Consider the following 144,179-nt stretch of genomic DNA (forward strand, 5'->3'; position numbering starts at 1 on the left):
ACTTACCTCAACATAATAAAGACCATATGTGACAAACCCACAGCCAACATCGTTCTCAATGGTGAAAAACTGAAACCATTTCCACTACGATCAGAAACAAGACAAGGTTGCACACTGTCACCACTATTATTCAATATAGTTTTGGAAGTTTTAGCCACAGCAATCAGAGAAGGAAAAGAAATAAAAGGAATCCAAATCGGAGAAAAAGAAGTAAAGCTGTCACTGTTTGCAGATGACATAATACTATACATAGAGAATCCTAAAGATGCTACCAGAAAACTACTAGAGCTAATCAATGCATTTGGTAAATTAGCAGGATACAAAATTAATGCACAGAAATCTCTTGAATCCCTCTACACTAATGATGAAAAATCTGAAAGTGAAATTAAGAAAACACTCCCATTTACCATTGCAACAAAAAGAAGAAAATATCTAGGAATAAACCTATCTAAGGAGACAAAAGACCTGTATGCAGAAAATTGTAAGAGACTGATGAAAGAAATTAAAGATGATACAAATAGATGGAGAGATATACCATGTTCTTGGAATGGAAGAATCAAGATTGTGAAAATGACTATACTACCCAAAGCAATCTACAGATTCAATGCAATCCCTATCAAACTACCAATGGCATTTTACACAGAACTAGACCAAAAATTTCACAATTTGTATGGAAACATAAAAGACCCTGAATAGCCAAAGCAATCTTGAGAAAGCAAAACGGAGCTGGAGGAATTAGGCTCCATGACTTCAGACTATACTACAAAGCTACACTAATCAAGACATTATGGTACTGGCACAAAAACAGAAATATAGATCAATGGAACAGGATAGAAAACCCAGAGATAAACCCATGCACATATGATCACCTTATTTTTGATAAAGGAGGCAAGAATATACAATGGAGAAAAGACAGTCTCTTCAATAAGTGGTGTTGGGAAAACGGGACAGCTACATGTAAAAGAATGAAATTAGAACACTCCCTAACACCATACACAAAAATAAACTCAAAATGGATTAAAGACCTAAATGTAAGGCCAGACACTATCAAACTCTTAGAGGACAACATAGGCAGAACAGTCTATGACATAAATCACAGCAAGATCCTTTTAGACCCACCTCCTAGAGAAATGGAAATAAACACAAAAATAAACAAATGGGACCTAATGAAACTTAAAAGCTTTTACACAGCAAAGGAAACCATAAACAAGATGAAATGACAACCCTCAGGATGGGAGAAAATATTTGCAAATGAGGCAACTGACAAAGGATTAATCTCCAAAATTTACAAGAAGCTCAATATCAAAAATACAAACAACCCAATCCAAAAATGGGCAGAAGACCTAAATAGACATTTCTCCAAAGAAGATATACAGATTGCCAACACACGAAAGGATGCTCAACATCATTAATCATTAGAGAAATGCAAATCAAAACTACAATGAGGTATCATCTCACACTAGTCAGAATGGCCATCATCAAAAAATCTACAAACAGTAAATGCTGGAGAGGGTGTGGAGAAAAGGGAACCCTCTTGCACTGTTGGTGGGAATGTAAATTGATACAGCCACTATGGAGAACAGTATGGAGGTTCCTGAAAAAACTACAAATAGAACTACCATACGACCCAGCAATCCCAATACTGGGCATATACCCTGAGAAGACCATAATTCAAAAAGAGTCATGTACCATAATGTTCACTGCAGCTCTATTTACAATAGCCAGGACATGGAAGCAACCTAAGTGTCCATCAATAGATGAATGGATAAAGAAGATGTGGCACATATATACAATGGACTATTACTCAGCCATAAAAAGAAACGAAATTGAGTTATTTGTAGTGAGGTGGATGGACCTAGAGTCTGTCATACAGAGTGCAGTAAGTCAGAAAGAGAAAAACAAATACAGTATGCTAACACATATATATGGAATCTAAGGGAAAATAAAGGTCATGAAGAACCTAGTGGCAAGATGGGAATAAAGACACAGACCTACTAGAGAATGGACTTGAGGATATGGGGAGGGGGAGGGGTAAGATGTGACAGGGTGAGAGAGTGGCATAGACATATATACACTACCAAATGTAAAATAGATAGCTAGTGGGAAGCAACCGCGTAGCACAGGGAGATCAGCTCGGTGCTTTGTGACCACCTAGAGGGGTGGGATAGGGAGGGTGGGAGGGAGGGAGATGCAAGAGGGAAGAGATATGGGAACATATATATATGTATAACTGATTCACTTTGTTATAAAGCAGAAACTAACACACCATTGTAAAGCAATTATACTCCAATAAAGATGTTTAAAAAAAAAAAAAAAGATGTGGCACTTATATACAATGGACTATTACTCAACCATAAAAAGAAATGAAATTGACTTATTTGTAGTGAGGTGGATAGATCTAGAGTCTGTCATACAGAGTGAAGCAATTCAGAAAGAGAAAAACGGATACTGTATGCTAACATATATGGAATCTAAAATAAATAAATAAATTAAATGGTCATGAAAAACCTAGGGGCAAGACAGGAATTAAGATGCAGACCTACTAGAGAATGGACTTGAGGACACAGGGAGGGGGAAGGTTAAGCTTGGACAAAGTGAGGGATTGGCATGGACATATGTACACTACCAAATGTAAAATAGATAGCTAGTGGGAAGCAGCCGCATAGCACAAGGAGATCAGCTCGGTGCTTTGTGACCACCTAGAGGGGTGGGATAGGGAGGGTGGGAGGGAGACGCAAGAGGAAAGAGATATGGGGATATATGTATATGTATAACTGATTCACTTTGTTATAAAGCAGAAACTAACGCACCATTGTAAAGCAATTATACTCCAATAACGATGTTAAATAAAAAAACAAACAAACAAAAAAAGTAGGAGAGCAAAAAAAAATTCCCAAGTTTTAAAAGTTTCATGTTCCCCAAAATGGAGTCAAAAACTTTTGACAACATATATTTGTGGTTCCAGGAAATTCAAACAAAGCTACTAGTGTTTGAAGACCTCAATAAATTCCCAATGAAGCTATGGTCTTCTCGAACAAATGTGAAATACTTTTTGTCCTTAGGGTATATTTCTTTTGCACAATTCCTATTTTAAGAATTTTCTAGTGACACTGACTCTAGTGCCATAACATTAGTTTCCTAGTATAAATAAGTCTGAAAACAAAGCTCACAAACAAACACTGGGCTGGATGCTTAAATGCTGAAATTAAATGAACCCCCATTTGCCACTTGTCTTCACCACCTCCCAGCCCCTCTCATCTCACGCCCAAACCACGTTTCACAGCCTGAGAAACAGAGCTCAAACAACTGAAATATTAGTGATATTTTGGAAGTAAAAATACACAGATTCCAAATGGATGGAAACCTTTATCTGATTCTTACAAACATGACCACATTTAACTATTACATTAATTTCTGTCAATGGTTTTGCTGTTCTTTTAGCTTCATGACTTCTGACAAAATAACCTTTCCAAAATGGGGAAAAATTCTTGTAAAATGATTAATATAGTATTTATATAGAAAAACCTTCAGAAAAACACTCTTCTTCCCCAAAAAGTTTATGTAAAAATCTAAAATATTAACTTATTGTATATTACTCTAAGCCAGTGAGGTAAATAGCAAATAAAATAACCCTACTTTCAATTTTTATTTATGTCAGGTGAAAGCTGAGAGAATTTGCTTCACATCAAAATTCAGGTTAGTGACATGACAGCTAGAAATGTTTTTTATTTTCTTCTTCCTTATATGAATAAACATTCAACTAGTATTATTATTCTATGATTAGTGAATTCAGATACAATTCAACTGTGCTTTCATCATTTAAATAAGGATGTCCAATAATCACATACTAATCTACAGTAAATTCTCCAGAATAAATGAGTTCAAATTTAACGATTTAGAGTGTCAGTCATCAAAAGTAACATATAATATATAGAAAAAAATGATGAATCCAAAAAAGCAAGACTTTAGTCTTATATCTGCCACTTTTTACCTGTTGGGGTATAAGAGAATTACTAAATATCTGTTTAAAAACAAAACAAAACATGAATATAGTTATTACTTCCTAAAAATCTCATTGGGTTTTCATTGCTAGTATGATATTGTATGTAAAGGAGCTGTTGTATATACTTTACAGATAGTAGAAGGGAAATCTAAATCCATTTATAACACTTGAGACTGATAGAGTCGAAATGGGCATATTATCCACAGAAATAATGGTTAAGACTTGTTGAACTCTATCTGTATGCCAGGTATTAAGCACAACCTACCTACTAAATTATTATTCCCCAGGACAACCCTGATTCTCATCAACAGCTGAGGAGACTGATGTTAACAGTTCTTGGTTCTTCCTACTCTTCTCTTTGCAGAATCTCTACATTTGAGTATGGCTGTCAGATTTTCAGTCATTCACTAGTTAACACCAAGGTCTTCCTACAAAATAATCTCTAGTTGAATGAGTCTAAAGTTTCAGGTAACAAAGTGTTAAGTTTTACTTGTGAGTTTTAGTCCTACTTCTAGATATCTACTTTTCTCACTTCCTCTGTCTCTGTTGATAGATGATAGATAGATAGATAGATAGATAGATAGATAGATAGATAGATAGATAATTGATGGATAGATAGATAGACGATGTTTGGGTGGATAGATACATATAAAGAGAAATAGATGATAGGGAGATAGAAAGATAGATAGATAGATAGATATATAGATAGATAGATAGATAATTGATGGATAGATAGATAGATGATGTTTGGGTGGATAGATACATATAAAGAGAAATAGATAGATGATAGGGAGATAGAAAGATAGATAGATAGATAGATAGATAGATAGATAGAGATATCTGTTTGTGTCCTGAACATGTCTATAAACAACTGAGCTGACCATCCTTGAAGAAACTATGGATCTCTATATATGTGTGTGTTAGAAGTGACTTTCAATTTCTTTCAAGCTAAAAGTTAATTCATATACATAATGGACTATTGTGACATCTAAGAATGTTTTTCTCTAGACTTTTTCCTAAATTATATTTTATAACTTAGGAAACAAGAAAAACAAAAAGTACAATGTTGTTTCATCAAGAAGGCAATGTGATTGAATAGCTTACACCATCAGATACATTTTTCCTTGTTGAAAATGTACAAATTGTCTTAAAACAAGAGATTCCATTGGCTTCTGTTGATGCATTATTATACTTGGCATCAAAATTCTGAATTAAAAATATTTCTCTGTATTTATTTTAAGGTATCTAATTTTGTGCTAAGTAAAAACCAGCTATTCAGAAATTTTGAAATAAAGATGTCATACTCTTTAATATTGATGCTTTCAGTAGTGAAAGGACAATTGATGTAACCACTTAATACTTTTAAAATGTTACCTTATTTTGAAGAAGTAAAGATTTCAATTTTTACTCAGGTATCTTGGTTCCAAGGAGACCAAACTTAAAGTGAACATGTAGGTTTGGATAAATGTCACCATATTATTTACAGAGTGTTAAATCTCTACATAGTCTAATTAAAAAATATGTTCAATATTTAGAGTATGTATTATAATATCAATATTATAGCGATATCAACCTGCTGGGAATCTTACATAAAACGCTCAATCAACTGGTCTATGTGTATTCAATGGACTCAATATTGTACTAAGTGCCAAGAGGGCAATACAAAATATTTAAAAAGCCCCTGGCCTTCTGAGCTTGTAATGGAAGGAGGAAACATTGTAAATATGAAGTCATTTCAGCACTGTACTAAAGTATGTATAATTAAGTGTTAGCCCTAAAGAAGTTGCCCATAAATAGAATATAGAGACAAGAATCTGGGATGGAATAACTTTCAGATACATGTAAAATTTATGTCATCTCATTCTACAGAGTCTCTAACAGAAATAAATTATAAATTCTAATATTCACTAATCTGAATTCATGCATTCAATAACCATTTAAAAAAATCTATTACGTGCTAGACTTTAGGTAATGCACTGTGGGGAAAACAAAGATAATTAAGCTAACCAGCTATTTGGGAAGGAAAAGAAAAACATGTATAGCAGTAAGTATCACACAGGTCAGAATGTGTCAACTGCAGTGAATGGCCTATGGAATTCAGGGAAGGGAGAATCCACTTCTAACTGAAATAAAAGAAATTTCCAATGACATTTGGCTAAAAACTACAAGTGATGGAAAAGATGTTTTCAGAGATGGATACACCAAGAAGGAAGAATTAGAACAAATATACAGGGAAAGCAAACAAACTTATTTGGGGGAAGTAAAAGAGGTGAGATGAAGATCTCTTTTCATCAAGTAACCAAGAAGCACAGAATTTTGTCCTTTGCTACCTGATTCCTGATTCTCACAAGGTCACCAGAAGACATGTATGCACAGAGGCAATGACCAACCAAAGAATAATCTTTATTTCCATGAGGCTGTGACTGCAATCACAAATGTAATGCCTTAGTGAACGAAATTGACCTAGGTAGAGAAATCCTTCCCCTAGGCGAGAGTCAGTCTCAAACTCAGGGCCAAAGGTATGCAAAACTGTGTTTTTACCCTTTCCCCAATAAGATCATGCTCAGGATATGGGTCTTCCAATGACACAGAGAAAGGACTATACAGAGAATACCTGCAGAGCAAAGAATTAGGAGACAGTGAAACCATCAGGGGGAAAGCGGGAACCAGTGCTCATGGCCGTGTGTCTCAGCCTTCTGAGACGAGGGCCTTACAAAGAGGAAGCACAAAACCTGGCCCTTCTGGTTATTCCAAGCAGATAAGAGAGTCCAAGAGCAAAGACAGAGCCAAGGAGAAAGAGAGTTGGCTCTTCTAACAAAGACTACTGGCTCAAAACAGGCTTTTGCAAATTACTTTCCTAGAAAACAAGGCTCAGTGGATACCCTTTAACTTAACCAATTCATTCATTCAACAAACATCCATTAAACCCATGTACTGTTCAGCAGACACTCTTATAAGCCTTTGGGATATGTAGGTGAAGAAAGTAAAGATCCCTAAATGTAGTGTAGTGAGTTTAAAATTTATATTTGCAATATAGACATGCAAATATAAAATTTTTTTCTTTAATTTTTACTGGAGTATAGTTGATTTACAATGTTGTGTTAGTTACTGCTGTATAGCAAAGTGAATCAGTTATACATATACATAAAAGCATCTCTTTTTTAGATGCTTTTCCCACATGGGCCATTACAGAGTATTGAGTGGAGTTCCCTGTGCTATACAGTAGGTCCTTATTAGTTATCTATTTTATACATAGTAGTATGTATATGTTAATCCCAATCTATGCCTCCCCCATGCCCCTTTCCCCCTCGGCAACCATAAGTTTGCTTTCTACATTTGTGACTCTATTTCTGTCTTGTACCACTTTTTTAGATTCCCACCTTCAAGCAGTATCACATGACATTTGTCTTTCTCTGTCTGGTACATATAGACAATGGAAATTCCTCAGACATAAAAAAGAATGAAATAATGCCATTGGCAGCAACATGGATGGATCTAGAGACTTTCATACTGAGTGAAGGAAGTCAAACATAAGTTTCTTTATCTCTATATAATTTAACTAATCCATGAACTCGCATGCTTTTCCCTTTCTGATCCAAGATATTCAATTTTCTAGCTTCCATGGAACTATGTAGAGAGATTATCCTGCAGTTCAAGAGAAATGAAGAGCTCAATCTGATTCCAGCTAGAGAAACTAAAGTAACCAGCAGGGATGGGCCAACCAGTTGCCCCCGCAGGAGAGTAAAGAGAAGACCCTGCTGCTGGGGTCTTGGCTTGAAGGTCTTGGCTCCAAGAGACATCAAGGCAAAGAAGGAATGAAAGTTTCCCAAGGACAGAATGTGGGCTTTTCCAGAAAGAGAGCTGACCTAGTGTGATTTTACTTCTGCCAAGAATCCAAAGAAGGAAGTCTGCTCGAGTAGATCACTAAAGAATAATCAAGGGTTAACTGAGAAAAATACATCATCTGTGTCATGTGAAGCACCTTTGATTATTCTAAATGAAGGAGAGATCTTTTAGAAAGGCATAAAAATACCCAGGAGAGAAAGGATCAGCTTTAGATACCTGCCAGGCCCAGAGGGAGTGAAATCATTCTATGACAGCACTGGTCCTGTAGGAATTCACCTGCCACCCCACACTTCCTCCCTCCCACATCTTGTGTTGACCTCAGTGGGAGGCAGAAATCATGGTTACCCAGGTAAAGATGAAGGCACAGAGGTGGCAGGTATGTCCATACCCCTATCCCCTGCCTACAGGGGGGATATCTGTAGGGGGGATGGAGGGAATATCTCCATCTGGGCAAAAGAGAAATTTTAATTTTAAATAAGCTTTGCAATGTTGAAGATTAAATGGCACTGAACATAATCAATGATGTGCTTTTCTGAAATTGACCATAAGACTTATTACCTAAGTGTGATCAGAAAAGTCATAAGCTTGCCTAAGTTTTCATTTAGGGGCAAAGAACCCCTGGATAAGCATTCAGTGGTAAGTGGGAGGAGAGGGTACAATATTGATTCCTCTTCCCATCCCACAAGTCCTGCTTGGTTCAGCCTACAAGGTTACACCTTACTCTCAAGTGGAATTCAGAATTAACATAGACTTGTGTAAAACCGAAGCTTCTGGGCTTCCGCTGTCCTCCAGCCCGTGCTAGTCGCCCTTGGACTGTGAGATGCTCACCTTGCTGAATCAGCGGCTGAAGCAATTCACTACCTTCTCTCAAAGCCTGGGACCTGCACATTCATCATTTCAGGAGGGGCTCAGCAGCCCTTCCTACTCAGCCAACAACCTAAGAGCAAGTGGGAAAAGCCTTCTCAGTGGAAGACCCCTTGATGTTGAAGATGGTGTGAATTCCTAAGACATGGCGTGACTCCCGCTCAGTGCCTGAGTGGTACGGCCCACTCTGCAACTCTGCGACAGCATCGTTTTTCTGCTTATTTCAGCTCCCATTCACACCCCTTGCTGGGGCACCTGACACATCGGATCTTCTTCACACATTATTGAACTTAGGAAGATGAGCAGAATCTCTCTGTCTCCATCTCTCTCTGTCTCTGTCTCTCTCCCCCCTCTCTCACACATGTAGAACATTTTTAAAGGCTGCTTCCAACCAGATAGTAACATTTTCTCTAGAAAAAGATGTATGAACCAGGAGTACCAAGATTAAAACTTTGTTCAGTATGTACCATGAATTGGAGGTAGATAAAAAAAAGATTCAGATTAAGTGAATATTGATCGAATGTCTTCTCCAGGAGAGGCAATATAACAGGAGAAAGATACTAAAGGACTGACAAAGAAGCAAGCTGAGGCAAAACTAGCAGGACTTGGGTCGCTGTTGGGCACGGGAAAGAGGAGAACCAGAGGACTCCGTTTCTCCCCGAAGGAGCTGGGAGAAGGCGCAGGACATTAGCAGAAACATAAAGCCAGGAAGACGAGCAGATCTGAGTTCTGCTTGAAAGTGTGGGGTAGGAGGTGTCCGAAGGGCAGCCAGTAGGCATTGGAAATCAGGCTCTAAGTTTGGGCATGAGGTCAAGGCCGGCAACCCACTCTTGACAGTTATACTAGAGCAGGTCATGCGGAGCTGAGGGAGAGGATGCGATCACTAATGGAGGAGAGAGCTGAAAGATATGGCCAAAGTCAGAACACTTGGAAGCCTCTATAGTAAGGGAAACAGGAGGAATAAGAACAAGTGAAAAAGAAAGAGCAACATAAAATGGTATCAGAGCCTTTTGTATGAAAGATACACTAGAATATCCTTCAGGGACCTTTTCCTCAGACTTAGACTGCATTCTGCAAACCGATTTTTAACAGACATGTTAAACACAAGATACACACCAATGAAATGCCCTGTTTTGGTTAAACACTAAAATGTGTCTATATAAATGTAATGTACATCTTTATGACAAATAATACGGTTTTTAAAAATAGTTTTCCTAAATCAGTGTGTAATTTCTTCTTATTTTTCCTAGGGATATGAAGTCAGCTCATTTCATCATCCACATCACTGGAAAATACAGGAAAGTAGGAAAAAATGGAGAAACTAATTTCTTATTTATAGTTTGTAGTAGTGTGTAGTGAAATGATCGTTCTACAGTCTCTCCAAGTTATTCTTGTATCTGACAGAGGGATGGTCAGGGAAGTAAAATGACTCATAGGATTTTGTTAAAGATGTGTTAAATAACTTTTCCTTTTCTCTTTTATATTTATGCCAAATACGTAAAGCCATATGAATGGAGAACAGGATGTGCTGCTGCATTTAGAATAGTTCCCATCACTACGTCTCCAATCACTGGGTAAGATAATAAAATATATCACAGAAATTGAAAGAGGACATAAACACTACCAAGATTGATGCAAACATTTCATTGAGAGCTATAGAGATCAAGTGTGAGGGCTTCAAAATAGATTTCTTTTTCTTTTAAATTTAGAAATTATGGGAAATCCTCAAAAATAATTTCCTCTAGATTTGGAGGTTGAAGTTAGATTATGATAGGATTAAGCTGGGGGTGGGGATAGAAGAAGTGGATGTAGGTAGTATGGAATATTCTTTTATAAGGTGTAACACTGCAATGAAGAGGAAAATGGGATTTTAACTTAATGAAGTGACAGTGTTGAGGAAAGGTTGCTTTTTTGTTTGTTTGTTTGTTTGTTTTTGCATACTAGAGATTTTTAAGACGTTTGTTGAACGAATGTCTGATTGAATGGATGGAGTAAGTGACCATGTGATAGACAGTGATGTCCACAGAGAATTACATGCACTTCCCTGTTTCTCCCAGCCTCCCTTGAGGTTAGGTTAGGCTCACATGACCAGTTCCAGCCAGTGAGCTGTGGGTAGGAGGGATGTGTGTTAATTCAGGAGGGGACTCTCCAAAGCCAGTCTCATGTTGCTATGGTGATACCACAAGATGGAGAATCCCTGGATCCCCAAGCTGCCAGGTGTATTAGTTATCAATCGCTGCATAACAGATGACCCACGAGCAAACATTTATTATGTCGCAGTTTTTGTGGGTTAGGAAACCAAGCACAGCTTAGCTGGGTGCCTCTTGTTCAAGCTCTCTCATGAGATAGCTGTTAGGCTGTTCTCTGGGGTCATCGTCTACTCTGAAGGCTCAGCTGTGGTGAGGCAGGATCTATTTCCAAGTTCACTCATGTGTGTTGACATGCCTTGGTCCCTTGCTATGTGTGCCTCTCCCTAGGGTCCACTCATAACATGGCAGTTGACTTCCCCCAGGGATAAGTGTTCCAAGAGAAAGTGAGAGATGAAAGCCATGGTCTTTTATAACCTAATCTTGGAATTGATACTCTGTACTTCTGCAGTGTTTTATTCACTGATGTGAGTCAACAAGTCCAATCTCTACTCAAGAAAAGGAGATAACTTATGGAGATGTAGAGGGCATAAATACAAAAAGGACCACTGGAGACCATCCTTAAGGCTACCTATATTACCAGATGAAGGAGAGGACCCAATACTATGGTCTGAATGTTTGTGACCTCCCAAAATTCATATGCCAAAATCCTAGCCCTCAAAGTGATGGTATTAAGAGGTGGGACCTCATGGAGGTGATTAGGACATTAGGGTGGAGTCTTCACGAATGGAGTTTGTGCCTTTATAAAAGAGACCCAAGAGAACTTCCTCACCCCTTCCACCCTGTGTGGTTACCGATAGAAGACAGTTGGCCACCAGTGAGGAGCCAGCTCTTATGAGACACCAGATCTGCTGGTGTGATGATCTTGGACTTCTCAGCCTCCAGAACTATAAGAAATAAATTTCAGTTGTATATAAGCCACCTAGTGTATAGTATTTTATTTTAGCAGCCCAAACGGACTGACATCCACCAACATGCAACTTTGTAGGAGTAAGAAGAAAAAATTTGTTTTATGCTTTTAAGATGTTTGTATTTGTTACTTCAGTGTAGCTTCATCTAACAGGAGATGGAATTGAACTACACAGAAACAAATCATGAATGTAGATGGAGATGATAGGGCAAATAATACATCCAAGTTGTATTCAAATATTAGGCTCATAAGAGACTTAAAAATAATTTGTATACCAATGGAATACTACTTGGGCATAAAAAGGAATGAAATAATGCCATTTGCCGCAACATGGATGGACCTAGAGATGATCATACTAAGTGAAGTAAGCCAGACAGAGAAAGACAAATATCATCTGATATCACTTACATGTGGAATCTAAAATGTTGCACAAGGGAACTTATCCATGAAACAGAAACAGACTCACAGACATAGAGAACAGATTTGTGGTTGCCAAGGGGGAGAGGGGCTTGGGGAGGGAAGGATTGGGAGTTTGGGATTAACAGATGCAAACTATTATATATAGAATGGATAAACAACAAGGTCCTACTGTATAGCACAGGGAACTATACTCAATATCTTGTGATACACCATAATGGAAAAGAATATATAGAAACGACTGTATACATATATGTAACTGAATCACTTTACTGTACAGCAGAAACTAACACAACATTGTAAATCAACTATACTTTAATAAATTTTTTAAAAAACTGTATGCTACTTTAGACTACTATACTACTTTATACATATGACTATGTATACCTTTCTTTTTTAAAAATGATTCTTATATAGTATCAAATACCACTAGCCCTCCTAAGTGACATTAATGTGATAGAATCTTTTTCCGTGGTGAATATCTATGGTTGCTTGTATGTATGACTGTTAAAACATATCTAGAGACTTTACAAACAGATGGTTCCTTGGATCTTCCTACAGACTGCCAGCATGAGAGTGCAACTAACAGCTTTCTGTGATCTTCTACACCTCCACTTCCTCCTTTTAGTTACCAAAATTGATTTTACTTTTTTTTCACACCTCCAGTTTTGGTAATCTAAAGTAGGTCACTCTGTAGCATCTGAAAAACTCACAGTAGCTCTGTTCAGAGAGGGTGTGAAGTCAGACACTTTTAACTCATTCAAAGTGAAAGCCAGCACTGGGAACAGAAACATAAAATGTGTTTAAGTAGTTCTCTAACAAAGCAAGATACAACCTAGATCCTTTAATATAGTAGAATCTGATAATAATTTTCAATGTGATTTCCATACAGCTTAGGATATACCTTGGGTTTAGTCATTATCAGAAGTCTTAACAACATCCTCTTGTTGGTTAGCTGCTCTCCCACACCTGTCATGTTTCTTGGCCCTGGAACGTGAGTCCGAGCCCCAAAAGACATATCAGAGGTACTGTTTTGAATAGTATTCCCCCCAAATTCACATGCAGCCGGAACCTCTGAATTTGGCTTTATTTAGAAAGACTCTTTGCTGATGTAATGGAGTTAAGATGGGGTCACGCTGGATTAGGATGAGCCCTATAAGATGTGGAAAATTTGGACACAGACACGCGCAGACACAGAGGGAAGGTGCCAATCCAAGATGGAGGTGGAGACTGCAGTGATGCACCTACAAGCCAAGGAGCGCCAGAGAGTGCCAGCAACTGCCAGAAGCCAGGGGACAGGCCTGGGCCTCCAGAAGGAACCAACCCTGATGGAACCTCCATTTGGGATTTCTAGCCTCCAGAACTATAAATTCCTCTTGTTTTAAGTACCCAGGTTGTGGCACTTTGAAATGCCAGCTCTAAGAAACTAACACAAGAGGGGAAGAAGAGCCTTATGCCTGGGGGAAGTTTGGCCACCTTGTCTCCCCGCAGTCCTACACTCAGCTCCAGCCCCGCTCCATCTCCTGCCCCACCCCCGCCTCAGCCCTGGTCCCAAAGGCCAGCACCTTCTGTAGCTCCAGCAGCCTCTCTGATCCTCAGGGATGGCAAAAGGAGCAGTGAGAAAAAAATGCTTCAGGCACAGTCTCTCTTCTCTAAGGCCCCCCGAGCCTTTAAAAGCAAGTTAGTTGTTGTTCTCTGGAAATTCCCATCAGTTAAACAGCTTCAAAAGGGTCCCGCAAAAACACACTTCCTGCATTCAAAAGGCCTATGATGTTTTTTTCTTTCCTTCCTTTTCCTCTTTTTCTTTACTTTTAGTATTTCTCTTTCTTTTCTTTCAAAGAAATCCTTCTTTCTTCTATCTTGATTTTAAATAAAATCAAGAGAGTACAACTCTTAGAAGAAAATATAGGTGTAAATTTTTTCAACGTTGGGTTAAGCAATGGTTTCTTAGATGAGACACCAAAAACACAAGTGACAAAAGAAAAGAATAGATACATTGGCCTTCATCAAAATTAAAAAAAAGAAATTGTCTGCAAGCTATACCATCAAGAAAGTGAGAAAGTAATCCCTAGAATGGGAGGAAGTATTTTCAAATCATATATTTGATAAGGAACTTGTATCCAGAGCATAGAAAGAATTTCTTGCAACACTATAATAAAAAAAAATAAAGAAAAATAACCCAATTAGAAATAGGCAAAGGATTTGAATACATATTTCTCCAAAGAAATTATACAAATGGACAATAAGCATATAAATACTTGTTCAATATCATTAGACATTAAGGAAATGCAAATTGAAATATCAATAGTCTACCACTTCATATATAATACAATAGGATGACTATAATCAAAAAGACAAACAGTGTTGACAAGGATGTGGAGAAATCGCAACACTTGTACATTGACAATGGGAATGGAAACTGGTGCTGCCATTTTGGAAAACAGTTTGGCTGTTCTTCAAAGTGTTAAGTGTTAAGTTGCTGTATGGCCCAGCAATTCCTCTCAGAGGCATATTTCTATGAGACATAAAAAATATGTCCACACAAAATGGATATATACATGACCATTCTTATTGACATTACTCATGAAAGTCAAAAAGTGGAAACACCCAGATGTCTATCAGCGGATGAGTGGAGAGATAAGTGATGAGGTATATCCATACGATTGAAAATTATTAGGCCATAAAGAGGGGTAGGAATGAAGTACTGATAAGTCCTAAACATGAACGAAACTTGAAAACCTCATACTAAGTAAAAGAAGCCAATCACAAAACACCACGTACTGTATGATTCCATTTATGCAAAATGTCCAGAACAGGCAAATCCATAGAAACAGACAGTAGATTAGTGGTTGCCTAAAGCCTGGAAAGGGTGGGGTTGGAAGAAATAGGTAGCAGTTGTTAGTGGGTACAGGGTTTCTTTGGGGGATGATGAAAGTATTCCAAAACTGGATCGTGATGATTGTTGCACAACTCTGTGAATGTACTAAAAACCATTAAACTGTTTTAAAAAAATCAAGAGATTATAGTTGAAGCTCTTTGTTATTTAAATTTAAATACTACAGAGCAAAATGAATTGTGAATAACATTCAAATTAAAAGTTTTGTGCAGCTTATGATATTTTAAATATGACATTAAAAAGAAATTATCTAAAAGGCCTTATCTTTAGCACTCTTTTGGAATTAGTAGTGGAAATAAATTATTTTAATAAATATATTTAATGTGGTAAAAAAGTATTTTTTCAAGTGAAAATAATTTTTATAAAATTACCATTGTTTAGCTGAAGTTTCAAAATCAAACTTTTCTTTGCACTTATCTAGTGGGCATGACCTAACTACCAGTTTGTACATCAGCTGGTTTCTGCACATCAGCCTTCTCAGATTCGTAGACACCCACATGTGAGAGATTTTGTTCCAGCTTTCCTTTTCCTGTCGTTCTTACTTTACTTTTGCCTTGAGGTAGTGAATCAGAACAGAGAAAAGACAATTTGCTTCCCCTTGTTTAGCAATGCTTGGAAAACGGCGTCCTGTGGTATGGAGCTAAAAATACTTCATTCAGAGTGATGCCATACTTTGACAGGGGCTTCTGTGGTTTTGTGTTTGAAATGGGAATCTGGAAACCAGAGCGTTCTTTGTAATATTCCTACATTTTTAAAAAAAATTGTGATTCAATGTAACTTTATTTCAAGGTATTCGTTTGTTCAATTTACTTAAAGCATTTTTGTGTTCTTGAGTTATTTTAAATTATGCCTCTCCAACTTGAAGAGTACTTTTGGTTGAAGATATGTGAATTTTCTTGGTAAGAGTCGATATGAATTGAGAGGAATCATTCTGTTTAAAAATCAAGGACCCTCCCGGTGCCTGGTGTGATTTTAAACTTATGCACAATGTAAGAATACTCACCGCGAACAGCATCCGTCATGGGCTTGTGGCTGAACCCCATACACCACACGCTAGAATCACGGTCCCCTGGCTAGGGGAGGCTGAGAGTAGTCATATGCAGTGAAAAGAGAAAAGGAAAAACCAAAGGATTCTTTAATAGAGATAGAGGCTACGGGTACTGAGTATTATGAACTCCCTAATTCCATAAAAACATGCAAACAAATTATTTTCCTTTCCCTAAGAATTTGTGAAACACTTCCTTCTCCGTTCTTCTGAAGTCCTACTGGGGAATTTTCCTTTTGAGGCTTTAGTGCCTAAGTTTTCCAGCAAAAGCATCCGTTTGAAGTCAGTCGGAAGCAGGTCAAACCATATGGGCAAGAACCTAAAACACTGAAGACTCTGTTTAAAAAGGGTCCTCTTTAAAATAATGAGTTGAGAGGCAGTAAGATGCTCACACTGCAAACGTCGGCGGTGTTTTTTTGTTTTGATTTTGGAAGGTGGAGGGCTTATAACCTGTATTACTTTTATTCTTAACTAGCACCAATGTAGGGCTCTCACATAGCTCTGGTTTAGAAGTGAGCATTTTCAGATTTATGCTGTGTATGTTCCTTATTATAGCTTTTCAATTCTGAAGACAGATGATTTCAGGAAGTGTTTACATTTTTATACACATGTAAAGATTCCATATTTGATTTACACATTATTTTATACACTATACCTCCAAATGTTCTAGAAAATTCAGAGAACAAAAAGATTAATGACTGATAAAATCAAATTACAGCCTACATGAAGTTCACTAATATATGAATGTCACTCTGAATTGGTTGAAAAGAAGAGTCTGGGAATTTATTTATTTATTTATGGCTGTGTTAGTTCTTCGTTTCTGTGCGAGGGCTTTCTCCAGTTGCGGCGAGCGGGGGCCACTCTTCATCGCGGTGCGCGGGCCTCCCACCATCACGGCCTTTCTTGTTGCGGAGCACAGGCTCCAGACGCGCAGGCTCAGCAATTGTGGCTCACGGGCCCAGTTGCTCCGCGGCATGTGGGATCCTCCCAGACCAGGGCTCGAACCCGTGTCCCCTGCATTGGCAGGCAGACTCTCAACCACTGTGCCACCAGGGAAGCCCGAGTCTGGCAATTTTTAATGACCAAAAGCTCTGGTTTTGTGTGGGTGTTTGGAAAAATACATTCGTATTTATTCTTCTGGAATCTCCTGTTAATTATTAGAGAAAGGATCATTCCATAATCCCTGTTTGCTGATTTGGAAAGATAATTGAGTAAAAAATGCAGAAGAGTAAAGACTTGTGTAATATATCATTATTATATCCAAGTCCTGCTGAGTATTCCCATCGTCATATTCTACTGGCATCTGAAATTCAAAATATTCCAACTTGCTATAATTTTATATGCTTCTTATTCCCAATCCCCAAATTTTTCATTCTAATCTTTACCTCAGTTAATGCTGCCATTTTTCTCTGACACATCAAGCCTAGAAACTTTGAATCATCATTAATTCTTCTTTCTCTCTCCCCCACTCTATACTCCTCATTATTCTCCAAGTTCTACATATTCTATTTCTGTGTAGGTTTCACATGCATTCCCATCCAGGCATTCCCACTGCCACAATTATGTCATACTCACACTATCTCCAATGTCTCTTCCCATACAAAACTGACATTTGTGTTCTTTCCAAATATGAGTCAGAGGGTCCTGCTTTAAAAAAATTCAAAAAACATTATTTAATTTGAAAAAACAATGCCTTCAGCATCTGGTTTCATTGTATCATTCTAGCTTCATACTCTTTTAAATCCATCATGTTTTCTATGTTTGCCTTTATGCCAGAAATTTCAATCTCCTTTAAGCCTCTCTTACATTTGTCCACGGAGTTCTCTCACTCTGGAAGTCTCTGCCTATCAAAGTGTTACCACGTTTTAACACATTTGTTGGATAAGATACTTTCATCTTTAAGCAACAAAGTATCAACCAAATATGATTTTAAAACTAAGGACCTCTATTATCTCACATATCAAGAAGTCTGGAAGAAAAGAAAGTCCAGAGTTGCTTCATTTAGTATCTCAAGGTGACAGAACGATACATTAACTTCCCTGAATCCTTCCAGTTTTTTCCTCATGGTGGCAAAATCGCTGCAGCTCTAATCATCGCATCCTAACACGACTGTATTTAAAAGCAAGAAAGGTCACATTTGTAGCTTACATCTTTTCTCAGGGTTCCGCTTGTAGCTTACTGACCACTGCTGCGTTACCTGCCCTGCCTAAGGAAAGGAAAGGAATTACCACGATTGGTTTTAAACAACAGGAATGATATTACCCCCACGCAAGAGGGCAATACCTGGTGGTTGGGAGGCAAAAAATTCTTACTCTCCTTATGTTCAAAGTATAGATATACATGCAGTATACAAACAGATACACAGCACGTTGGTGGTATTAAATTTTCATGTGGAAGGGTAATTAGTATTAGGGAAAAACAAGTCTGAAAAGCCTCCTGAGGGGGTAAGATATTGAAAGAAAAGGTTGACAAACACTGGTGTAATCAGTATTCACCCCTTGACCAGAGGGTAAGGCCAGGGAAGCCCATGGCAACAAAACACTGAAATTAATCAGAATCTTATTTGCAAATAATGGCCATTGGTGATTTCTGCTGCAGACCCGACTAAAATGGTATAACCTTCGGGAAGGCGTCGTTTACCTCCTCCACCTGGAATTAATTTTGTCTATGCTTCTCTGTCATAAGCATGTATCTTGGGCCATTGCTGTTGTATTTAATTTATGCTGCTCTGTGTTATAGTGAGTTGTCTAAAGAAACTTCCCACCCCCACTCCAACTGAATAATAAGCTGCCTTTTAATAAGGTACGGTGTCAATAATTCTTTTAGATTTCCCAAAGAGTCTATAAAAGGCCCTAAAATATTTATAGAATTAAATTAAATAGATTTATTTATTTATTTATTTATTTTAATATATTTATGGGTATTACCTCCTAAAGGCCCCCATCTCCAAATATCATCATATTAGGGGTTAGGGCTTCTATATTCCTATTTATATAGATCTGCCTCAATTTAGGATAGGATTACATCCTGATGAACCTATTGCAAGTTAAAAATACAATAAGTGAAATAATATTTTTGAATGAAATAAAGTGGAAAATTAAAAAATTCATTTTTACCATAAATGAAAAAAATCATTTCATTATTTTTTCATATTATCATAATAAAATTCATTTAATGCACCTAACCTACTGAACATCATAGCTTAGCCCAACCAACCTTAAATGTGCTAAGAACACTTAAATTAGCCTACCATTGGGCAAAATTATCTAACCGAAATCCTATTTTACAATAAAGTGTTGAATATCTCATGCTGACTACTGTGCTGAAAGTGAAAAACAGAATGATTGTCTGGATGCAGAATGGTTGTAAATATATCGGTGTTTACCTCTGTGATCACCGGGCTGCCTGGAAGCTGAGGCTGCTGCAGCCCAGCATCATGAGAGAGGGTCATTCCACACATCACTAGCCTGAGAAAAACGCCAAATTCAAAATTCAAAGCATGGTTTCTGCTGAATGTGTATCACTTTCACACCATCATAAAGTCAAAAACTCATGAGCTGAATGACCAGTGTAAGTCAGAGACCATCTGTTATCTATCTTGTCTGAACTGAATTGCTATGTTGAAGCCCTAACCCCTGAGTGTGGTGATATTTGGAGATGGGGTCTTTGGGATGTAATCAGGGTTAGATTAGGTCATGAGAGTGGAGCCTTCATGATGGGATTAGTGGCTTTACAAGAAGAGGAAGAGAGAGAGGAAAAGGCCAAGTGAGGACAGAGCAAGAAGTCAGACGTCAGCCAACCAGGAAGAAAGCTCTTCCCAGAAACAGAATTGGCTGGCACTTTGATCTTGGACTTTCCAGCCTCCAGGACTGCAAAATAAAGTTCTGAGGTTTACGTCACCACAGAACATGGTATGTTACACCACTACATGCTATGTAGTGTTACATCACTACATGCTATGTAGTTTTGGGATCCCAAGCAGACTAAGATGTATACATACATGTACACATATATTCATAAAATTATGTATACTTATGCTCATTTATAAATATACTTAATAATCTTTGTTATAATTCAATCATTTAAAGTAGGCAGAGCAAGTAGCATTAACCATACTATTTTTTACAGCTGAGAAAACCAGAGGTCTGAGAAAGTAGGTGACAGAGCTAGTCCATGGCAGAAGGGCTCCCAGTCCTAATTGAATTGAATCTTAGCTGAGAAAAATCACATCTCACACAAATGTCCATGTTTTCTAAACTACTATGCTTTAATTACTAATGATACTGCATCTGAAGGTAGTGAATATATGAACTACGTATTATGGATTATAAACTAGGCAGCGAAATTAGGGAGAGAAGTGGTCTTTTCAATAGAATATTTATATCCATCCCAAGACCAAGCAAAATGTAAATATTCAAAAATGTTTACTGACTGAATTTCCAATTAAAAGAAAACTCCTATTTTTTAACTTCTCTTAGTCACACATTAATTCCAACATATCCCAATTGTTGAACTGGGTCAAGCAAAGGCTCTGAAGTTAGTCCTGAGCTCTAATTAGAACATCACTAGTGACAGCTGTGTGACCACAGATGCGCACCATACCTGCCACATCGACATGAAGGATGCGAGGTGCAATCATAAAAGCACCTCATTTTTATCCCTCCTGGTCCCATCAAGCTTCTTCAGTGGGGCTAGAACATTTCTTGTCTCTTGGAGGAATCTAGAGCAAGGGTCAGGACTTTTCTTGCCACTCTCTATTAATAAATAGTAGCACCCTACCTCATGTCATAGTGAAAATCGCCAACCTCGTTTGAAGAAAAACTTCTCCCTTTCCTTAACTCAGCTAATTTTTGGCCTGGCTATCTGCGTGGGCAGATGACACTGTCGCCTAACTCTTAGTGCTTTCTACTGCTACTCCTCCTCCTCACTGGGCTGCACTGGCCCCTCCAGGGTGCAGGAGCTGAGGGGAGGTGGGGAGGTGAGGGGCAGCGGCTGCATCCAGGTGGTCTGGATGCTCTCTGGGAGAGTACCAGAGGGGCTCTATTGGCCCACAGTCACTGATGAACTTCCACTTGCAGCCCCACCACAGGGGTAAGTAGCACTCCTGGGCTGTCACTTAAGACTCCTTTTGCTCCTAGGCTTTCAGCAGTACACTGGCAATTCCTTTTGTCCATCAAGGAGAAGGATGTGAAGCAACATTTTCTGATTTCTTTTCTTTTTCTTTTTTTGGAATGACTGAAACTTTGCCCCAGTGGTAAAAATCTATTGGAGGCTTGGTTACACTTGCTGACTCTTTGGGAGCATAAAAACACTGCAATAAGGTGGCATTGAAAATACTGTAAGAAAACAATGATGGATTTGTGGGCATCTGAATATACCAGCCTAGATTGTCAAATTAAGACAAAGTTTTCCTGGGCTAAGTCTTTTTCAGTACGTTAGCTTGTTAACAACAAACCCCATTTACTTTATGCCTTCAAGGACTGGCACAGCACTTCTTAGCCATTAAGATTTTACATGCAAAGTTTATTCTAAAAGGACTTATAAGAACAAAAACTGGAAAGCTCAAAGGGAATGCTGTATTGTTGACATACTACCGCTCCTTGGGTTTAATCTACTCAGCAATAGATGATTGGAAGAAATAACAAAATTATAGTTTTATTCTAAAGTGATCACTCCTAGACGAGAAAAATTCTCAGTTAAAATAACAGTGAGAAAGCAAAAGTATTTACAAGCTTTTTATTGGCATTACTGAGCGTGTTTCTCCTAGACATGGCATTGAGTAAAATACTGTATTTTGAAGAATATAGCCTAAGAAATGTTCATAAGAACTAAGCTTGAAAATGAGGAGGGGGCAAGAGGAAGCAGAGTGACCCTTCTCCGAGGTCTGCAACCATGGTCATCTAAACTCCTTTCTTTATGAAACTGGCCTGTAGAGTGAGTTCTGAAGCTCAGTCTGCGTTTGCCATACTTCCTTATCCCTCGAAACATTTAAAATTAGGAGAAAACTAACGTACAGATGTTTATGTTGACAAAAAGTCAAAAAATGAAGGAGAGAGAACAAGACACAGGGTAACAGTAAAGAAAAAATCTTCCGTGCTGAGTTGGCTCGTTCATTTCACCCACCTCCAACTCATGCAGGCAGGCGCAGTTAATCCCCCAGTCAGGCATGACTGCAATTCTCGGTGCACGTATTTTAGTCCTTAATGCACTGCATCACTCCCCTTCCTCACTAGACTAGGTACCAGCCAGTGTGTGGCAGCACACAGGTGTGTCAGTAAAATGTTAAGGTTACAAACATTTTATAATGACGAAAAAAAGCTTAGTTTTTAAAATATAATAAATGCATTCAATTGGTCATTAAAGTGACCCATAAGCCTTTACATTTTCAGATTATATATGTTTTAAATATTTGATAAAACATGAATGAAAATAATATTTCTATCTTATGAAATGTTTATAATTTGCTAATTTGATGAAAATTAATGTTCTAATACTATTTTCTCTCATATTTAAGTTCAAACTTTCATGGATTTCTTTTACAATATTCTTAAGAATGTTGAATATTTTAAAATAAATTTTCTGCCACTATAATGACCTATATATTTCTTAGGTACTTTATATTTAAATCTACGTATTTCATTAAAATATATATTTTCCAAAAATAATGACAACTTTTCGATTAAAGGTGGTGAGTCATCAGATTCATAAGACAGACAGGGTAATCTAAATGAAAAAAAAGTTAAACTCACTAAATAAGCAACATAATAAAGATAAGATGAAATTTGGATTTATGTGCCTGGTGAATATTCTCTTCCTCAGATGAAATATCTTATTTTTTCTTATTTGCAAGGGAAGGTTATCAAAAAAAAAAATTAATGGGATCAAGAAAACTATATACATATTACACAGAAAATGATGACAAGATTTTTTGAAAGATGGAAAATGCAAAATAAGAAACAAAGTTATTTTCAGAGTTTAGTTATTTATAACATTATTGGAACAAGCTCCAGAAGTGAGATACAAGGTCATTCAACTGTATCTGAAGTCAAAATGCCTCACTCAATCACAGAATTGCTTATTTTACAAGCCTGCCAGGAAACTGTCAACACTCTAATATGGGACTAATAAAAATGAAACAAATAAAAGAGACAATGCTTGGTTAATAGCACAGTAAGTTCAACTTTCCCATTTAAATTTTTAAAACAGTTTTATTTGGATTTGTTATACAAATTCAGTATTCAGTATACCCCCTAATCTTTCGAATTTTATTTCCCTTTTCTAAAATTATTATTTAAAGAAAATATAATAATTTTTTCCCAAGCCTCATGTAGACGTTCCAAATCTACTACATTTTATCCCCACTGTGCTGTAGAAATATTACTATTTTCTATATGGTATTATATGGAAAAAAGTTCATGATTCATTAGACAAGTGATTCTCAATGGTAGGTATGTAGCTTATTAAGTAATCCATGCTGAAACCTGTAACCTATAACTCCTCAAACATAGTAATCAATAAATGTTTGATAAATAAATGCAATGAATAAAAGAACACACCCTGGGGCTTCCCTGGTGGCGGAATCATTAAGAATCCACCTGTCAATGCAGGGGACACAGGTTCGAGGCGTGGTCTGGGAAGATCCCACATGCCGTGGAGCAACTAAGCCCGTGCGCCACAACTACTGAGCCTGCACTCTAGAGCCTGCATGCCACAACTACTTAAGCCGGTGCGCCTAGAGCCCGTGCTCCACAGCAAGAGAAGCCATTGCAATGAGAAGCCCCCACACCGCAACGAAGAGTACCCCCCCTCACCACAACTAGAGGAAGCCCGTGTGCAGCCACGAAGACCCAACACAGCCAAAAATAAATAAATTAAATAAATAAATTTATAAAAATAAAATGATATGAAAAGTTATCTTTCAATTAAAAAAAACACATCCTTTTATCTCTATATAAAAGGTTTTCCAATGATCATCAATTTTTCCAATGGTTCTTTATTTCTTTAACTTTTTATGATAAAAATTTTCAAATATACAGTAAAATAGAAAAGTAAAATAAACACCCATATGTTCACCACCCAGATTCAACATTTGATAATAATTTGCCACATTTTTCTTATGTGTGTGTATATTTAATGAACTACTTAAAGAAAATTAAAGGAAATTTTGACACAATCTTCCCTACCCCACCAAACACCAAACATGCCTGGTAAGTCACAGATACATGAAATGAACGCTCAGAATCAGGATTAAAGAAAGAGTTTTGTTTTCTTCACTTCTACCATATGTCATCACTGTCTCTCTTTCTCTCTGTTTAATTATTTGATTTTTCTCAGTGCAAACATCTGTACGTTTGTTTTATTCTAATTTTACATGTTTCAAGTGACAGGAAAATATGTCAAACTTAGACTGAGCTTCAGAGTCTCATGCAAACATCTCCAGCAAATAAGGGTTTTCTCCTCCATCATGACAATATCATTTTCAAATTTGACAAAGTAGAATTATTTAATATGTAATCCATATTGAAATGTACTACTTCTCCCCAAACATTAATTTTTCAGTTATTCAAATCAGGAGCCAATCAATGCCACAAATTACATTTGATTGTGCTCCTTTTTTTCCATTAATTTCAGCTTTATTGAGGTAGGATTGACAAAAATATTGTAAAATATTTAAAATGTATATCATGATTTATAGGTATATGTATATAATATGAAATATGTATACTTCAATATATATGTAGTGAAAGGATTCCCTCCATCAAGTTAACACATCCATCACTTCACATATTTATCTTTCTTTTTTTTGGTGAAAACATTTAAGTTCTACTCTCTTAGCAAATTTCAATTATAAAAGACAGTGTAATCAACAATAGTCACCATGTTTTACATTAGATTTTCAGACCTTATTCGTTTTACAGCTGAAAGTTTGTACCTTTTTACCAACCTCCCCCTGTGTACCCTACCCTCTAGCTCCAGAAATCACTTTTCTACTCTCTGTTTTGATAAGTACGACTTTTTTTAGATCTCACATACAAGTGATACCATGCAGCATTTGTCCTTCTCTGCCTGACTTATTTCACTAAACATAATGCCCTCCAGGTCCATCCATGTTGTCACAAATGGTAGGATATACTTCTTTATCATGGTTTCCCCTGAATACCATTCCATATATCATATTGATATGAAACATATGGAATGGTATTCAGAGGAGACCGTGATAAAGAAGTATATCCTGCCATTTTATATATAAAAGTATCATCTACTGTATCCATTCATCTAATGACTGACACTTAGGTTGTTTCCATATCTTGGCTATTGTAAATCATGCTGCGATAAACATGGCAATGCATATACCTCTTTGATATCCTATTTTCATTTCCTTTGTATATATACCCAGAAGTGGCATTGCTGGATCATATGGTAGCTCCATTTTAATATTTTGAGGAACATCCATATAGTTTCCCATTGTACTTGCAGTAATTTACATTCCCAGTAATAGTATACAAGGATTCCCTCTTATCCACATCCTCACCAAAACTTCTTATCTCCGCCTTTTCGACGATAGTCACTCTAGCAGATGTGAGATGGTATCTCATTGTGGTTTTGATTTGAATTTCCCTGATGATTAGTGATGTTGAGCACCTTTTCATGTACCTGTTGGCCTGTTGTATGTCTTCTCTAGAAAAATATCTATTTGATACCTTGGTTCTTCTTTTAATTGGATTGATTGTTTGGTGTTATTTGTTTTGTTTTGCTTTTTGCTATTGAGTAGTATAAGTTCTTTATATATTTTGGATATTAACTCATATGAGATAGATAATTTGCAAGCATTTTTCCCATTCTGTAGGCTGCCTTTTCATTCTGTTGTTTCCTTTGCTGTACAGAAGTTTTTTAGTTCGACATGCAGTTGACCCTTGAACAATGCAGGAGTTAATCTGTGTATAATGTATGGTCAGCCCTCTGTATCCAAGGTTCCTCCACATCAGAGAATTCAACCAACCATGGACTGTGTAGTACTGCAGTATTTTCTATTGAAAAACTCCACATATAAGTGGGCCTGCATAGTTCAAACCCACGTTGTTCAAGGGTCAACTGTGGTCCCACTTGTTTTTTTTTTTTTAAATGTTTTGTTTGTTTGTTTTCAATTTATTTATTTATTTATTTATTTTTGGCTGTGTTGGGTCTTCGTTTCTGTGCGAGGGCTTTCTCTAGTTGCAGCAAGCGGGGGCCACTCTTCATCGCGGTGCGCGGGCCTCTCATTATCGCGGCCTCTCTTGTTGCGGAGCACAGGCTCCAGACATGCAGGCTCAGTAGTTGTGGCTCACTGGCCTCGTTGCTCCGCGGCATGTGGGATCTTCCCAGACCAGGGCTCGAACCCTTGTCCCCTGCATTGGCAGGCAGATTCTCAACCACCTCGCCACCAGGGAAGCCCCCCACTTGTTTAATTTTACTTTTGTTGCCTTTGCTCTTGGTGTCCTATATAAAACAAACAAACAAACAAACAATCATTACCAAGACTGATGTCAAGGAGCTTACCCCTTATGTTTTTTCTAAGAGCTTTATTGTTCAGGTCTTATGTTCAAGTCTTTAATAAGTGCTTTGTTGATTCTTATGTTTGGTGTAAAAGATGTCCAGATTCACTCTTTTACATGTGGCTGTCTACTATTCCCAACACCATTTATTGAAGAGACTATCCCTTCCCCATTGTATATTCTTGTCTCCTTTGTTGTAAATTAATTGACCATATATGCATTTGGTTTATCCGTGTGCTTTTTTCTTCTGTTCCATTGATCTGTGTCTGTGTTTATGCCAATACTGTACTGATTTAATTACTACAGCTTTGTATTATAGTTTGAAGTCAGGAAGCATGATGCCTCAAGACTTGTTCTTTTTGCTCAAGATTGCCTTGGCTATTTGAGGTCTTTTGTAGTTCAATAGAAATTTTAGGATTGTTTTTTCTATTTCTGTAAAAAAAAAAATGTCATTGGGAGTTTGATAGGGATTATATTGAATCAGTAGACTGCTTTGTGTAGTATGTGTACTTTAACAACTGTAATTCTTCCAATCCATGACCATGGAATATCTTTCCATTTATTTGTGTCTTCTTCAATTTCTTTCTCCAGAGCCTTATAGTTTTCATTGTACAGATCTTTCATGTCCTTGTTAAATTTATTCCTAGGTATTTTATTCTATTTGATGCAATCATAAGTGGTATTGTTTTCTTAATTTCTTTCTCTCTGACAGTTCATTGTTAGTGTATAGAAATGCAACTGATTTTTCTATATAGATTATATATCCTGCAACATTATTAAATTTATTTATTAGTTCTAACAATTTTTGGTAGAGTCTGTAGGGTTTTATGACGTTTCCAAATAAAGATAGTTTTACTTCTTACTTTCCAATTTGGATGCCTTTTATTTTATTTATTTATTTTATTTTAAGATTTGCTTATATTTGTTTTTATTCCCATTACTCTAAGAGGTGGGTCAAAAAGGATCTTGCTGTGATTTATGTCATAGAGTGTTCTGCCTACGTTTTCCTCTAAGAGTGTTATAGTGTCTGGCCTTACATTTGGGTCTTTAATCCATTTTGAGTTTATTTTTGCGTGTATGGTGTTAGGGAGTGTTCTAATTTCATTCTTTTATATGTAGCTTTCCAGTTTTCCCAGCACCACTTATTGAAGAGGCTGTCTTTTCTCCATTGTATATTCTTGCCTCCTTTATCAAAGATAAGGTGTCCATATGTGTGTGGGTTTATCTCTGGGCTTTCTATCCTGTTCCATTGATCTATATTTCTGTTTTTGTTGGATGCCCTTTATTTCTTTTTCTTGTTCAATTGCTGCGGACACAAATAGCATGTTGAATAAAAGTATTGAGAGCAGGCATCCTTCTCTTTTTTCTGATATTAGAGGAAAAGCTTTCAGCTTTTCACCATTGAATATGTTGTTAGCTGTCGGCTTGTCATACATGATCTTTATTATATTGAGGTACATTCTTTTTATACGTACTTTGTGAGAGTTTTTATCATAAATGGATGTTAAGTTTTGTCAAATGCTTTTCCTGCACGTATTGAGATGATCATATGATTTTTATCCTACATTTTGTTAATGTGGTGTATCACACTGATTTACCAATGTTGAACCATCCTTGCATCCCTTGAATAAATCCCACTTAACACTGGTGTATGATTCTTTTAATGTTCTGTTGAATTTGGTTTGCTAGTATTTTGTTGAGGATTTTTGCATCTTTGTTTATCAGACTTATTGGTCTGCAATTTTGTTTTCTTGTAGTGTCTTTCATTTAGGTATCACGGTAATGGTGGTCTTGTAAAATAGGTTTGAACGTGTTTTCTTATATTTTTTGGAAGAGTTTGAGAAAGAGTGGTATTAATTCTTTTTAAAATGTTTGTTAGAATTCACAGTGAAGCCATCTAGTACTGGACTTTTCTTTGTTGTGAGGTTTTTGATTACTGATTCAATCTCCTTACTAGTAATTAGTTTGTTCAGATTTTCTATTTCTTCATTGTTTAGTTTTAGTAGGGTGTCGTTTCAAGTAATTCATCCATTTCTTCTTTGTTGTCTGATTTGTTGGCATACAGCTGTTCATGGTAATCTCTTATGATCCTTTGTGTTTGTGGGCCGTCAGTTGTAATGTTCCCTCTTTTGTTTATAATCTTATTTATTGAGTACTCTCTCTTTCTTGGTAAATCTAGCTAAATGTTTGTCAATTTTGCTTACGTTTTCAAAGAACCAGCTCTTAGTTTTATTGATCTTTTCTAGTGTCTCTTTAGTTTCTATTGGATTTGTTTCCACTCTGACCTTTGTTATTTCCTGCCTTCTGCTAAGTTTGGGCTTCATTTGTCCTATTTGTTGTTGTTGTTACTTGAGGTGTAAAGATAGGTTCTTTGAATTTTTTTTTCTTAATATGGGCATTTATCACTATAAACTTCCCTCTTAGAACTGCTTTTAAAGTGCTCCATAAATTTTGGTATGTTGTCTTTCCATTTTCAATTGTCTAAAGGTTTTTTTAAAATTTCTTCTTTGACCCTGTTGTTCAGTAGTAAGCTGTTTAATCTCCACATGTTTGTGAATTTTCCAATTATTTTTGTAATTGACTCCTAGTTTCATACCATTGTTGTCAGAAAAGGATGCCTGATATGATTTCAATGTTCTTAAATTTTTTAAGACATATTGTGGCTAACGTGTTCTATTCTGGAAAATGCTCCATGTATGCTTGAGAAGAATCTGTATTCTTCCGGTGATAGATGGAATGTTCTATAAATATGTGTTAAGTCCATCAGGTCTAACATGTCTTTTACATCCAATGTTTCCTTACTGATTTTCTGTCTGGATGATCTACCCATTGTTTAAATGGGGTATTGACGTCCCCAACTATTATTGTATTTCTGTCTATTTCTCCCTTTTGGCCTGTTAATCTTTGCTTTATATATGTAGGTGCTCCTGTGTTGAGTGTATAAATATTTACAAATGGTATATTCTCTTGCTGGATTGACCCTTTTATCATTATATAATGACCTTCTTTGTCTTTTATTGCAGTCTTTGGCTTAAAGTCTATTTTGTCCTGTATAAATAGAGCTACCCCCACTTTCTTTTGGTTTCCATTTGCATGGAATATCTATTCTCATCCCTTCACTTGCAGTGTGTGTGTCCTTAAAGCTGAAGTGAGTCACTGGTAGGCAACATATACTTAGTTCTTGTTTTTTGGTCTTTCTGTTTGATTTTTTTAATCCATTCAGGCACTCTATGTCTTTTGATTGGAGAATTTAGTCCACTTACATTTGAAGTAATTATTAATAGGTATGGACTTATACATGCCATTTTGTTCAATGTTTTCTAGCTATTTTGTAACTTCTTTGTTGCTTTCTTCTCTTTGTCTCTTCCTTTGCAATTTGATGATTTTCTATTGTGGTATGCCTAAATTATTTTCTCTTTACCTTTTGTGTATCTACTATAGGATTTTTGCTTTGCAGTTACCACAAAGCTTATATAAAATATCTTATGTTTATAGCAGTTTGAGTGCATGCTAAAGCTCTATACTTTTATTCCTTCCCCCACATTTTATGTTTTTGATGTCACACTTCCATCTTTTTACCTTGGGCATCCATTAACAAATTATTGCATTTATAATTATATCTACTATGGTTTTTAACCTTTATAATCAATTTATAAGTGATTTATTCACCACCATTACATTAGAGTAATTTAAATTAACCTTTACTGATGAGATTTATTTATTGTTTACCTTTACTGATGAGATTTATACTTTTATATTATTTCCTGTTACTAACTAGGATTCTTTTATCAGCTTGAAGAAATCTCATTAACATTTCTTGTAAGACTAGTCTAGTGGTGATGAATTCCTTCAGCTTTTTATTTTTGATTGACAGATTTTTTTTCTTTCAGCACTTTGGATATATCAAGCCCTTTTGGCTTGCAAAGTGTCTGCTGAAAACCCTGCTTTTAGTCTTATGGGGGTTACTTTGTAAGTAACAGTTGTTTTCTTCTTTCTACTTTTAAGATTCTCTCCTTTAACTTTTGACAATTTAACTACAATGTGCTTTGATGTGCGTTTCTTTCAATTTATCCTAGAATTCTATGGGTTTTTTGGATCTGGTGTACATTTCTTTCTCCAAGTTAAGAGAATTTCTATCCATAATTTCTTTGCATAAGCTCTTTGCTCCTTTCTCTCTCTTTACTCCTTTTGTGACCCCATCACATGTATATTGATCCACTTGATGGTGTCCTATAAGTCCCTTAAGCTATCTTTACTCTTTTTTATTTTATTTTTTTCTTTCTGATGCTCCAACTGATGCATCCCACTTCCCTGTCTTTAAGTTTGTTGATCCTTTCTTCTCCTTAGTCTTCCACTGAATCACTTTATTGCACCTTTCAGTTCAATTGTGATTTCTGTTTGGCACTTTCTTATATTTTCCATCTCTTTGCTGAAATTCTCACTTTGTTCATGCACTGTTCTCTTGACTTCAGTGAGCATATTTATAACTGTTATTTTGATCTCTTTATCTGGTATATCATTTACCTCTGTTTCATTAAGATCTGTTTCTGGAGTTTCATCTTGTTCTTTTGTTTGAAACATAAACTCTGTTTCTTCATTTTCCTTGACTGTGTTGGTTTCTGTGCATTAGATAAGACAGTCACCTCTCCCACTCTGACAGAGTGGGCTTGTGTAGTATATGAGCATCATCATTTAGCTTAGCTTAGATGTTTCATGCAAATCCTTTGCTCCTCAGGGAGAAGCTGGGAGTTGAGAGTTCCTTCCTGATGGTATGTCACTGTGCCAGGAGGGGGGTTTATGGCAGAGTGCCTCTAAGTCTTTCCTACTTGTTTTGATGTAAGTATTCTCTCATTTGCCCAATATGGAAGATTCACTCAGCTAGTTTCTGCATTTATTTCTGAGATAATTGTTCCATGTGTAGCTGCAGATGTGGTGTGCCCATTGGAGAAGGTGTGTTCAGGAGCCTCCTATGGTTCCATCTTGGACCAGATCCTAAGTCTTTAATGGGGTGAAATTTTAAGGGTACTTGCCCTCTATTAAAAATAATAACATTTGAAGCATATTTAATTCAAAAAATCATGTTAGCTTTCTAGAGTCAGTTATTAATACTTCTGTTTATGTTTGTCACTCTTAAAGATTATAGTTATTACACCAAATCACATTAAAGTGTTATTTTCTATATTTCCACCAAACAAGGGAATCAAACTGAAAGCTTAACAATATTTTTGCAGTAATAATTCAAAGGACCTTGGAATATGCATTTTGCATGCAAATGATTCTACTGTGAACCTACTGTGCAATCACATTTGAAATGTACTTCCTACAACACACACGATGCCATATAAAAGTATTATATTTGGACAAACCATAATATAGCCAATATAATAAACTCAGATCCTCCAAGTAAATGAATTGAATTCAACTTACAATAAAGGAAAGCGATATTATGAGATGCTAACTAAATAATACAACTGATGTTAAAGCACCAAATACCCAAAATTAGTTTAAATCACTAGACCCAGGGTATGGATTTACCTGGTGCTTTTAGCACAACGAAGTTTTTTTTTTTTTTATGATTTGCTAATAAATAATATTCAACCTATGGGACCTTATCCTCTACCTACAAAGTAAAGAAGTTTTGAAGGTTAGTAAAAAGTGGAATAGTGTCAATAATTGTAAATGAAGTACCTGCCATGAAAAAGAGGAAAAACAGGTGTTAAGAGTTTAAGTCAAAAGAAAAGGTTAGTGAGCCCCATGTTGCGCAGCATCAGTTATCAGGTGAGCTTACGCTGTGAATTTTGCAAGTCAGATTTACAATGTGATGGGTAAGAGTAAGTGGACCAGAAAGCAAACTTCCTTTGTCCTGCTTCTAACCCATCAATGGATTAAGAAGAAGTCAGGACAACGTATGGAGGATTTTGTTTCCTTTTTTATTCGTCTTCGTCTTCTTCTTAATGCTATAGATACTTACGTCAGGAGAGGTTTTTGAAAGAATTTACTTAGTTAATTCCTGATCAAGGACTTTTTTTGAATAAACTTTTACTTAGGGACCCAAAATGTCAGCCACATAGCAGCTTTCAAAATAAAGCATTCTTAGTCATCTGGCAAAACTCACCAAACACAGGAAACTTAAACCTGCATAGAAAACAAGAAAAGGGTATTGTTGACCTGTATATGAAAGTGCATGCATTCATATTCAAATGACATTGTAGATTAAACAGATGTCACTGAATTATGGATTCTGTAGAATGCCCAGCTATTTTGGTGGAAATGAGGTCAGAGTTTCAGAATAGATTCAGAGTTTCATGGGTATACTCATGCTTAAGGTTTCTGAGCTTACATCTGGGATAAACCTTTAGGATAATTCTGCATTCTAATTATATACGTCATCAGTGTGATCTAGTTTCAAATTAAGTACATAAATTAAAAGCAAATACTATCTTTAAAAAAGCAAAACAATACAGTCTAACTTGAATTTGGGAAAGGACATTATTAATTGTAATGTAGCCTAACTAAACATGTCCATTAGTATTTTAAGATGAATTCAGTCTCTTTCATATTATCTTGAGAATGAGTCTGTTTGTTCACTGCTACCCCAGCACCTAGCATAGTACCTGACACCAGCATGTGTTCATGAAATGTGTTTGGTATAAAGGAGTGAATAAACTAATTAATTAACATTAAATATATATTTTTCCTAACTGGAACAAACCTATTTGATGACCAACTTCCTCTCCTTAACTGTGCACTAAAGTATAAACAAAGTTGATTTAATTATTTTATCCATATTTTGAAAAGTTGAAAGGCTATCTTTTACTACTATTATGAGCAAAATTTGCAAAATATGCAAAATAGACATAAAATAAAGTTATGGTCATATGACCAAGTTAAAAACACGGGATCCCTAATGGAATTACTTACTTCTAAAATACTCAATAACACAAATTGGCTGTATATAATGAAAATGACATGGACATTTTAAATTTTAAGCTTTGCTTTCATTTTGGTGATTTAAATAAATGATCAGTAGTTACTTTATCCTCTGCTACTATGAGAGAAAATCCATAGAAAAGATCATATATAGGAAGCCAATAAAGATTATATAAAATAATTATAAACATAAATGTAATATTTATATTTTTTTCTATTCTGATCCATTATGTACCTTTTTTTCCTAATCCTGGATTTCTAAAATATACTATTTCTCATTTTCTTTAGTGTATCTGTGTATATCTACATCATGTCTGTATCTATGTCTATCTATATAGATACAGAATGAAAAAAATAAAAGATAAAAGCTCAAAACAACCAAAGCTTAGTAAAATGACATGAGAAAACTTAGTTTACAATGAAACTAATCTGCTTCTATATAGATAGATCTATATAGATAGATAGTCATAGTTATAGGTATATGTGCAAATATTTTTATGTGTGTGTATATACACACACACATATGTATCTCACCATGTACCAAAGTACAGTACAAAAGAAACCAATTTCTAAGACCTCAGAGTGGGTCCTTTGGTACCAGGATGACAATAGCTAAGCTGATGGGAAGGGAATGTTCTTTTTAAATGCTCAAAAATTTGATAAAATTCAGCAGTTCCACACACATAATAAAATTCTGATTAGTATATTGGCTTAGGCTGGGAATAAGTCTGTATAACTTGCCATTAATAGATCACGTAAGGATGTTAGGACTTTCCAAAATTTTAAATGATTCTAATTTATCACACTGCAGTTGTTCTACCTGCATTTGATAATGGGATTAGAATCTCACTTGGAATTTTTTTTTTTTTTTTTTGGTTGAGATTCCCACTGTAAGTAAAATCACAGCTACCACCCCTGAGGGCTGAGATACATTTTTAATGGGGATGCACGAGCTATTTAAAAAAGAAAGAACAGGAATTGTGGGGGTGGGCCAGACCAAAAAATCCATTGCAGGAGTTAACTGCCTCAGCCATGTCCAGATAAACTCATCAGCAACAGGTTCCCATCTAAACACAGAAATTATTTTCTCTGTGTGAGATCATTTTTTCAAAAGAACACAGGTTTCCAGAGAATAATAAGTACAACCTAGAAGAATATGAATTGATTCATCTTTGCCACATTACAGCTATCCATAGAGCATAAAAAATAAATTAAAAAAAAAAGAAAGGGTAAAAGCTCAAAACAACCAAAGCTCAGTAAAATAAGACTTGAGAAGAATTGTTTTATAATTGAACTAATCTGCTCCTAAACCTGTCCTGTTGCTCTTTGGTCAGCACCCCTCCCCCACTCCAGAATATGCACTTAAAAATAAAAACCAAGCTGTATTTACCGTATTGGGGGCGTCCTGACAAGAAAATAGTCACCAGAATTTTCTAAAAGATAATCCGTTTTTAAAGAGAATCACACACATTTGCGTGTTTAGGGGATTTCCCATTACTCAAAATAAGGTCCCAGAGAAAGTATAACCAAGAGGACATGAGGGCAGCCATTCCTCCACCCACAGAACAGCCTGGACACGTCATGTAACTTCTCCAAGTTCAGTGTCCTTATCTGCTAAATGGGGACACTGATGACCTTACTGCAGTCTTATAGAGATTAAATGAGATAATTACCATCACGTGCTGAGTATAGTGCCTGGCATATATATAATCAGCAAGTGTTCTTTTTATTATTTGAAAGCAGAAGAAAAGTGCTGGGTTTTCTTTATTGAATGTGTCATAGTCACCTCTCTAACTAGCTGGGCACCATATGCAAATCTATTATCTATTTTTCCCCTTAGTTTTCACACTTGTAAAATAGAAACATTTTCTAGAAACTAGAGTTGTTGAGAGAATCAAATGAGAGGATGCACCTAAAATTTATCTATCAAATCTCAAGTGAACTACAAATGTCAGTGATTATCTCCTATTCAGTGTCCACTGCCCTGATAAGTGACCTTTGACTAAACTGAAGAAATGGAAACTGACAAAACAGAGAGTGACTCTTTACAGGGGAATGTGAGCAAAGACGCGAGGTAAATGCTGAGTTATGGCTATCTTACTTCTCAAAAATTTTTATTTAATTACATTTAAATGACTCCTTTTGTTTGGAATAAATTTAATTGGAAGGTGTAGCCATATCCTCCCTACATTCTGGATTATACCTTTCTTGAGGTTGCAGAAAATATGCTGATTCCATATAACAAAAAGGCTGGTGTTCTCCTTCTCAGATCAATTTATGCAGCTTTCCTGTTTTCTAAGGTAATGAGGAGAAGAGCATGCATTATTTCACATCTGTAGGTAACATTAAGTTGCTGAATTATTTTCAATTTCCTTCTCATTGAGCCCCTTACCAGACTTGCACACAGGTAAAAGATGAGCTTAAATTTAGGTTTGTCCCATTTCATTCTCTTTTTAGGTGACGATGCAGTGTAAGAACCAAGTGAGTGAGTAAAATACTAGTGCTCAAATATTTCTGAAACTGAGCAATTAGTCCCTGAATAATTTAAAATGTACCATCTTTATTTTTTATTTATTGCTGTTTATTTTCAGTTTTCAAAAGGTTTAAAAATTATAAAGACCTAGCCTCAGTACAAAGAATAGGATATACTCAGATAATACTTACTGTTTTTCTCAGGTGTTCCAGAGTAAAAGCTATTGACGCTTGAATTGGCCATATTTCTGCATTATGGATATTTATATAGCTTGGTGCTCTGTTCTTTATAAGCAAAGGAATTAAAATTTCAAAAGAAGCTTGAGCTGGGAGCTTGTAATACAAGCTTCTTGGGACAAAAAGTTTGCACTGTGTGACCGTTTTTTATTTTAAATGAAAATACATATTTTCCCAACACGCCATTTCAGTTCCACAAAGAGAGGCAGTCAGGAGACTTTATGGTGAAATATTTAAAGAGAACCTTGAACCTTAGCCAAAAATATGCCTGTAAGCTCTCTTAAAACAACTCAGATCCAGGATTTTATTTGCTCGTTAGGTTTGTAAGGGGCTCAGGCAGACTTTTATAAAGAAAGAAAAATTTCTTTCTAGGTTATGACTCTAATGGCTTTGTGAATTATTTAAAACAAAAGCTATAGCAAGAGGGGCTTGTGGTTTCAAAAATGACCTTAGAAAGGCAGGTAGCATACTTTGGAAGAAAGAATTCACCAAGAGTATGCAAAGAGAACTTAAATGGGATGTAAATAAAATACATTGAATAAAAGAAATATTTTGCAGACAGTGAATTAAAATTAAATGTCCCAACGAAGACTCTTTGCATGACCAGAGCTATACAGGAGCTGCATATAGATCTGGTAGATCACAGTTGGAACAGGGACAGTTAAGTTCCCGGCCTTGGTAACCATTAGAACTGACCATTCCTTGAGGTCAGTATGCCGTTCCAGGTGGTGAACAAGGAGGGATTCATAGTAGCTCTGAGATGAAAACCAGGATCCCATGAGCCGAGGACAGTATCACATCTTCGATCACTCTCGATTCAATGCCTCAGCTCTACCCACCCAAATCCCTTCCACCTCAAAGTCAATTCAGATGTTACTTCTCCTGTAAACACTTCGCTATATTCCTGCAGAGCATTAGCCTCTGACCCATAAAGTCCTCCTTCAGGTTACTTGTATCTCTATACAGTGTTGTGCTTCATTAACTGGTCAATGCCTTTAGGGCCTGGGCCTATGTCTTCACGTTTTCATCATTTTCTCCCCACAGAGAGATTAACGCATTAGTGTGCATGGAATAGGTGCTCAACAAGTTTGAGTTTAATCACATTAAATACATTCAACCCAAATTTAAATAGAATAGCATGTCCTGTAATAAAGCATTTGAATATAAGCCCCAGGAGGACAGGGGCCTTCTGTGCAATTCTGCATCCCCAGCTCTTAAAGCTGTGTCTGTCCTATGGGAAGTATTCTGTAAGTATTTGTTGGATGAATGTCATTAAATGTGTGAAAAATATTTACCTAATTTTTCCTGTGTGCAGTCAGAACTTGGTCCTGTAAGGAGATTCTGTATAAATGAAATACGGTGGATGTTCTCAAGAAGCTTAAAAGCCCAAGAGTTGATACACATGACAACAGCAGAAATAATGTGGTGAAGGAAGGTTAAAAAAGCTGGGAATAAAGTACTGAGGGAATTGTCATGAAAAGGAAGAGAATAAGGCAGAGATAATAATGCATGGTTTTCTGACAGTAGTCCCAACACCTCCTTAACCCTACACTCCAGAGTTTAAAGAAAGGAAAGATAGAACTGAAGGAAAGAAAAAAGAATGAAACTCAAGAGAAAAGAGTATTTTCAAACCTGCAGAAGGAGAAGCTAGATTACCATCATATATAGATGGTTTGAGAAAAGCAGGAAATATAAAGAACATGTGTGTTTGGGTAATTTTTTGTTTATAATTTGATGGAAAGATGGAAGGATTAAAGTTTGTTGTTGGATAACTGAAAGCCTGGAGAGAAGTTGAAAGCAATACTTAAGGATTATTATTTCAGTGGTTTGATTCAGATTGACTCAAAAACAAACAAAATGTCCCCTCTGCAGAAGAGAATCTAATGAATTCATGACCAGTGGTAAAAGTTAATAGAAGAGTATGGCAAACCCACCCAACTGGGAGCATGAAGGGCTCAGATCCCTTAAAAAATAAAGGATTGGGTCATCTCTCCAGATAAAGAACAGACAACTTGAGAGATTTTTTTTGAAGGCAAATGGATCATGAAACAATTAGTGCAGGAAGAAAGCATAAATATCAGCTATAGCTTTTTGACCAATTGCAGAAATAAAGACCGTGGTACCTACCTACCCAATATCCTTTTGGTGAATTTATTTTCATTAATAGCAATGACAATAATAATAAGCTGAAGTCAACTGAAAACATCAAATCAACATAGAAGTAAACAAATTTTTAAATGAAAATAGCTCTCCAGGTTCTAAGTAGAATTGCATTATGGAATTTTATAATTTGGATAAAAAGAAAAGACCCTAAAACCTTCCAGAGGAAGAGAGAGAATAGAGAAAGGTCACCTTTAAAGGTACACGGGTCAGACTGGCATCAGTCTTCCATCAGCATCCTGAGAAGCACTGTTAGGATGCAAAATACACCATCGAAACCACAACCAGGGGCTTCCCTGGTGGTGCGGTGGTTGAGAATCTGCCTGCCAATGCAGGGGACACGGGTTCGAGCCCTGGTCTGGGAAGATCCCACATGCCGCGGAGCAACTAAGCCTGTGTGCCACAACTGCTGAGACTGCGCGTCTGGAGCCTGTGCTCCGCAACAGGAGAGGCCGCGATGGTGAGAGGCCCGCGCACCGCGATGAGGAGTGGCCCCCACTTGCCACAACTAGAGAAAGCCCTCGCACAGAAACGAAGACCCAACACAGCCAAAAATAAATAAATTAATTAAAAAAAAAAAAAACCACAACCAACAAAATCGTCTTCAAGGTACTTAGGTACCTTCAAGGTAAATGATCGTAAGTGCAGAGTTCTATGCCTTGGGCAAAGTATCAATTAATTGTGACGCCATATGGAGACATTTTAAAACAATCAAGGACTGTGTAAAATCACCTCCTATACATTACATTTCTGAATACTTAAGGAAGTATTCAGAAAATGATGACAACATTTGGAAGAGAAAAGTATTCGGAGTATAAAAATAGGAGAAAGTAATAGGCAAGAAGTCAGTGACCTGTAAGAAGATCTTAAGGAAGAAGAACTGAATGAACTTTAGAAAAAAAAGAGAAAATAATCAAGGTTCTGGATAACTTTGGAGGCACAATGAAGAAAATATAATGTCTTGTATTGACCGACAGGAAGGAAGCAATGAAAAACCCTAGAGGAAAAGAAAATTTAACAGCCTATATAAGAAAGTAAAATATGGAATTAACCAAAAGAAGAAAAGAGAATTCCTTTTTGCTAAACACTAGGAAAAATCTTTCAGTTGGCAGAGGGGTGGTGCATTAGGCAGAGAAGGTAACTAGCACACACTGGACATTGCAGTGAACAATACTTATCTAGATCTAATATCATGTCTAGCCAATACATATCTAGACATAATAGTGTAAATGCTATTTTTATTTTCAACATTTACCTTCTAGAATCAGCACACAGCTAAGAGATGGAAAACTTAAGTGTGGCTTCAGAACAGAATGAAAATCTTAACTTCCATAACAATGTGGAAAAATTTATAGGTGCCTAAAAATGGGAAGTGGAATGTAGGGAGGTGTGGTGGGCTGAATGGTGGCCTCCAAAATACGTCCATGTCCTAATCCCTGGAACCTCTTAATATTACCTTATCTGGCAAAAAAAGAGTGTGATTAAATGAAGGATTTGTGGGAGAAGCTTATCCTGGAATATCTGGGTGGAACCTAAATGCAATCACATGTATCTCTATAAGAAGGAGGAAAGAAAGTTAAGAGGCAGCAGGGGAGAGGCAGTGCCATGATGTGAGGCAGAGATTGGGCTGATGCAGCCACACCTGGAGAGGGAAGAAGCAAGGACCAGACTCTCCTCTAAGGCTCTGAAGGGGGCCCAGATCTGTTGATAATTTGATTTCAGACTTCTGGCCTCCAAAACTGTGAGAGAATGATTTTTGTTGTTTTAAGTTACGCAGTGTGTGCTAATTTGTTACAGCAGCCAAAGACAACAAATGCAGGTGGAGAAACTTGTATTTTGATGTAAATCAGAGCCAAATGTCACATGTTTAACCAAGAAAATAACAAGACAAACACACACACACACACCAACAACAACACTGAAAGTGAGAAAAGGTGCAGAGCTATCACTATGAATGATATTTTAAAATAAGATTATACTATATATAGAGATTATATGAATATGTTTGAAAATTGGGAGGAAATGGATAATTTTTAAAAACCTATATGTTCCCCAAATTTTGTTAGAAAAAGGGATGAAGAGACTAGTATATATAAAGTAAATTGAAAAGATAGTCAAACACTTATTTCTAAATAAGCACCCATTCTGGATGCCTTTCAGCAAATTTTGTAAAACATTAAATATAGGTAATATCTATGGAAGTTAAATCAATGCATAAAAAATAGTAAATTTTCTAAAGGTCTAACAGAACCACTTGTGATTAATACATTCATTCATTATTTACATATACACTAAATTCTTAAATAAAACATTATTAAAGGGAAGCTAGCAGTTATATCAAGAGACTAATATGTCCCATTCAAGTAAGGTTTAATCATAAATATAAAATATGTTTCAACAGTAGATAATAATCACTAGATTAAAACATTTGGAAAAATAAAAATTGGAAAACATGGCACAAAAGTTTGATAAATTTAACAGCCATTCATGATTCTAAATTAGTAATAACAAAGACTGGAAGAAAACTTCCTTAGATTGATAAAGCATATCTGAAATAAACCTATAGCAAACATCATTATAATGTTAAAATATCATGGTTAAAATAAGGCAAAAGCTATCCTCGCTACTGTTCAACTTTCCACTAAGATTCAGTAAGTACAGGGAAAAAAAATTAAAGACTATTTGAAAGGATTATACAAAACTGATATTATTTGAAGAAAATATAATTATCTTGAAAAATTCAAGAGAAAAAACTTTTTAAAAATTAATAAAAAAATAATAGAGCTCAGTAAGTTGGCCAAATGAGCACAATAAAACTATATAAAATATTGGATTAAAATTGGCAAAAATGTTCAGGAGATATGTATAGAAAATTATTAATCTTTATTAAAGTAGAGAAATGAAGATCAGAATAAGTGAAGAACCATTTATGTTCCCAAATTAAATGACTCAATAATGTTAAATGCTTAATTTTTCCCAAATAAATGTGTAAGTCTAATAAAAATCTCAATAAAAATTCCAAATCTTTATATAACTTCACAACCTGATTCCTAAGTTCATCTATAATAAGTAACATAATTAAAGAAAAATAATTAAAAATAATAGAGAAGAACTTGTTTTAGCAGATATTTATAAAAATATATCAGAAACTGTAGTAATTAAAACAGCATGGTGTTGACACAGGTATAGATATATAGACATATATCATTTGTATAAATGTGAAACTATTTTATTCTAAAGGTAGCATTTTGAATCAGTGGTAAAGATGATTACTCATTAAATAGTGTTGAGATATTGGCTATCTTGGTAAAATAGTAAAGTTAGGTTTCTCTCTCACATTGCATGCAAAAATATATTTGATTTATCAAAAATAGATGGAAAATATTAAAAGTAAAAGTTATTAGAATGAAATAAGAGTGAATTTACTGTTTACCTAGTGAGGGAAAAAAAGATCCTTTTTTGGAAAGACAAAGCCCCAAACACATTCAAAAACTGTTAAAGGAATCTAAACTGTTACAATCTTTTTGAAGACCTGTTATTTGACATGACATTATCAAGACAGAAAATGTACATATCACTTTTTCTCAGGAATTCTACCCTTATGAAACTACAAAGTCATCCTACAGAAACACTCATATACAGATTCAAAGATACCATTCACCAGAGTGTTCATTTCAGCATTGCTTTTAACACTGAAAAATTAGAAATAACCAAATAACTAAATGTGGGAATAGTTGAATTAATAAAGGTTCATTTATACTATGGAATACTTAAAATATCTGAAGAAATAAAAATTGGAAAACATGCCACAAAAGTTTGATAAATTTAACAGCCATTCCTGATTCCAAATTAGTAATAACAAAGGCTGGAAGAATGCAGTCATTAAGATCAGGAAGAAGATAAAGGTGCCTACTCAGTCACTTTTATTCAACATAGTGTTTGAAGACCTAGACAGAGCAATTGGGCAAGAAAAAGAAATAAAAGGCATCCCAATTGGAAAGGAAGAAATAACACTGGTACTGTTTGCAGATGGCATGATATTGTATATGGAAAACCCCAAAGTCTCCCTCTAGAAACTGTTAGAACTAATAAACAGTTCAGTAAAGTTGCAGAATACAAATCAGTACAAAAAATCCGTGCATTTCTATAAAATAATAGTAAGCTGTCAGAAAGAGAAATTAAGAAAACAATCTCATTTACAATTGCATCAAAAGAATAAAATACTTAGAAATAAATTTAACCAAGAAAGTAAAAAACCTGTATATTGAAACCTATAAGATGTTAATGAAAGAAACTGAAGAATATACAAATAAATGGAAAAGTATTCCATAATTATGGATTGGAAGAATTAATATTGTTAAAATGTCCATACTACCCAAAGCAATCTACAGAATCAATGCAATCCCTATCAAAAGTCCAGTGGAATTTTTCACAGAAATAGAACAAGCAAACTTAAAATTTATATGGAACTATAAAAGACCACAAATAGCCAAAGCAATCTTGAGGAAGAAGGGCAAAGCTGGAAGCATCACACCTCCTGATTTCAAATTATATTACAAAGCTATAGTAATTAAAACAATATGGTACTAGCATAAAAACAGATTCATAGATCAAAGGAACAGAATAAAGAGCCCAGAAATAAACCCATTCATATATGGTCAGTTAATTTGTGACAAAGGAGTCAAGGATATACAATGCGGCAAGGATAGTCTCTTCAAAAAATGGTGTTGGGAAAAACTGGACAGCCACATGCAAAAGAATGAAACCGAACCACTCTCTTACACCATGCAAAAAATTTAACTCAAAATGGATTAAAGACTTGAACGTAAGACCCAAAAACATGAAACTCCTAGAAAAAACATAGGTGATAAGCTCCTCTACATAAGCCTTGGTGATGATTTTTTGGGTCTGACACCAAAAACAAAAGGAACAAAAGCAAAAATAAACAAGTGGGACTCTATCAAACGAAAAAGCTTCTGTACAACAAAGGAAGCCATCAACGAAATGAAAAGGCAACCTGCTAAATGAAAGAAAATATTTGTAAATCATATATCTGATAAGGGACTAATATCCAAAATATATAAAGAACTCATACAACTCAATAGCAAAAGGCCCAAACGATGGGCAGAAGACCTGAATAGATATTTTTCCCTTGTGCACTGTTGGTGGGAATATAAATTGGTGTAGTTACTATAGAAGAGAGTATGGAGGTTCTTCAAAAAATTAAAAATGGAACTATCATATGTTTCAACAATTCCACTTCTGGGTACTTATCTGAAGAAAATAAAAACAATAACTCAAAAAGATTTATGCAGCCCATGTTCCTTGCAACATTATTTCCAATAGCCAAGATATGGAAACAGACTAGTTATCGTTGGAGAAATGGATAAAGAAATGGTTGTATATATACATATACAATGTAATGTTATTCAGCCACAAAAACAAATGAAATCTTGCCATTTGTGACAACATGGATGGACCTTGAGGACATTATGCTGAATAAAATAAGTTAAACAGAGAAAGACAAATACCAGATGATCTCTCTTATATGTCGAATCTAAACATAGATAAATAATTTTTTATAAACAAAGCTCGTATATACAGAGAACAGATTGGTGGTTGCCAGATGTGGAGGGAAGGGGGGAGAGGGAAAAGTGGGTAAACTTTTTGTTTTTCTCTAGGTTAAATAAATTGAACTTTTAAAATGGCAAAAAAGTAATATACTTAAGTAGGTAGGTATATATGGTCTAACATAGAGTCCTTAATATACTTAAAGGAAATCAATATGATATGATTTTATTTATGGTTAAACATCAAATCAGAAGGTGTGTATATGTGTGTGTAAATGTAAATATATATATATATATATATATATATATATATATATATACATACATACATATATGTAAGTGGAATAGGAAAAGAATTCTGTAAAAAAAATACACCAAATTGTCAAGTTTGTGGAGTGAAATACAACAGCCTGCCAGAGCAAGTGTGAAATAATGGATAATTTCCGAGATTTTTCCCTAATTTAATGCTCCTTAAATGCTTCATGAAAATGCATTCTTTTGTTATTTTGTAATTTAAAAAATGAAAAGACAAAAACTAAAAATGGATCAAGAAATACAAATGGAGGAACAAGAACTACACTTTGTAGCAATGCTGATCTAAGCCTGACGTGGCGAGTGCCCCCTTGATAAGACCATCTCTGAGGACGTCAGTGGCCGTTTGTCAAGCACTAACTCCAATCCAAGCAAAATAGGCATTAGATTAATTAATTCCCACAAAACAGTATAAAAATAGATGATGATTCTCATTTTACAGATGAGGAGATGGAGTTTTAGAAAAATAAATTATCCAGGATCACACTTTCATGGATTAAGTATTAAAATCCAGATTGTAGGACTGCCAACCCCTTTCCTTTCGCTGTGTTGCGTGGTTGCCAGCATAATAATCACTTAGGGTGACGTGTATGGAAATTTGACTTCACTTCAGAAAATCTCTTTCTTGTCTTTATCTTCAAAAGCATAGATAGGAACCCATATGTACCAGTACTGCTGAAACAAGAGCATGAAGAAAATGTAGTCTCAAGGAAAGAAACAAAAAATAGGTTAAGAACTTATATTTTGCTAACAATCATAAGTGTATTCCAACATTCAAGAAGTGAAACTCAAAACTGTTGTATTTTATATTTTACCATTGACCTATAACCTTGAGGGTATTTTTATAGCTTTATTAAAATAATACATAAAAATGTCATGTGTGACATATACATTTCAAAAATGTTATTTACCATTCTTTTTATTATTGTTGTCATAGATTAAAAAGCAGCAACTATAAAGGAAATACGTTGAGAAATAGTTTTTTTCAGAGCCTGGAAACATATACTAATACTGTCAAAAATCCAGAAATAGTAAAAAATAAAACCAGAGCAGTAAAATAATATTTAGTAAGAGTTTATTGTGCATATAATGTCACAAACTGGGAGCTTTTAAACTCAAAATGGATAGGAAGCTCAGAGGCATGACTTAGAGGATGGCTGATAATGTGAAAAAGAGGAAGTTGTTTAAACTTTACAATGATTGGTTATTATAATTGGGTTTCCAGATGGCAGAGGATTGGTTAAAACTGATTATCTTATACCACTTTAGGAAAATGACATGTTTCTTTTATGATTATCAGAGACATATTCTAAGTTAATTTTTTCTTAAAGTTATAAGCTAGATTTAGTTTTGTTTATGTGGCTTACATGGTTTTGTCTGCTCAGGGAATTCTCAAGTCTGATCTCCATTTTGCATTTAATTTTAACAATACAGTAAGTTACCAGAAATCTCAATATTATTTTTTTCTTTTACTTGAAAACTATCCATAGTCAATCAGCCTATCCTTTAACAAAATTCTTGGAAACTTAACCACAATTAATGGATAATCTGTTTTTATTAACTCTTTTTAAAAGATAGGCCACTTTCTGGAGTATCAATTTGGTTTTCTTTTTATCATCTTTATTAGAGTATGATTGCTTTACAATGTTTTGCTAGCTTCTGCTGTATAACAAAGTGAAGCGTCTCCCTCCCACCCTCCCTACCCCAACCCTATAGGTGGACACAAAACACCGAGCTTACCTCCCTGTGCTCTGCAGCTGCTTCCCACTAGCTACTATTTTACATTTGGTAGTGTATATATGTCCATGCCACTCTCTCACTTCGTCCCAGCTTACCCTTCCCCCTCCCCATGTCCTCAAGTCCATTCTCTATGTCTTCATCTTTATTCCTGTCCTACCCCTAGGTTCTTCATAACCTTTTTTTTTTTCTTAGGTTCCATATGTATGTGTTAACATATGGTATTTGTTTTTCTCTTTCTGACTTACTTCACTCCGTATGACAGTCTCTAGGTCCATTCACCACACTACATATAATTCAATTTCATTTCTTTTTATGGCTGAGTAATATTCCATTGTATATATGTGCCACCTCTTTTTTATGCATTCATCTCTTGATGGACACTTAGGTTGTTTCCAAGTCCTTCCTATTGTAAATAGAGCTGCAATGAACATTGTGGTATATGACTCTTTTTGAATTATGGTCTTCTCCGTGTATATGCCCAGTAGCGGGATTGTGGGGTCATACGATAGTTCTATTTCTAGTTATTTAAGAAACCTCCATACTGTTCTCCAGAGTGGCTGGACCAATTTACATTCCCAACAACAGTGCAAGTGTACCCTTTTCTCCACACCCTCTCCAGCATTTATTGTTTGTAGAATTTTTATGATAGCCATTCTGGCCGGTGTGAGGTTATACCTCATTGTAGTTTTGATTTGCATTTCTCTAATGATTAGTGATGTTGAGCATCCTTTCATGTGTTTGCTGGCAATCTGTATATCTTCTCTGGAGAAATGTCTATTTAGATCTTCTGCCCATTTTTGGATTGGGTTTTTTTTTTTTTTTGATATTTCATTGTGTGAGCTGCTTGTATATTTTGGAGATCAATCCTTGTCAGTTGCTTCGTTGGCAAATATTTTCTTCCATTCTGAGGGTTGTCTTTTCATCTTGTTTATGGTTTCCTTTGCTGTGCAAAAGGTTTTAAGTTTCATTAGGTCCCATTTGTTTGTTTTTGTTTTTATTTCCATTACTATAGGAGGTGGGTCAAAAAGGATCTTGCTGTGATTTATGTCATGGAGTGTTCTTCCTATGTTTTCCTCTAAGAATTTCATAGTGTCTGGCCTTACATTTAGGTCTCTAATTCATTTTGAGTTTATTTTTGTGTGTGGTATTAGGAAGTGTTCTACTTTCATTTTTCTACATGTAGCTGTCCAGTTTTCCCAGCACCACTTATTGAAGAGACTGTCTTTTCTCCATTGTATATTCTTGCCTCCTTTATCAAAGATAAGGTGACCATATGCACGTGGGTTTATCTCTGGGCTTTCTATCCTGTTCCATTGATCTATATTTCTGTTTTGGTGCCAGTACCATACTGTCTTGATTACTGTAGTATTATAGTATAATCTGAAGTCAGGGAGCCTGATTCCTCCAGCTCCGTTTTTCTTTCTCAAGATTGCTTTAGCTATTCAGGATCTTTTGTGATTCCATACAACTTGTGAAATTTTTTGTTCTAGTTCTGTGAAAAATGCCATTGGTAGTTTGGTATGGATTGCACTGAATCTGTAGATTGCTTTGGGTAGTATAGTCATTTTCACAATGTTGATTCTTCCAGTCCAAGAACATGGTATATGTCTCCATCTGTTTGTATCATACTTAATTTCTTTCATCAGTGTCTTATAGTTTTCTGCATACAGGCCTTTTGTCTCCTTAGGTAGGTTTATTCCTAGGTATTTTATTCTTTTTGTTGCAATGGTAAATGGGAGTGTTTCCTTAATTTCTCTTTCAGGTTTTTCATCATTAATGTATAGGAATGCAAGAGATTTCTGTGCATTAATTTTGTATCCTGCTACTCTACCAAATGCATTGATAGTAGTTTTCTGGGAGCATCTTTAGGATTCTCTATGTATAGTATCATGTCATCTGCAAAAAGTGAAGTTTTACTTCGTTTCTGATTTGGATTCCTTTTATTTCTTTTTCTTCTCTGATTGCTGTAGCTAAAACTTCCAAAATTATGTTGAATAATAGTGGTGAGAGTGTGCAACCTTGTCTTGTTCCTTATCTTAGTGGAAATAGTTTCAATTTGTCACCATTAAGGATATTGGCTGTGGATTTCTCATATACGGATTTCGTTATGTTGAGGCAAGTTCCCTCAATGCCTACTTTCTGGAGGGTTTTAATCATAAATGGGTGTTGAATTTAGTTGCAAGCTTTTTCCTCATATATTGAGATGATCATACGGTTTTTCTCCTTCAATTTGTTAATGTGGCTTATCACATTGATTTATTTGCATAAATTGAAGAATTCTTGCATTCCTGGGATAAACCCCACTTGATCGTGGTGTATGATCCTTTTAATGTGCTGTTGGGTTCTGCATGCTAGTATTTTGTTGAGGATTTTTGCATCTATGTTCATCAGTGATATTGGCCTGTAGTTTACTTTTTTGGTGACATCTTTGTCTGGTTTTGATACAGGTGTTGGTGGCCTCATAGAATGAGTTAGGGAGTGTTCCTCCCTCTGCTATATTTTGGCAGACTTTGAGAAGGATAGGTGTTAGCTCTTCTCTAAATGTTTGATAGAATTCACCAGTGAAGCCATCTGGTCCTGTGCTTTTGTTTATTGGAAGATTTTTAATCACAGTTTCAATTTCAGTGCTTGTGAGTGGTCTGTTTATATTTTCTATTTCTTCCTGGTTCAGTCTCACAAGTTGTGTTTTCATAAGAATTTCCATTTTCTAGTTGCTTGTAATAATCTCTGATGATTCTTTGTATTTCTGCAGTGACAGTTATTCTCCTTTTTCATTTCTAGTTCTGTTGATTTGAATCTTTTCCCTTTTTTTCTTGAAGAGTCTCACTAGTGGTTTATCAATTTTGTTTATCTTCTCAAAGAACCAGGTTTTAGTTTTATTGATCTTTGCTATCGTTTCCTTCATTTCTTTTTCATTTATATCTGATCTGATCTTTATGATTTCTTTCGTCTGCTAACTTTGGGGGTTTTTGTTCTTCTTTCACTAATTGCTTTAGTTGTAAGGTTAGGTTGTTTATTTGAGATGTTTCTTGTTTTTTTGTTTTTTTTTAATGTCTGAAACATTTATATTAACATATTTCCATACATATTTCCATACACATACAAATATAAGATTTTTAGAAATTTCATGTAATGTCTGAAACATTTATATTAACATTTATATTAACATATTTCTTGTTTCTTGAGGTAGGATTATATTGCTATACACTTCCCTCTTAGAATTGCTTTTGTTGCATCCCATAGGTTTTGGGTTGTAGTGTTTTCATTGTCATTTGTTTCTAGGTATTGTTTGATATCCTCTTTGATTTCTTCAGTGATTTCTTGGTTATTTCGTAGCGAATTGTTTAGCCTCCGTGTGTTTTTATTTTTTACCGATTTTTTCCTGTAATTGATATATAATCTCATAGTGTTGTGGTCGGAAAGGATAGTTGATACAATTTCAATTTTCTTAAATTTACCAAGGCTTGATTTGTGACCCAAGATATGATCTATCCTGGAGAATGTTCCATGAGCACTTAAGAAAGTGTATTCTGTTGTTTCTGGATGGAATGTCCTATAAATATCAATTAAGTCCATCTTGTTTAATGTGTCATTTAAAGCTTGTGTTTCCACATTTATTTTCATTTTGGATGATCTGTCCATTGGTGAAAGTGGGGTGTTAAAGTCCCCTACTATGATTTTGTTACTGTTGATTTCCCCTTTAATTGCTGTGAACATTTGCCTTATGTATTGAGGTGCTCCTATGTTGGGTGCATAAATATTTACAATTGTTATATCTTCTTCTTGGATTGATCCTTTGATCATTATGTAGTGTCCTTCTTTGTCTCTTGTAATAGTCTTTGTTTTAAAGTCTATTTTGTCTGATATGAGAATTGCTACTCCAGCTTTCTTTTGATTTCCATTGGCATGGAATATCTTTTTCCATCCCCTCACTTTCAGTCTGTATGTGTCCCTAGGTCTGAAGTGGGTCTCTTGTAGACAGCATATATACAGGTCTTGTTTGTTTATCCATTCAGCCAGTCTATGTCTTTTGGTGGGAGCATTCAATCCATTCACATTTAAGGTAATTATCGATATGTATGTTCCTATTACCATTTTCTTAATTGTTTTGGGTTTGCTATTGTAAGTCTTTTCCTTCTCTGGTGTTTCCTGCCTAGAGAAATTCCTTTATTATTTGTTGTAAAGCTGGTTTGGTGGTGCTGAATTCTCTTAGCTTTTGCTTGTCTGTAAAGGTTTTAATTTCTCCATGAAATCTGAATGAGATCCTTGCTGGGTTGAGTAATCTTGGTTGTAGTTTTTTCCCTTTCATCACTTTAAATATGCCCTGCCTCACCCTTCTGGCTTGTAGAGTTTCTGCTGAGAAATCAGCTGTTAACCTTATGGGGATTCCCTTGTATGTTATTTGTTGCTTTTCCCTTGCTGCTTTTAATATTTTTTCTTTGTATTTAATTTTTGATAGTTTGATTAATATGTCTTGGCATGTTTCTCCTGGATTTATCCTCTTTGGGACTCTCTGCACTTCCTGGACTTGATTGACTATTTCCTTTCCCATATTAGGGATGTTTTCAACTATAATCTCTTCAAATATATTCTCAGTCCCTTTCTTTTTCTCTTCTTTTTCTGGGTCCCCTACAATTCGAATGCTGGTGTGCTTAATGTTGTCCCAGAAATCTCTGACACTGTCCTCAATTCTTTTCATTCTTTTTTTCTTTATTCTGCTCTGCAGTAGTTATTTCCACTATCTTATCTTCCAGGTCATTTATCCGTTCTTCTGCCTCAGTTATTCTGCTCTTGATTCCTTCTAGAGAATTTTAAATTTCATTTATTGTGTTGTTCATCAATGTTTGTTTGCTCTTTAGTTGTTCTAGGTCCTCGTTAAAAGTTTCTTGTTTTTTCTCCATTCTATTTCCAAGATTTTGGATCATCTTTATTATCATTACTCTGAATTCTTTTTCAGGTAGACTGCCTATTTCCTCTTCATTTGTTTGGTCTGGTGTGTTTTTACCTTGCTCCTTCATCTGCTGTGTGTTTCTCTGTCTTCTCATTTTGCTTAACTCTGTATGTCTGGGGTCTCCATTTCTCAGGCTGCAGGTTTGTAGTTCCCATTGTTTTTGGTGTCTGCCCCCAGTGGGTAAGGTTGGTTCAGTGGGTTGTGTATGCTTCTTGGTGGAGGGGACTGGTGCCTGTGCTCTGGTGGATAAGGCTGGATCTTGTCTTTCTGGTGGGAAGGACCGAGTCCGGTGGTGTGTTTTGGGGTGTCTGTGAACTTAGTATGATTTTAGGCAGCCTCCCTGCTAATGGATGGGGCTGTGTTCCTGTCTTGCTTGTTGTTTGGCACTGGGTGTCCAGCACTAGAGCTTGCTGGTCATTGAGGGAGCTGGGTCTTAGCATTGAGATGGAGGTCTCTGGGAGAGCTTTTGCCGTTTAATATTTCGTGGGGCCAGGAGGTCTCTGGTGGACCAACGTCCTGAACTCAGCTCTCCCTCCTAAGAGGCTCATGCCTGACACCTGGCCAGAGCACCAAGACCTTGTCAGCCACATGGCTCAGAAGACAAGTTAGGGAAGAAAAGAAAGAAAAAAATAAACAATAAAGTTATTAAAATAAAGAAATTAAAAATAAAAAAGTGATTTAAAAAAAGTAAGAAAGCAAGAAGAGAGCAACCCAACCAATAAAAAAATCCACCAATGATAGCAAACACTAAAAACTATACCAAAAAACAAACAAGCAAACAAACAAAAAGAAAAATGGACAGACAGAACCCTAGGATAAATGGTAAAAGCAAAGCTATACAGACAAAAATCACACAAAGAAGCATATACATACACACTCACAAAAAGAGGAAAAGGAACAAAAAAATATGTATATATATAAAAAAAGGAAGAGAGCAACCAAATCAATAAACAAGTCAACCAATGATAATAAGCTCTAAATACTAAACTAAGATAAACATAAACCAGAAACAAATTAGATGCAGAAAGCAAACCCCAAGTCTACAGTTGCTCCCAAAATCCACCGTCTCAATTTTGGAATGATTCATTGTGTATTCAGGTATTCCACAGATGCAGGTACATCAGGTTGATTGTGGAGATTTAATCCACTGCTCCTGAGGCTGCTGGGAGAGGTTTCCCTTTCTCTTCTTTGTTCGCACAGCTCCTGGGGTTCGGCTTTGGATTTGGACCTGCCTCTGCATGTAGGTCGCCTGAGTGCATCTGTTCCCTGCCCAGACAGGATGGGGTTAAAGCTGCAGATGATTAGTGGGCTCTGGCTCACTCAGGCCGGGGGGAGGGAGGGGTACAGAATGCGGGGTGAGCCTGCGGCGGCAGAGGCCAGCATGACGTTGTAACAGCCTGAGGCACACCATGTGCTCTCCTGGGGAGATTGTCCCTGGATCACGGGACCCTGGCAGTGGTGGGCTGCACAGGCTCCCGGGTGGGGCGGTGTGGAGAGTGACCTGTGCTCGCACACAGGCTTCTTGGTGGCGGCAGCAGCAGCCTTAGCATTTCATGCCCGTCTCTGGTGTCTGCGTTGATAGCCACAGCTCGTGCCCATCTCTGGAGCTTGTTTAGGCGGCGCTCTGAATCCCCTCTCTTCGTGCACCCTGGAACAATGGTCTCTTGCCTCTTAGGCAGGTCCAGACTATTTCCCAGACTCCCTCCCAGCTAGGTGTGGCATACTAGCCCCTTCAGGCTGTGTTCACACAGCCAACCCCAGTCCTCTCCCTGGTGTCTGACCTCCGAAACCCGAGCCTCAGCTCCCAGTCCCCAACCGCCCCAGCAGGTGAGGAGACAAGCCTCTCAGGCTGGTGATTGCTGGTTGGCCTGATTCTCTGTGCGGGAATCTCTCCACTTTGCCCTCCGCACCCCTGTGGCTGTGCTCTCCTCCTCGGCTTCGAAGCTTCCCCCTCCTCTCCCCACAGTCTCCGCCCATGAAGGGGCTTCCTAGTGTGTGGAAACTTTTCCTCCTTCACAGCTCCCTCCCAGAGGTGAAGGTCCCGCCCCATTCTTTGTCTCCATTTTTTCTTTTTTCTTTTGCCCTACCCAGGTACATGGGGAGTTTCTTGCCTTTTGGGAGGTCTGACGTCTTCTGCCAGCATTCAGTTAGGTGTTCTGTAGGAGTTGTTCCACATGTAGGTGTATTTCTGATGTATTTGTGGGGAGGAAGTTGATCTCCACGTCTTACTCCTCTGCCATCTTGAAGGTCCTCCCTGGTTTTCTTTTATACCTAAGTGAATCTCAGTGACAAGCTAGTTCCTTCTGGTTTCCATTTCTTATATCTCAAGTCCTAAACCCACAGGAGATAAATGAGTTTTAAGACTTTGGTATCTATCTATCTATCTATCTATCTATCTATCTATCTATCTATCTCTTGTGTGTGAGTATTCCTGGATTTAAATTTAAAATCCTCTGAGTTCAGAATTCCAATCATCTTGAGCTTTTGGGATGCCATTTTTAATATCAGAATTGTGCCTACCATAAGAACATTAGCAGACATAGGATAGAAATTAGGGTAAAACTCTCCTTGACCATTCACCAAAGTGTAGAAAACGTACATGTGCTTAATTTCTCCCAGATCCCTTCTATTACTCAGGGAATGTGCACACTGGGCCAATTATCTCTAGCTGATTTATTTGGCCAGTGCTTTACTGAGTGGTAAGTGCAGGATATTAGGGGATATTAAAGTTATTAAAAATATAACAAATATCAAATCAATAATCACAAATTTCAAAATATAACTATGGAATGAGGTGAACATAGTACTGTTTAAAAAGTCACAATTGTAATTCCCCAGATACACCTGTATTTCATTTTATTACTAAAAATAGAATAAAGTGAAAACGGATTATATTTAAGATTTGATTTATTTCGCAACAGTGGCTAAGCATTTGCCAAATGCATAGAACACACTGAAAATATGGCAGACTTAAATTTTCATCATAATTAGATCCTTTTGGTTCTGTCTGAAATTGCTTACACAAGAAGCACTTAATTTTTCAGAAGGCCAAGGAACTAACAAAGTGTATTAGTAATTAAGAGTTACTGGCAAAAGAAGTAGATGGGGTGTGTAAAAGGAAGCATTTGTGGCTTAGTATTTGCAACCAAGCCAGGAAAGAAAATCCTCTCATTTAACCTCAAATACAAGTTTGATTTTTAATTAACATAATGATGTTATTCAAATTAGCTTCAAACATATTAACACGTGTACACTGTGCAAAGCTCCCAGTATCTATCGACACAAATGCTGATGACCTTCTCCAAGACTTGAAACACGTTTTTGCCTCTCGTTCAGAGAAAGGGGATCTTCCACAGTGGAGTAATAGCCTAAGCAGATTTCTCAGTAGAGCGCACATTTCCAGGAAATAGTCAAACTTGGGTACACGTTCCTGGAGTGGATATATATTTATATATACTGGATGAATTTCAGAAACGCCCGGTTTCAGGCAGCAAAAGATATCTGCTTTATATTCAGAGAAAATGGAGGACATCTAAAATAAAATCGATTTAGGACCTAATGTAATGCAAAATTTTATTATGTGCAGGCTTTGTTATAACCCAGGTCCCCACTTCGTGGTGTGGGGACCATGATCTGTAAGTCTATAGACACAGAGTCTGTAAGAAGGTGTAAGACTATTGTCTTACACACTTGGTGTCAGGACTTAATTAAAGAAAGGTAACCTTTAAAGGTTGAGGAGTTTAAATTCCCTGGAGGTACAAATGCTTCTTTACTGCTTCTTACTGCTACTACTTACTTCTAGAAAGCTTCTAGATTGTAAGTTAACAGCATCCCAACCATTTTAAGAATATTTTTTAAAAAGTATTTGACCAAGAGCCAGCCTGTGGTTAAATCTAAATTGTGTAACATAGCAAAAAACCCTTTCAGTCTTAATAAAGTAGTGTGAAAGTCACTGCCCGAAGTAAGAGGCTATGTCACCCCCAGGTACATCCCCTTCAAGGAGTTCCTCATAGGAGCTAGGAAACTGGTGAGAAAATTGTTTGGCAAGGTAAAAGGATGTTAAATATGAAGGAGACTACAAAGCTAATGTGTTAACTCTTTGAGTCTTATCAACATCCAGGGAAGTTTACCTGCCAAGACCCTGTATTACCTACATTAGAAAGTCCTAATTTCTTGGCATGTGACATTCAAGACCATTGGCTTCATAACTGTCACCTGAAGACAACTGTAGAGTCTTAGTTCCCATCTCCTCTCTGTAGACCCACCAACTACTCAGTGGGGATGTGGTGGGCACATTACATCAGTTCATACACCCATGAGATTGGTCCCCCTCCCTGGCCTCTTCCTGAAACATTCTCTGGCATTCCTGACAACTGCTCGTCACCCTTCCAGGTTCAGATCAAAGTTTACCACCTTGATGACACTTTCCCTGAAACTTAGGCAGTATTAGTCACTTAGCTTTTTGTGTACTATTTACTAGAGCACTCGTTACATTTTTACTGTAACTATTTATATTTTTTCCTGACAATACCGGACAGTACAAAAGGCAAGGATATTATATTATTCATCTTTGAATCCACCAAATTTAGCACAGTATTTATCAATGTGGCCTTTAGGGTATCATTAGGGTATATATGAAAAAAATTCAAAGTATTCTTGAAAATTATTCTATTAAACAAAATTAAAAAGGTTTATTTCCTATAGGACTTCTTAGAATCCTCAATATGCTAATTTACACTAATTTATACTTAATATGCTAGGTAGCATAACATGCTGGATTTCAGTTCTTTGGTTATGGAGTCCTATTTAGAAGAAATCTTTCCTATAGAACAAACCTTGCTGGTTGCCTTCTTAGGACATGGTAGATACCCTGAAAATGTTTGTTAAATAAATAAGTAAATAATTATTTTTTTATACTATAAGCTATTTATTTTATCATAGAGTTTGGATTTCTCTGTGGAAATACTGCTCAGTGGTTAACCTGTTCACTTGGAAAATTACTATTTCTGCCTTTTCTGGGCAATGGGATTTATGGCAAATCATACAACTTGTCTGCATCTCTATTTTCCTATGTTTGGAGCAGGTAATAATCAACTCGACAGTGCTTGGGAATACTTTTGAAGTGCTCTATCCTGCTGAAGTGCAACTTGCAGTGAAGACATATGATGATTGACTGAAGCCATTATATAAAAAAATAACAGCTTGCTCGGCTATGGATAAAAAGACCTGGTCTGTGTCATTTTGCCTGAGATATAATCACTATTTTTGGCCATCATGAATAAGCCTTTCATTTTGGTTTAGTGGTAGTTCTTATATAGAGCAAACCATTTCCTTGAAAAAAAAAAAAAAAGTCTCCTTACCCTAAACTGTCTACCATAACTAATTCTTTCAAAGTCATTGGGAAAAAATAGACATATTTTCTGACTTTGGTGTCTGGCTCAAGATCTCTCTAAGTTCCCTGAATATATTTAATTAAAACCTTCATATAAAAATCACATGAAACAGATTTTTGAAGCCCTATAATCTGGGCTATTTGTAGGAGCCATCACCTTGCTATAGACAGACTTCTCTTGGTGGAAAAACCCTCTTAACCAATTGCCAACTAAGGATCACTTAGAAGTATGCTGGGCCCAGTTTTTCATTACTTCTTATTTCACTGTGGGTTTTTCTTATACTTTTAAGCTAGCCATTAACCCCATAATTAAAATGTCTTTCAAATAAGGAAAAACAAACGTTTGTGTATTTTTCACTCAACTACAAATTAAATGCATATTTCTTTCTGTTGTTGATAAAAATTTTAATATTTTAGTTAGTTCTTAAATGCATATTTCTAACTAGATAGATTAGATGAAGTAGAACCATTTCACACTAAGGGAGCTTGTTGACAAGAATATCTGACCCTGGATATTTCAATTCCCCACCTGGAGGCTAAACTTCTGAACTGTTTATCCACTGTCATGGTCTTTGTTCTTTGTATTTCCTGGCAAGTGGTATCCATGGAGAATAACTGTTGCAACAAAACAATCTAATTCTATTGTATTTTTCTATTGTATTTGGTGAACTTTGTCGGGGGGGGGGGTGTCCTGCGAAACCAACATATTCATTCATACTAACTAAATGAAAATTATTAAATTTGGATTCCATGACTCATTCGGTAAGTATTTACCACAGACCTACTGTGTGCCGGGCAACACTCTAGACACTAAAGATACAGCAATGAACCAAACTGACACAATCTCTTCCCTGATCAAACTTGCATGCTGCTCTTTTGCTCAGCAAAATATGATTTTTCTTCTGCTTCTCCTCTAGACCTAAGTATCCCTTTCCAACTTGTTACTTTTCTCCTGTGAAGTTCTTCAATTTTCTGTTTCTTTGAACCAATTCAGCTCTGGAATGAGAAAAATAATAATGCTAAACTCCATGAAACTGAGCAGAGACTCAGGTGATAACTTATAGGGGGAAACGAAATGATTTCACTCCATTTACAATGGCTTGAAGTTAGTATGTATCTAAAGTAAGCTCACATGCCTGACCATGATCACTAAGGTAAAGAGACGTTATACCCAGTCTCCCAGCCTCCCAAATCTCTCTTCAGTAAGAGACAACCCTTCGTAACATTTTCACTCAAAACTATTTCTGAACCTTGTTCTAATTTCTCATGCATAAAAATACACAGGAATGTACGTGTATGTGTCAATCCCAATCTTCCAATTTACTGACACATACAAACTACTATATATAAAATAGATAACTAATAAGGACCTACTGTATAGCACAGGGAACTCTACTCAGTACTCTGTAATGACCTATATGGAAAAAGAATCTAAAAAAGAGTCAATATAGGTATATATATATATATAATTGATTCACATTTCTGTACACCTGAAACTAACACAACATTGTAAATCAACTATACCTCAATAAAATTTTAGAAAAGAATACACAGGAGACTGGGAATTCATAGAGTGTAATTTTGCCTCAAATAAGTCCCTCTAGTATTGGTCTGAACCTTGCTCCCTCATGATACACACTGTGTTAAAGGAGACCTTATAACCTTGTAGATTTAGATTCATCATTTTAGAGCCAGAGGAGACAACAGGGAACTTGTCCCCATCTCAGTTCTTTGTCCAGGCTGTATCCTCTTTATTCCCAAGTGTCCTTCATCAACATGGAGAACACTCTGCAAATCTCTGCAGCAGCCTATTATTATGATGAACCACTGAATCATTTGCATTTGTAAAACTAGTAGTTCAAATGTACATTTTTGTTTTAAAACCAGTGAAAGTTTAATTTCACAGAGAGATGATAAAGTTTCTTTTCACCACCTCTGACAGTGCTGACTTCAATCTACTAAGCAAATAAGCTGTTCAGTTATTTAGGAATATATCTTAACACCAATCCGAAGCCTTCACTTTTTCCTTCTCCTTTAGAAATCTCTCTCTGTTCCTTCATGCTCCTCCCCTGCTCAACTGGAGGATCTAATTTGTCTTCTTTCAAAGTCTATTTCCCTCTGCTCTTCTCCAGCCCCCAACCAATTACACCACTTCTCAGCTACTTGACAATTATAAATAAGTGCTTTGATCTATCTGCCTTTGTGTTTGCTAGGAAATGGGTCACACTTCCTTTAGAAAGTATAAAGACTTGTTCTAGTCAAAATGAAATACTCCATAACGAGCTTCCACAAGTGGCTGGCCAGTAACAGAGTGCGTGTTTGTGTGTGTGTGTTCGGGCGCGCACACGTGTGCGTGTGTGTGTGTGTGTGTGTGTGTGTGAACTTTAACACCCTGAGAGTCACACAAACATTCTATTAGGGATGGCTGGAAAGGCAAATGGGCTTTGGGGATCTATAAATGTGCCGCTTACCTCTACGGACAGCACTGCAATTTCTCTAAGGCTCATTTCTAAGTAAACAAAAGCGGCTGTGACAGAAGTTCACAGCGATTGGTTGGCGATTTACCAATCCATTTTCTTTTGAATATCCAGCTCCATGTAAATGTGGATTCTATATGACTTAATAGGATCATATGGTCCTAGGAAGAAAGGTGTGCCTGGTTCTAGTTCTATTTATTCATATGTTGTATTCTAAGTAAACACCAAAAAAATTAATTGTGCTAACAGCGATTACCATTATTGAGTATTCGCCATATGCTTTAGAAATTGCATCAGGTTGTATACATGTATATATAATAGTACACTTAATGTATCTTTTTTTGTGTGTATATTAATATAATTTAATAAAATAAAAAATTATTTAAAAATATTTAAAATTTGTAATAAATATTTAATAAAATATTGATAGATATTATCTCCACACCAACTTTCCTAAGATGAATTACTATCCTCATTTCACATTATATATAGGAAGGGTAGGCTTAGGGATTTTAATAATTCGCCCAGGGCTTCCCTGGTGGCGCAGTGGTTGAGAGTCTGCCTGCCAATGCAGCGGACACGGGTTCGAGCCCTGGTCTGGGAAGATCCCACATGCCGCGGAGCAACTAGGCCCGTGAGCCACAATTACTGAGCCTGCGCGTCTGGAGCCTGTGCTCCACAACAAGAGAGGCCGAAATAGTGAGAGGCCCGCGCACAGAAACGAAGACCTAACACAGCCATAAATAAATAAATAAATAAATAAAAATTTAAAAAAAAAAAAAAAAAAAGACTGAATAATTTGCCCAAGGTCACAAAACTAGTAAGTGACAGAGCCAGGATATCAATCCAGGTAGACTCGGCCTGAAAGTCTTCGCTTGTTTTCCATTATTATGCTTGGGAACCCTCACCCACATTTTGTGGGTGAGTCACTGAATCTCATATTATTTTGCCTCCAGTAGCAAATCATCCAAAGTGGAGTTGTTAGAAACTAGGGTTCTTGGATGTCCTGAGCACTCAGCTCATAGCCACGTGGCTTCTCCTGTCATAGAAAGGCTCAAATATATTTTAGATAAGAATAAATCTACTTGGCAAAATAGGTCTCGTAAGAATAGTGCTCTTTAAAGGCCTTGCATTAACTCGTTATCTCTCTATCTGTTAGAGTTGTATATATCCTGATTCCAGCCTCATACATGGACAGTGTACGAGTTACTTCTGTTGACTGTGTTTTTAGGAGCCCAAAGATTAAAATCGCATTGTGCAGACAGGATATAAACAGGTGAAAAGTTCACTAAATAAATAGCAATCAAAATAGCAATAAAGGACCTAGAACATTCACCGTGTCCAGATATGGGTGAGAGAGACATGGAGGTCAGCAGAGATGGATATAGACTGAAAGAGAAATACATCACTGGAATAAACTGATCTGACCATTTAAAAAATTTAAAGGTGTGGATAAAACTTTGACAGGTAAAGAGGGAGGGCTAAAAATGTGGATTGAGGCCAGAATTTGGAGGATCTTCAATATGAGGTCAAGAAGTTTGGACTTTGTCCTATAAACTAGGAGACGTTAAGTGTGACTAAGTAGGACTGAAATTATCAAAGTAATACGGTAGGAATATTAGTTTGGTGACAATGTGGAGGATTACTGGAAATGGAAGAAATAGGGAATTTATGGTGGAGTGGAGGTGCCAGCCTGAGTGTAACAAGTGATGGATGGACGGCTCTCTAAGGTGAGTCCAGGGGAAAAAGGTATAGGTTTGTGGGTCTCACAGATACACTGACTTCTCTAAATGTTAATCTTGTGAAATTCAAATTGCTATTGCCTTAGATTAGCAAGGATAACTGGCAACATCTGGAGAGATTTGGGTTAGTCACATCTCCGGGGCCATTATAGGCACCTAGTTGGTAGAGGCCAGGGATGCTGTTAAACATCCTACAATGCACCGTACAGCACGGCACACACTCCCCCCCATCAAGGGAGAATTTTTGGTTCAAACTATCAATAGTGCTGAGGTGGAGAAACCCTGCCTTAGAGTGGAGTGGTCTGCATTGCTGTTCTTTTGAGCTTGCTGTATTTACCACGTACATTATTTTTTTTCCTCAAGAAACTCATACTTTAATAGAAGAATAAAATTATCTAGTTTGGACAAATATTTCATAATAAATTCTAATAGAAGGAGAGTGCTTTTAAAAACCTACTTACAGGGAATTACTGGAGTGAGGCAAGGAAAGAATGATTTTTCTGGTCCTTCTTAAAATGGTCACTTATATTAAAACATCTCAATGACACTACATGAGGAAAATGTATAAAAAGGAGAAATCTTGACCAGGTCTGTTCTATAGGAACGGATCCATCCTCTCTTTTTATAGCAAATCAAATGTCCTTCGCAGCTCCACCCTTGACATAACCCAAAAGCTGTGATAGATAAGGAGACAACAAGTGTATGAGGGCACTGCAGATTCTTTGGTCCAACCTGAGGCAAAATGATGCCCTGACTAAAGGTTTGTTTATTTCCCCAAGGTCAGTCCCCATCATAGATAACTCTTTTGCCCTTGTATCTGCCCTTCTCACCCTCCTGCAAAGATTTCCCAGATAAAGTACAGAAAAGAAACTGAGGAAGATCTGGGGTAGTGGAGGTAGTGTTTCTCATACGTCAAGAAAGTCCCAGGCCATTTCCATCTTCTGAAACCTCTGCTTCATTAATAAAATAAAATAAAATAAAAATGCCAAGACAGCATTACCAAAAAAAATTGTTTTAATGTAATAATTTAGCAAACTATGACATTTTGTCCAAATAATACAATACTGTTCACAGGGACATTAGATTTATAAAACTATTAATTTATAGTCTATCTCAGAGAGTATGATCTGATAATGGGATGATGGGACCAGGTTGAAAGTTGTACAATAAAAAATGTCTTCTTTCAAACCTGAGCGTACATCTCTGGAATGTATCTTTATCATTTCAAGATAGTATCAAAATGTCTAAATTTGTTAATTGAGTTAGTTACTAGTGAACTCTAGACACTCTCTCCCACCCGAACCCTCATGGTCTCTGAAGGAAGGAGGAAAGATGGAGACGAGCACTGAGAAATGGCAGGTGAGCAAAGAGAGACTCCGTGGTCCTCCTCCAGACTCCAAGTGTGTGGTGAGTGCACAAGATCACGTTGAAAAGGGAGTGGCTGTCAATCACTACCTAAGTGGATGTGTCTGGTTTGATTGCTTAAGGGGGGAACACCCTAAACTGGAAAAAAAATCAATTTGAAAACTAATATCACTCTTTTATTCATTTAAGCTAATTTAATTTTCTAAATTACTGTTTTAATTTTCTTGATCACTATGAATAGTGACTTTCATACAATTAGAGATGTGGGAGATTTCCCACTTTCATTGTATTTTTCTAGATCTGGGAACACCAACTCCCTGCCCTCTCAGGATACCCCATGATGGAGTATGGGGTATGGAGTATCCTGATGGAGGCTTCTGTTCGAGCAGCCTTTCTTGGAAGCCCGGTTTCCCATCCTTCAGACGTAATCAGTGCTGATGTAACAGCCTCTGGGTCCACCAAGAAGAGCTCCTGCCAAAGCCTCCAGAGCCTCTGCTGTCGCACTCACCCAAGTTTTCAATGATTGACTGATTCATTCATTCATTCATTCATCCACTCATGAAACAAGTATTCATCAAGCACCAACTATATGTGTCAAGCAGTAAACTGATTCAAGACACAAAGATAAATAAGTTACAAGAAATAAGATATCAAAGTATTGTCCTTCTTGAGTGTTGGCCTGAGTAGACATTAGTAATATCAGTGGGTCCCAAGTCACCATCTTTGGATCTGGGTCATTTGTAATAAGCTCTCAGTGGGCCATAGTGGAAAGTAGTGAGATTTGCATAAGGCTAAATATATTAAATTTAAAAGACGGTTCTTTGTTCTGAGGGTATGTCCACTGTTTCTCTTTGGGGACATTAACTTTATTTCTTCTTTTATTAAATAATGGTAACCAGAGAGGGTAGTATATATTTTTCTTTGTTTTTTAAAATTTGTTCTTGACAAAATAAAAGTTGACACTTTCTGTTGAACGGCTTTTCTTGTTTTTAATTGTGTGGACCGTGAAATCTCAGAGTCTGAGAACCACTGATTTATACCTGAGGTCAGGCTCCAAGCTTTCCATAAATTCTGGGAAGTTGCCCCTTGGATGCCGTTGACACAGTAGATGTTTAATATCCCCCGGCACTGGCATACCGCGTTTAGTCGACAGGCGTAATTACACCTTTTGGTTCTCCTAAGTTTTCAGAATGTAAGTACATATTTTTGTCTTTCTAATTTACATCTTATAGGTTTATGTCCAATTCTTGCAGCCAGGGACTATAATTATACTATATTTAGCAGACATCTTAATTAGGAAAACAGCTCATGAAAGTTACTATGAGGGGAAATGTAATATATTCAGAATTAGCAAATTAAATGTAAAATAGCATAGGATAGCAAATGACCCCATTTTATAGTGTCTGAGGTCCTGATGCCAGTAGCTGTACATTTTACCTGATATTTGGAGAGATTTAAATATTTTGTCTGGGGTTTGAAGTCTAGTTACTGGAAAACTGAAAACCTGGTAATTACAACTATGTTTCTTCTCCCATCTAATCAGGTATAAAGCCCTGGTCACTGATCTTCCCTAGTGCCCCACTCCCACCCCCTTGCTCGCCTGTGTCACTCTATGCCACCCTCAGCATCCACCCTGACAACTGCACCCACATGATAGTCTCACACCAGGCAACGTCTCTCTCCTGTTTGCCACCTGCCTTGTCTGTACAGTCCTACGTCCATCCTCCAACTTGTATTTAGACGTCTGTAAACACGTCTCTCTCCTGTTCAGAGACTTCAAGGACTCTCTGTTACTGCCTGGATGGCGTTTAATCTACATTGCCCATCATTTAAAGCTCTCCCCCAGTCTAACCCTGCACACATTTCTGGACCTCCAACTATAATTTCCTCACTTACGATACAAATAAAATTATTTTCATTGAAAGAACAGGGGAAAGGAAAGAGATAACGATTGAGTCTCTCAGGTGCTGGACCAGTTTCGGCACATTGTCACATTTATCCCGCCTCAGAAATCCATGAGATGGCTGTAATTAGCACTATTTTGCAGATGAGGAATCTGGGGCTCAGAGACGAATATGTGAAACTTTGTAAAAATAATGAGTAGTGTGGCTAGATTTAAGTCTGTCTGCCCCTCCAACTTCTGCTCTTTCCACTTTTCAGCACCCCCTTCTTTTAATTAAGGAAATAAAACTTCTGTTCCAGCCTAAAGGAATGACCAGCATCAGTGGGTGGACACGGAGCATTTAGAAAAGGAAATGAAAGCTTTCCTGCAGCCTCTGAAATCACGGTGAGTGGCCGGTAGTGCACTTGCTGCGATGCACACAATAGCTCAGAAATTCCATCCCTCAGCTGGAGAATCTTCCCACGACACAGAGATCCGGGGTTGTTTCCATCTGACATTTCGGTGCCTGAGGAGGGAGCCTTAATGATCATGTCTGCAATTGCTGGAGGTTCAGAGCTCAGCTTATCTAACCCTTCACTTAACAAATACAGCCAATGGGATCCAGTGGGGTGAAGTGACCTCCTCAAGGTCACACAGCTAAGAAGGAAAGGGGCAGACAGGAGACCAGGAAGATCAACAAGCTTGATATATGTGGAAGTTCTCTATGACTACTGTATATGTTAATATGACACTTTGCTGAAAAAGAAAATCAATGACCACCTGAGTGTCTTATATAACACAGAACATAAATGTATTTTAAAGTTTTGATCATGATTTTAACATTTAAAAGTTTAAAGCAGTAAAAATGCTGATAAAGATCAAATACTGTAATCCAAAAAAATTCATTAAATACACTTGGAAGACTTAAGAGTGTAACCTGAACAGGATCTTGAAGACGCCTTGGGACGTGTATAGGACAAGAACAGGAAACGTCTGCCTGGTGCCAAATGTCCCTCCTCCATCGTCCATGGTGACAGCATCAATTATGACCCTCGTTGCCCCCGAGACCTCACATGACCTCAGAGTCCTTCTGAACACTGTTCTCCAGGGCTCCACTAAGAAATGAAGTGACTTGGCATGCAAGATGCAAACTGTTTTCATCCCTGAGCTACCAGCGAGAGAAAATGGGCCAAAAAGACATCCACGTGGGACTACATGGGCCGGTCAAGGAGAGTAAAGTCGACTAGGGTACCTGCATCCAGCTTCCAAACAACAGAGTGTGAAATTAGCATGCGGAAGGCTCTGACCAAAAGCTTCGAGCAGCTTTATTCTTTGATAAGTCTTCCCTGTGTTACAAGTCATCTCTCCAAGAATCTCATAGCACAGTTTTGAGAAATGTTTGAATTCCTGGACCATTACCCCTTTGTCCGTCAGTGAAGACATGGTTTCCCCTTTCCTTCCCACATTTTGAACAGGGCAGTTTGAAAGATTTGAACGTGCGCTGAGAGATTGGGACAGGAGTCACTTACAGACTGAGGCACTCAGACAATTCTACATCAAGCTACTCCTCAGTGTCTGCACATGCCCAGATGTCTGAACAAGTAAAGACCTTTTTTTTTTTTAAAGAGCGTTTTCAGCAGCTTCAAATTTCTATGCATTATACATTCCTGGAACCCTGATAACTTCCAAATTTAAGCACTCTGGAAAAATTTGAAGAGCTTGAATAATTTTAAATTGCTCTGTACATGGCTCAGAGCTTCTATACTTCACCAGTTGGAGAACCCTCTAGGATTTTGAAGCATTTCAATGATTTTAAATCAAAGCATGTGCATCTAGGCTTAATTTTGTATTTGAAGTTTGACTTGTAGTCACCTCACACAGGCCAACTGAGAAATAAAGACAATTTTCATTCTGAGACATTTTTCATCACTCACTTTCATCTTCAAGTGTGTTTTTAGTTGGGTTTCTCTCTTCTGTTTGTGATTAAATCAACATGGCCGAAGTAACACAGGCTGAAGAGGTATGTTTGCTCCACAAACAACTTAACCTTGACTATGTCTGCTACACTTGAACTTGAAAATGTCAGTACAGCAATGTGCTTTGCTCAAAAAATTAAAGCCATATTAGCACTAAGGTTGACATTTGGCTGTTACACTAAATATCACAACTGGAGAGATTTGACAGCCATGATAAAACTTCGCCTGGTTCTTAAATTGAACTAGCTATGATCATGAGAGATGGGGAGGGGGATATTCAAAATGTGAGGCACTAAAGAGCTTTTATTTTAAAAGGTACAAATGATTGAATTTAGGGTAAAAAGAAGCCCCTGCGGTTACTTATCAAGTCTACAGAGTTATACTACCTGCCTAAATGAGTGAATAAAAGCTGTGTACATTGTAATTTTGGATGCACTGAATTAGCTAGCCTCCCACACCCCTTAAAAAGGAAAGATGTTTAAAGTGAAAGTGAAAGAGTCTGCCATTGAATCTCACAGAATAACTCCATGGGAATTCTCCACATGAACTATTACAGGATATGACCTGTACGATACATGGCCCTACACAGTCATAAATTAAATTTACTGTAACAACCATACAAACAGAGAAAAAGGAATCACAGCATCAAACAATAAAAGCAAGACTAAAATTAAGGGTATTGATCATTTGACTCAGAAGTGAGAGCACAAAACCGTAAAGTGATTAATAGTATTATTATTAGTTGAGCTCACCCAGCCTCCTATATTCCCAACAGAAAATTGACATTGTTTTAAAGGTTCCACCAACTGTAATTTTTTAATATGTCTTCCAAATGTTTTGTCTAATCAGAAATAATTTTTAATTCAATATAAGGATTTACTTAAGTGTTTAAGTTTCATGTTCGGTGGAGGGAAAGCCCACAGTTCATCTAATTCTGGATTTTTTTTTTTTTTTTTTTTTTGGTTGCTTTCCTCTTATGTAGAATTCGTAGACAACATAGTGGAGTTGTTTGTTTTTTTTTTTTTTCCTAAGTAAATATGAGTAAATCAAACCCAGACTCTATTCCCCAAATTGAGAAGATTGGAAAATGTCCTTTCCCACTCCAAGTTCTCAAATGATTAGCCATGGGTGCTTCTTAGCAGCTAGGACAAGGGGAAAAAGAGATACGTGGAAAGTATACCTCTGTTTTTAAATAAAAGTAAAGACTTGATTTTAAGTAGAGGTTAGGGTCAGGCCAGGTCAGATGTTTGATTCCCCCAGTCAGGCCTCTTCAGCCTGTGACCTACCAAGACAGGCATCATGTTCTAACTCTTCCCTGACAAAAGCAGCAAAAACAAAGCATTTTAATACAATCGGGACTAATTAGGCTTCCAAGTTAGAATAAAGGGACACTTAAAAAAAAAAAGACATAAAGCCTTTCTTATTTTATGGCAATTAAAAAGTGCATTGTGATTAAATATGGCATGTGTGAAAAGTGACATGAAGCAAATTATCCTTGTTTCCAAATTTCAGGAAAATCATTTTCCCAAACTAATAGGATTACTCATCACAAAGAATGTTGAAACTCTGCTGTTTTATATGCCAGCAAATCCAACCATGGAAAAAAGAAAACAGAATGAACAGCCTCAAGAAGTAACATAATGGAAGAGGCTCATGGGGGGTTGTATTTGGCCCATTATTTACAAGTGAAAAATCCCTTTGTTAGCTGTATGTCTTCAACAGACTTTATGGCAAAACCTGACAGACCAGTCTCTGACCAAACAAAATCCCCTGTATTTGCAGGAATTGGACTTGTGTACACTTAGAAGATCTTGGTCTCAGGCTCCATTATTTGCAGGAAAGAAGTTTTTGTGTATATTATGAATAAAAATTATGCATTATTGATTATAAAATGAACATGCCAGCATAAAATGCATGCCACCTCATTTTGAAATTTGAGACTTTCATGCCACAGAATTTCTTTTGTGCCCTTGAGGCATATTTAATACTTGTGAGGTTCAAGAAATGTTTTGTCTCTTTACTCTGAAATTCCTACTATGCTAACACTTTAATTTTCAGTAAATGAAGTTGGTCATATTAATCATCCAGTAAAATAATATTGAGGAAATAAACATTTTAGAAAATACTCAAAATAAAACTGTTGAAGGAATAACTTACATCCTATTACCGTATACATCTTTATAGATAATGCCACTGCAAATATTTTAAAGAAATAGACAAAAAGAAATTTAAAAGTTATTTTTTCTGGTTTCATTATTTCTTTTCATGTCCAAACTCTGGGTACATTATTAAAATAAATTGTTTATTTCTCCATTTGCCTGAGCTGAATTATAATATAATTTTAGTCAAACCTCCCAAAACAGTAAAACCTCACTAACTATGTGATCATCTCCAACAAACGTGCTGGTGTGGTGTGTGTGGCGGGGGCTGGGGGCGGCAAGCTATCATATTCCCTCATCACACGGTTCAGTTAACAGTATAGAAAAGGTTCACAACTCAATGAGCTAACGCAGACCCTGATTTTTTCACACATTTCAGAGTCATTTCTGAATATGGTTGACACAACATAGAACGTAGTCAATGGTAGTAATGATTCCCTTTCTATAAAATGCACACCGGTTCTTATATTTATACGCTAGGCATAGATAAGGACAGTGTAAGTGAATGTAGAAAAAGAAAAGATAGGGTAGAGGAGCATTTCAGAAGGCAAAAAAAAATAGGTCTTTGTGATGGAATGAACACCCACAAGAAATAAATGGAGAAATCAACATTTAACTTAAAAATTTCAGGAAAAGAATATAAAAAAAAGAATGTATATATATATATGTATAACTGAATCACTTTGCTGTATAGCAGACATTAATACAACATTGTAAATCAGCTATACTTCAATAAAAAAAGTCATAAGAGTGGAAAAAAATTTTCATGGATGGAAGGTTGATATTCAAACAAAAGAATGAACTACAAGTGTAGCCTGAGGTATAAGCAGTACATGCGAACTGTTACCGACATGTGTGCATTTATATTTCATTTCTTTTTCAGGTGGAGATTCTGAGATACATTTGAAAACCAAGAAGCAAGTCAGTGGACAGAGGGAAGGGCTCAGTAAGCCCAACCAGAAAACCAGAGAACATTTTTTTGCATTGTTCACAAGTAACAGTGATTAAACCACAAGCCCAGAGAAAGAGTTTTTGGAATAGGTGGCATGTAGATTCCTAGTTCCCTTTCAGTTGTTGGACCAAAGAGTTTCCAAGAACAGGTAAGAGAATGTCTAGCATCCTTTTGGAGATCCTAAGAGAAACTCCTTGGATTGTCCATGGGACCTACTGGAACATTATCTTGGCACACCCTACAGAATATTTGTGTGACACAAATTAATTGGCTTATCTACTCCCACTTTGGGAAGTCACATATACATTAGACTCTGGCCTAGGTAAAAAGAAGACATTTTATTAACATGATGCAGGTATACTTTGCAGGTCAGGTTGGAACCCCACACTCTGTTGCAGAGATGACCATAAGTAACATGAAAAATTCATGAGTCTCTTCTATGTTGTATTAAGAGAGAAAAAAAAAAAAAAAAACACTTCCAATTTAGATAGCGTTGGTTCAGTGGTTTAGTGGAAGTTCACAATTTAGAATTTCAGCCTAATTAGTTTCGACAATCAGATTAACATTAGCGCTAGCTTATATACATTAGCTTTCCTAATATAACTAAGCTTAGAGTGTTGATTTGAACCTCACCATACAGAAGCCTATGCAATGCCAATAGTATCTTGACATTATTAGGTTGATTCTAATACAAGGGATTTGGAATGCTTTGCAAACATTTTGACCATTGATTACGATTTCAGATGAAGAACCCACAGCAAAATGAGATGTCATCACATTACTTACTTTAGCTACTCAGGGATAAAAGAAAGAATGGGCTATAGGCAGAGACCATATAGGGTGATTTTTCAGGTCCTGAACATCTTGCAACATTCCACACCTCCTTCTCCAACACTTAAAAATATTGTCCTCAAAAGATCTTCACTCTATCCAAAATCCAAACATTAGTCAATCTATTTTGAGTGCCAATTCAGAAGATTTTTAAAAGGTATTAATGTGCCTCTCTAGAAAGAGAAACGTATTAAGATATCAATAACCATAAAGTCTTTAGGGCAAATTCATTTACTCGGTTACTCAGCCAATTATCTCGCAAATTCCAGCGAGCCAGGTTCATTTCAGGGTATGTGAGGAAGTCCAGGCACGATCTGGGCAGAGCAGGATTAAGACGTCAAGACTACGTGAAGGACCGCGTATTGTCCCTCTGTTAGGAGGGGAGAACGAGTCTGGGCGGAGAGGAGATAATGGCTAAGAGTTTTCCTAAAGTAATGAAAGCACATTGACCCACAGATTCGAGAAGCTCAGAAAACCCCATGAATGAAAACTGGAAAAAAAATAACACACTTAGGCACATCAAAATTCAAGTGCTGAAAACCAAAACCAAAGACAAAACCTTAGAAGCAGACGGAGATAAATGACACGTTACTTTTTAAAAGGTGACGTTATATCTGATGACTAACTTTTGAAGATAAACAATAAAACCTAGGAGAAGGACAATGAAATTACATCTGCTAAGTGCCTAAAGGGGTGAAAATCTGCCACTTTATAATTCTAATCCCTCAATAAACATCCTTCAAAAACGGAGGCAATATAAACTTATTTTCAGATACCTCACCACCCAAAAAAGAGCTAAAAAAAATGTGCCAGTTGACCTGCACCATAAAAATTATTTAGAGTTCCTTTAGACTGAAATGAAATGATAATAAGTGGAAGAAGAAAATTCCAGAAGAAAGGAAGACCAGAAAAGGTAAACTTGTGGAGAAATATGTCACTGTGACTTTTAAAGCAAGAGTGATAACTCTGCCTTGTGAGTTTATAACATAAGAAGAAATAAAATATATATCAACAATACCAAAAACTGTGGGTGGGTAAATCGAGTTAAACATTTTTAAATTTTTTTACATCATTCAAAAAGTAGTAAATATTCTAATTTAAGGGAGATTGTAAGAAGTCAAGGATACATATTTTAAACCATGAAAATAAAAATGTAATATAAACAGCTAACAGAAGGTATAAAATGAGCAAAAAGTCACTAAGAATATAGAATATTTAAACATTATTAGCCAAGTGGACTTAACTGATATTTATAGAACCTCACATATAAGAGTTGAAGAGTCGATATTATTTTATGGTACACCATGGACTATTCAAAATAATAGATCAAATTAGTGTTAGGACACACGTATGAACACATTTTAAAATACTGGAAGCAAATAAAATATGTTCTGATAACAGAAATTAAATTAGAAACCAACAAAAATTTTTAAAAAAACATAAAAATCGAATGGAAATATAACTAGAAAATTCCCACATGACAAAATTAAGCAGCACATTTCTAAATAACAATGAGTAAAGAAGATATCAAAATAAAAATTAGAAAATGAATGATAATGAAAACCTGCAGATCAAAATGTGTGGGATGCAGCTTAAACAGTGCTTAGAAGAGGATTTATAGAAGCAAACGCATATATAGAAAAAGAAGACTGAAAATCAATCACTAAGAGACCATTTCAAAAGATTAGAAAACAGACATCAAAGAAAGTCAAAGGAAGGAATGAGCAATGATAAGATCAGAAATCAGTAAAATTTTAAACTATATACATAAATACATATTTCTTGGCTAAAAACCACAAAATATTGCTGATAGAAATGTAAGAATACCTAAATAGACACATTATGCTCATCAATCATAAAACTTAGCATTGTTGAAATGTCAAGTTTTCCTAAATTGACTTATAGGAAAAAAAAATGTGATCTCAGTTAAAATCCTGTATTTGTCTCTGTGGCTGCCTTAACAAAGGACTACTAACTAGGCAGCTTGAAACAAAAGAAATGTATTTTTTCACAGATCTGAGGCTGGAAGCCTGAAACCAAACCCAGCTGTCAGTGTGGCCAGCCTCCCCCAAGAGGCTCGGGGGACAATATGCCTCTTTTTTTCTTCCAGCTTCTGGTGGCTTCAGCATCTCTTGGCATCCTTTGGCTTGTGGCTGCATCACTCCAACCTCTGCCTGTGTCTTCACACAGCCTTCTCCCCTGTGTCTCCATCTCCCCCTGCCTCCCTCTTAGAAGGACACTTATGTGTGGATTTAGGGCCACTGGCATCATCCAGGATGATTTTCTCATCCAAGATCCTTGATCACATGTACAAAGATCCTTTCTCCAAATAAGATTTACAGGTTCCAAGGATTTGAATGTGGACATATTTTTGAGGCCACCACTCAGCCCACTACAAACCTCAATAGGATTTTTTTCTTGTAAATTAATAAGCTGATTCTAAAATTATACGGACATGCCTGGAATAGCCAAGTCAATTTTGAAGATGAACGAACTTGGAGACCTTCCACTATCTGATATCAAGACTTACTGTAAAGCAACAGTCATTAAGACAGAACATGTACAAAAATAAACCTATGAAACACAACAGAGAACACCAGAATGGTTTACAGTTTATAACAAAAGTTCCATGACAATTCAGTGGGGAAAAAAATAATCTTTCAACTAAGTGATTCTGCAGTAAGTGGATATCCATATAGGAAGAAACAAAGAAAGAAGAAGCAAATGACTCCTTGTCTTAGATCAGGCTTCAATAACAGAATACCACAGACTGGATGGCTTATGAACAACAGAAATTTATCACTCACAGTTCTGGAGCCTGGATGTTCGAAATCAGGGTGCCAGCGGGGTCAGGTCTGGTGGGGGATTGCTTCCTGCTTGCAGACTGCCAACTTCTCATTTTATCTTCACATGCTAGGAAGAGAGTAAGAGGGCTCTCTGAGTGTGCTAATCCCATTCTTGAGGGTTTTTTAAAAGTCCTTTTTGTGCAAAAAACAGCAAAACTATGATAAAACGATTATTTTGTGTTGGATAGAACAGGAAAAACTGCAGAATTTACCTGAATTTCAACTTTCTTGGATTACTGAATGCACTATGTTTTTCAAATTGAGAAACTTAGCATTTTTTTCTTCACAGGCAAAGATAGAAATCAGATGTCTGCTCTAATGCCTAAAACAGTTGATTTGTTCCAAGTTTTATTCACTGACCTAAGCTTACACTGGCTATGAATGCAAGGTGACAATTTCACATATGTCATTTTTAATGATTTATATTCAAAGTATAATAAAAAATAATCTTCAAAGCAAATTCATGAGAAAACTCTCATTTCTTAAGTCAGCACTCAAAACAGACAAGGAAAAAAAAAATGGAGGAGCATTTAAACTACATGTACCACAACAGGCACTATAATAGGTATTAATTATATTTACTGTGTTTCATAAAGTTATGGATAAACATGGTGACCTGATAAAAAGGAAGGAAGGTCAAGAGACTTAGATGTTAGACTTTTCTCTCTACTAAGCTGTGTTACTCCAAGCTATTCAGTGAAATTGCTGTATAACTTAGCTATTGCTTAGAAAAGGCCTCAACATACAACTGCATTACAAAATTTTTGTGATGTGGGCAACCAACATGCAAGCACTCTCTGTGTTGATGGGGATCTTTAAATGGTGTTAAAGCAGGGTCCTAACGCCCACCCTAGAAGCCAAATGGAAGGAAACGATTCTATTTATTCTCTGTCAGTTGAATGAATGGTTTGTGGCTTAGGCTCTTGATCAGATCTTTGAATCTTAAGGAAGCACTGTAGAGATCAAGAGTCAGCCCGATGTTTTCATGGGACAATGGTGGCTTGGGAGCAATAAGGCAGCAAGGGTCCAGTGGTGACACCTGCTGATTTCTTGGCTGCTTTGCCTCAATTATTTCTAATACAATTTTCTGTAATGTGTTCTCTTGCCTTTCCATTGGTTCTGTGAGCTACTATAAATCAAGTCAATGTTTTTGCCTTTACCACTTCCCATAACAGGCATTGGCTTTTGCCGTTTGCAGCCAAGAACCTTAGCATGGAAAACAAAACACTTGTGGCATTCAACTCAGAAATGAAGTTGATAGAACCGTTTAAATGAAGAGTTACAATCTATAAAGAGTTTAATACCTAAAAAATTGAGACTACTTGCAACCATTTGCATTCTTATTTAATAATAATATATTATCAAGTGACTATTTTTTCAAACATTTTCACATAATCAATACAAACTTGTGAGCTGTGAAGGGAAATAGATCTTAGCATGTATGTATGGCTTACTAATCTTTAAAGAAAATTTAAAAACAATAAAACTCACTATTCAGACACAAAATTCTCATTTCTCAAATCAAAGTTCTACCATATAAGTAGATTGTGATCTTGGAAAAATGACCTGCCATCTCTAAACTTAATTTTCCTCATCATCAGAGGGGAAGTACTAAAATTTAATATTGGCCATGTTAATACCTGTTATAAATAGTAAATATATTATGAATTTGAAAATCAAGCAAAGTCTAGAATATGGAAAGTCACTAAAAACAACAATAGTGATGATTTTCCAACGTAGTTGTGACTTAGTCCTTTTTTTATTATATGAACAATGAACTCACAGAAACCAGCTTTGAAATTAATAGCTGAACATGGCCTCTTTGTAGTTCACCATGACAAAACGCCATGACAGACATCCTCTCTGCACTAATCTGCATTTTTCCCCAGAAGAAACCCTTCGTTTTATTTTTGCTCGTAACCCCTCAAAGATCAGTCCCACCTTCCCTCACTGAGATGCAGCCCCTCCCCCAGCACTTTCACAAAGACCGATTTCCTCCCAGAGCTAAAATGAACACCCAGTTCCCAAGGTGGCCATCCTCCATGCTGCCCTTCCTCCCCATCTGCCAGGTGAACTTGACCACCTTTTAGCTCTCACCCCAAAAGGTAGTACCCCAAGGCCACTCGGCTTACTTTTTTGCTTATACTCTATAGGTCCATTCTGAAAACCCTCCCTGCCTTACACAGAGCAGCCAGCATTTTTGTTCTTTTGATAATTTACAGTATTTCTGCCTAGCTCCCTGTCCCTGCTTCCCTATTCTAACCCACGGCCTCTCTAACCCCCAGCAAGAACAACTGGCAAGAAAGCACTGATTGGAAATTCAACAGACCAGGTTTCCGAGCTCTACCCTGCTCCCTGGATTCCCTGGTGGTCTCAGTTCCTCAGCTGTTACTTGAAGGATGTTGATGTTGATTAGGACCAAACATTCCACGATTCTGGATTCTGAGAAGGGGAGAGGAACCAGATTCAGACATGGGCAGGAGAGCAGATGAGGATAAAACCAGAGAGAGAGAGAGGGGAGGGGAGAGGAGGGGAGAAGGAATTTGGAATGAAGTAGAGGCAAGCAGTGACGGAGGGACTTCTCCCACATCAGCCCCAGAAACAGACGAGCCAGATCTGAAGACCAGCTCCACCCCCAAAGCCCCCACCCACCAAGCCCTGGCTTGTCCTCTGGCTTCAAGCCTCCTACGCCTGATGAGCAGGTCCCTGACTTGCTGGACCTTTCGCTCCACACGACTCAGGCCTCTCGCTCAGCTCCTGGTCTCCTGACTCCAGCCCCTGGCTGTCGGCCTCTGCCACTTCCTCCATTGGGTACCTCTGGGCCCCTGACTTGTTCTGGTTGCTCCTTTTCCTTGTGGTCCCCTTGGTGGTGGTAGGATTGGGGTGGGGGCCAGATGATAGATAGACATAAAGTATCAACACAGAATCTAGAGTTACAGAGTGTATCTCTACGTGCTAAAGGAGACTAGAGGGAAGTGCCGTTACATCCGCCTGAGAGAGGTGGCAGGGGGCGTGTGAGAAGAGGAGATACAAAGTCCAGAAAAATGGGTCTTGCTGTAGCTTCAGCATTTCCACTTTCCCTTCTCTCCAAGTCATCCTCCAATCTACCACCTGGTCAGTCTTTGCAAAATGTTGCTTTAGTTTTGCAAGTTAAGCAAAAGGGAAAGATTGCTGTTTCCTAGATGCTAAGTCGGGCATTTTTATTTTTATTTGGAAGCAATGCATAGTCATTGTAAAAAATAGACATGAGATAGTAATGTTAAGTGGAAAGACTGCCTAGAAATCCAAAGATTTGTGTCCTAAACTTGGATAACTGAGGTGTCCTGGAGGGGGTGAAGAAAAAATTATATGTAAATATATATTAATTCTCTCCAGGGAACTCCAGTTATATATATGTATGGAATCTAAAAAAAAAAAAAGGTTCTGATGAACCTAGGGGCAGGACAGGAATAAAGACACAGATGTAGAAAATGAATTTGAGGACACGGGGAGGGGGAAGGGTAAGCTGGGACGAAGTGAGAGAGTAGCACTGACATACATACACTACCAAATGTAAAGTAGATAGTTAGTGGGAAGCAGCTGCATCACATCACACGTGGAGATCAGCTAGGTGCTTTATGACCACCTACAGGGGTGGGATACGGAGGATGGGAAGGAGATGCAAGAGGGAGGGGATATGGGGATATATGTATATGTATAGCTGATTCACTTTGTTATACAGCAGAAACTAACACAACATTGTAAAGCAATTATACTCCAATAAAGCTGTTAAAAAAAAAAAGAATAAATGAAAAGTAAATGATTGGATGACAGGCATAGGGGAAAAAGGAACAAAGAAGATGAATAGAAAGAAAGGTAAACTAGAGAGGAAAATAAAGGGAGAGTCCAGCATTGAAATTTCTAGAATTAACCATTGGGTGAGGAAAGCCATGGGTCTAGATACTGATGTCTTCCAATATCCAGTGAAATGACACCATATACAATTGTGTTGATTGTTAAGTCAGGCATAAGAGTAATAACCACTTTACAATGAAGGATGCATTGAGTAGTCCCATGTTTTCTAGCTCTTTAACATTTTTGTATAAGGCACCATCTGTGACATATTGTAAAACAAGTCATCACCTAAAATTACATGTCCTTATCATGAATGCTATTACATATATGTACATATACCAATTGTACATCTATACATATATGCAAATGGAAGCAAATTGTTGAATTTAATAAAAGAACTAGACATTTTTGCAACAGTTAAAAGTCCTTATTATAGGTCAATAGAATTCTATGGGGAAAAAATCTCCTTTCCTTAATTCCATCATTAGGAAAAAAAAATTCTGAATGTAGAATCAGTTTCTGAAACTGAATGTATGCAACGATTGATAATCATATTGGAATAAAAGTATCATTCCTTGACTTTATAGTGCACATGACTAAGTAACAAAGCTAACTCTACAGTATGGAAAATTTTTTTCTGCTTTCTGACATAAATTCCTCTAATGATTTGCCTGGACTGGAAAGCTATTTTTTCTAAGCTTTCCTCCTCATGTCTTATTCAGCATACATTTTGAGGACAGCTGGAGAAGCCTATAATGAGTTACATTAATAACCGAAGACGGGAAATGATGGGCATTCTTAAAGGGAGGGGAAGATAAAAACTGAGAATATGCAGATGTTTGGGTACAGCCAGGAGTGAATTAGTAATGAGTGTGGCATAACTAAGATCAGAGATGAAGATATAGTGAAAAGGATGCCTGTGGATGTGACTCTTCACACCATATAGCAACATCAGACATCCTGGAATGCCACTGCCTTGAAGCCACACAGCACATCAATTCGATTACTCCACCTGGGGTAGAATAGGAGCAAAAACTCACTCAAACTGACTCTTGTTTTTTTACCTCTAGGAGAATTTTGGTCAATGGGAAGCTGTTTTTATTTAAAAAGTCAGGCAATCTAGAAGAAGCCAGTGTTTCATTATATAAGAGGGTAGACCAGAAGGTAAAAGAACTTGAAAGAAAATTAATTTTCCATGAAAACTGGGGTGGGAGTACATAGAGTAAGAATTTCACTTAGGCTTTCCATCGTAGTCAATATTTAATAAGAAAATGACAATCTCTTGTTAAATGATATAAAAAATTAAGCAAAAATTAGACTTTTACAAAATTATTTTTTAAAAGATTTCTAACCAGTAAACTTTGATAAAGGCATGCTATTTTCTATGCTTTTTTATATTTTGCTTTTAATATTTCTATTTTCTATAATGTATTTGTACCCTTGACTCCAATATTATCTGTCTTAATTTTATCTATTCTACTTAAAATTATATTCCTTGTCAATGCTCTGGGTTTTTTTTATCCCTGGTATTTTCTTGGTTCAGTAAGATATTACCTATGATAAGGCGAAGATCTATTCATGCTCATTTAAATCTCATATAACTACTGGACCAGAGGTGAGAAGTTGGAAGCAGATAAATATTGATTTAAGTGTAATTCTATGTGCGTAGAGCATCAGATGACCATGCAGATTTTTACCAAACTCGATTTTCAGTTGTACTTTTAGGCCTTTTGCAGAGATAAAGGGGAGGAGGGAGTGTTGTGCAAAGCATAAGTGCATGTATGTCTATGAAAAGCCCTTCTTGAGTGTGTCATGGAGGGCAGGAGGGATGTGCTGGGTTTATGTCCCTACCTGAATCTATCACTAATTGTATCCACTGCAAATGCAGGCGAGTGCATCTGTAATGGAAAAGCTCAGGTTGATATTCCTCTGTTCTGGTTCGTTAAGGAGGATAAGTAATGCTCTGGGGCCAGATGAAAAATTAACCCAAGAGGAAACTCAAAAAGAAAAACATTCTCAGGGACTGAAGAACACTCGAAAGAACACGACTCAGCAGAGAAAGAGGATATAAAATAGCTCTGGAAACTCTCCTATGGAGTAGGATTTGGGGCTTTCTGAAGGCGCTTCATCCTGCTTTCTAAGACAGTCAGTCCTTTATCTGTTCCAGCACAGCACATACAATTATTCTCAAATGAATCTCCTAAAGCATCCCTAGTTGTGAGCAAAGGCAGCATGTGATGGACTCTTATCACCTGTCTACCTTTAACTCCACCTTTTATTCATAGCTCTGCCACACACCCTGGGGGGGTTAGAACATTATGATTGAATTCCAGGCCTTCATAATCATATGCCAGATTCACAAACCCTAGCAACAAGAGGGAAGAATATTGCTACTTCCCCAAATTGAAGAAAAGCTATGCTAATTCAGTGACAGATACGAAAACGCCATAAGTAAATGGACATAACTCTGAAGCGGGCTGTGAAGTGTGGTGGCTGGCCTGCCGAGATGCATCTGACCAGTTAATTATTACCCGCCTCCACTGTTCCACATGAGGGATGCTTGTAGGCAAATCTGAAATATGTGTCTGAAGACATTAACATTTTTGGTAGGGAATTAAGTAAATGGCTGCCTACATATATGGCGTGGCAGAGCAGGATGTAGTTTTTTACACATACCATAAAAATGCCATAAGCACAGGCTATTGGCAAAAGATGCATTAGTGCATCTCAGGAAGCCTGAAAGAATGTGTTTGACAAATTCTTTCATGTGCTGGCTTGATCAAAATGTGTTTAAGGGCTTCCCTGGTGGCGCAGTGGTTGAGAATCTGCCTGCCAATGCAGGGGACGCGGGTTCGAGCCCTGGTCTGGGAAGATCCCACATGCCGCGGAGCAACTAGGCCCGTGAGCCACAACTACTGAGCCTGCGCGTCTGGAGCCTGTGCTCTGCAACAAGAGAGGCCGCGATAGTGAGAGGCCCGCGCACGGCAATGAAGAGTGGACCCCGCTTGCCGCAACTAGAGAAAGCCCTCGCACAGAAAAGAAGACCCAACACAGCCAAAAATAAATAAATAAATTATTTTTTTTTTTAAATGTGTTTAAGATGAATTTAGGTGTCGAGCTTCACAATGACCAGATAAAAATGCAAATATGGACAACAGGAATAGCTACAGAAAAAAGTAATTTGGTGAAGAAGAGACTCAGGAATTTCTGATGAGAATTAAAAAGATGAAAGTTGGAAAACAAATGTTATCACAGGTCTATAGACAAATATACTCAGGTCAGATAACAAAGTAAACAACAAAGGAAAGGAAATGAATCTCATTAGATGCCATTGAAAAGGTGCAATTTAGATTTGACTAAAATAAACTCAAGACTGGAATCCATCAATAAGGAAATATGCAATGTTTAAAAATAAAAATATCTTGGGACTTCCCTGGTGGCACAGTGGTTAAGAATCCTCCTACCAATGCAGGGGACACGGGTTCGAGCCCTGGTCCGGGAGGATCCCACATGCTGCGGAGCAACTAAGCCTGTGCGCCACAACTACTGAGTCTGCACTCTAGAGCTCATGAGCCACGACTACAGAAGCCCGCATGCCTAGAGCCCATGCTCTGCAACAAAGAGAAGCCACCGTAATGAGAAGCCCGGGCACCCCAACAAAGAGTAGCCCCCGCTTGCCACAACTAAAGAGAAGCCTGCTTGCAGCAATGAAGACACAACGCAGCCAAAAAAGTAATAAAATAAATAAATAAAAATTAAAATATCTTTAATAAAAGAAAAATAGTTTTTTATATAAATAAATACCCATAAAACTGAATATGGGAGCATGGTGAAGATTATTTGTTTATGGATAAAAATAGAAAGAACCATAGGCGTTCTCTTTGGAAAGTAAACTACACACACGTCTGTTAGAATTAAAGGGATGAACAATGTTTTGTAATATAGACCACAGCATGGGCACAGAAGTAAATAGTGACAGGAGGCTTCGAGAATTTATCAGAAAACATCTTTAAAGACAGTGGATCAAAGATTGCATTTTCCTACTTTTCTTTTAGAAAATATCCCAAAGCAATTTGCACAACTCATCTTTGATGAAATTAGGAGATATCTATAATATCAAATCCCAATATATAAAATATATGAAAAAAAGGCTGCCGAACTTAGTAAAAGGAAAATGGAGGTGCAGGAAGGTCTTTAAGGGGTGTAGATGTTTCGCAACTCAGGTATAGCTGGTAAGAAGCAGGAGAATTGTGTGCAGTGGCTGATGGTGGCCATTTTCCTGGATCTAGTTGGCATGACAAAACAGGTAGGGAGCAGCGAATAGGGAATAGTACCTAGAACTCCTATGTGTAGAAGCCATCAGGAAGCAAGAGGATGGAGCTGAGAGAATCTTCAGTGGGAGCAGCTGCAGTCTCAGTTGGCCAAGACAAGAAAGTCTGAAAGAACTTCTTGCTCTTGCAAGAAAACCCACTTTCAAAATAACTAATCATCCAAAGGAGCAGCTAACGATCTCTGCACAGTGACTAAAAAGTAAAGGAAAGGAGATACCATGGTATAAAACAGAAGTGATAACAAATAAGTAGAAAAACAGTTTAATGAAGGAATTGCCTTTACTGGAAAGCAGAAGAGATACAAGAGCTCAAAGAAGATATGGTAAAAATAACAGGAGTTGGCAGGGCTCAAGAAAGATGTGGAATTGAAAAAAATCAATCTATTGCAGAACTGAAGACCACATTGAAAGCAACACAGCAGAGTATAAACCTGGCTGAAAACATAGTAACACATATGTGGACAAAGTGATGAAAACAGATAAGATACAAGATAGAAGAACCATGACTGAAAAATGGTTCGAGAGAATATATAAGTATGCAAGGCTGATAAAGGAGATCCAACATATATATAGTTGGTGTTCCTGAGAAGAAAACCAATACAATAAATAAAAAATACACAAAATTCAAAGACATTTTCCAGAAATGAAAGTACCCACCATGTCAGAGGAAAAACTGACATAGAATGATCAGCATTGAGGCATATCCTAATAACGACACTGAACTTCAAAATTAAAGAATTCTTTTAATATCCAGACAAAAAGATTAAGTCACCCATAAGGGGAAAATAGTCAAGTGGGCCTCATGTTCTTCCACAGCAATAGCTGATGCGGAGATAACCAGTAGAATAAGATTAGAATTCTTCCAAATCAACAACAATAAAATATGTGGGCAAACAAATTGGAGTCAGCAGAACATACACACAAAGACTATCTCTATCTATATCTATCGGCCTATCTATCTATAGTATCTTTATATATTTATAATTATATGTATTATGTATATAGCATATATAATCAAATATAAAATATGATAGATGAATAAAGACTTAAGTAGTGTAATATCAAAGTAAATTGACTAAACTACACTTTTAAAAGTAGAAGATTCTCATTATTAGCTTCCAAAGCCAAACCGAAGCTATGTGTTATGTACGTGTGCTACACTTAAAACATAAGTGATCAGAAAGTTGGAAAGGAAAAGGGTAGGTAAACACATAGCAGCAAATGTGCACAAAAAGAAGATAGGGTCATGAACTTCATGATAGCCAAGGTCAGCATGTAACCAAACAAAAGGGCGCTTTACAATGAAGACTAACAGTTATGGATACACACACACACACACACACACACACACACACACACACGTATGTATATATATATTTATATTTCTAATGATGATATATATCAATACCTAAATATTACATAATATAGCATCAACATTAATAAAACAAAAATTATAGAAAAAAAAAAGTAGAGAAATGTTTCGTGTAGGAAACTTCAGTTCACTTTTCTGAGCCATAAAGAAGAGGAAACAAAGAGAAAGGTAATAATAACAGTAGCTAACCATTGTTAAGTCTTTCTATGCACAAACCACAAATTTAAGTGCATTAAAATATGTTAATGGGTTTAATCATTTTAAGAAACTAATGAGCTAAGATCTCTAATCATAACCAGTTGAAAGATGAGGGAAATTAGACACAGAGAGGTCAAATATCATATTTAAGGTAAAACGCTAGTAAGTAGTAAAGCTGGAAACTTACAATTCACTAGTTTCCTCCACAATTTGCCCTTTTAACCACTGTTACCTTCCATGGGAAAGAGGCAAGGGAAGTAATAATTATGTAGATATATTTGCTATGTGAAAGCTTTTTTCTGCCTGGAATACCTTCTTTCCAAATGCATATCTGTCACAAATATTGAACACATATTACTAGATCATGAAGAAAATCTCTAAACATTCCCCAAAGTAGACAGAGTACAGATAAAATTCTGACCACAAAGCAGTAAATCTCAAAATTATATTAAGCTATGAAAAAAACTATAAATATTTTAAAATAACATTCTCTTACATACCTTTTTAGATACAGAAGAAATCAAAATCAAAATGAAAACTGGAAATAATACCGATAATGAAGCACCCTTATCAAAATATGTGTGGAACGTTTAAATCAGTACTAGAAGAAAACTCCCTGGTCCTTTATCTAAAGCTAACTTTTTAATGTATGCCTTAAATCATATCCCCCTTGCATTCTCAGAAGTAATCCACTGTTGATTATCCCTTTTCTCTGTTGTATTTTCAAGCCCACCTTGCCCTGTAAGGCTTCTTCCCATTGGCTTTTAAATATGGACAAGACTTTCCCATTGGAGTCGACCTCTCAGCCCCTTCAGCTACTTGCCTCCTGTTCACAGCCAAACATCTTGAAAGAGTTGAACATATTTAATATCTTAGGTTTGATATTCCTCAGCCCACTAAAATATGGCTTCCAGTGTCAATATGCCTTGAAACGGCAATATGCCTTTATACTCTGGAACAGCTTCTACAGCCATCTCCATGTTGCTAAACGAACATATTTAGGTCTTCTTCATTTCTTAGTCACAAGAATGCTGCTGATCATTTCTTCCCTCTTAAAATACTCTCTTCCTCTGGTTTCTGTGACACAGCACTCTTTGTTTTCCTGCTACCTCTCTGGCCACTCCTCCATTTCTTCTGTAAGCTCGTCCTTTCATGCCCTGTTGTCTCTAGACTTGGATCCCCCACCCCCCTTCCTAGCTTCCAGCTTTTCCTTAGCTCCCAAGTGCTCTCATTCTACGGACTCTTCCTAGAAAACCCAAACCACATTCATGACTTTCGTCATCACGTTTATGCAGCTAGCTCACTTTTTTTTTATGGCTAGCACAGAAGGCATTATCATAGGCATCCGAGCTGCTGTAACAGAACACCACAGATAGAATGGCTTATAAACAACAGAATCTAATTTCTTACAGTTCTGGAGGCTAGGACGTCCAAGATCAAGGTACCAGCAGAATTTCTGTCTGCGAAGGGCCCACTTTCTGGTTCTCAGGCAGCTGTGTTTTTGCTGCGTCCTTACATGGCATGATAGAAGGGCCCACGGAGCTCCCTGGGGTCTCTTTTACAAGGGCACTAATCCCATTCATGAGGGCTCTGCCCTCATGACCTAATCACCTCCCCAGGGACCCACTTCCAAAACCATCACATTGAGGATTATGACTGTAGCATATGAATTTAGGGGGGACACAAATATCCAGTCCATAACAGTCATTGAGTTTCAGATCTATATACAACACTGCCTAATTTCAATGACAGCTCGAATTCAGTATGTCCAAAACCAAACCCACGATCTCTGTTCCTGTTCAACTGTCTCAGTGAAAGACACTTTCACCAACTCAGTTTCTGAAGCTAGAACTTAGAAGTCATATTGACTAGCTCTCTCTCCCTATACTTTTCCATGCTTAATCTGTTACAGAACTCTGTTGATTTTATTCCTTAAATGTGTTCTAAATCTCTCCAATTCTTTCCACATTCACAAGTTCTGCTATACATCAAGCTTAAATTGTTACAAAGCACTTAACATATATTACTAAATTCTGGATAATAAAAATTAAATAAAATATGCAAATTTGGAATAAAATATCACATGAAATCAGTCGCCATTTTCTTAATCTCAGGAAAAAAACAAAAACAAAAAAACCCTATTCTCTAGCAGTGATCAGCACAAGTGCAGCTCATGGGGGTAGATAAATTTTAACCAAAGGCATCTCAGGGCACACTATGTAGTTAAAACAAATAAGCCATAATATATTAGAAAACTGAGCTTTAATACAGTGTTATTCTTGAGTTTGATAGCCCTTATACAATTTTTCCTGTTACCTTGTTGGGAATTTGCTTGGAAGGAGGAGTAGGGGTTAGAACATATCTATGAGGCTCAGATATGTCTAATTTGCAAAGTAATTGAAGGATGTGTTCAGTCCTCATCTCAAGAGGTAAATGTATCCTGAACATAGTAGAAGAAATAATTTCCCAGGGAAGCTCCGTAGATAACATAACCCTTTTCTGGTTAAATGGCATCTCTTAGTGACAAAATAGGCAGCACAGATTTAACATGCTTGGCTTCCAAGTTCTGTCCTTAACCACTGTGCTGTAATATACTGCTGTGGATGAAAAGTGTCACCTGACATATCAGTAAATAAAGGATGTCGTGGCCATCAAGCCAGCATCCACCACAGCCACCCCCAACTGTGCACCTGAGGGGACTCAGGATGGAGAGGAGCAGGATACTGGCCCTAGAGAGCTGAGGTGCATATCAAAAGAATGATTTCAATGAGCCCAGACTCTTGCATCTTCCCATACATAGAAAAAGCTCGAACTTCATTAACTTGATATCTGATTTTCTTTAATTAACAGTAATCTTTTGATGTTCTGACTACCCAGTTTTTGTTGCAAAACTCGTATGTATCCCGGCTCCTCCCTTACCTCTTTGGAGCCGTCCCTCAGAGCTATCGGAGAGGTGGTCTTCCAGGCTTAAGTCCTCAGTTTTGTCCACCAAATAAAACATAATCCTCAACTTTTAGGTTGTGCATTTTTTTTTCAGTTGACACTACCTACCATTCAAAATAAAAACATGTGAACTGAAGGCAAGGACAAACCCTAAGGCAGAAAAGAATGTCATCAACTCTTGAATACGCCGAGTGAGAGTGGATAGGGCTTAGTCTTTGGTACACGCAAAACATGTCCTTGGTAGTCCCAATATAATGGATCCTTTCAGTAAAAGTGAGGATAGGATGCTTCAGGAAAAAGCAGCCCCAAGTTCTCAGTGGCTTAGAAAGCAATGGTCTTTTTTCTCATTATCTCTCTACAAGTCCACCATTGTCCTCTTTCAAAAACTCAGGCTAAGGGAGTCTCAATCTCTGTACCTTCACCATTGCTGAAACAGGAGAAAAGGAAGATGACAAATAGTGCCCTGATCCTTGAAGCGTCTTCCCAGAAATGACATAAATTATGTCTATTGCAAAGCAGGTCCCCACAAAAGCGATGGAGAAGGAGGAGACTAAGGTATATTTGGTGAATAAAACTGATGGAAACAGTAATGACAATTACAACTTTATAGGATGCTGGGGTCCCAAATCAGCATGTTGTTGCAACACTCAGTGTAGGATAGGGAAGATTAGGGTTCGCCCTGGGTATTTTTCTGTGCACTGTCTAGGCTATGGCTGTCCTGTACATCAGGGCCTGCAGCCGAGAAGGCAGAGCCAGCATGGTAGTAACCTGAGTGACAATTTGAAAGTCGCTTGGTACCCACGAAATTAAGACAATGGGAATTAGTTAAATGGTTCAGATATTTCTCAACTTTCAATGAAGATAACTTAAAGCATCCATTTCCACATTATGTTTTACCAGGGATATGACAAATTGAAACTTTAACATTGTCTCCCCTGGAGAGTGTGTGATTGGAACTTTTAAGCTTGGCTTTTGTGATTTGCTTTCTTCCATATCCAATGTCTGACCAAACTAATTTCAGAACACTGCATTCCTTAGATATAATAACACATTCAATCAGGTCATAATTTACTGTGGTATGTCTGGAAGCCATTATGTTTTTCTAAAATGACTGCACACTTTTCTGCTCTAATCCTTATACTTGATTCTATAGTTTATCTCAGGATTCAGTCCTATTCATTTCTGAATTATTGAGGAGCACCACGTGATATTCACCAATTCTTCTTTCTCTCTCTTGCAGCGCCTCTCCCTGTCCTGTTCTACCCATCAGCATTCAAACATGCCATGATTTCTCCTATCTTTAAAAAAAAAAAAAAAACTGTCTTGATTCCATATCCCCCTCCATCTACTGACCCATTTTTCAACTCCCCATTTTTGCAAAAATCCTATATTTCCAATTCCTCTCAAGGACAATTCCTCTGTCCTTGATCCAAGTCGAATCAGGTGTCCATCTGCATCTGACAGTGTCTACATGGTGTAAATCTAGCTGGCAGTCCTGAGTCCACATTTAACTTGACTGCTGAGCAGCTGCTGACCCTTGATCTCTCGCTGCTTCATGAAGCGCTTTCTATGCCTGGCTTCCAGGACACATTTGCTTAGCTCTTGTCTTGGTTCATTGCCCACATTTTCCCAGCTATCTTTGCTAGTTCTCCCTCATCTACTGACTTTTAAATGTTGGAGAGCCCCATCTCTCCCTCCCATCTCTAGCTACGCTCACTCCCCAGATGCTCTCATCAAATCTCATGCATCTCAATGTCATCTATGTGGCGAGAATGACCAAATTTTGATCTCATCCTTTAATCTCTCCCCTAAACTCCAGACTCATATTTCCAGCTATGACTTGACATCTCCTGTTGACTGTCTAAATAGGAATCTCAAACTCAAAATGCTCAAAACTGAACTTCTGATGACCACTAAACCTAGTCCTTCCAAAGATGCCCCAATCTTCCAACTGTTCATGACAAGAACTGTGGAGTCACCATCACTACTCATTTTCTCTCAAAACCTGCATTCAGTACATCGTGAAGTCCTAATGCAATGTTTTCCGAATTTATCCAGGACTAAACCTTTTCTTCCACCATCAAATCTATTGCCTTGATTCAGTATGTTATCTTACACCAGAATTTTTGTGGTTGCCTCATAATTAGTCTCCCCCCTTCTCCCCCTGCCCCACGCTCATCTCTTCTCAACATGGAAGCCAGAGAGATCCTATTTTAAATGTGCTTCAGAGCATGTTATTCTTCTACTGAAGACCGTTGCATCTTGCTCACTGAAAAAATCAAAAGTCCACACAATGGTCTATGATCGAGGCTCCCCCTAAAGTTCTGACATAACGCCCTTCTTCGCCTGCCCCTCCACTCCAGTCTGTGCTGTCCTGTTCCACACAAAGTGGTTGCTGCCTCAGGGCCTTGGCGTTTCTGGTTCTCTTTTCCTAGAATGAACTTTTCTCACATAGCTCACGGCACATTCTCTCACCTCCTCCGAGTCTTGTTCAGATTGACCTTTCAGCAAAGTCTTTCTGAAAACCTTATATAAAACAGTAACACTCCTTGGCACTACTTCCACACCTTCTACTTCTCATCCTGATAATTTATCTAGAGTGGCATCCTAGATTGTTGTTTGCTTATTTATTAACTTTTTCCTGGATCACAAACTCTGCGAGAGTAATCTTATCTGTGACCAGCTCATAAAACAATACCTGGCACTTAATAACCATTTACTGAATGAATAGATGAAATACTAATGACAGGAACCAATCAGGGCTGAGCCATGTCAGTGCTCAATAATCCCCAGCAGCAGCCTTCTGTCTTCTCCTCACTTCCCTTGGGCTCAGAGTCTTTGTTGCAGCTTATTCTCATCACAGACATGGCAGTTCAGTTATACACAGTGAGCTGTGGTTCCCAGTGTGCCACAGACCACGTTTCCCAAGAGGATGATTCTGGCTGGATGCATGTCAGAGCATTCCTGCACCTGCACCAACACCTCACTCTTTCTTATGAGTGCCCTGCAAATCTGCATCATTCTGGGCATTGACTGTTTTGCTGATGGGACCAGTGATGAATGAAGATTTCTCTGCCAAATTCACAAGACAATACTTCTTCTTCCTCTGGATTAGGGTTGATTATGTCCCCCCAAAGGATTTTGGTGCCCTCACCCCAGCCTGTGAATGTGAACTTATTTAGTAGTACAGTCTTTACAGATGACCAAGGGTGGACCCTAAGCCAAAATGACTGGTGTCCTTACAAAAAGTGGAAATTTGGGACCAGACACAGACATGCACACAGAAAGAACACCATGTGAACAAGACAGAGGTTGGGCTGATGCATTTACAAACCATGCACTAGGGGTTCAGTCTTCTTCTCATCCTTAACCTAGGAAGGTCAAGATGCAACACTCAAGATTCAACTGTGTGCTCAGTTGTGTGACCTAGGATAATGTAAAGGAAGCTGCAGAAACAGTTTCACACGCACGAAAATAATTTATTTGGACTGTCCCAATTCTTAGGAACTGGGGAGATATCAAAGCTGTTGCTTGGCAGCCTGTCACCTCACAAGGGAAGCCTCATTATCATAGACAATTTTGTTCTTCTCTTTAAAGAAATCGGGCCATATCATCTCTCAGGAGGCTGTCCTAACTCACCTCTGTATCCTCGTACAGCCCTAGGCTACAGTATTCATCTCCCAGAACTTGAAGGATTAGGAGTATAGAGATCGTAGCCTGCCTATCCTAATCTGAGTTCTGTCTTGTAATTTAAGAGTTCCATCCTTTTGTGGACTTGTTATGGGTTGACTGTGTCCCCCCAGATGATGTTGGTGTTCTCACCCCAGCCTGTGAATGTGACCTTATTTGGAAATAGAAACTTTGCAGATGATCAAGGGTGGACCCTAACCCAAAATGACTGGTGTCCTTTTAAAAAGTGGAAAATTGAGACCAGACACAGACATGCACACAGAAAGAACACCATGTGAACAAGACAGAAGTTAGGCTGAGGCATTTACAAGCTAAGGAATGCCAGAGGTTGCTAGCAAACCACCAGAAGCTGGAAGAGAGGCATGGAACAGATTCTCCCTCACAGCCTCAGAAGGAACTAAGCTTGCTAACACCTTGATCTTGGACTTCCAGCCTTCAGAATTGTGCGACAGTAAATCTCTGTTATTTAAGCCACTCAGTACGTGGTATTTGGTTACAACAGCCCTAGGAAACTAATATAGCACTGCAAATGCATTTCTCCCCTAAACCGTTAGGCATGGTACCTGCATTTGCCTGGAGCTGGTTTTCTAAGACCAAACAATCCCACTTAATTTGAATTAATCTTGCTTTGAATTCATAAATTTTTCCTTCAGAGACCAGATTTTCCTCAGCCTCACTTACTAAGATCTGATAATATCACTATTTCAAGAATTTCAGAAAATTCTTCCTAAAACTCTTTGATAGCATAATTTGTAGAAATCATTGTGACAAAAATAAAAAATATTCAGTAATAGAAAAATTGAAATTATATTGATAAAAGTCTACTGTGCACAACATATTCAAGATTTCATGAGCCAATACATTAAGCTATGATTTTTCAAAATGCCTGGTCCCATTTAAAACAGGTTGAAGAATCAATGGATTGCATTAAACATATAGTAATATAAACACTATTATCCAGATTATGTCGATAATACCAAAAAAATTGTCTTTAAATAGAAGTATTCTGGAAAGCTTTCTAGAAAGAAAAAATTATTTGGTCATAACTTTTGTGCTTAAAATTTCATGGGTTTTTTTTTTGTTCTCTGCTTTTTAATCTCACTGATTCCTTTTTTTTTTTTCTTTTTACTCCATGGAATATAAATTGCCTTGCAGGTTTCAATCAAAATCATACAAAGCAGTATCAATAAATGATTATATCTGTCTATGACAAATATTTAATTTCCATGTGTCTGAAATTACATATGGTTTCGTAGAGAAGAAATCCCATGGACTGTAAATTATATTTAGTACAGGAGGGATTTCCACCTAAATCTGATCTGAATCTCTTCTTTAAAATCACTCCTGGGGGCCACTTGTTAAATAGCAGACTGTAGTAACAGACTACAAACAAAGTGTGTGTGTCCACTCGTCCAGTGCATGTCCCAGCTCTTTCTCTGACCTGCACATGAGTGGAGAGTCCTGGGCCCAAGCCCCCAGTGTCAACCGCACTGTCTAGTCTCGGGCTGGCCCCCTGAAGCACACAGGCTGCTCCCCTGGCTATGTGTGCTGGCTGAGCAGGCAGGCCTCCACTGCATGGGCTGAGCCTCTCAGGTCTGCCAGTTTCCTACCTGTGTGACCTGAGGAGGTCACTTACCTGAAAAGTGAAGGTCATATGGTATCACATGACTAGCACACTGCCAGGTACACAGGAAGCAGTGACGGGTATCAACTCAAATTACATGTCCAATATTTACCAGGATCCCAGTGCATCAGTCACTAGGCTGGACCTCAGAGATCTGAAATGAATGAATTGATCACCAGCCTGACATTTTCCAGGGAATAGCTATACTTAACGCATTCCTTTGTAACCACTTTTTTGTCCCTGTAGTGACAAACCAATGGTTAAGTGCTATCACAGGTGTATACTAATACAAGCAAGTTCATAGACACATGAGTGGCAGGTCAGTGTCATGGTTGAAAGCGTGAACTCTGGAACCTCCCCAACTGAGCTTGAACTTCAGCTCCTTTGCTAATGGCTGTGTGACCTCGGGCAGGCTGTTTACCTTCTCTGCACTTCAGTTCCTTCACTTGTAAAATGGGAGATAGAACCCACTTCACAGACCTCTTCCGAAGGACAAAAGGGTGAATTACGTGGAAAGCCAAGAACAGTTCTGTCACACATGGGGTGTGTTAGGGAAGGGTTTGTGGATCTCATTATGGACTAAAGCTGAGGCTACACAGAGGAGGAATACAATTCAGTCACCGTGAGGAGTTCAGTGAGGACTTCTGAGAGGAGTTTGAGGAGGGTCTTGAGGAATACAGTAAGCCCCCTACATACGAACCTTCAAGTTGTGAACATTCAAAGATGCGAACGTGTGTTTGCATGTCCAATCACGTACGTTAGCTCACGTGTCTGGCGTACGTTGTCACATGCATGCATCCTCTACAAGTGGTTGTGCTTTTGTGTACTTTACTGTACAGTACTGTATAGAGTACAGTAGTATAGTATCTTTATTTCAAGCTCAGGATGTCCAGCAGCAAGCGCAAAAGCAGTGGTGATGTATCTGGTACTGCTAAGAAGCACCAAGAGAGACAAGAGGAAGAAGAAGTAACTGAAGAACTGAAGAGATTCAGGACGCAGGAAATGGCAAGGAGATTTTCTTTATTTGAGGAGGCACTGTTAGTTTTTGAGGCACAGGACCCAAACGATGAATGGTACACGAATACTGCAGCAGCCGTTCAGAATGCAATCCAGTGCTACCGTGTCATCTACGACGAGAAAAGAAGAGCTACTAACCAGACATCACTGGATCACTTTTTCAAGAGGGTGGATAGAATTGAATCCAGCAAGGAACCAGAACCTGTGCCATCAACGTCAGGCCTGAGTGAAACCGCAGCTTGCCCTCTGTCTCCTATTGCTGACGATCCTTCAGCCCTACCATCTCCCACCTCCTCTCCCTCCTCCAGTCAGTAACTCTTCCTGCCTGTTCCCTCGATGCCAGCCCCTGTGTGCCAGCTGTTGTACTAGACCACTGTACTTTTCAAGGTACTGTACTGTAAGATTAAAAATGTTTTCTATTTTTTGTGTTTGTTTGTTTTTTATGTATTATTTATGTGAAAAGGATTATAAACCTATTACAATACAGTACTACATAGCTGATTGTGTTAGCTGGGTACCTAGGCTAATTTTGTTGGACTTAACGAACGAATTGGACTTACGAATGCGCTCTTGGAATGGAGCTCATTCATATGCAGGGGACTTACTGTAATTAGACAATGGGCAGGGGCAGATTTAGGAGAATGGGTGGGATGCATCGAAGGTAGAAGACACAGTGCTTGCAAGGACAGATTTGAAACACTGTAGTTTAAAGCAATAGCAAATAATCCCAAGGTTTTGGAACACAGAATGCTCAGTGCAGGGGAAAGACAGCAGGAAATTATGTTCAGAGCAGTAGAAGGTAGACACAGTACATGATGTCTGACAGTCCGAGGGGTGTGGATTCTATTTTACTGGCAGCAGGGGTGGGTATTGAAGGTGTTTGAGCAGGACAAATGCATGTTGATTCAGGACTCAATACATATTTACTGAGTGCCTCTTATTTTAAGCAACGAGGATACAAAGACTGATCAGTGAGACCAGGTCCCTTCTGTTTATAAATTTGCATTGTAGCAATGGGAGTTCTTCAACAAACAAGGTGCAAGTACGTTAAGATAATTTGAGATCCTGTAATTAAGCAGGATAATGTGAAGGCGTCTCAGGGGGTTGGGATGTTTTGTACTGAGTGGTCAAGACAAGATTCTGTGAGAACATAACCTTTGGACTGGCACCAGGGCCAGCTGGTGCCAGCCATGCACCGAGAGAAAGGATGCAGCCGAGTAGAAGAGCAGGCAGGCAGACCCTAAGGTAGCAAAGGGCTCAGCGTGTTCAGGGAACAAGGCGGCCGCCATGGCTGAAGGCACGTGCGTGAGCAGGTGTGGTAGGTATAACTAGCTGCCCTCTGAGCATGTCCCCTCCACAGTGTGGAGTTACAGCGAGGAAGCCACGGTCACCTCATTGCCTCTCGATGGGGCCAAGTGAGCTGCTTCCATCTGTCAGCTGGGTGTTCGTGCCCAGGGCAACCTTGGAAGTTTCCTGTTGAAGATGGATGGAAGAGCTTTGCCACGCTGGGTGCCTGAATGTCTGGGTAGGATAGAATCTTCTCCGACCCACCCACCCCATTGTCTTCCCTTAGACGGCTAAGTGAGCAAGAAATCAGCTTTTGGGACTTCCCTGGTGGCGCAGTGGTTAAGAGTCCGCCTGCCAATTCAGGGAACACGGGTTTGAGCCCTGGTCCGGGAAGATCCCACATGCCGCGGAGCAACTAAGCCCGTGCGCCACAACTACGGAGCCTGCATTCTAGAGCCCGTGAGCCACAACTACTGAGCCCACACGCTGCAACTACTGAAGCCCGCGCACCTAGAGCCCATGCTCCGCAGCAAGAGAAGCCACCGCAATGAGAAGCCCGCGCACCGCAACGAAGAGTAGCCCCCACTCGCCGCAATTAGAGAAAGCCCGCGTGCAGCAACAAAGACCCAACGCAGCCAAAAATAAATAAATAAATAAATAAATTTATTTTTAAAAAAAAGAAATCAGCTTTTATTATGTTAAGCCACTGAAATATTACGGTTTGTTAGTTACGGCAGCTGGAAGCCCCTTAACCAGTACATGGGGTGAGCAGTACAAACTGAGATCGGAGAAAGACCAGATGGTGTCAGGATTTACAGGACACAGCAAGGACTTGAGAGCTATATTTTCACATTTCTCTGTGGGCAGAGTCCCATGAAATCCTTGAATTCACATCATAACCGACGCATCATTTTTTCTAACTCCCACTAGCTTTTCCTCTGTACTTTCCTCTTTTCCATGAACACGAAAGTATTGAAACCTACTGGTTCCCGACGGAAGAGAGAGGATTGATGCAAGACGATGAAAGTGAATAAAATGCCTAGAAGAAGCATCCCACAAGAGCAGAATGCAGTGTGGTGTACTGAAAATTACTTTGGCTTTATCTTCATTATCAGATGCTCCTGTGTTGCTATCCTGATTCTACTACTTATCGGCTGAAGAATGGTGGCCGTGTACTTAACCTCTCTGGAGACAAATTCTATTAAATGTTCACCAGTGGCCTTTATGTCTAGGCCTGCTAAAAACCACAAGTTATACGTTGTGAATTGACTGCTCTGACTTAATTGGACCAATTTCAAGATGCTATCTATTCATTTAAAAGCATTAATCCAAATTTTTCAAAATATTTTAACTATGCCAGGGATTCTTTATTCACTTTACTTTTTTCTTAGATGAAAAGATCTATGCGATTCTGGAAAATTATTAACTGCATTTTCTCCTGATCTCATATCGGGAGTGCCCAGGTGACCTCAGAGCTAAGTGATGTCAGGCCTTAGTAGAAGGATTTCAATGTCAAGCTTAAGTGAGGCATTCTGGCCTTTTCTGATATCTAGTAATTTGTTTAAATGTCTCATATGTGCAGTGACCATCCTGGCCCTGAGGGTGTGCAAGGAGTCTTCTCTAACAATTCTGAGCTGCAGGTAGAAGATTTTGCTTTTAATGTTTGGGAGCCTGGAATTTAAACATATACCGTCTTTCACCTTCTTCAATTGTGCTAGTCTAGTGTTGGCATTCGGAAGACAACTGTTTAAACAAAGATGCTTGATAAATAACTTGTCTTTAGTATCAAGTAAAAAGGAAAATAGTTTGGGAGGTAAGCCATCAGAAAGTTGTTTTACATTGTAATTAGAGAGTCATGTATATTTCCATCTCTGACTTTTGTTTACATGCACGTTATTAACCTACAAAACACTAACGCAGTTACGTGTACAATCTTGAGTTTGGTTTCCTAGTGCTCGTGTCCTTCTCTTTCTTTCTCCCTCCTTTCCATTTACCACCTCTGCTCAGGTTAGCGTAAAGAAATCTGGGTTTCCTTTGGGGCTTCTCTACTAAGTAGCTGTGCAAATGTGACCAAGTTACATTAAATCTCTGGGCCTTGGTTTCCTTGTCTATTGAATGTAAGGTCTTTCCAAACCTTAATTTTTTTTTTTAATTTTAAGAATTTCCATAAAGGGCAAATGAATAGAGGGGCAGTAGAGCAGAGTATTTAAGGGCATGTTTCCGGAATCACATTCAGTGAGTTCAACTCCCAGCTCTGCCAAGAGCAAGTGATGTGACCCTGGTCAAATTCCTTAATCTCCCTGGGCCTCCTTTCCATCAACTGTATAGTGTGGATAAAGACACCATCTAGCTTGTAGAATTACATTCATTACATGGTACACATACTCTAGTGCCTGATATGGATGAAGTACCCTTAAATATTGGTTTTTACCATTCTTATTGAGAGGGCTACCCCTCTGAGAAGATGATGCAAAAAAAAGAGAGAAAAGTTTCCTCTGTAGGCAGGTTCTGTCCCTGGAGTGCAGTTTAGCCAGAGGACTGGGCATCCCTCCCCTGGGCACTCAGTCCTGTGGGAGATCCTGACCATTAGGGATGGTCATGAAGCAAACAGGCTCCGTGGATCTGAGGTTGCCGTGAAAGCAGGAGTATTTGGAGGGGCAGAAATGGATGGCCTGGAAAGTGCACTTCTTTGGAGAGTGGACTGAAAAAAAGACCCTTTGTTATTTGGAAGACTTCCTCTTAAAATTTAGAAAGAGGAAGCAATTATTTTACACAACTCTCTCATCTAATTGAACCCTCTTAGAATCTGTGATCTTTTCATCTGAGTAGAAGGTTAGAGAAGGGAAAAAGATGGTAAGAGCAATCCTTCCATCGTGGATGGACCTAAGGAACTGGTATAAACCATGCAAGCTGTAACTATTTTGAACTCAGAAAAGAAAGGCTTTCTGAATTATACTGTTTTCCTCATAGAAGTATTAAAGAAAAAATGAAGTGTAAGACACGCCTTGCTCATATTTAACAGCCCTGTGAAACACAAGCACTGCCAAAGCACCCCAACCTTTTTTTTTTTTTTATGTAAAGAAAACAACTATTAATTGTTTCCTGCTTTCTGAAGATGCTGTGGTAGGCACAGTTTCTAAACTGGTGCCACCCAAATGTACCATCCTACTTCTGGGAAGCTGTGACTGATGACAAAGCTCTCCCGTGATGATGGTATGCTACTATGGCACATTTGGCCTTAAAATATGGAGACCATCTAGGTGGGCCTGATATAATTACATAAACCCTTAAAAGCAGAGAGCTTTCTCCCACTGATGGCAAAAGAGGAAGTCAGAGATTCAGAACACTAGAGGGATACCCTGCAGCGCTGCTGGCCTGAAGGTGGAAGGGCCCCATGACAGGGAACTCGGGCAGTCTGCAGGAGCTGGGCCCTGGCTCTCCACCAGCAGAGAATTGTGGGCCTCAGCACCACGACTGCAAGGAACTGCACTTGGCCAACGATTGAATGAGGCTGGAGGCCACGTAGCCCCAGACCCTCCAGACAAGAGACCAGCCCTGCCCACACCTAGATTTCAGTCTTGCCTCTTGAGTAGAAAATCCAGCCATGGTGTCAGACCTCTGCCCTAAGGAAACTGTGAGATAATATATCTGTGCTGTTTAAAGCCTCTACATTTGTGACAGCTTATTATGCTGCATTCTCATCTAGGAGCTTGATTAGAGAAAAATCCACTTCCAAGATCATTCAGGTTGTTGGCAGAATTCATTTCCTGGAGACTGTCTGACTGAAGATGCCAGCTTTCGTCTGGCTGTCAGCTGGAGGCCACCCCCATTCCTTCTGGGCAGCCTTTAGTTCCCCGATATGGCTGTTGCTTTCATGGAGCTGACAAGGGAGAGTCCCCCACCATGCTGCTAACATAACCCACTCCGGTCTTATATAATGTAACGTAATCACAGGAGTGACATCCATCATCATCTTTGCCAAAAAATATAACCTAATCTCAGGAGTGACACCACCTTTGCCACATTCTATTAGTTAGAAGAAAGTCACAGGTCCTGCCCACACTCAAGGGAAGGGGGCTATGCAGGGTGTGAGCATGGCTAAGGTGTTAGCCAGCCATAGGCTCTATGGTCCCAATTATTCATAATGCTCCTATGGGCAAAATACATTCGCCACTGGCAAGATCCAAGAGTCTCTTCCCACCATGCATAGGCTTAATGTCCAAAATCGCATCTTCTAATTCAGGTTCAGGGAATTCCCTGGTGGTCCAGTGGTTAGGACAGCACGCTTCCATTGTCGGGGGGCCCAGGTTCGATCCCTGGGCGGGGAACTAAGATCTCACGAGCCGTGCGGCATTGCCAAAAGAAAAAAAAAAAAAAACTAGATCAGGCGCAGGTGTGAGGAGACCCCTGGTTATAATCCATTAGGTACAGCTCCTGCATACAATTCCTCTCCATCTCCAGGCCTGTGAGACCCAGAGACGAGTAATCTGCCCCAACCCACCCGTATGCACTAGGAGGACAGTCACAGGGTGACATCCATATAGACAGCCCAGTTCCAAAAGCAGGAAATGGGAGGTGAAAGGAGTCAGTTCTGAAACGCAGCTGGTTCAGGTCCAGCTTGGGTACCTCAGTTAGGTGTCAAGGCCTGGGATAATCCTCCAGGGCTCTTGGCTCTGCCTGGATCCTTCCTTACATCCTTTGATCACCCTTCCTTCTTCTCACATGTTTGTACTGAGTAATCATCAGTCTGACTGCAGGCAGTAGAAATTCGGAGGCTTGACAGCCTCTTTTCCTTTCATTCTCTCTGTGTCTTTCAGTCCAAGCTTAGCACTGTTTCTGTTGAAATAATTTTCTAAACAACTTTGTGGGGTTCACACCATTAGACGAAAGCCACATCCACAGTTCTCTCTGAGATAAACCCTTCTGTAGGGTGGCCTCCTTCTTAGATGGCTGAGGAACAATTCCCTTCAACTTCCTAGAGGTTCCCTGGTTTGATCGAGGGCCTGTGAAGCACACCCTTCGTCCCTTGGGACTGAATACTCTGACCTTTTGATCTTTCTGCGGTTTTACCAAAAGTTTGTATCATCACATTCTTGGCCTTTTCTCTAATGCATGCTTTCCTGCCAGGAAAAAAAAAAAAAAAAAGGAATTCTTACTTTTAGCATCTTTTGCCATCTGGAAAGGCTAGGAATTTTCAAATCATCAAGCACGGGTTCCTTTTTGTTTGACAATTCTTTGCTCCATTTACTTATCTCCTCTTACATCTTACTATAAGCAGTGAGAAGAAACCAAGTGGCATTCCCATAGCTTTGCTTGGAAATCTCCTTAGCTGTGTATCCAACTTTACCACTTACAGGTTGGGCCCCCCAAACAGCTGAAGGAGACAATTGCATCAAGCTTTCTGCTACTACGTAACAAGGATTCCCATCTCTCTGGTTTCCAATACCATGTTCCTCGCTTCCTCAAGCATTCTTAAAGTCCAGGTTTCCATAACCAGTTTATTCGAGGTAAATCGGGTTCCCCATCACACTCCTCAAAATTCTCCCAGCCTCTGCTCACTGCCCAGTTCCAAAGCCACTCTCACATTTCAGGGGTTTGTTATAGCAGCACCCCACTTTCAGAAGCCCAGACCTGTATTCGTTTTCTCTTGCTGTGTAACAAATTGCAACAAATTTAACCGCCTGAAACACACACACATCTATTATCTCACAGTGTCCACGGATCAGTGGTCTGGGCAAGTATTAACTGGATGCTCTGCTCAGAGTCTCAGGCTGCAATGAAAGTGTCAGCGGGACCTCATTCTCATCTGGAGACTCTCCTGGAAAAGAATCGCCTTCCAAGCTCATTTGGGTTGTGAGCGGAATGCATTTCCCTGCTGTCCTCTGATGGAGAGACAGGCTTTGAGCAGACTGTCAGCTGCAGACCACCACTAGGTCCTAGAGGCCGTTAAGTCCCCCCATCCTGGGGCTGCCTGCAGGTCTTTGAAAAGTGAGCTTTGTCAACCAGACTCCGTTACTCTATCAACCGAGCAAGAAGGATCTCCCACTGCAGTCACCTAAGAAAGAATCTTCTATAACATAATGTCATCACAGGAATTCTAGCCCATCACCACCTTCTGATTCTGCTAATTAGAAGCAAGTCACAGGTCCCTTTCACATGCAAGTGGTGGAGGTTATCCAGGGCATGGACACAGGGGCCATTCCAGGGTCTGTCAGCCGCACCAAGCCTCTTCTTCATTCCCTTTATTGTCATTGTTTGCACTATGTTATTAGAAAACAAGTACTTTGATATAGAAGGTGCCAGAGTCCCATTTGATCTGCTATAACAATTTATTGTAGACAGGGTGGCTCATAAAAAAAGAAATTTATTTCTCACAATTCTTGGGAGATTAGGGTGCCAGCATGATTGGGTTCTGGTGAGAACCCGAATCCTGGTTCATAGCGGTCTCCTTGCTGTGCTCTCACCCGGCGGAAGGGGCAAAGGAGCCCTCTGGGGTCTCTTAATAAGGGCACTAGTCCCATTCATAAGGGCCCCACCCTCATGATCTAATCACCTCCCAAAGGCCCCACCTCCTGATATCATCACATTGGGGCTAAGAATTTCAACGTATGAACTGTAGGGAAACACAAACATTCAGTCCATTGAAGAAGACATAAGAGGAACCGAAATTTGAGTCTCCTTTATCCTCCTGGCAACCTCTACACAAGAAGTTGAAACTTTAAGAAATATTCAAAAGTTTATTTTCAAAAGTTCAGCTATCTGTGTTTTTCCTGGGCCCCATGACCACAGGTAACTGAGGTGATTACCTTCAATTTTAAGAAGCTTTTTCAAATACATCACAGTCTGTACGCGCTGTGAGTCACATCCTTCAGGGTATCATTAGGACACTGTGAATATCCTTCGTAAGAAAGAGAAAGCACCTTTATTGGCTAAGAACTTCAGTTCTGAATGCTCATCATAAACACTATCTGGATAGAAACAGCTAGACTGTTAAAGCACAACTAGCGATTATAGAGAACCACATATGTTTGGGGTCCAATCACGTTCCTAAAGCATACTACCCAAAATAAAATGCCCTTTAGAAACCAAGAAATTGGATTTCAGTCCTTCAATCATCAATGCTAATTTAGAAGTTAGCTTAATCTTTAATATTTGTTTGAAAAGCCCAGGGTCAGGGCTGTTTTAGCACCATTCTTTGCTTTTTGAAGATAAAGTGTAAAACATCAAGGTGATAGCAGAATAGCCTTACAGGACAGATTCCCTTCCTGCTGGGTTTACATGGCTTAACTTCCTGCCTAGAGTCTGCTAAAGGTTAAGCACTGTGTGGCCAGTGCCTGTTATCACACCCCTTCTCCCCACCTCCTCCTCCCTTTCTTCATTCATCTAACATTTATTGGGTACCTTTGATTCCTGGTGACACCTGGTAAAAATTTCACACATAGAGTGGGTACCCTCAGGTATCCCCCTGGGCACCTTTGTATGGTAGTTTCTGTGCTGTTCTGTTCTCTTAGCAGAAAAGTTTCATATCACAAAAAAGGTTCTCTTCAACATTTTATTGTTCTGAGATCTGGTTACCAAGTGGTTTTTGGAAGAATGAAATGCCAGCCATCCTAGTTCTCAAGTGGAACATTTGAAATCAAGGTTAAAAGTTCTCAAATATCATTGCTGATTGCTTGGCCATATTCAAATATCTGACCTAAGTTCAGAAGACTTTGCCAAGAAATTTTTCTTTTAAATTAGTACTATTTATGTCAATACAGAATTGTGACACAAACAGTGCTATTTCTTCCATTGTTTGATGCCCTATATAGTTCTGTCTCTCTAACAAGACCACAAGTGCCAAATGTCTGTGTAGGTTCAGGCCACGTCTTATTCTTATTAGAGCAATGTTGAGCACACAGTAGGCCCTCAATAACGCATCTACGGATAGAATGAATCTCTAACGTTCTAGTCCCACTTACTTTTTCCACTCTTAATTGTAGGACTAAGTCTACCTTGACATTGGAAACTCTTTGAAATATATGACATATTTTTCCCTTGACAAGATGAACACTTTAATGATTCAAACTAGAATAACAAAGTACAGGACAAATCTCCTAATCCAGCCTAGAACTTATAGTGTTTCATACAGTATTAACACTCTATCACTAGAAAACCATCAGGCAATAATGACTAATAAGTAAGGTATTTCCTGGCAGCTAAGGGCCAGCATAGGGGAGCTTGTTCTTGCACATGGGCCAGCAACCCTCAGCCCTGCTGGCTACTACCAAAACCGGACATGCCAGGCCGCCCTCAGAGGTTACTGTGTAGTTATTTATAAACTGTTAGTATAGTCACAAGGAATGGAAAATGAAGTCACGTTTAGGTGCCGTTCAGTTGAAAGTATCTGTGGGTGTATTATGGCACTTCGCTGTTGCAGTTGTATGCCCCAGATTTTTCTTCCCCTGTCTGGGTGACATGGTATATATTCAACATTTAGGACTTTGAACATGAAATGAAGTTTGCTTTTGGAAGTGCACAGGCTATATAAAGGCAAGAACAACAACAACAGTATATAACTAGCACTTCGTGAGCGTTTACAACCTTATGGGTGCCAAGGTCTATGAGAAGCACTTTGAATTGATGGATGGAATCCTTAGAGTGGCTGTAGAATACAGGGGCTGTGATTGCACAGGAAGGAACCAAGGCACAGATAGGAGAAAGCAACTTGCCCCCAATCCATAAGCACTCAGCAGCAGATCCTGGATTTAAGGCAACGAAGTCCAATTCTACATTGCTTCAGGCTAAGTGACATTCTGCATGATGACCTCTCCACCAATGGCAAAACAAAACAAAAACGCTTAAACAACTATCAACAAATTGTGAAAAAAACAAAAATCTTGCATGCCCCATTCTTGTTTCTATATAAGATCGCCTCAAATTTTTCAGTGGAAAACTATTCGGAAGTTATGAAAATGTTCTTCAGTTCATTTAGATAGCGCCTAACAAATGAGACAAAATAAACACTTGTTTCAATTTAAAAAGCACGTTGTCGACAAGACTGTTTTCACAATCTATGAAAATTCTGCAAGGTGTTTTCATCTCACCACGATCATTTTTCCAGTAGCTTAGAGTTAAAATTTATAAGTAGGGGGACAGAAGAATGAGACTTAGGGGACACAGAGGAAGTTTCCTTTCTGGAAAGATTTCCTTTCCTGTCTGAAAACTTTCTTTACTCTTTTCCCAGCGACACTGTCCACTAATTGGCAATTCACTAGAGTTAACGAATTTCCATTATTGAAATACAAGCGCCCCTGGAGAGGCAAGATAGCCTGCTTATTAGTTCCTCCCACCAAGGTAAAAGTTATTCCAGTGAGCTTTCTCTTAATATCGAGCTAATGTCTTGCCCTGGGGTAATCTGAGTTGTAAATGATGGTCAGGACACAGAGTGAGGGCTGAACTCTTTTGGAACATGAGAATTTGAGTTGCTGTGGCTGTTGTGAGACGACCACAGTGGAGCCTCCAGCAGGATTGCAAGGTAGATGGGGACCAAGAAATGGAGAGGAGGGAAGATTTTATCAGGTGGGCAGCATCGTGGCCTCCAGATACATTTTTTTGTCTTTTTTTTTTTTGAGATTCAAGACATTCAGACCCTTCTCTACTTTTTTTTTTAATTGAAGTACAGTTGATTTACAATATCATGTTAGTTTCAGGTGTACAGCACAGCGATTGTTATACATACGCGTGTGTGTGTCTGTGTGTGTGTGTGTGTGTATTCCTTTTCGGATTCTTTTCCCTTATAGGTTATTACAAGATATTGAGCATAGTTCCCTGTGCTGTACAGTAGGCTCTTGTTGGTTATCTATTTTATTATATATAGTCGTGTGTATATGTTAATCCCAAACTCCTAATTTATTCCTCCCTCCAGATACATTTAGAAGCAAAGGCTTATATCTCCTCCAGACTCTCGACACTGGAAGCAGGTGACAGCAGGGCCCCTGGGCTAGAAGGTCTCCTCCGACTTGGCCTGGTGTTACCGCAGCGGAGCCAAGGCCAGGCCCGCATGCTCTCCTGGCCCCTCCACCGTGCCCTCTGCCACCTGCCACCTGCTCCAGCCCATCAGGTATTCTCAGCTGAGCTGCTTTCAAGGTCCAAAATAGTTGCCAGTTGAGCTCAGGACCTGAGAAACTGTGTTGCCCTTTCTCTGTATCTGGAGCTTATTTCATTGCATTTAAAAAATTCAAAAGAGTCTTTGCTTGACTCAGAGCAGTCTACAGCTATGGCACAGGGATTTTATTTTTTTTAACCTAAATGGGGCATAAGGCTTATTTGGGTCTTTGTATTTTCTGGTGCGTTCAAGCACAAAGAAGGACCAGCCCCCTGACATTAATAATGTTTTAGCTCTAGGGCTGCTACTCATTGGTTCCTCACCTTTACTCTGCCATCACATACTTTGTGGATGAAGGTCACACACACATCATTGCCTCATAGACATGCTGGATTTAAACATAAACAAACATTAGAGGTGACTTGTAATGCCGACAGCAGCTGTTGGTACAATGGCATTGGGCACTCCAGTGACAGAGCAGAGTGAAGCCGTGAGCTACGGGCAGCTTCTCAGGGGCATGATTGTAAAATCATTCTTTTCTTTAAAGGAAAAATATTCACCAGGTGTGAGTGGGTTATAGGATCAACTTTAAACCCACTCTCATTTTAGATTTTTTTAACATGACTAGAAAACCTTTTTAAAATATGCCAGTTATTTAAATACTGATGAGATTTAAGTCAGGTAGTAACAAATTAGTAACAGATTACTTTCCACACCTCTCACCAAATATTGTCACTCACAGCGTGTCATGACTCATCATTTGAAATCGCTGCGCTGACAAGTTAAAAGGCCAGCACCAAATCCGATGTGGGTCACTTTTCTATTTCAAAAAGTGTAAGTGAATCCAGAATTAATCAGTTTTGGGGGGGGTCATTGTTATAGGTTGAACCGTGTCCCCCTCAAAAAAAATCCATGTTAAGGTCTCAACCCCCAGGACCTCAGAAGGTGGCTGTATTTGGAAATAAGACCTTTAAAGAAGTAATTAAGATAAAATAGATCCTATGGGTAGGCCCGAATCCAACAGGACTCGTGTCCTTATGAGAAGAGGATGTTGGGACACAGGCACACACAGAGGAGAGGCCATGTGAGGACACAGGAGATGACCATCTACAATCCAGGGAGAGAGGCCTCCAAGGAAACCAACCCTGCAGACAGCTTGACCTTGAAGTTCTAGCCTCCAGAACTGCGAAAAAATACATTTCTGCAGTTTCAGTGGTACTTTATGAAAGCTCACACAAACTAATACAGTTATTGAATCTAAATGATCTAATTTTCCTATTATCAGATATCTGCTCTAGATTGATCATAATTTACTGACAAAAAAGGTCTGGATCGAGAATCAAACAACACGTGTTTTATTCATAGTTTTCTTACTGATTTCTTTCGTAAACTAAATGCCTCTCTGAGTCTAAATCCCCTCTTCTGTAAAATCAGAGATTTGACTACATTTGACTCCTTATCCTGCTTTAACCAGAACAACTCTACTTTTATTAATATTTTATATCATGGTCTTATGTAAGTTTTCATTTGAAAAAGATGACTTAAATTACTTAAGACATTTTTGAAAACCACTGAACTAAAGGATCCTTAAGACCAAAGCCAAATTCTACAATTCATTGTGCCAACCATCTACTCTAATTTCATTGTCATATGATGAGTGTCAATAATTTATTCTGAAACATATAAAATGCACTTCGTGAGTCTGTGATAGCGCCAGTATAAAGTTATTACTTCAGTGACTCGAGCCCCTTATATCCACTTAGGATTTCACTTCTGAGTCGGTCAATAGACATTTTATAATTAGCAAATAAATGGAAATTAGATTCTATAAAAGTCCTTCTTACCCTCATGACTAATTCAAGATAAATCTGTAGGGCTGCTTCTCGTTTATTCCGTGCTTTTCATGTTTAAAAAATCATGTGGGCAGGGCAGGACTTTTAGGGACACTTTACATATGAAAATGGTTTACTCTGTTGCTTTCTGGATTTACTGGCCTTAAAGCAAAATGCAAGAGTCTGTCCCCATCTCCAGTATTCTCACTGATTTCCTAAAGCTTTGAATAGTCATAAAATCTAATAAATGTTGCTAGTGGCCTCTTGAATCTGGTTCAGTACATTTAGGTGCGGCCAGGGATGCTTTATTTTTTAAGCGCTTGTACCAAGTGGTCCTGCTATGGTATGAGGGTTGGTTCCAAGGAATCTCTGCATTTCACACAGCTGGTGATGGGGTGGGCCGGGGAGGTTAGGCAAGAGAGATGAGAGGTCAGAAAAACACTTTCTCCTGGGGTGGGTGGGCACAGTAAGGTACAGAAAGGGAAGTGCAGAGGGAAGGAAATAACGTCGTGTAGAAACAACCCCCAGCTTATTCAACATTCCGACCTGAATTATTTTGATTTATTAGTATCGCACTGTGCTGAATTCTCCAAAAACAGTGAGCACTGAGATTCAAGTGAAGGTTCCATGGAATGACGCATCCTTTAACAAATCGTCCTTAAAACACGTTCCTCCCAAGGAAAGCTGATGTTTAGAGATTTTAAAGTTGCTGTTTTGGCTCTGATTCTGGCCATCGAGGGTTGCCGAGATGCAGATACAGAGCACCCTATTAGGTACCCAAGAGATGTTTTTAATGATTAATGTACACATAGATTTCCTTTTAATTTCTTAATCTTTCAGAATGCTAGACATCTAGAAATCGTGGAATGAGTCAAAATTCCCATTTGGCAGGAAACATTACATGCTGCTTGAGTTTGAGTTGAAAAAGTACACCCCCCTTGCACATGGAAACGTGGGTGACAGGACACTTCCTGGGTGGCACTGTTGACACCGCCCTGCAGCCCAGAGCAGCATAGTTACTATGTAACTTTTATGCCCACCATGCATCACATGGGTGCAAGCATATAAGTAAAAGGAAGGGATAAAGAATCTCTACGCTGTATACCTGAAACTAATATACTATTGTATGTTAATCATAACTCAATAAAAAATTAATTAATTTAATTGAGACAGATATTTTTTTAAAAATCTTGCTTCCTCTCTACCAGGCATTCAAATCCAGATCCCTGTCAATTATAAACACTTCCATCTCTCTTCTTAGCTCTGCTCTCTTCTTTGATACCTTTTTGTCCATATTTTTCTCATCCATAATCATATTCTTCTATTATTTTGTCTAGAAACTCAACCAATCTGCAGAGCTGCTTCCGGGGAATTCTGTGCTTTTGGAGAAGCTCTTTACTTTGCCTCAGGAGTTGTACCGTTTAACCTGTGGATAATCCTCCACAAACAACTCCTGTGACTCTAAAGAGACCCCAGCAACCTGGATGTGTCCTGTCCACATTTTCTGGGTTGTTTTATCCATCAGTAAGTCTCTGGAAAGAAGGGTCCAGCATTCTGTGGCCCTTGACACACTAGGGATCAAAAAAGAACAACTGACAACAAATATTACACTATCAATAGGTAGAGAAAGCAATTATTATTTTCCCATTATGCAAAAAATTATGTTATTGTGGGAGATTTTTATTTTTTAACCAAGTGATTTTAATCTACAGACCAGCACTCTTATGGTTGGACATATATGTTCTACTTCATCTAAGTCACGCTGATGTCTTCATGTATTTAAAATTTGTTCATAAAGTTCCCACTTTGTCCTAATTTAATGGTCCTTTTCCCAGACTCTAAAGAATTTTGATTACCTTACACTGGAACCAGTAGAACAATGAATGGGTTGAAATTCATTATTTTCTAGTCATCAGGTTTCCTATTTCTTCTAGTTCAGACTCTAAATATCTGTGTGCTCTTTTTGATTTGGTGTTTAGTCTAGTACTCTTCCTAATCCCGAGTTGTTGGCAGGCACATTTGGAAAAAAAAATAGTTGATCATATTATGTCTTAGACCACTTGGAGAAGTAGAGCGTCTCCACTTAGAATATATCAGCCTTGCTCTTCTTGATAAAATTCTTTAATTACTTAATCCCCTTTTCAAAACAGTGAGCTTAGCTTCTCAGTTTGCAAAATGAGAGCCTCTGCAGTTCAATTAGGAATTGAACCAACAATTCATTATATTTATTTACTGGCATGTTTTGATCTCAAAGTAATTTAGACTCCACTATTTTTAAATTGATTGCTAGAGTTACAATTTAAAAGCTACAGAAGAGTATAATTTAGGAAGATGTGTTGTTTGCCTCTGAAGTAGAAAATAAGTTATGAAACCATATGTAGCCCTATGTTCTCTATTTGTCCACACATGCTCTAATCAATTATCAAAAGTATGCAGGACATAATTACTATATCCTTGTTTTTTTCATATATTAAGAAAGGTATCGCCAACTCAGAATTTTGAATATTAAAACTCAGTATGTATTATCATACCAAATAAAGTTTGAAATACTTTTCCAAAATTTAATCGTAGAAACCATAGCATAAAATTTAAAGCAATGTTTGCAATCAACGATTAAATGCAGTAAATATTCCTTAAATGTCCTTCCCATGATTTGTGTTGTTTCTTGAACATTTGAAGAAACTATATATTATATAGATCTTGGAAACATGTTTTAATAACTGATTTCAGTTTGTTAGTACATACTTTGCAGTTTAAGATAGATAATCCTGGAAATAATAAAATGCATTTCATTAAATATGTTCTCTTATCCAAACTTAACTCCACACTCCGCTGCCAATCAATGTGATTTTATTATTGTAAAATCAATGTGCTTTTATTATAGTTATGCACCAAAAGACATTCACTTTCATAATGTAAAGGAATTTGAGCTGTAGAATTTTGTTTTAAAGTTAACCTTCCAGAAATATCATGTGGTCCCTATGCTCCATCTTTCTCCCCGTTCATTTATCCATCCAACTAATATTTACTGAGTTTCCATGTGTAGATGACTGCTCATTTCTGGATGTTTACACAGGAAAGACATGGACAAAGATCTTGCTCGATGTTCTTATAATTGGGTAGGTAAGACATGTCCATACTTCACCTTAATACATATTAGAAAATAACGACTGTCAATAAGGTTGTGTATGAATTTAGATGCGCTTCAAAGGTAGGGCCCAGGGAGGAAATGGAGAAAAGGTGGGCGGAGGAGGTGGTATCTGAAGCAAGTCTTCCGATTTGCACGAGAAGTAGAGATAAGAAAACGGCTCAGGGGGGGGCTTCCCTGGTGGCACAGTGGTTGAGAATCTGCCTGCCAACGCAGGGGACACGGGTTCGAGCCCTGGTCTGGGAGGATCCCACATGCCGCGGAGCAACTGGGCCCGTGAGCCACAGTTACTGAGCCTGCGCATCTGGAGCCTGTGCTCCCCAACAAGAGAGGCCGCGATGGTAAGAGGCCTGCGCACCGCGATGAAGAGTGGCCCCCGCTTGCCGCAACTAGAGAAAGCCCCCGCACAGAAACGAAGACCCAACACAGCCAAAAATAAATAAATAAATAAAGTTTAAAAGGCTTTATGGTGCTGCTGTACCTACTATAAGTTCCTCAAGAAAAAACTGCTTTTTGAGATCTCTTTAAAAAAAAAAAAAAAAGAAAAGAAAGAAAACGGCTCAGGAAAGACAGTAGCAGAGTCAAAAAGAGAGGAAAGCTTGCGTACGGAGGAAATAATTAGTAACCCATTTGGCTGTGGTCATGAAGAAGAGGCAAGGAAAGCACACCTGGGACGTTTGGAACGGCAGGCACAGGGTCCTTCCTGCCAGCCTGAGGCACCAGTGGGATAAGGCCCCAACTCCCACCTTCAGCTTCCCAGTGCCTGCAAGGCTTGGTCTTGACCAACTTTTCCAAAAGTGCCTGTAGTTGCTCAATTAAGTGTGTTGATTTGCACTGAGAGCAACTCCCCAACGGTGCACACATGTTCTCTCCAGCCTCCGGGGACCGCCCCAAGTTTCCCACACACAGCCTGAGATCTCTGGCTCTGCGTGCTCGCTCAGAGTTTACACCATTTCCTGCCCATTTACTTATTAACGGGCTCTTTTATTCACCATCCATGGTTCATTCCTGATCCCCCAACTAGAAATAAATATCTCTGTGCTCTCTTTCATTTTTCCTAAACCATCTGTGATATCCTGCAATACAGTGCAATACCTTGATTATATTTTCTACCTTTTCTATAGGATTATAAATCCTTAAAATGCAAAGAGGAGGAGGTTTCCAATACTGTCATTGATTTTCAATGAAAGTATGCCAACAGTTATCAGCTGAATACCTGAGAAGATGAAAAGAACTGGGCTGTAGCTGATATGGGTCGAACAAGCACAGAGATGTTGAGCTACGGGATAGAGCACAAATGCCTTCAACGCTCAAATATGGGACAGAATCAATACGTGTGCTGGGAAAACGCTGTGTTATGTTTTAAACCTTCCAGAGAAATTGAAATCTACACTATAGAAACGTAGGAATTCTATCAAAGAATCCCCAAACTATTACCTAGCTCCTCCTTTCCAGGAGGAGCAAAGGCAATCAAAGAAATAAAACAAATTCTACAGTTCTGCCACTTACACTCATCCAGGCCCAGTGGATGAGGAGTAACTTGCAAGTCTGCTATATGAACTCCATCTTTCCTGAGATAGGTTTTCATTGCCTGTGCCAGGAAACTGGGAAATCATTTAACTTATGAAAACTGATTGATCCAAAAGTGTGGCAAGGGTTCTGCTCTCCAAAAATACCAGGTGAAAGAGCAGACTGCCAGATTCGCACAGCTGGATGTGTTTCGCCTCTTCTGGGTCGTCCAAGTTCACCACATGTCAGTTCAGCAATTTAGGGTGGATTGGAGACAGTCCAGTAGAAAGAAAGGGAAAGCTGTGTCGGTTGCAGCCAGCAGATTTTCTCCTCCTCATGTTAATTCATCTCTTTCTCGGATGTTTGTGATTTGTTTGTCTTTTCAGCTGTGGCAGTGGGTAATACAGTTGATAGGAAGATAATGTGTCCCACCTGGGCAGATCTTTTGAAGTTGTAAGTTTACTGAATGTTAATCTACAGGTGCCCAAATATTAGCTATTTGAAAATCTGTGTCACCATTGCATAAACTCTTTAAGATTTGCATCCATCAATGGGATTTGCCAGGTTTTATTTTTTTTTAAATCCTTTACTACCCACTCAGAGTGGCTACATTTAGATTTGTTCCACTATCTGTTCTACTCATTTAAATAACTGCATTTGCAAGTTAACCTACAAAATAAAGACCTAGAATACGATGCTTATTTAGATAAAGCAATCTCAAATGTGTATAAGAAATAGGAATTTTCTAAGGGTCCTTAACAAGATAAGGGCAAGGCCGAATTTGGAGGACAAGGGGGAACCATGGTATCTGCTACTACCCCAGGCCTGGATGGTTCTACTTGTCTATAATTCCTCCACTGTAATGTTAATCTATTTCACTGGCTATTTAATCTCTTTCTCTAACTGAAACTAACCATCATTTTTTTTCCATTACCTTTTTTAGCACGTATGCTTTCTCACCTCAAAAAAATATATATATCTATCATTGTCTTTTTCTGTTCTCTCCATCACAGTGGTAAGCATCAAACAAATAGTAATGCTTGACAGTAGGTCCTTACTGATTATTCATTTTAAATATAGCAGTGTGTACATGTCAATACCAAACTCCTTAACTATCCCTTCCCCCCTGGTAACCATAAGTTCGTTCTCTAAGTCTATGAGTCTGTTTCTGTTTTGTAAGTAAGTTCATTTGTATCATCTTTTTTAGATTCTGCATATAAATGATATCATATGATATTTATCTTTCTCTGCCTGACTTACTTCACTCAGTATGACAATCAACCTAAAGGGGAAAAGAATTTGAAAAAGAATAGATACATGTATACATATAACTGAATCACTTTGCTGTACACCTGAAACTAACACAACATTGTTAATCAACTATACTCCAATATAAAATAAAAAGTTAAAAAAATAGTAATGTTTGTATTTGGTTGTGTAGCTGAAACTTAGAGTAGTTTATTTGCTGTTCTGACATAAGGAATATAAAAACAGGGCATTCGGCTTGAAAAGGGCATTGCTACGTTGCTGTCTTTCCATGAGCCAACTGTATAAACCTGGGCAAGACATTTCACCTGCACAGGTTAAAGAACTCTCAAATCTAACATTTTCTTCCATTTTTCCTGACAGCAGGGCCAGGGAGGTGCGGTCCTCTTCTACTTTTGATGGTTTCCATATACAAAAAGTGAAGATATGTCCAGAGAGTTATGAAAATTATAATACAGATTCATGTTTATACTTAAATTAAAAAATCTAACACCCATATATTTGGTATAAATTCATTTGGAAATAACACGGAAAGTCTAAAACTGTAGGCTCTTTGTGAATGTGAGACTTAGGCAAATGGCTTTTCCCCTCGTCCTCTAGTTTGGGCTCCACGTCCCACTGACCCATTTGTCTTCATCTGGGTTACTGGTTTGTAATGGTACTGCCTGCTTCTAGTCTGGTCTCCAGGCCAGATCTGTCCTTGATGCTGAGCCAAGCATCATAATAAAAATGTTTGACATTCCCCATTATTTGCCTACAACTCAATCATGATGAACTGCCTACTGTAGGTTTTAGGCCATCTCAATCTTTCAAACATACATCTTCAAATAAGTTGTTCCTCTTCCTAGAATGTTCTCCATCAGGTATCTCCTTCTGTTTGAGATTCAAGACATCAAAGGCTGGAGGACACCTTTCCTGACACCCCATTCTTAGCAAGGCCACGCATCTAAAAAAATGGTACAGATGAACTTATCTACAAAACAGAAATAGAGTCACAGATGTAGAAAACAAACTTATGGTTACCAAGGGGGAAAAAGGGAAGGAGGATAAATTGGGAGATTGGGATTGACATATACACACTACTATATATAAAATAGATAGCTAATAAGGACCTACTGTATAGCACAGGGAATACTCAATACTCTGTAATGACCTACATGGGACTGGAATCTAAAAAAGAGTGGATATATGTATATGTATAACTAATTCAATTCAGTGTACACCTGAAACTAACACAACACTGTAAATGAACTATGCTCCAATAAAAATTTTAAAAATAAACTCACCTTTGCATAAAATATCATTCTACTTCCCACCCTGAATTGTGTTGACTCACCACTTGCTTGTCTTCACACTATACTGTCAGCTCTTTAAGGAGAGAGCCTCTGTCTTCGATCTCTCCAGCCCTACAACCCTATTGTTTCCATCATTCATGGAGGTGATGAGGAAATGTCTGTTAATGATTTACGGTGATTTTGAGATACCCTGAGAATGTGCTTGACTCTCTCCTACCAGCCCCCAACCACCTTTGAGATAAAGTGATAGATTTAGAAGGTCTGTAGTATAGGACATAGTTATGAAATAAATTCATGAAATACACATTTTATTTCAATTTTCTCCTCAGCCTTACCTCTGGCCAGTTACCTTTTCAAAAAGATTGTTGTGGTTCACACTTCAAATGCTACGTATAAAATTTTCTCATTTGTGTTTTGTCATGGGCATACTGTTTCATTCCCTTCTGAGAATGAATAGAAGTTCTCTGACGCCTGACATTACACATTGCACAGCCCAAGTGATATTAAGTGTTTTCGGTTAGTACAGGCATCTTATGCTCCAGAATAGAATGCCTTTTATAAATCTACAGCTAACTAACGATCTAATCAAATATATATGAAAAAGTCTTTGGAATTTCGATGATCAGATTGTTCACATTTTACCATATTTACATCACAATATGCCTTTCACAATTGGTATTCATTAAAATGATTTGGTGGCTAAGGAGAAAAATCAAATTAGAGAAAGAGTAGTAGGATGAGATAGATGATTATTCATAAATTAAATTATGTGGCAACAAGAACCTTGCCAAGCCATCTCATGTCCCCAAATCTGACTCATCGACTGGGCTTCCGGATTCTTCTTCAATACAGTCAAGCCCACCCACACCAGAAGCTGGCTGTTATTGAGGATCAGAAATTCACTCGAGGGGCAAGTAAATGAATGATGCCAATGTGAACCTTTAGCTCCTCCCCAAGAGGAAGGCACATTTCAGTGGGGCTCAAAGTCTTAAGCCAAACTTAGAAATCCAAGACTAGCAACCAGGGTAACATTTTAAGCATTAGAGAATCAAGAAGGGAAAATGTGTGTGTGTGTGTGTGTGTGTGTGTGTGTGTGTGTGTGTGTGCACCCCATTCTCAGCAGTCTATAATGATTAAGTAAATTTTAAAATTTTGCCTATGTGTAATGCCTGATATTTGAGCATTCTCTTTTGACAAATTAGAATTGAATCTCTCGGAGGACCTGGACTAAGTCTTCTAATTCCCTCAAATTCTCCAATGTTGCTTGGCACATAAACATTTGATAAAATTATTGGATGAGCTAATTAATTAATTATTACTGTCTACTGCAACAGTAATGGTCAAGAAGAAAGTTATATTCTAATGCTTCAAAAGTTGTTTCCCCAGCAACCTAAGTGTCCATCAACAGATGCATCAATAAAGAGGGAGACGCAAGAGGGAAGAGATATGGGGATAGATGTACATGTATAGCTGATTCACTTTGTTATAAAGCAGAAACTAACACACCATTGTAAAGCAATTATACTCTAATAAAGATGTTAAAAAAAAAAGATATGGTACATATATACAATGGAATACTACTCGGCCACCAAAAAAAAAATGAAATAATGCCATTTGCAGCAACATGGATAGACCTAGAGATTATCATACTAAATGAAGTAAGTCAGACAGAGAAAGACAAATATCATATGATATCACTTATCTGTGGAATCTTAAAAAATGATACAAATGAACTTATTTACAACACAGAAATAGAATCACAGATATAGAAAACACATTTATGGTTACCAAAGGGGAAAGGTGGGGGGGGGATAAATTGGGAGATTGGGATTAACATACACACAATACTATATATAAAATAGATAACCAACAAGGTCCTACTGTATTGCACAGGGAACTAATCAATGTCTTGTAATAACCTATAAGGGAAGAGAATGTGAAAAAATGTATATATGTATATATTAACTGAATCACTTTGCTGTACACACCGAGACTGCCACAACATTGTAAATCAACTGTATTTCAATCAATCATAAAAAATAACCTACAAAAAAAAGTTGTTTCCCCAAGTTACAAGCCCCATTTTTCTCTCTCAATGAGGGAAGACTCAAAGGCTAGAGATTGAACCAAGTGAACTTTCAAAGTTTCTTTTCAACTTTCAACACTGTGTGTTGGAGCGCCCAAGCTGTGACTTGACCACGACCCTGAGCACTGGCTCCTCTAAGGACCCTCACAAGAATCGCTGATTTGCAGGGCACAGGATCTAGATCAAGTACCTTCAAAGTCCCCTCAGTCAAACACAAATAGGATTGACTACCTTAAAGATCCAGCTTTTGACTTTAAGAGCCAAGAAATTATTTCTGGCTCCACTTTCAAGGAAAACCAGAAAACTTAAAAAGAGAGAGAGGGTGATAGAATATAAATATTGTTTCAAAATATTTATAAGATATAACATTGCTTTTGGCAGGACCAGCGTTTCTTTTACAATAATAGAAGATGTTTTGTCGCCTTCCAAGTTGGCTCTGAGACGAGAGATGCTCGTATTCATGTGTCATTTGGGAATGTCGGAGCTGATGTCTCCCACATTGGTTCCTATGTCATTTCCCTGTGTTTCCACGCCTGCAAAATAATCTAACATGCACAAGGAAACAGGCAGCAGGAACAAAAGTTTTGGATACAATGACCCAAGTGCAAAACACCTCCCTAGCCTTGGGTGGAAAACAGCAGCAGCCTGACACTTCTCTAGAATGGCTCTGACGGTGACCAGACAAGTAGCCAATGGCGTGCAAAGAACCCGAGAGCAGGGGGTAAATGCCAGGAAAAATACAAGCACAGGACACTACTTTGTACTTTATGGAGTCATAAAAGCTTTATTCTGGAAAGTTCAAAGCCCTTGACAGACCTTTCATTCATCCTCCCTCTCTCCTTTGAGGTACACAGGTGGCAAGTGTAATTACTGTCATTTTTACGAACAGGAAAAAAATGAGGCATGGAAGGTTAAGCAGCAGATTCAAAGTTACATAAAATCACAAACACAGAGGACACCACCGACCCCCTGCCCAATGCTTCCTTCAGTGCCTTATGACCTTTTTCACTGTGTTGGGCTTATTTCATGCTTTTCCTCAAAGAAGCTGCCTTAAAAGACCTCTTCTACTCATATGTTGTTTCTCAAGTTAAAAACCGGGGGGTAAGGGAGCAAAAAACCCCCAAGGTCTTGGCATGTCTCCAACAGCCAAATCATTCTTTCAATGCTACTGATATTCCTCCTCATCTATCAAGTTTATTATACTTTCAACAAAACTCACAGTTTAGTTTCCTGTGCCACTATTTCATCTAAAAGCCTCCCTCAACCTCTGTTGCTCTGTCGCATCCTCAGATTCCAAAATCTGTATGTTAAAATGAACTCGTCACAACCCTGCTAAGCATCTGAGAAAAGATGAGTTGTAGGACTGGCTGTAAATGCCAGGAAAAGAGAATGAGATCCCCTTTTCCTTGACGACTGGCAGGCAACCACCAAGTGGAGATATTGTAACCCCGCACTGGCACTCCACTTCCATGCCCTGAAAAGACATCTTTGCTTGGCGGCTCTTCCAGTTGAAACATAAGAAAAATAAATGGTAATAGCAACCAAATGGAAAAAGCTGGAAATTACTAGAGAAGAGGAAAATTTTAACTTCTAAGAAGACATTAGAAAGTGGAAACATTACAAAAACCCTTTTGCCAATGAGGTTGTCCAAAAATCAACCAAATTTATTGTAGAATAATAATAAGCAACATTGTACATGAATCAGTGATGATGTAAAACTATGCAGTATAAACATTGCTGCAGATTTTTTTTCTATTTCATTTACCTTCAAAGGAAGGCTTTAGAATGAGGCTCTGCACTGCATTTCATTATGTAACATGTTGACTTGTATATTACCTCGGATATGAATCTAATATAGTTTGATTTGTTATGATGAGACTAAACTGAAACATGTATTATTTTTTCATGCCTCTTTCATATAAGCACAAGGTGTAATAAATAACCAATTTAAATATGGGGAGTGTTGAGTTTGAGTTTTAAAGATACCTTTGAGGAGATGATTTTTATCTACTAGTTAGGAGAAATACTATGTAGCCAAACCCCTGTCTCTATTAGTCCTAAAATATCAGAGTTGAAAACAAAATGTTTGCTTACCTCATGAGGATAATTTAATGGAATTTATACTGCCTAGTAATATGGAGTGCTTTTTCTTTATAAATGTACAAAATGGAAGCCATTAGACAAAAGAAAAAAAAATTGGTTTAGCTTTATCCCATAGGTTACTAATTGCTCTCATATCAATATATGAACGTGTTTTTGTGTAGAAATACCACATTTCCCCTTTGTCTTTTGATATAGTAAAATAAATACAGATTTCTGGAAACTCTGACATTGAAGTTAGTCATAGACTATTTGAATAGCTGTCAAATGTGATACTGATTTATTAATGACTCCCATATGGTAAAGAACAATCCTTTCCAGACCTTTAACATCTTCCAATTGCTGCAGCTAATTGTTGTGTTGAAATAATTTTCTTGATCATTCTTACCTAATTCCTCTGTATGAGATTGTACGTACTTATTTTACTTCCTAACAATTCACATTGCTTTGGAGTTCATTTCTTTTCTGCAAGAAAATACTTTATTCCTGTGGGAGGGAAACACAGTACTTATATATAATGCAGCTGTGAAACAAACGTAATACTTTATGCTCTATTGTAAAGAGGCCTTCTAAAATCTAATTTCCTGGGCTGATAGTGAATGATATCTATTTCTACACTTAACAATCTTTCAAAATACTTTCCTTTTCCTAACAAAAGCAACTATCGGTATTGGCACATGTTATGAAATAGTCTATTACAAGTTTCCAGTACATGATTTATAGTAGTAGTAATGCTTGGTGTGTTTTGTTACCACTACAACTGCTACTACTATTTATAATTAAATTTTTATTTCATGAATGACACAACTTGGAAATTTAACTTAAGATGACTGACAGATGGAAACCCTTAACCATTGAAACTCATTCTCCACATTATGATGATAGCATTTTGATTTTTCTTCTGTACTTTTTTCTTTTTTATATTCCTAAATATACAGGCTTGGAAGTAATTGCTTCCCTGCTTCCTGGTGTGTGTCTCTCTTTGCCTGTGATATATTAAAGCATCTGCTCAATCTCAAGGTTCTTCTACGATACATTCCTTCTTCCATCTTGGCCATGTCCTCCTCCTCCTCACAGGCTATTACTCCAGAAAGACACTTTTTGTCCTCGTCTTCCATCTCCTTGATGTCATTGTCGAAATTCCTGAATCTATTTTCTACTGCTCGTACTAGATTCATTCCTCATTCACTTTTTATGTAATATTTCTAATGTGAAAAGTTATTTGGTGAACTCAAAATTATTTCAAAATTGAGTAGATTATGAGCCATAGCATGGAAGAAGATACCTTTTATTTATCTTGGTAATGTAGTATCTTCTGCACTACCTGTCACATTGTAGGTTCCTAGGAATAATAGCAATAATAACAATAATGGTAATAATATCTAATATGTAAAGCACTTACTGTGTGCCAATACCATGGTAATCATACTATTATGATAATAATAATACTATTTAACACTTAAAGCACTTACTGGGTGCCAGCACTATGATACTAATAATAACAAGCACCTAAAGTACTTAATATGTGCTTACATTTTACTGAGTGTTTTTCATGGAATGCTTACAAAGTCCTTACAATAGTACTTAGTATATGGGGTAAATAATATTATTATTCCCATATTCTGGATGTGGAAACTGAAGTTCAGAGCACATAAGCAATTTACCAAGGTGGCAGAGCTTGGTCATAAGTCGTCTGATTCTATGTTCTAATAGAATGTTCTAATCACTATAAATTTTGGTCGGAGATTATGTTTAATTGCTCACCATACTTCTCTTTGAGTCACACTCCCACCACCACGTGTTTGCTTTGTTCATTAATTCTCAAGATCAGCTTCTATCCAGAAATAAATAATCCAGAGGAAGGAAGGCAAATATATTTTAATTTTCTTGCTAACTGCCCTTTATGGCAAAAGATACCTTTAACACTTAGAAGAATTCTGAGGTTATGTAGAATGTCTGAGGAAAAGGCACTATAGGCATAGAAAAGGGAACAACAACCAACTATTTGCCTCCCTAATCAATGTGTATCTCTCTATTTCCTGGTGTCAAAAAATGCTCAGGTCTCTGTCCACAATGGAAGCTGGACACCAGTACAGGTTGAAATGCAGCCAAATTCAACCCGCCAAGATAAAACTAGTGTCACATTAACATCTTCGCTAAGCAGCCAGGTAAAATAAATATGTTTGTCTAAGGTAAAACTTACAGCTTCAGACAAGCCATAGGAAAATAGGCTGATCGCCTCATCTCTACATAAAGAAATACTAAGATAACATTTTAATTCAGTTGTTAATCTTTAAATTCCCATGGGCATATAGAGTTTTGTACTTGATAATAAACAGTGAAATATCAGTACAGATGTTGAATGTGGACATTTTCTAATATAAATAATAATCTGGTTTACTGGGAGATAATTTAAAACCAAAAACACATCGACTATGACACTGACAGCATATTAACTATAACTTATCCTTCGATTCAGGATGTTCTTCATGCCATCTGGTCATGCTATGAACACTGATTATAAAATATGATCCTGACAAAACCATAATTCGAAAAGATACATGCACCCCAATATTCATTGCAGCACTGTTTACAATAGCCAAGACATGGAAACAACTTAAATAACCATCAAAAGATGAACGGATAAAGAACAGATGGTACATATGTACAATGGAAGATTACTCAGCCATAAAAAAGAATGAAATAATGCCATTTGCAGCAACATGGATGAACCTAGAGATTATCATACTAAGTGAAGTAAGTCAGAAAGAGAAAGATAAATACCATATGATATCACTTATATGTGGAATCTAAAATAGGACACGAATGAACTCATCTATGAAACAGAAACAGACTCACAGACATATAGAACAGACTTGTGGTTGCAAGGGGGAGGGGAGGGTGGGGGATGGAAGGATTGGGAGTTTGGGATTAGCAGATGCAAACTAGTATATATAGGATGGATAAACAACAAGGTCCTACTGTATAGCACAGGGAACTATACTCAGTATCCTGTGATAAAGCATAATAGAAAGGAATATGAAAAAGAATGTATATGTGTATAACTGAATCACTTTGCTGTGCAGCAGAAATGAACACAACATTGTAAATCAATTACACTTCAAGTTAAATAAAATAAAATAAATTAAATTAAAATAAGGTTCTGAAACTGAACAGAGGCAGTCTGCATGGTGGCAAAGAGCTGGGGCCATAATTCCTGGGTTGGTTTCTTTGTGCCACCATTTTTATCAGCTCTGGGTCTCAGTTTCCTCATAGGAAAAGTGGAGATGATAACAATATTACGTACAGTTCTTCAAACACAATCTACCACATAGCAAGCACTCCATAAGTATTAGTTATTATTGCCACTGTTATGTTATAAAGTAGAAAATTCACCTGAATTACTTTTGTAACTGGAAGACAAATACTGAAGTTGTATGTGTGTGTGTGTGTATGTGTGTGTTTATGTGCAGGTGTATGTGTGCATATGTATTTATTTTATTTTGGCAAATCCATATTTTTGCCCATTTTCTTATCATGTTTCCCTTGTGACTACAAGAAAATTTTTTTCATGCACTATAGATATTTGCACTTCTTGATATTTGAGCCGCTGAGATATTTTACTGTTTAGTTTACCATGTCATGGACTGAAAGTTTTTGCTCCCCCAGAACTTACATGTTGAAACCCTGCCCCCCAATGTGGTAGTATTAGGAGGTGGGGCCTTTGGGGAGTAATTAGGATTAGGATGAGGTTGTGAGGGTGGAGCCCTCATGAATGGGATTTGTGCCATTACATGAGTCATTAGATGAGCTTGCTTCCTGCCTCTGCTCCCTGACATGGGAAGACAGAACACGAAATCATCAGTCTGCAACATGGAAGTGAGCTCTCACCAGAACCCAGCCATGTGGACACCCTGATCTCAGGCTTCCAGCCTCCAAAACTGTGAGAAATAACATTCTGTCATTTATAAGCAACTCAGTCTATGGTATTTTGTTACAGTAGTTTGAACTAAGATACTATATCTTCATTTATAGTCAGAAGGAGACAAATTTTTATCATATCTTTAGCATAAAGAAATAAGCAGGAAGTTTTGGAATGACATACACTGATTTTTATAAAGAAATTATTTTTGTAAGTGTCAATTGCTGGCCAACAGGTACATGAAAAGATGCTCTACGTTACTAATCGTGAGGGAAATGCAAAAAACCACAATGAGATACCACCTCACACTTATTAGAATGGGTATTATCAAAATGACAGCAAATAACAAGTGTTGGCAAGGAAGTGGAGAAAAGGGAGCCCTCATGCACTGTTGGTGGGAATGTAAACTGGTGCAGCCACTGTGGAGAACAGTATGGAAACTTCTCAAAACAACTAAAAATAGAACTACCATACAATCCAGTAATTCCACTCCTGGGTATTTATCCAAAGAAAATAAAAACATTAACTCGAAAAGATATAGGCACCCCTATGTTCTTTGCAGAATTATTTACAATAGCCAAACTGTAGAAGCAACCTAAGTGTCCACTGATGGATGAATGGATTTGTTTTTTAAATTATGGTATATATACCATAATTATATATATATATATATATATACACACACACATATATGTAAATATATATATATATGAACATATACAATGGAATATTATGCATTATGCACATATACAATGGATTATTAATAAATAAATATTTATTTATTTTATTAAAAAATAAATATTACCATTTGCAACAACATGGATGAACCTCAAGGGCTTTAAATAAGTCAGAGAAAGACAAATACTGTGTGATCTCTCTTCTATGTGGAATCTAAAACAAACAAATTCATAGATACAGACAGAGAACAGATTGGTGGTTGCCAGAAGTAGGGGGTAGGGGGTGAGAGAAACAGGTGAAGAGGGTAAAACGGTAAAAGAACAAACAAAGCTGGGGTGGTAAGATGTGGTAGTACATGAAAGAAGACTGGCCATGAGTTAATAGTTGAAGCTGAGTGATATTAAATTGGGTTCATTATCCTATTCTTAAGGGAAAAAAAGTCAATTGACCTCCCTTCCTAAACTCTAAAAATACTATTTTCACACTATTTCCCCATCCGGTGAGATGCTGTTTTATATGTTCTACTTCAAGAGGGGAGGACTTTTATTTTAGATGTCATGGGTTGAGCAGTGCATACGTGAGGTAAGTGGAAATTTTTACCCTGCTTGGGCTCTTTGCTGAAGGGTGCCGAGAATGATATTAGAACCGGTCCTGTATGCCTAATGAAGAACAGATTTTGATGTAAAAACAGAATTCTGTATTTGGTTATCTTTGATCTAAGACCACTAAAAGGAATAGTAATTGTGGTTACAGGCAAGTGTCTGTTAAAGATGGGCAAATTAGAACTTAAAAAATAATCACTGACTTCAAATATCCAAACCAATTTCTACAAGGAAATACATTATTTAAGTGTGAAAATATTTGACTTTTTTTCTTCTCTTGCCAGGGGTTTTTCTCATATCTGTCAGCACTCAAAGCCCTGACACACTATAAAAGTCTGTTTTGTCAGTCTCCAATCCCAAGGGACACTACCGAGTACTAAATTCTTCAGTCTAGATATGTAGATTTAGATAAGGTTTTGATAAGCATTCAAACACTTTGTTGATTAACCACATCAAATCAAAGCTGTGCATTTAGCCAATCACTAATGATTCCAAGGAACCTGGATGAGATCATTGTATGCAAATCTCCAGGGGGTTAGGGTTTAACCTAGCACCCTAGAACATAAAAGGCAAACTGCCTCTTGGCTGAGTCCGCCTGTTGGTTGTGTGTAATTGTCAGAGGCCCTGGGAATCTGTCCAGCAGTCTTCCAAAAAGAGAAGCATACACACTTCACCTACAGTTAGCACTGCAGCTACCTTGGAAGAGGAGAAAGTCAGGAGGTTTGCTTGTGTTAAGATGCTTTGAAACTTTAACTCTGGACCAGTCCAATGACCTTTGGCATTGGGATTGTTGAGGTGTTTAAGAGAACTCCAGCTCCAAGTGCTGCATCTGGGAATGGCAGAGGAAATGAATTGATGAGGCAGCGAAACTCAGAAGCATTCTCTCGGACGCTGCGTTGGTGAGAGTGGGACGGGAAAATGTCGCTCTGCCAATGGTATTGCTGTAACTCACTGGGAGTCTTTTAAACCAAGGGCTCTCGGAATTCCAAAATTCCAGAAGCAGGGAGCTTGTAAGTGTGCACTGGTCATGTGTGTCACAAGCACCCATGTGTGTAACCCAATAATTAGAAATCTGTGTAGGAAAAATAATGCCTTGTAGGTACAAGGTTCTAATTTGTACCTTAAATGTTTCATTGGTAGATTACAAAGATGGAACTTCTTGATTTTTAATCTTACTATAAGCCTGTAAAAATTGGCTGGCTACAAATGCAAAGTAAACTTGCCCCACTTTTATGTGGTGATTTCTGTGCACAGAAGGAAATAGGTATCATGGTCATTGGCCTTGTTTTGTGTTTGAAGCCAGTTATTTACACTATTCAAATATAACTTTGGATGAACCACCGAATTTGATTTGTTAATAAGTGACTTTATAAAATATACTTTTAAAGCTTTTCTGCCACAACTTAAGGAAGAAACGGTATTTAAGAACTAAAGGTGGGCTTCCCTGGTGGCGCAGTGGTTGAGAATCTGCCTGCCAATGCAGGGGACACGGGTTCGAGCCCTGGTCTGGGAAGATCCCACGTGCCGCGGAGCAACTGGGCCCGTGAGCCACAATTGCTGAGCGTGTGCTCCGCAACAAGAGAGGCCGCGGTAGTGAGAGGCCCGCGCACCGCGATGAAGAGTGGCCCCCGCTTGGCGCAACTAGAGAAAGCCCTCGCACAGAAACGAAGACCTAACAGCCATAAATAAATAAATAAATAAATAAATAAATAAATAAAATTTTTAAAAAAAGAACTAAAGGTACATGATGTATATCAATCAAGTGATGTGTCAATGTAAGAATGTATGAAGAGTTAGTTCTTAATGAATTAAAACTCAAGAACGTGAGTGGCGGCGCATCTTCACAACTTTGTGATTTATTCTGAATTCCCTACAAAAAAAGGGCCAAAGACAGCAAAGGCATCCTAAAATCACACTTTCTTTAACTCAGCAGTTTTCAAACACCCTGATTTGCTTTAAATAAAGCAGCTCCCACTGTAAGTGCCTTTTATTTTTCAACTTTTAAAAGAAATGCCATGCTTTCCAACTAGACAGTCCCCAGTCCTGAGTGTGCCAGGACAGGAGATTTCCCCCCAAAACATCTGAAAGACATAAGTGTTTCAGGACGTTTCCAGCAGAAATAAATCCCTGACTGTCTTAAGACATCATGAACCCAGCCAAGCCAGGATCAGCAGCAGCTGCTCCGGGGCAGGTGGTTCATTAGGTACCGTGAGTCCTTCCCCACACACCTCCAGGATCGAGTGCCTTCCATCTCTGAAAATTTAAACAATTTGACTATACTATGAGGGCATCTCAACAGAATATTCTTTCTTTTTTTTTTTAACCAGGAAAATTGAGCACTGTACTTTATTTTATGGTTTTTTTTTTTTTACCACCTTTATTGGAGTATAATTGCTTTACATTGTTGTCTTAGTTGCTGCTGTATGACAAAGTGAATCAGCTATATGTATATGTATATCCCCATATCTCTTCCTTCTTGCATCTCCCTCCCACCCTCCCTATCCCGCTCCTCTAGGTGGTCACAAAGCACCGAGCTGATCTCCCTGTGCTATGCGGCTGCTTCCCACTAGCTATCTATTTTACGTTTGGTAGTGTATATATGTCCATGCCACTCTCTCACTTTGTCCGAGCTTACCCTTCCCCCTCCCCGTGTCCTCAAGTCCATCCTCTACATCTGTGTCTTTACTCCTGTTCTACCCCTAGGTTTTTCAGAACCTTTTTTTTTTTTTACATTCCATATATATGTGTTATCATACGGTATTTGTTTTTCTCTTTCTGACTTACTTCACTCTATATGACACACTCTAGGTCCATCCACCTCACTACAAATAACTCAATTTTGTTTCTCTTTATGGCTGAGTAATATTCCATTGTATATATGTGCCACATCTTTATCCATTCATCTGTCGATGGACACTTAGGTTGCTTCCACTTCCTGGCTATTGTAACAAGTGCTGCAATGAACATTGTGGTACATGACACTTTTTGAATTATGGTTTCTCAGGGTATATGCCCAGTAGTGGGATTGCTGGATGTTACGGTAGTTCTCTTTTTAGTTTTTAAAGGAACCTCCATACTGCTCTCCATAGTGGCTGTATCAATTTACATTCCCAGCAACAGGGCAAAAGGGTTCCCTATCTCCACACCCTCTCCAGTATTTATCGTTTCTAGATTTTTTGATGATGGCCATTCTGAACCATGTGAGGTGACACCTCATTGGAGTTTTGATTTACATTTCTCTAATTATTAGTGATGTTGAGCATTCTTTCATGTGTTTGTTGGCAATCTGTATATCTTCTTTGGAGAAATGTCTGTTTAGGTCTTCTGCCCACTTTTGGACTGGGTTGTTTGTTTGTTTTTTTGATATTAAGCTGCATGATCTGCTTGTATATTTTGGAGATTAATCCTTTGTCAGTTGCTTCATTTGCAAATATTTTCTCCCATTCTGAGGGTTGTCCTTTCGTCTTATTTATGGTTTCCTTTGCTGTGCAAAAGGTTTTAAGTTTCATTTGGTCCCATTTGTTTATTTTTGTTTTTATTTCCATTTCTCTAGGAGGTGGGTCAAAAAGGATCTTGCTGTGATTTGTGTCATGGAGTGTTCTGCCTATGTTTTCCTCTAAGAGTTTGATAGTGTCTGGCCTTACATTTAGGTCTTTAATCCATTTTGAGTTTATTTTTGTGCATGGTGTTAGGAAGTGTTCTAATTTCATTCTTTTACATGTAGCTGTCCAGTTTACCCAGCACCACTTATTGAAGAGACTGTCTTTTCTCCATTGTATATTCTTGCCTCCTTTATCAAAGATAAGGTGACCATATGTGCTTGGGTTTATCTCTGGGCTTTCTATCCTGCTCCATTGATCTATATTTCTGTATTTGTGCAGTACCATACTGTCTTGATTACTGTAGCTTTGTAGTAGAGTCTGAAGTCAGGGAGCCTGATTCCTCCAGCTCTGTTTTTCTTTCTCAAGATTGCTTTAGCTATTCAGGGTCTTTTGTGTTTCCATACAAATTGTGAAATTTTTTGTTCTAGTTCTGTGAAAAATGCCATTGGTAGTTTGATAGGGATTGCATTGAATCTGTAGATTGCTTTGGGTAGTATAGTCATTTTCACAGTGTTGATTCTTCCAATCCAAAAACATGGTATATCTCTCCATCTGTTTGTATCATCTTTAATTTCTTTCATCAGTGTCTTATAGTTTTCTGCATACAGGTCTTTTGTCTCCTTAGGTAGGTTTATTCCTAGCTATTTTATTGTTTTTGTTGCAGTGGTAAATAGGAGTGTTTCCTTAATTTGTCTTTCAGATTTTTCATCATTAGTGTATAGGAATGCAAGAGATTTCTGTGCATTAATTTTGTATCCTGCTACTCTACCAAATTCATTGATTAGCTCTAGTAGTTTTCTGGTGGCATCTTTAGGATTCTTTAGTACAGTATCATGTCATCTGCAAACAGTGACAGTTTTACTTCTTTTCCAATTTGGATTCCTTTTATTTCTTTTACTTCTGATTGCTGTGGCTAAAACTTGCAAAATTATGTTGAATAACAGTGGTGAGAGTGGGCAACCTTCTAGTGTTCCTGATCTTACTGGAAATGGTTTCAGTTTTTCACCATTGAGAATGATGTTGGCTTTGGGTTTGTCATATATGGCCTTTATTATGTTGAGGTAGGTTCCCTCTATGCCTACTTTCTGGAGAGTTTTTATCATAAATGGGTGTTGGATTTTGTCAAAAGATTTTTGTGCATCTATTAAGATTATCATATGGCTTTTATGCTTCAGTTTGTTAATATGGTGTATCACATTGATTGATTTGCATATATAGAAGAATCCTTGTACTCCTGGGGTAAACCCCACTTGATCTTGGTGTATGATCCTTTTAATGTGCTGTTGGGTTCTGTCTGCTAGTATTCTATTGAGGATTTTTGCATCTATGTTCATCAGTGATATTGGCCTGTAATTTTCTTTTTTAGTGACATCTTTGTCTGGTTTTGATATCAGGGTGATGGTGGCCTCGTAGAATGAGTTTGGGAGTGTTCCTCTCTCTGCTATATTTTGGAAGAGTTTGAGAAGGATAGGTGTTTGTTAGCTCTTCTCTAAATGTTTGATAGAATTTGCCTGTGAAACCATCTGGTCCTGGGCTTTTGTTTGTTGGAAGATTTTTAATCACAGTTTCAATTTCAGTGCTTGTGATTGTTCTGTTCATATTTTCTATTTCTTCTTGGTTCAGTCTCGGCAGGTTGTGTAGCTGTGGCGCACTAGCCCCCTTCAGGCTGTGTTCACGCGACCAACCCCAGTCCTCTCCCTGGGATCTGACCTCCGAAGCCTGAGCCTCAGCTCCCAGCCCCCGCCCGCCCCGGCAGGTGAGCAGACAAGCCTCACAGGCTGGTTAGTGCTTGTCAGCACCGATCCTCTGTGTGGGAATCTCTCCGCCTTGCCCTCTGCACCCCTGTTCCTGTGCTCTCCTCCATGGCTCCAAAGCTTCCCCCCCACGCACCCCCCGTCTCCGCCAGTGAAGGGGCTTCCTAGTGTGTGGAAACTTTTCCTCCTTCACAGCTCCCTGCCAGAGGCGCAGGTCCTGTCCCAATTCTTTTGTCTCTGTTTTTTTCTTTTTCCTTTCGCCCTACCCAGGTACGTGGGGAGTTTCTTGCCTTTTGGGAGGTCTGAGGTCTTCTGCCAGCGTTCAGTAGGTGTTCTGTAGGAGTTGTTCCACACGTAGATGTATTTCTGATGTATTTGTGGAGAGGAAGGTGATCTCCATGTCTTACTCCTCTGCCATCTTGAAGGTCTCCCCCTGGAATATTCTTTTTAAAATGTATTTGTTTATTTATTTGGCTGCACTGGGTCTTAGTTGCGGCACACATGATCATCATTGCTGCGTGCAGGATCTTTAGTTGCAGCATGAGGGATCTTTTAGTTTCATCATGCAGGCTCTTAGTTGTGGCATGCAGGATCTTAGTTGCAGCATGCATGCAGGACCCAGCTCCCCAACCAGGGATCGAACCCGGGCGCCCAGCATTGGGAGCACAGAGTCTTAACTGCTGGACCACCAGGGAAGTCCTAGAATGGAATATTCTTAACATTAAAAATATGTTCCCTTTATAGAGGTAAACTTCTGTTTTTGGTTTACCTGTGTGCTTAAATATTCTTTTTTTTAAATTCACCTGTTAAACTTTCTCTTCTATTCTTCAACTAAATTATTTAGTAGATGCATTAATCTGAGGCCTTGTTTGTGCCCTAAAATTTTTCTGATGGGCTCTGACTCTGCAGATGCCTTTTTTTTTTAAAACATCTTTATTGAAATATAATTGCTTTACATTGTTGTGTTAGTTTCTGCTGTATAACAAAGTGAATCAGCTGTACGTATACATATATTCCCATATCCCATCCGTCTTGCGTCTCCCTCCCATCCTCCCTATCCCACCCCTCTAGGTGGTCACAAATCTGCAGACGCCTTTCAAAAGCTGCATGCTGTACTGCTCTTTAGAAGTCTCCTGATAAACCAGACACAGGTACGGCTGGAGTCAGCTAGAAATGCTCACCATTTAAGTGGAATAGAATTGGCTTCCATTTTTACCCTGTGCTTTCCCTGCCACTAACTTTAATACTTCAGTGACACGTGATAGTGACAGGGACATTAGGTGGCCCAGATTCCTCATCACTCAAAAGGCTGCCAGTGACAACTAATATTCTCTCTACTGGCCTCATTTCTTCCATTCTTGCTCCTTCCCTATTATTGTTCTCAGGCTGGTGGTCTTGCCGCTGCTTCTTCTCTTTTTCAGTACCATTTCCTTCTGTTTGATTATCTTACCCAAAGAAGCTCAGGGTGAGACAAAGCTTATGAGGGGCCAGAGATTTGGGGGAACAACTTTGTACAGTTTTCCCCACCTCCCAGACAGTGGGAAGGGCCATCAACTACTCGCACAATTCCAGGGTCGTGGATGTGTACAATTACATTTAAAAGACTAATAGGCAGTTATCAAACAAAACTAGCTATGGCAGGGTGGGGGGAGTTCTCAATTTTAGGATTTACATAGATAGTACATCCTTTTCCATATCCTCTCAGCAGGCCAATAATGAACATATTTTGACAATTGCATCTATCTGATCCATTCTAAGGATACAGTCTATGATCCTTTCTAATCAGAGATATTACTGGTTGATGTCACTAACTGAAACCCTCAAAGTGGATATTCGCCCTGGATTGCCCACCTGACTTCTTCTCCCATCTGCATGAACCCAAATGTGTGTTTTCTATTTATCACAACCTTCTCTTGCCCATCTTTCTAGGTATTCACTTCATTTTTCTCCTGAGGTTAAATATAAAATCTATTCCATCTACAAATTCCCTGATTTCTGTGTGCTCTGCTATCAATGTCTCAGTGTTGCCTTCTTAATTTTCCTCACCTGTGCCCTGGAATCTTACTTTTCAGGTTTACCACCATAAGGACTGCTCCCCCGTTAATCTTTCCAGTAACTTCTGTGCAATGCCTGTTTGCTCGCATGCCTACTACCACTGTCACCTGGATTCACATGTTGAAGTCTCTGTCTACCCAGGTTCTGTACCTCAGTGGACACAGATTTTTATTTGCAGACATGCAATCATGGCATCCCCTTGCAGCTTCCTCTCTAGAAAATCCAAGAAACCACTTTTACTGGACATCCTAGAGCAGGTGCTCTACTGTCACTAGAATTATCCAAGCTCGTCAAGACACACACAGTACATAAGTCTTTTGTACAAGTTTTACTGATAGGTCACCCAGAGCTATTAACTGCATAGAGGGCCATTCTTCCTCTATGAAAATGATGGTGTTTTTTTCCTTCTGGGGATAGTGTTATAGCTCTTGTGGTTTTGTCCTTTTGCTTCCAGGTGGTTATGATTCCCCACCCCCCAAAAAATCCCCCATATCTTTGGTTTACAAATAAATGTTTCTTTGCTTAGACAGTAATTACTGCTTACTAGTTATTTAAACTAATGCTACTCAAAGGTCTTTGGTGTGTCTTTGCAGCCTTGATGTAGTCTTTGTTATTTTTTTTTCCCAGTTTGAGGCACACCTGTTGGCCTTTTAGGCCATGTTTACATGTGTGTTACCGCAGCGTGGAATTGTTGACAGTATTACAGCAAGGCTGGTGGACCGGCTGCATTCCAGAGCTTTGTTGTGGGTGGTCCTATCTCGTCATTGGCTGGTGAACATGACATTAAGATTATATTCGGAAAACGACTCCAGAAGCAGTGAGTGTTTTCTATGACAGGTCCAAATCTCAAGCACCGTTTGGAAAAGCATGGGTGAGGTGGCCTGTGAATACTATTATCTAGCCTCCTGCATGCTGGCTCTTATGACACGATTTCCAAATTCTTTATTTGTATATATTTATTAGTCTTCTTCTAAACCTGCGGAAGCTGTTGCTTTTCGATTCTTCTGCTTAATTGAAGTTATGAATGTGAAATGCCTGTTATGAACTCTGCTGACTTTAAAGTAACACCATGTGTTTTGACCATGGGGGAAAGAGGAGAGAAGCATATAATATGTAATGATTTTCTAATTTTGAGGCCTTTATGTAGTGCTTTTTGTGTGCTTACTTACAGAGATGAAAGTGCTAAAGAGAGCCTGAAGTTTATATAGACACCCTCCTCTGGGCATCTTGCTTTAGCTTAATCATGATTCTGTGAAATAGTTGAATAAATAGGTAACTGTATGATTTCTTAGACTCTTCTTCAGTTATTCACATGACATAATGATTGATATCCATCTTTAAGCCAAGTATGTGCCGGGTGTTGGGAGAACAGAGCTGGGCTACAGTATGATAGACTCACCTTGGTGGACCCAGGAAGGTTTCATGGAGAAAATAACTAAGCTGAGTATTGAAAAATGGAAGGTTTGAGAGAGTTGGAGGTGGGGAAAGTGGAGAAAAATCGAGCCACAGGGGACAAGTGTAAAAGTTCAGAGATCTGATTCAGAATAAAATGTTTGAGGAAGTACAAACAACAATAGTGATTCTATTTACTTGTTGCTTATTATGTGCTGTGGTCTGTACTATTGTGTGTGATGAGTTAGACTATTGATAGATAGATAGATAGATAGATAGATAGATAGATAGATAGATAGTGGATATTAATAGATAGTACATGTATATTTAACTCTTACAATACCCTTACAATCTGGATAAAATTGTCTTCATTTTATAAATAATAAAACTAAGAATCAGAGATATTGAGATACACATCCAGTACATGTCAAGACTATCTCCAAAGCTGATGTTTTTATTTCTGTCCTGTACTATGCTTCTGTCAAATCATATCCATATGTGAAATCATAGTCACAACTCATGAAGATAAAGCAAGTTGTAACTTTTTCAAGGCAGTAACTGTATCTTGTAAGCCCTTTCAATTCTCATAGTGATTTTAACAGGACACAATAATAAGTCTTTTTAAAAAACTGCCTTTCAACTCTGGGTCAAATACAATGACTTTAAAAGTTTTAAGTAAATCTTTCGATTAGAAGCAGTTTTGCTAATCCAGTGATGTCTCCCTGGTACACACACACACACACACACAAACTGAGATCAACAGCTTTTAGAGACAGGTAAAATCTGGATCACAAGGTAAAAATAAATTATAGTAGTACTAAAAAACATACCATGGACATGTAATAGGTGAATTCCCTGGGCTAGATTAAAAAAAAACTAATTGGAATAACATATTGGTAGTAAATGCAAATACTTTTCAATATAAAATATCAAAATTATATAGGGACCAATTACTTCCTTTATTGGGAATTCATTTTAAGGGCACACCCCCAACAAAAAAGACAACAAACTCTATGATTTATAATATTAAAATATTATACATAAATCAAATGTTTAACAATGGACCAACAATTAAATGATGACTGACCCTTCTCTACAGTTTGCCCCTCTGCTAGTGTTTACTATCTCAGTTTTCACAAAAATAAAATATCAGACACTTCATAATAAGGCAAAGGGAGGACAACTTGTCCTTTCAATGTCATCTTGGAATATTGTTGGATAGACTCACCCAAAGAGGTGCCTTAGTATGATTCACATCTGTTATTTATTAAAGGCTCACATTCTATGAAAGTACATGTTAACTTGAAGATTTTTGTTTTATCAAGATGCAAGTCGTTACAATTTTATTGAACTTGAGGTCATGAACAAGTTTAGTATCTAACCTAGTGAACCTATTCCAGCCTTCCTTCTCTGAGCCTATATAAGTCCCAGCTCTTTCATTCTCCTTCAAACCAGGGTTACCTGTCTCCTGATTTTCTCACCCATGATATTTGTATGTTTTTAACTTTTTGAAAAATATCTTTTAACATAGTCAATGGCATGAATTGCCCAGGCTCAAAATCTTGAAGTTCCTTAATCTTTTTCTTGCATCTTACAGTTAACCCACGAATAAATCCTGTTGCTTCTAATTTTCAGTTTCACCACTTTTTTCTGCTCAGCTTCGATCATTATGAGAGTTGCCTGCTGGCTTTCCCAACATCACCTCTTGTCTCAGTCTCTGTAACCAACCCTCTACAAAGCACTCAATGTCTAGGTCAGGAGAACGATGCCCTCAGACCTCCAAAGACTTCAGACACACTAAGAAATACAGAGTCCCAAGTATGTGTCCTCAGCTCCAGACCGGTACAACTTAGCCTCCTGTTGACTCTGACCCTCTCATTGGGCCAACACATTCCATTTGGGCTGACTTCCTTTGGATTTCTCCAAACTTTAAGTGTGATAATACCTCAGGGCTTCTGTACTTTCTCTTCCCTCTGCTTAATGCTTTTTCCCAAGAGATTTTCATTCCTATCTCTATTTAAAGGTCTTCACTTCAGAGAGATCTTCCTGACTATCTTACCTGATGGAGCCTCTCACTCGCTGGTTTTCTATCCCCTTTTCCTGATACACTTTTCTTTTTTCCTTCGAAACACTCATCACTCCCCATCGTCTTATTACATAATTATTTACATATTTATTTACTTATTGTCTGTGTCTACTACTAAAATGCCAACTCTATGAGAACAGAATTTTGAACCTTGCATTCTCTGCTGTAAGCCCAGTTCCTAAAACAGTGCCTGTAATGTGGTGAGCATTAAATAAATATTTGTTGAATAAAGGAATGATTGGTTTAACCAGACAATGGAATCTTTTGCAGCCATTTAAAAGTTTGAAGATGAAGTGAAATCATGTATAATACTTATATCATTTAAATGCAAACACGCTAAAAATATGTTAAAATCATATTGCAAGTGATTTGTACATCCTATGCTTGCAAAAATAAATATAAAGGAAAATGCAAAAATGAAAATTGCTTTGTAAGAATAATAGTAGAAACAGAGGTGATTCCCACTTTCTCTTTTCTGGAACTTTCTTTTATTCTTATAGTGATTTTATTTTGTTTCAGGAAAATCATTATATAGTGCCTTGAAAAATCCATTTTATAGCTTTACTCTCTTGCGTTTTTCTGCTTTCTTTCCTTGCATTTCTTTGGTTTTGGATGCCTTAGGCTATCTCGCCTACTATCCAGGACCACTCTTGGCAAAACTGTAAACCAGGGTAAGTTCCTTTACCCTCTTTCTGTCTTTTTCCCATTCCCTTTCCTTGAACCTACCGCGAAGATATTTATCCCTGCTTTTACTAATGACTGCATTCTGATAATACTAAAAACTTAATTTATCATGTTTCATTGTGGAATATTTACTTAAGGGCAAAATCCAAACCTTAAAACAAAGGACTGACTTTTAAAAGATGGAATTTGAGGATCTGGGCTTATTCATTAAAGAGAGAGCTTGATCTTCAGGTTGTCCTTCGAGGACACTGCCCTTGTGCCTGTATCGAGGTCAGAGTTTTCTGTTTCCCTGAGAGTCAATCACACTGGCTTTGTCTGAAATATAAGTCTGTAACCTAAATTGCCACTTTAGTCTCAAATTCACTTGAGGAGGGAGCGAGCTGAGCATTTTTAGTAGCCATGGCTAGCCTCCCAATTTGTGATCCTCATAGAACTTCAACTTCAGACACGCAAGCATGTCAAAATATTTTATCTTTGACAAGCAATGCTTTCCAGAATGATGCCTAGTTCTAGCCAGTCAACGTGGTCTTGAAATGTAGTGTCATTTCTGGCAAGAACTTTCAAGCTTGGTTAATGTCAACATCAATTGCCATAATGCACTTTGACACTATTTGGGATTTTCCTCTAGGTAATCTGACATCTCTCAAGTCAAAATTGAAGCACCGGAGAATACCTTAGAAACTGAAAAGTTCACATATAATCTTGACTCTACTTGACTTTGGTATATGCTATAGTCACTATTGTGAGAAAAATCTATGACTTTGGTATATGCTATAGTCAGTATTGTGAGAAAAATCTGACTCAAATATTTACATACTCACCATTTTGTCGGGGAGGGGTGCCTGATTTTATAAAAGATTTGAGGTTTTTATCCCATTATATCACACTTTATAAATTCTCTTACATTCTTTTCTGGAGTAAAGTGGGGTATGAATAAATGAATATGTATTCTCCTTCCTATTTCTTTACTATATGTTTCCCTTAAATTATTTTACTGCATCATTTTGTTTTGTTTTTCTTTCCAATTTGAGGGTGAAGAGATTGATGGAACCCTCATTCTGATCTGTTCTTATTCAAAAGTTATGGATTTTTTTAAAAAAAATTTATTGGAGTATAGTAGATTTACAGTGATGTGTTAGTTTCAGGTATTCAGCAAAGTGAATCAGCTATACATATACAGTTTTTCTAGATTATTTTCCCATACAGGCCATTACAGAGTATTGAGTAGAGTTCCCCATGCTATACAGTAGGTTCTTATTAGTTACCTATTTTATATATAGTAGTGTGTATACGTCAGTCCCAATCTCCCAATTTATCCCACCCTTCCTTATCCCCTGGTAACCATAAGTTTGTTTTCTACAACCATGAAAAATAAAAAGTTATGGGTTAATAGTCTCTGTGATCTCATATATTTTCTCTGTGAAACAGTTACTGGGTCTAAGTACATCTCTTACACAGTATATGAGCTGATAAGATAATCGAATAACAAAGTGTCTCTTCCCGTAAGACAATTTGGGGGGGAATGTAGAGAGTGGGTCAAAGTGGGCAGTCCTATTGTTTGACTGACTTATCAAACAAACAAACAAAAAATCCACTTGACTCACACAGCCTAAAAGGAGTCTAAATAAGCCAACTGCTAACATCCAGGTCCGCCCAAATGAAGGAAGACCAATCTTATGGCCTTAAGTCTTTTCCACCTCTATGAATAAGTAATTCTAAGATCTGATGAATATTTCTTGGATTTGACAACATGGAGTTGGGCTCTATTTTGGAGGAATCACTGCTAATTTCTATATTCAATATCTGCGTGAGTAAAAACTGCCTCTGCACAATGTCCACTGTCACTTCTCTCCCTCGGGTACATCATTTTATTTTTTTCCTTATTCCTTTTTCCTTGCCTCTCCTCAATCTAGGAAGCCCCATTTCTAGGCATGTACATGTGGTTGACAGGATAGGGAGAAAAGAGTGGCGAGAAACTGAAGAAGAATAATTCCGGTGCCTACCTATTTCCTGATTGGTATGCCATCTTATTCTGCTGAAACACATGGAATTAAATGTTGAGATTTCGGGGCTAGTTTTATAGCCCCGTCTGGCCTTAATTTTGCATATACAATTGTACATCATGAATTGGTCTACATATTTGGTTTATATCCCTCTATTTCTGTTTGATCTGAAAATGAAATTTTACTCTGCACTAAATGAAGAATTTGGCTACGAGTAGCGTTTATATTATTGTAAAATGAAACAGATAAAATTTTAAGTCTTCCAGAGTATGTGTGAAATAAAGGAATATTATCCTTGAAAACAATGAATCATATCTTCCAACGTGTATCCACTACTGGATTGTCTTGAGATCAGTTCTTCCTTTTTCATTTATTATTAAACTTAGCAGTATTAATATCTATTAAACACCTTTGGGGTGCCAGTAACAATTCAGAGCATGTAACGGAGGTGGTCCCTAATGTCAAAAATCTTAAAAAAGCTGTTCTATGCTCTTCTGCTTAATCACATGCTGGCCAGAGAGGAAACGCTTTTACCATCACCCGTCAGAGCCGCTGCTTTTGTTTTCTTTTGTCAAGATGTATCCATCCTACAAGTGTAATTCTGGTTAAATGCTATGAAATCTATAGTAAATGATTTTGAGGATGCATATCTACATCCCAACAGTCAATTTTTTTCAACATTAAATTTAAAAAAAAGAAAAGAAAGAAAAATGTTGAAAGCTTGATAACAATAGCTGGGAAGGAATGAATCACGGGGATTGGTAGGACAGACCCTTCTTGCAATGCAAATGACACATAAGATCTAATTAAAGTGCACAGAATCTAAGTGTAGATAATGTAGGTTGCTTTTCCCTTTCAGCTTATATAGCACAAAGAAGCTTTAATGAAAGTTAGGGGAAAATAAATTTAGCACAGACATAAGGAAGTACTTTTTCATTCTGCAAGTAATAAATGTTTGGAATGGCCTTCTGGGCAGGGTTTTTGAGGTGAAGGACACTGGGGTTATTCAACAATTGGATGTCTTGCTGTAGTAAATTCTAATCTGCTAAATAGTTTTTTTCCCCTACTTCTTATGTTGCTATGACTGGACAATCAAGCAACAATTTTCAGGCCCTAATTAGAACCAAACTTAAACCCATGATGTTCGCAAGAAAGGATATGGGGGAGATGGCAGGAAATGAAGGGAACTGTAAATGCCTGAAACAAATCTATGCTCTTCAAATCTTAGTTATTAGGAAGACAATGTACCAATTCTTTACTTTAAGGACCATGAGAGGAATTTCAAGTGTATTAACTTTTCATCACTCAATCTATGGCTTTAGGACACTTTTTACATCTTTGTAATTTGGTAATTATATCAGCGCTATAGAGATCTGTCTTATTTATCCATCTATCTCCTTGTTTATTGAATTGTGTACATACTCTATATAGAGAGAGTGATTTATGATATATGTCACATCCAAATTAACAACAACAACAATGTAAATGCATGTGGAAAAGGAATTAATGAGACAACAGAGTTGAATCAAGTCCCCCAAGGTCACATTTGCTGTGCAAACCCCCTCACCTCCTGCCCAACACACATACACAAACACACACCAGGGCTGCATTATACAATTAAATAATGCTTACTTTTTGGTTAAAAAACCAGAATAGAAAAGTTGTCATCATCATAGTTCACACTCTATGTTACAGCTTGTGATGTTTGCCCACAGTGCTCTGAGGCTGCAGCATGGCTTTATTTTGGTTCTGGAAGTGTCTTCTAGGTCTAAGTAGTAAAGCTATCCTTCATTCATTCTTCCTTCTTTCCATGGGTGCTTCATGAACATTACCAGGCTAGCCAGTAGGGATATAAACATGATCAAAACACCACCATTGACCTTTAGGAGTTTAATTGGCAATATACACAAATAAGAGAGTATAGAGAGGTGAATAATAATGATAGTAAGCAAGCAAGTACAGCATCATGAATCTATGAAAGAGGTCTACACACATTGTCCTGGGAGCACCAAGGAAGGGCATATAAATCACACCAGGAATTCAGAAAAGGATTCCTACCAGAGATAATGCTTATGCTGGTCTTAAAGGACAAGTAAAAATGAACTGAACAGAGACTGTAGCCAAGGACATTTGAAGTAGAGGGAACAAAATGTGAAAGAAACACCATGGTGTATTTGGCAAACTGTTAGCTTTCAGAACATCAGGTGCAAAGAATCTGCATAGGACAGTGGCAGGAGGCTGGGCTAGAGAGATGCAGAGTCTAACAGTGAAGGGCATAGTGTGAAACTCTTTCATTGACCTTTATCCTGGAGAACCATGGAGTCACTGGAGGACATGGAGAATGCCCAGATGTGAATTTGCCTGAGACAGAAAGGATAGTTTGGAGGAATGTTAGCCTAAGTCAGAGTTGTATTTATGATGATGAGAGATGAGAATTCTGAAGGACAGAGGTCTTACTGGGCACAGAGGGGAGCGGACAGATCCCCTGAGGTCTAATCTATGAAACTTGGTGACTAATTGCTTACCCAGATTATATGAGAGAAAGAGACCTGGTATCATTCTCAGTCTTCTTAAATGAGAAATGCAGGAACAAGAACAGATTTGGGGAAAATAATGACACATTTCCTGTTCCATTTAACGTTTCTGTGGCGTCTCCAGACAGAGATGACCAGTGAGCTAGGTACATGTGAAGGATGTTTTAGGAGTCAGTGCTCGTTAATAGCATGCCTTTGGATAGGAGAGTGCATAAATGAGATGAACCGGAGTGCTGAGGAACGATGGCTGGAGATAAGGGTATGATGTTTCAATATGGTGGACTATTTCCAATAGGAAAAGAAGTAATTCTACACAGTACAATCTCAAAATTGAAGACTACGGACAAAGGAGCGTGAATGGCCTCTCTTGTTAACACATGCTAATATATTTTATAGTTACACCATTTACAAATGGATTCCATTGTAGCCTACTCAGAAAGATTGTACTGGAAAGACTTCTGAAATACCTAAATGAAAAAAAAAAAAAAAGCCTGATTGAAGTAACTGAGCCTAACTTAGTTTCTAACTAGGTGAAAACTACTCATGATCCCTTAGAAGGGGCAAACTTTAAGAGGTTTATAACCTCTTAAGGATTGAGGATCCTTACCAAGTGCAACTGTTCTCTCGTTTTCATATTTCTATGGAATGATGACCCTCTAGGGTTTAAGATGTCATATCTAGAACACCACTGAAACACCTATGCTTTCTCTGTAGCAGTGGTTTATTTATGTATTCATTCATCTACACATATTTGTTGAGCACGCTTTAATGCCAGGCACTGTTGTCGGTGCTGGAGATTTACAATGACAAAAATCAACCTTGCCCCTGATCTCATGTAGCTCACATTCTAGATAAGGGTTTAAAGAGAGATTGCAGGATTTTGAGAGGGAGGGAGCTTCTTTTAGATAAGGTTGTCAAGGATGGTGTCTCTAATGAGATGACTTTCAAATGTAAGACTTTTCAAATGAGACCTCCATGAAGTGAGAGGGAGAAGTACCTAAATATCTGATGCAATGTGTTCCAGGCTGAGGGGACAGCAGGTGCAGTGGCCCCATGGGGAGCATCCTCGGTGTAGTCAAGAAATAACAAGAAACTCAATAGGATAAGAACTCAGTGATCAGTGGGGAGGACGGCATGAGATGGTGGCCAGAATCCAAATCATGTACGTCTTAGGAGATGTGGGGAAGACTAGAAATACCAAGAAGATGGGAAGTCTTTGGAGGGCAGAGTGCATCAGAACTGATTTTATTTAAGTCCCTCTGGCTACTGAGTATAGAATAGACAGCAGGTAGGCAAGAGTTGAAACCAGAAAAAATAGTTCGGAATCGATAAGCAGTCCCTACAAGATATTAAAAGACCTGACCTTAGATGGTAGTGGGTGCAATTAGCAAGAAGCAATTAGGTTCAAGGTATATTTTAAAGATGGAAGTGACTGGCTAGGTGATGAGTTTGCTGTAAAGTAAGAAAGAGTCGAGAAAGGTGTGAATAGAGTTTACTAACTTAAACTATATTAGAGCCTAGAGGAGAGGGGGTGGAGAACGGTATAAACTAAGTCATTCTCTATCATAGCAGACATAAATAGTGACTAATAGTTGATAAATCAAAGAAGGGCAGCGCAAGCATATGTTTAAAATGTGGAAATATCTTCTGGAAGAAACAGAAAAAATAAAAATATTTCTCTTGGCAAGTTGAAGTAGGTAGGTTGGAGGTGAAAGAGGGAATAGAGTTTGTAAAGTCTTTCTTTATAAATGTTTTACTGTCAGCTGATTTTAAAAATTAATGAGTATGTATTCATTTAATAAAAGAAGTGATTACCTATGCATATATAATGAATATATTTTTATATTTGTATAAACTGAATAAATGAACAATGGCAGCAGCAGGTATAGATGACACATTTTAAGAAGTTTGACAGAAATAAGGAGAAAGGTTGGATGAAGAAGTGAGGGTGGACCCAGAAGAGCCACCACAATATTGAAGAAAACCAGCAAAGTTGGAGGACTGACACTATCCAACTTCAAGACGTATTCTAAAGCTACGGTCATCAAGGCGGTGTGTTGCTGGTGAAAGAACAGACAAATAGATCAATGGAACAAAATAGAGAGCCCAGTGATAGAACTCCGTAAATATAGTCAACTGATTTTTGACAAAGGAGCAAAGGCAACACAGTGGAGCAAAGATCTCCTCTTCAACATAGAGTGTGGCTGCAACCAGACATCCATAGGCAAAAAATTCATCTAGCAGAGACCTTATACCCTTCACAAAAATTAGCTTAAAATGGAGCGTAGACCTAAATGTAAAACACAAAACTATAAAATTCCTATAAGATAACATAGGAGAAAACCTAGATGATGATGATGATGATTCTTTTTCAGTTGTAACATCAAAGACGCAATCCATGAAAGAAATATCAAGAGACTTACAAGACAAATCACAGACTGGGAGAAAATATTTGCAAGGGACACGTCTGATAAAGCATGTTATCCAAAATATACAAAGAACCCTTAAAAACAGCAATGTGGAATAGACAACCTGATTTTTAAAAATGGGTTAAAGACCTTAACAGACACCTCAACAGAGAAGTGCTACAGATGGCAAAGGAGCATTTGAAAAGATGTTTTACATCTTATGCCATCAGGAAAATGCAAATTAAAGCAACACTGCGATACCACTATATACCTGTGGAGAAAATCCAGAACACTGACAACACCAAATGCTGGTGAGGATGAGGAACAATAGGAACTCTTGTACAATTGCTGGTGAGATTCCAAAATGGTGCAACGACTTTGCAAGATGGTTTGGCAGTTTCCTACAAAACTAAGCATACTTTTGCCATACATCCAGCAATCGTGTCCCTTGGTATTTCCTCAAAGGAGTTGAAAACTTATATCTATGCAAAAACCTCATACATGGATGTTTATAATATCTTTATTCATAACTGCCAAAACATGATAGTGAGTAAGATGCCCTTCAGTTAAGTGAACAGAGACAATGGAATATTATTCAGCACTAAAAAGAAATGAGCCATCAAGCCATAAAAAAGACATGGAGTAATGTAAAATGTGTATTAATACGTGAAAGCAGCCAATCTGAAAAGGCTATATACTGTAGGATTCCAACTATATTACTTTCTGGAAAAGGCAAAACCATGGAGACAATAAAAAGATCAGAGGCAGGGGTGGGGGGAGATGAATAGGCAGAGCACAGAGGATTTTTAAGGCAGTTAAAATACTCTGTATGATACTATAATGATGGATATATGTCATTATACATTTGTCCAAACCCATAGAATGTACAATGATAAGAGTGAACCCTAAGGTAAACTACGGATTTGGGTGATTACGATGTGTCAGTGTAGGTTCATCCTTGGTAAAAAAAAAAAAAAAAAAAGTACCCTTCTGGTGAGTGATGTTGATATTGGGAACATCTATGGATGTATGGGGGCAGGGGGTGTACGGGAAATCTCTGTACCTTCCCTCTCAATTTTGTTGTAAAGTTAAAGCTGCTCTAAAAAAACTAAAGTCTTTAAAAAAGAAGAAGCTAGAGTGAGTAGAGCATGTTTCCTTGCATTAAAGAAATTTGAGGAGGTATTCATAACCCCATCCCATGTGGAGTTTAGAATGGACAAAAATATGTTTAGAATAGCTAAAAACATCAGAGTGATAAAGTTCAAACTACCCACTTTATCGCTGATTAAAGCTGGATTGGAAAGTGTGTATCAGCCACCTTTAGGCGACTGTTAACACTCAACTCACGCCTAATCCAGAAGACCCATTCGTTGCTACATACTTGTTGAGAGCCAGGGGAGGAGATTGAAAGAAGTTGGCCGATAGACCTGCCTTTAGAAGGTAAGATGTGCCCTGACTCTGGCTCACTTGCCATCTGGAATCTGGAGCAGAACCAAATATACATTCCTGCAGGCAGGCAGATAAGAGAAGAAAAAAACTCCAAAAGAATGAAAACATGTATCTCTATTTCCTTCTCCCAATCTGAACCAACTATGAGAGTTGGTTAACATCAGAGAGAAGACTGGAACAAACTTCCCAGACAGTAAAGAACAAATGGACTTCTCTACATAAGAAAAGCCGAAGACAATTTGAAAGAAATTAGAACCCAGAGAGGTGAAGGTGAAAAGAAGAACTTGAGAGTTTAAAACTGGATGATTTTCGAAGTAATGTGACTCAGTAAACCATTGAAAATGTTGCTCAGAGAGAAGAGATGCTTTTCTTCCTTGAGTTTGGAGAAAAGATCAACACAGGGATGATAAACGTTGAGAGGAAGCCCTGTTAGAGGGTTCTATGAGATGTTTGCCGTTTTCTCTCCAGAAAAAGGAGAAGCAGTCACCTGTTGTGTTGAGGGGGAAGGTTTGGTGGGGCTGGAAAAGAGACGTTTCAGAGAAAACATGTACTTATGAAACACTGTAAACAAGATGCAATTCAATTAATTTCCACATTAGGTAAAAATAACAGTGACATATTTTCACAAAACATATGGATCATGAGACATAATGAAAATAACATATACATTGAGCATTTCCTTTGAGAGCAAGTGTGCCTCTCTGCACATCTTCTGTATCTCATTCTCCCACATGAACCAGGCAAGAAATCTCTTCCTACAGAAAGATCAATCTTCAAAGGGCTTGCATGTTTAGGAAGAGCACAGTTTCTAAAATGTGCCACACGGTCCTTTCCCAGGGGGCTCACGAGGAGTTAAGCCCCACACTCCCACCCCTCTGCTCTGTTGTTTAGCAAACACCATGGCTTCACGAAACTGAAGGAGTCCTGCTTTGCTCAACACTTGGCCCCATGCGTTACCCAGAACTGACTGCACTCATTATCTTATAAGCTGTGTCATATAAATGTCGTTTTCAATAAAAGAAAGATCCTCTCTGCATGTAACTAACACTGCATCCTTCCAAGTGCTTATTAGAACTTGCTCAGCTAAACACAGCTGCCCTTTGACCTCCAAGGGAAGCTCTGAAGTGTATCGGGTCCAGGATTTGTGTCGTTTCTTTGATATTGGGCTTTGGTTTATCGTGTGATGAGTTAACGTGTATTATCCTGGTCTGTTAACTAACTCATGGCTTTAGTTGATTAAATGTGTAAATATGTTGCATAATCCGCACTCCCCAAAAAAATGTGGTCTAAGCAGTCAAGATAAAGCAGCAAGGAATAGAGTAGAAGTATGGGAAGTTTTGCTTTGGAAGGAGGATGTGAGGACGGAAAGAGGGCAGAACTGCATCGTCAGTGAGAAAGAAGGAAGGATGGAGAGTCAGGCAGGAAACTGTAGAAGTGCTATCAACACACTTAGGAATCGTGGACGCCTTTAGGGTCTTATAGAAGAACTGAAATCCCTTTCAGAATAATACATATCTCCATCAATACAATTTTGCCTATAAGCTCATAACTGGAAGTTGAGATGCCTCACCTAGGACACAGACACAAATGATGCATTTTAAAGACAAGGCATGGACCAAAGTATGTGGAAGACATAGCCGTGTTTTAAAGGGCATATTCATGGTTGCAGAGATTAAGCTGTGATTTTTTAAATTTTTAATCCAAGGGTAAGAGGTGGTGAAAAATACATAGTCATATTCCCCTAAAGAAAAATGAACCTGAGTGTGGTGCTTCTGGACCAATGCCTACAGGCTAGTTAGGTTTCCCATTTCTAGAAATGAAACAAGTTATTTGAAAAGCCCTGCCAGACTCAATCCCATTTGCTTCACTTCTTTTCTGTCTGCACAGAAATTCCCGGAGGCAGTAAGAGTCTAACCCTAACCCTTAACCCTAACCCTAACCCTGGAAGAGGAAGCTTCTCGGGAGGACTTTGCCTGATGCTCACGGTCAACGGGGTCAATTTGGCATCGTTCCTGGTGACGATGACTAACGACGTCTAACCAGTTGTTACTTTCCTAATATTTCTATCTTTAGATACATGTTAGTATCAACCCAGAGTGACCTGTTTCTGGGTTAATGAACAAGCAGGCATAAATAGATAATCACAAAGAAATAGCAATTTTCATTTAAGGAACAACCGTAAATTTAAGAGCTTTTTATGGTCCTGGATGCTAGAACCTCCTTTTTCTCAGTTAGCTAACATCTTCTCTGTCGTGTCTAGTAGAAATCATCTACAAATTGTGAAGTCACTCCTTAGTAAATTCGTGCGCATCTTGTAAGAATATCACACTTTGACTTTTACAGCAAGCTGTAGAACGCTGAGGTATAGGCAGTCTGTTCAGAAAACTGGTTGTCAAGGAAACTGCACCTTCATCCAATGAAAAAACCAAAGGGATTTTCCAACAACATATTGGGGAGGAAATACTTAAGCTTTTACGGCCCTCATGCATGTTTTCCTTTGATCCATAGGTGGTGATATGTGTGTCTTTATTAATGCTATTTCATAAATCAGTAAAAAGATGCTTTTCTCCATTTAATCATAAGTAGGAGAAAAAACTGATGTGGTCACAGGTATTAATACTTGTTTTACATTTCATGGTTTTTCTCAGAGCATTTTTAGCATATGAAGAAAAAGAATTAAACAGAAAAAAAATATAAATCTCTTTTATCTTACATGGTGAGCATTATGACTATTTGAT

This window comes from Eschrichtius robustus, chromosome 3 (genome assembly GCF_028021215.1).
Source record: "Eschrichtius robustus isolate mEscRob2 chromosome 3, mEscRob2.pri, whole genome shotgun sequence".
In the NCBI taxonomy this organism is placed as follows: Eukaryota; Metazoa; Chordata; class Mammalia; order Artiodactyla; family Eschrichtiidae; genus Eschrichtius; species Eschrichtius robustus.